This window comes from Mastacembelus armatus, chromosome 17 (genome assembly GCF_900324485.2).
Source record: "Mastacembelus armatus chromosome 17, fMasArm1.2, whole genome shotgun sequence".
Classification (NCBI taxonomy): domain Eukaryota; kingdom Metazoa; phylum Chordata; class Actinopteri; order Synbranchiformes; family Mastacembelidae; genus Mastacembelus; species Mastacembelus armatus.
Window position 1 is genome coordinate 10,174,378 of NC_046649.1, and position 101,203 is coordinate 10,275,580.

At 39.8% G+C, this 101,203-nt stretch overlaps 6 protein-coding genes across 17 annotated transcripts; 2 read left to right on the forward strand and 4 right to left on the reverse strand.

The window, feature by feature from the left end:
- Positions 1-4,187: 4,187 nt before the first annotated feature.
- st3gal3b (ST3 beta-galactoside alpha-2,3-sialyltransferase 3b) lies at positions 4,188-42,199 on the reverse strand. Of its 6 annotated transcripts, none has more exons than XM_026313060.1 (13): positions 42,079-42,199; positions 38,487-38,628; positions 32,889-32,951; positions 32,337-32,378; positions 31,067-31,109; positions 30,254-30,346; positions 27,180-27,274; positions 20,215-20,278; positions 20,018-20,113; positions 19,689-19,875; positions 9,056-9,202; positions 7,616-7,762; positions 4,188-5,724 (listed from the first exon to the last, which is right to left on the reverse strand). In XM_026313060.1, the coding sequence occupies exons 2-13, from the start codon at positions 38,587-38,589 to the stop codon at positions 5,635-5,637; spliced, it is 1,170 nt and encodes a 389-aa protein (XP_026168845.1). In that variant the 5' UTR covers positions 38,590-38,628; positions 42,079-42,199; the 3' UTR covers positions 4,188-5,634. The 6 variants fall into 6 exon arrangements, with proteins under 6 accessions (XP_026168845.1, XP_026168843.1, XP_026168844.1 ...); XM_026313058.1 differs by lacking the exon at positions 42,079-42,199 and adding an exon at positions 40,907-41,517; XM_026313059.2 differs by lacking the exon at positions 42,079-42,199 and adding an exon at positions 40,498-40,696.
- Positions 42,200-53,562: 11,363 nt separating this feature from the next.
- kdm4ab (lysine (K)-specific demethylase 4A, genome duplicate b) lies at positions 53,563-69,908 on the reverse strand. Of its 4 annotated transcripts, none has more exons than XM_026313103.1 (23): positions 69,768-69,908; positions 68,669-68,830; positions 68,160-68,335; positions 67,879-67,993; positions 67,516-67,709; positions 67,051-67,100; positions 66,824-66,927; positions 66,607-66,744; positions 66,192-66,418; positions 65,155-65,321; positions 64,375-65,054; positions 63,892-63,990; positions 63,584-63,692; positions 63,161-63,336; positions 62,694-62,907; positions 62,483-62,562; positions 61,328-61,383; positions 59,601-59,709; positions 58,442-58,633; positions 56,883-57,053; positions 56,638-56,757; positions 55,880-55,972; positions 53,563-55,731 (listed from the first exon to the last, which is right to left on the reverse strand). In XM_026313103.1, the coding sequence occupies exons 2-23, from the start codon at positions 68,807-68,809 to the stop codon at positions 55,594-55,596; spliced, it is 3,549 nt and encodes a 1,182-aa protein (XP_026168888.1). In that variant the 5' UTR covers positions 68,810-68,830; positions 69,768-69,908; the 3' UTR covers positions 53,563-55,593. The 4 variants fall into 4 exon arrangements, with proteins under 4 accessions (XP_026168888.1, XP_026168887.1, XP_026168890.1 ...); XM_026313102.1 differs by having other exon boundaries at positions 63,584-63,695; XM_026313105.1 differs by lacking the exon at positions 63,892-63,990.
- Positions 69,909-70,842: 934 nt separating this feature from the next.
- Positions 70,843-77,376, reverse strand: abhd8a (abhydrolase domain containing 8a). Of its 2 annotated transcripts, none has more exons than XM_026314657.1 (5): positions 77,063-77,376; positions 73,930-74,762; positions 73,635-73,805; positions 73,217-73,433; positions 70,843-73,095 (listed from the first exon to the last, which is right to left on the reverse strand). In XM_026314657.1, the coding sequence occupies exons 2-5, from the start codon at positions 74,751-74,753 to the stop codon at positions 72,883-72,885; spliced, it is 1,425 nt and encodes a 474-aa protein (XP_026170442.1). In that variant the 5' UTR covers positions 74,754-74,762; positions 77,063-77,376; the 3' UTR covers positions 70,843-72,882. The 2 variants fall into 2 exon arrangements, with proteins under 2 accessions (XP_026170442.1, XP_026170441.1); XM_026314656.1 differs by lacking the exon at positions 77,063-77,376 and adding an exon at positions 75,209-75,313.
- Positions 77,377-80,122: 2,746 nt separating this feature from the next.
- mrpl34 (mitochondrial ribosomal protein L34) lies at positions 80,123-81,908 on the forward strand. Of its 2 annotated transcripts, none has more exons than XM_026313860.1 (2): positions 80,123-80,261; positions 81,188-81,908. In XM_026313860.1, exons 1-2 carry the CDS (start codon positions 80,206-80,208, stop codon positions 81,504-81,506), a joined length of 375 nt encoding a protein of 124 aa, XP_026169645.1. In that variant the 5' UTR covers positions 80,123-80,205; the 3' UTR covers positions 81,507-81,908. The 2 variants fall into 2 exon arrangements, with proteins under 2 accessions (XP_026169645.1, XP_026169646.1); XM_026313861.1 differs by having other exon boundaries at positions 80,137-80,261; positions 81,233-81,908.
- A 1,381-nt stretch (positions 81,909-83,289) lies between these two features.
- LOC113134317 (DET1- and DDB1-associated protein 1-like) lies at positions 83,290-86,430 on the forward strand. The gene is made up of 5 exons (XM_026313624.2): positions 83,290-83,620; positions 83,883-83,963; positions 84,077-84,128; positions 84,462-84,523; positions 84,638-86,430. Exons 1-5 carry the CDS (start codon positions 83,612-83,614, stop codon positions 84,740-84,742), a joined length of 309 nt encoding a protein of 102 aa, XP_026169409.1. The 5' UTR covers positions 83,290-83,611; the 3' UTR covers positions 84,743-86,430.
- Positions 86,431-86,625: 195 nt separating this feature from the next.
- On the reverse strand, positions 86,626-100,042 carry LOC113134315 (anoctamin-8-like). Of its 2 annotated transcripts, none has more exons than XM_026313623.2 (18): positions 99,755-100,042; positions 97,249-97,359; positions 95,497-95,629; positions 94,600-94,738; positions 94,310-94,406; positions 94,031-94,147; positions 93,742-93,869; positions 93,192-93,353; positions 92,487-92,639; positions 92,020-92,146; positions 91,756-91,811; positions 91,598-91,672; positions 89,871-90,368; positions 89,431-89,607; positions 89,130-89,321; positions 88,881-89,012; positions 88,477-88,587; positions 86,626-87,961 (listed from the first exon to the last, which is right to left on the reverse strand). In XM_026313623.2, the coding sequence occupies exons 1-18, from the start codon at positions 99,942-99,944 to the stop codon at positions 87,302-87,304; spliced, it is 3,258 nt and encodes a 1,085-aa protein (XP_026169408.1). In that variant the 5' UTR covers positions 99,945-100,042; the 3' UTR covers positions 86,626-87,301. The 2 variants fall into 2 exon arrangements, with proteins under 2 accessions (XP_026169408.1, XP_026169407.1); XM_026313622.2 differs by having other exon boundaries at positions 86,626-87,964.
- Between the last annotated feature and the right edge of the window lie 1,161 nt (positions 100,043-101,203).

Consider the following 101,203-nt stretch of genomic DNA (forward strand, 5'->3'; position numbering starts at 1 on the left):
TTCTCTGGTTTCTTCCAGAGGCACGGGTCACTGCCTTCACTGCTCGCCCTTCCTCTCCTGCCTCTTTTGTGCTCTCTCCATCCAAAGGTGACTTTCCTCTCTTGGGCTTCTTCCAGCTTTTAAGTTTGTTTTCACTTATCAAGTGGGAACCTCCCTTCATCCAGCACAGTCCAAAGCCCCCAGGCAGAATCTGTAAAACAAAGCCAAATCTGTGGGACAAAGTCGTCAGACCGTAGCTGCAGAGCAAAACAATGAGCTCCATAACAACATGTTTCCACATTAGCTCAACAGCTGAATATAGCACAGATAAATCTGCAGTAATTTACACTTCATCAGAGCATTTCAAAGCTACATTCCCGCCGCCGTTCTCCTGATTTGTTGTATCACTGTTCATATAAACAAATCATAAAGCAAAGCGTCAGCATACAGCTTGATTAGAGGTGTTATTATGTGGATGGATGGTGGGTGAGCAGCGAGCACATCAGACCAAAGCAGTGGTTAAAGAGCATCCTTCAGGGCCTCCGTCGTATCTCACACAAGTAGGCGTGTAGCTGAAATGATAGGAAGAATATCCAAACATTAAAACACAGATAATTAGTAAGTCATTTATTAGGGAACAATACTGACGGGATGCTGGCATGGTGATGTTAGCATGATGATGATGATGATGATCTTTACCACATTCACCAGTTGAGTGTGTTAGCGTGCTAACATTTGCCAAGTAGCACAACAAAACAAAAGTACACAGATGATGGGGAAGAGATTGGCTTCCCAGTTAGAGAGTCAGAACCCAAACAAGGCAAATTCAGGTTTTCACCATTCGTGACCTTAGAGACTCTCACTGACACAATCACCCCAACGTCCACTGAGGAGCTGTTCATGTCATAGGATCTTCATCAGCAGATGGAGTTTGTTCAAACACCCAGAAAATAATGGAAATCTGAACTTCCACAATCTACAGACAAAACTAGGCTCAATATTTCAAGGAAGGAACTGCTGACACATGGACCTTACTGTTTGTTTTATTGGAATATTTCTTCTTTTCTGAAACATAAGCAAAGTCAAGATGTCATTTTGGACTTGATGGGCACTTTATACTTTTTCCTGACATTTTTCAGACATCTTCACATGCTTTAGTTGTGTGGCTAACTATACAGACGATATTAGCACGGATGGCAACTACAGTGTTACATGTCAGTCAGATTACACATCCTGAAGGCTAAGTCTTGTCTGACGTACACGTTACACTTGTTTCTTGCAGCTGAATATTTGTACAACCTGGACAGAGAAAAAATTAGAAACAAAGAACAACAGACCTTCAATCTTTCTCGAAATATTTTGTCTCATCCAAAAACAATTGTTGCTAATTGGCACTAATGATCCAGGTATGATTCTTGCACAACCCATGTTTAGAGGCTGACAGGACAAGGAAGAATCAGTCACTGGTGCAGGTACATGATAGTGCTGTAGGTGTGTCTCATTCACAGACAAAGGTAAACTGACAGAATGTGGGACACGGTGCAGTGAAGGGAATGTTGTTTTCCCTCTTCTCAGCTGACTGGGTGCTGAGTAAACACACAGAAAAATGGGTGTTTTCTTTCTCTCCATTCCAACTCTTTTTACGAGGAGTTTAAATTTCAGGCCCTGGAGGTCATGGCCTCTCCGTTCCAGCCCTTGTGAGAGGAGGTGGGGCGGGAAACCTGTCGCAGAGAATAAAAGGCCCGTCAGCTGAAAAGGTGCAGGCGTGCTCATAGCCCTGTCTGCCGGGTGAACAGGAACGACCGCCTCTAGCTGGCCGGTCAGCAGCCTCAGGGGGCGATCCCAGGTGGCAAATATCCTCCTGCTACATGGGAATGAGCGCTGGATCCCACCATACGGAGGTCAGGAAACCTGTCCAGTCAGAGCAGTCAGATCTCCAAGTTTCTGGGGACCAGTGAAGTATGACTTGTGGGGGCCAAAAAGTTTCTGGCACCCCATTAACAGCAGGATGGGACGGTCCAGCAGTGCTTTAAGAGTCCTCAGTGTCTTCTCCCCTTTCACCTCACACCAGCCCGCAGCTGGATGGCCTGCTCTCACTCGTTCTCAGCAATGTTCCTCTGGTTTATGGTGATGCTGCAGTGTGTGAAAGTAAGCAAGTTTCACAGCTGAGCAGATTGTGTTTATTATGTGTGTTTCTGTGTGCAACAGGTCTTAAATGGGTCCCTCGTGGCTACAGTGAAACAAGATCCACCTCGGGGTTGAGCAGGTAGAGAAAGAAATGCACAGAGCAGAGATGTGAACAGAAAGGAAAGGAAGGGAGAAAAGTGAGAGAGAGTGACACAGAGTGGGACAGACATAAACACACAAGAGAAAAGGCGAGTCCATTAAAGATGAGGTCTGGTGTATGGAGGATTGAAAAATGATTTCCTCTGGCTCTGCAGGTAGGAGATACAGTGCACAGAGCAGCAGAGGAAATCCTTTTGTCCACACTCCTCCGCTCCATCCCTCCTTCATCTTTACTCTGAGCTTCCTGCAGTTTGTACGAAAGTGACACACAGAGTGGATAATACCTGATGTGCTCCGCATAACATGAGGTCTCCTCCATTGTAAGCACACTGGAATGTGGCACTGCGAAGACCTTCAGGTCGCCTGCTGTCACACTGACAAAAGCAAGGACAGTAGACAAATATACACATATTAAAATATTTATACTAAAAATGTTCAGTGTGCAGTGATATGCCCTGGTGCTCCACTGAATCAAAAGATGCGCAGGCAAATATCCATTACAAACATTATTTATTGTAACTGTATATATGAAAAAAAAAAAAAAGTAATACTTCTGATCACGTAATGTTGAAAAAAAAAAAAAAAAAACTTAAAAAAAAAAAAATATGAGCAAATACATTCTGATTTCAACATAAATTCATAACACTTGATTTGGACCTAGTTCATTTCAATTCTTCCAGCATAAAAAATTAAAAACTCTTGGTGGTTCAGCACCTTTTAACCCACTGAATACAAATTGCACATATGTTAGATTAATTATTATTAACTATTATTATCATTATAATAATAACCTTGACTGTTGTCTTTAATTATGGTATTGCTGCAGTCGGCAGACTTTCCTTAATCTCTTTGTTGGTGGACTCTAACATTCCCGAAATTAAAGGGCTACTCCACCAATTTAGCCCTGCACTGCACTAAGGTTGAGGTATAAAAGAATAACATCCCCGGGGTCATTTTTTATACAGCTGTTTTCATTGGTTGAGTAGGGCTGCTCCTGAAAGAAAAGCTGACCGAGTGTTAAAAAAAAAAAAAAAAATCAGTGGAGCGCCTTTTTAACACGCAGCTGTTAAACATCAGAATATTAGGAAACTTTGCTGCACAATTTAAGACCCAAGATCTAAATTATACTGTAAATATAAGGTTCAGGGGTTAAAAACATACAAAACCACCAGTATAAGGACTGATTGTTCAACCTACACTATATATAACATACATAGAGTACAGATATTGAATAGAGTAGTCCCAAATCGTAAAAACAAAGAGTGACCTGTCAGGACCGCTGGTCCTAAATTTTAAATCAGCTGCGGACACTTTCCTTCGTTATACTCCTTGCAGCTCCCAGGTGATGAGGTGTAAGGCACTGAAAGCGCCTTGTGCTGTTCCCTGTACATTTTCTCTGCTCTCAGAAATTCACTTCTTCAAATGCAGCAGAACTGTGTTCGTGAAGGATGCACTGCTGCACTATCCCATCAGTGTTTGTAGAAAGTTGATGTAATGGGAGTGAACCTGTGTATGTGCAATGTACAGCAAATACAACTAGAAGTAGAAGAAACAAAATTAGGCAGAAAAAAAATCACTTGACAAAGCAAAGCAGGTTTTAAAATGCACTATTACGATATAAAGCTGCTTTCTGCATTCATATGATATAATTATGAGGAAATGTGACATTTTGACATTTTTCTGATGGGATGAAGGAAAAGAGCCAAAATGTTTGATTGTGTAATACTGAATGCTATGGTAATGCACCGTATAAACACTGAAAAGCACATGGAAGAACCTTCAATGCAAAGGCCTGATCATGTAACATTGACTAATGTCTGAGCATGGCAATTACTAATTTTTTTCTTTAACCTATATTTTACAAGGGTTAAAAAGTTCTAATGAAATTACTAATATCTTTTCAATTGAACATAGGACAGTGATTATCATTCCAAAGTCTTTTTACCGTCACATGTTGAAATTTCTATCACATATGCATTGCCACAATGGAGTACAGAGAATATCTTAACACAAGCTGCATGAAATAAAGGGCTTCTGACATTTAAAACACCTAAGGGTGTAAGGGGGTTTCCCACCTTTCACCCAATGTCTGCTGGGATGGGATAAAGGCCCCACTGCAACCCTGAACACGATAAGTGGTATAGAGACTTGATGGATGACATTTACCAGAAGCATCAATAGATACAAGATACTCTGTGGAAGCACATAGTGGCAAATTTGAAGCAAACACAAATGAAAACGTGTGTTTTCTCTGAACAAAAACAACAGAGAAGTGCTGCCTGAGACCAAAATGGTGAGACAAAATAAATACTTAAAATTAACCTAAATTCTACAATCAGCCATTTCTCCATTCACTGAAGAACGACAGTCTGCAGCAACAAGAGGTTATTTAACGAATCGCATATACAGGACTGGACTGGACTGGAGATGTTACAGTGCAGGATGTCTCAGCTGCAGCCTGAATGGACACAGTTGACAAAGTGATGAGGACAGCGCCATGACAGGAAAGAACCGAAAGAAGGGAGGATTTACAAAAACACAGAAGGGATGAGGAGAGAGATGCACTAGCTGAGTTTTAATTCAAGGTTCACTTACCAGAGATAATTAACTTAAAACACTAAGTCTTTCAACAAAAATAATTTAGACCAAAAGACAACACAAATGTTCCTGACGCGTCGCTTTTAACACTCCAGTATTAGTCTCTGTGAGTCAAAGTGAGAATCCTTGTGGATGGTGATCTTTAATGACCCATCTGTGCCCATCTTCCTTGGCAAGTGTACATTTTGGACCCAGAGCAGACAGTAAGAAAGCGAATGAATGAACAGGGGGTGGCAGGCGATAGTAGTGGGGATGAGTTGGCTGCTGTAGCTTCTTACACATTAATTTACACTGAGGAAAGAATACATTCAAGCAGCAAAAGGAGGATGACTCCTTTGTGCGAGGTACGTTTGGCACTGCTAATCCTCTGCCCATCCCTGCGCCCTCTGTTCTCAATCACACTATTTCTTCATCAAGTTAGTCTGCAGGTCAAGCTGTAGCCTGATATCAAGCTGTAGTCTGTCAATGTGTCATCCCTGCTTTCTCTATCAATTCATGTGATGCTTGGGGCCGGGTGAGCTTTCCTGCAGAACCAGACGAATCTAATCCTCGTGTTTCGATCAGCAGGAGTCTTTGGTTCAGAAGGCACATGTGCACATCTCTCCACCCTCTTATATCTTGTTTTAAAATAATCTCCTTTGATATAAAAACTCCGGCAGTGTGCAGGCCTGGACTCTATGGGTTCTTTCTCCTCGAGTTAATCCATTTCCCAACTTCTTCTATTGTAGGACTGTTGGGAAAGGCAGAAGGAGACTGTGGGTGGGTGTAAACTCAGATACCATTGGTCAGGTCTGTGATGACTTTGGCCTTCACCAGCTTGCGGAGGAACTCCTTCTCCTTGGCTATGTTGTGTGTCCAAGACTGTGGGAGAATGCAAGGAAAAAAAAACAAATTCACAATGTAGAAAGATGCAGCAAGAGGAAATATTCAACATCAAAGAAAAAAAAACATTGCTACAAGCACTGAGCTACAAGTCTGTATGTTACAGTAAACTGAGACTGGAGTAGTCCCAGTGTCTATACGTGTGGGTGTATGCATATATATCTGTAAAGCCATGCTGGGTCAATTGTCCTCCCGCTGTGCTATGAGGATTGAGTCTAGGATGGGTCAACATGTAACTGGAGCCAATGGTTCCTGTGTGGTGCTTTGGGATGGAGGCACAAAAAAGCAGCCAGCAAGCAAATTAAGGAGGCAAAACATACAGATACAGAAGAGAATATGAGAAAGAAAAAAAAAAAGCTAGGCTGAGCCTCGCAAGATTCAGGCTCAGTTCAAGATGATCAGACAAGACTTTTCACATACAAGAGCTCCTTTAATCTATTGTTAATATAAAAACAATGATCATAACAACAAAATGTGGTAAATAAAACAACAACCGAGGATTATCTGATAGGATTTTATGAATTTTTTTGTATCTTATCAGTTTTCCGTGGAGCTCTAAAGTACCCATCCAGACAAGAAACAGGCTGTTTTTCCACAGCCGTGGAATAATATGTGGATGATTTCACGGCTCAGCGGCGGTGTAGTTCCAGAAAAATCAAACAACTCCAGGGACTGGCAGTGGTTAAGTGTTTCAAACAAAAAGCCCGAAGTATTCCCATTAATTAGACATGTGCGGCTGATGATGACAATGCTGATGAAGATGATAATAATAAATGCCAACGGTTTCACTGGGAGTTTAGACTAAGGTTATCATCATACTGAGCTCATGGTTTACACATGTCAGCACATGGGTGACATCTTTGATTCCACAGGGCTTCAGTGTAAACACCGAGAAGAGGACTTGACTGATGGTGGGGGGAGACGTCTATCATGAGGGGGTTCAGAAGACCAGCAGTTAGCATGTCGCTACACTGACTGATGAAAGACCAGTGGCACTTCAGTTTAGGAAAAAGACCCATTCAAATTCAGGGTTTTTCTCTTCATTTTTCCCTGTACCAATTTCAGTTTAGTTCTCTTAGTTTTAAATGAACCTTAACAGTTTTTATTAGTGGGATTACGGCACAAAATTTTATTTTCTTCAAGCTTTTAGCTTTCGTTTACATCTTCATAATTGTTTCCATTGTCTCTGAAGGCAGAGGAGCACAGCAGAAGTTCAAAATGTGTATTTTATGATAAACACCCTGTGCCTCATGTAAACACAAAGATTAATGTTCATGTAAGCATGACTAAGCAGATATATTTCTAAGCAGGTTTAGTAGAGTAAAATGAAAACTTTTATTTTGTTGTAGATCAGTCCAGTTCTATTACAATTTTGCATTTTTTGTTTGCCAACTGTTTTATTCTGTCTATTTTTCAGTAATAAATGTGTTGGACATACAGTCAGGTGCTGTCCATGATATTATAGAAAACAAGACACTAAACATTACAACCTATGTCACTGTCTAGCTATAAGCAATCTCAGAAATGTATGTATGTAGATAAATAAAAAGCGGAGAAAAGTTCAATCCATGCACATTTCTTGGAGCAATGTTACCATCAGCCCAAATCTGACTGCTTTGTAGAGAATGCATTCTGGCTGTAATTCAGCTCAAACCCCCTCCCTCACTCTCCTCCACAGGACTGGTGGTCCCTCCTCATCAAAGATTACACTTATTTGTTTCTCCAGTTATTCCTCAGACTGTTGTTCTTGTTAGCCTGGAGAGAAGGTCCCACCAGACTCCACTCAAAGCTCTGGCAACGTAAGAGCTCCTTGATTATTTGATAACTTTGCAGTGAAATGAGTGTTGTGCTCAGATGTGGAAATACTCACCTCTTTAATGGCGGACATCTTGACACTCTCGTAGTAGTGCAGAGGTGCATGAGGTGTGTTCATGTCGTAGCCGAAACCAGCCACTGCCACCTCGTCACAGTTATGCAGCGCCATCGTTATGGCAACTGCTCCCAAAGTTGGAATGTTCTGTAGTAAAACGCAAGAGACGCAGGATGTCAGAACTTCAGAGCACACATCTACTCACACACCAGACGCATTTGTTGGTCAACACTTATTTTGAATAACACAGAGAATATTCTGGAGGAAGACTGCTCAGTAATATCCTTGTCAGGTTATTTAAAAACTGATCATGATTTCTGACACTGGTTCTGACACAGTTGTCTCCTCTTGTTCATGTATGAGCTTCCCTGATAGACCAGGGCCTTTATACCTCAGTCTTTGTTCTGCTCCACTGCTGCTAACTGACTTTGAGCACTTAGCGATTATCTATTACCTTTAAGATGCGACCCTTGCAGACCTCTGCTACAACACAGTGATCTACAGAGTCGAACTGTATTTCCTTAGTGCCCTGGGCTGCTAGAGATCTGGGGGGTACAGAGGCAGTGTGTGTGTGTGTGTGTAGACCTTAGAGAACAAGAGAAGGAAAAGAGAGAGAGTGTGTATGAAAAAATTGGGTGTAGAAGAAAGAGTGGAGGGAGGCCCCATTTAAATCATTACCCTGATTTGCAGCCCTCAGGCAAGGTGGAGCTGAACCAGCAGCTGGCCAACCCCCTACTGTGTGTTCTAATACAGATTAATTTACACACACACACACACACACACACACACACACACACACACTCATATACACACTCAACATAAACACTTGAGTAACAAATAGCCCTCGTCATTAATTTTCATGTACATAAACATACACTGCAACGGTCAGCGGAGAGACGAGAAAGTGTTATAAGGAAAGAATGTGCCAAATCACACAACTCGGCAGCTTGAGACGACGCTGCAAACACCTAAGCACAAATGACTAAACACACTCTTGCTTGCATGCAGACACACAAACAGCCCAGATGCCCACATGTTGAACACATGTCCCAAAGTGGAGTTCATGCAGGGGTGTTCTGGTTGCCCCAGAGGGCAGATTTTCACTGATATGCTCCTCATGTCCCTTTCAATATTCTCTTTTATGCAACCATGTACACATACACACTGTGCTGTCTACAGCTTTTCCTGGCTACAGTCTAGTAGTAATGAGAATATTCACTGCACTGTATTTCTATGGGATGATCACAGCACAGTATGTGTCTATGTGCATAACAACACAGTAATTGATTACACAAATACTGAATGGATTCACCCAGAATCCAATTTTGATTTTGCACTTAAAAAGTGAAATGACATTAGCTGGTTTATCAGCTGAATATTTGGATATATTGAAATGCTGGAAAATGTCTGACATTCTAGTTGATCTTGCATATGTCTTACCCCTTTGCCCATTAAGCCATTGTTGAAGGGCAGACCCATGAACTGGAAGGCAGCCTCCTGGATGAAGTAGGGATTGAGGATTCTCATCTCAGTCGGCTCCCGAGGCACAAAATGAGCCACGGACTTCCAGAAACCCTCTGTCCCCCTCTGAATTGAGAAAACAGACAGGGAACAGAAACAGAAATCCAGAGATTAGTCATTGTCAACACAAACATAGGTCTGCAGAGTCATGTGCATAAAACACAAACATGTGACATTCACATGATGACACCTGTGTCACAGCCAATCGCAATTTACCAACCAAACATCAAAGTGAGATTATCCTTTGTAACAGTGACATAAAACATAGAAGTCAACCAGAAGCCAGACCCCAACTACCACTGATTAGGGAAATGGCTTTTGGGCCTTTAATGGACCACGTCAGTAATTACAACCAGCGTGTGAAGGGTGCAGCCTTGCAGCCCTTCTTTGTGAGGGCACAATATTATTATAATTGTTGCATTAATGCATGTGCATTTAGAGTGTCTTATTTCTCAAAGAAATGGCAGATACACCCATCCTATTAAACCAAATCCATTTGTCCTCCTGACTGTAGACCAGGCAACAGAGAGAAATGACAGGTAAAAGTAAGGATTAAGACAATTAAGCTGGTAAAGACGTTTTAGGAGATTAATGTTCAGGAGCAGGATTTACCTTTCCTCTGACTGGGTCAGATGTTTTTTTTTAATTAATCTTTTTTTTTTCCTTTCATTTTGGTTGGCCTCTGAGGTAGATACAGAAAAATTGTGTTAAAGTCAACGCTAATAGTTATTGGAAAAGAAGCTGGAAAATCACAATCCCTCAAACAGTATTCCCAGCCTGCATCTGAGGTTAAATACGGCATTAGACAGGAAATGGTTCAAATCCCGCCTTGACCTGAGGGTGTTCTGTGAGACCTCAGGTCTTTTTACACCAGGCAATCATCATCAGTCGCTAGGGCAACCTGTCAGACAGGCCTGCAGCACCACCTGAATAAAATTATGCAACTCTAATGAAACACGCTTGTTCAACTCGGCCATACAAGAGCAGCCAGCGCCAAATAAAATACAGACACAAACCTATGTACAACGCACATGGATACCCAATCTTGACCTCTGAACAAAATGGAACTGAAAAAAATGACACCTCCAGTAAGTCAGTGGCCGTTTACAGCATTACTTCACCATGATCAACTAAATGAAATTACAGCGAACCAGCAGTGTGTGATTGACTTGCCTGACAGTATGACTTCCTAAAAGGCATTAAGCCAATAGGGTCAGCAGATGTAAATGGGAATCACCTGTTCAAATAGTGAAGTACCCGCCCGGCCGCTTTTGAAACAGCTATACAAGAATCTGTGTGTTTTTGTGTGTGTTTGTGCGTATTGGCAGAGGCAGTAGCAACAAGTCTGCTTGGCTTTGTGGCTTCAACAGCAGCGGCTCTTTTTGAACATGGGCCCGGCTCTGTGCCTCCGGCAAGCTGCAACAGGAACAGCAGCTCATCTCTCCTGTCAACACAGCTTGTGTTTGCCAAGAATCTATTTAGCAGCGCTGTTTGGATGTGTGCACGTCTGTGTATGCTGAATAAAGACAGTGATGCATTTTTTTCTTTATTCTAGGAACGAGAGGAGCTAATGACACACAACACACACCCCTCGCTTTGCACAGCTATGATCTGACATGTACATAGACACAAATGTCACAGGGTGGGGATTGCTTTGAAGATATAGTTGGTTGTGAGAAACGTAAGAGCTATTAGTATGTAAGCATTCAAGTCTGCCAGGAGGGAGGTGGCAGGTACAGTTAGGGGTTTAGGAATGTGGTCAGTTGCTTACATTAAAACATCTTAAAATCAAACCTCCACCAGTAAAGATGGACAGGGAAAGTAACTTTCTGTGAGAGCCAGCATCCATCAGGCTGTTTTCAGCACAGCACTTATATTAACCTCTCCATAGGAGCTGTATTTGTGGGTTACTACCGAGTATGAAGATAAAAAAAAAATAGTGAGTTTAATATGAATTTGGGTTTCCTCTGGGTAAATAAAAGTTAAAAGCAGAACCGTTAAATGACTGTTTAAAATGTCGCACTGTCAGTGATGATCACTGAAGAGCAGAACACAAAGGTTGTAAAAAATAAACTTCAGGGAACAGGAAGTAACGTGCACTGTGGACTGACCGCTAACCCCTGTGTAAGTCTGAATTAGTTTTTTTTTTAAGAGAAGCACCGCTGGGCCAATGGCATCTAAACATGGATAGAGCAGGAAGTTGCAGAGTGGTCCTACACCACTTATTCACTAAGTCCTGACACACAAATGCTCAAAGGTGAACAGAAGTGTGTAGCTTTGGCTGGTTGGACTGTGGTCAGGGAGGAAATGGCTGTTTCCCTTCTCCTGCGACAGCTTTATGGTTAAATTGGTCTGGATTATTAGATTTAAGTGTGTGCGCAAGGCTGTGTGCTCCAATAAAGCACCTGTTAAAACAACCTTGAACTGGGGGACTTAAGTGTTTGCAATGGAAGGAGATAGAATGATGAGAGGTCAAGATCACTCTGTCAGAGGAAGGTAAATTTGGACATTATTCAAGTTTGTGCCAAATTAAGTTAAACATTAAGATTTCCAAAAGTTACCATACAATTCTTTCATGTGAATATGTGAATGAATTGTGTAGGTAATCCTCCAGTCAGGAAACAAAAGAAAAAAAAAAAAAAAAAATCATTAGACAAGAACAACTAGATGTTGTAATTAAAGTGCCAGCCAAACCTCAATCAACAGAAACCAATGTAGAAAAACCTGATATATTATATATATATATATATATAAATATTTCATGTGTTTGATTAATGTTATTCGTCTCATTGCTTGACATATCGGATGATTTTGTCTGCTGCAGCCTCTCATCAGTTATCAGGTAATCGACAGGTTTTTCTCAATTGCACTTTGTCATATTTGATTTTTAATCGATACCTCAACTTTTCTAAGCATAACATTTATGCTTGGCTTTAAAATACTCATAAAAACATAAACTGACAGTCCTTTTACTCTTTTAGGCATCTCAATGTTTTAGTGTTTAGGAGCAAACAAACATGCAAGATAAATAAGGACTTGGAGTAAATGTTACCTATGGTTGTAAGCTAAATTACACCAATTATGCAAATTATGCTAGCTAAACGGTAGATACCAATGAGATTATTTTGCACTTTTTAGCATCTTCCAGCTTATAAAGGTAAACCTTCCATTGCAGACAGTGAGTACACTGTACCAAGTGGGGACTGGGAGATAAGTCTGGAGACTCTGGAGATGAGTCTTTTGCCATAATCCCAGACTCACTCCTATAAAGTATCTGATATTGTCAAGTTACAGGATACTAGTTTGTATCTATAGTATGTAGTTTGTATACTTCTGAAATTAAGACTAAGAGGAGGAAAAGTGTACTGTCATTCATCAGAATGATAGTACACAAGAAAAGGTGGTGGTCAGAGTCTCTTACTTCTCTTTTAACAATGCCTAACCCATATATAGGTAGGCCACACAGTGTACACAGTACAGTTAGGTACTAGTCCAGGAAAAGGTCCGATGCCACTGCTAGATCAAAGCATAACACTAAGCTTACTCCGCTGCCAAGATCACTTGGTTTCTTCTTGTCTGTGTTGTTGACTGCAGCAGTAGTGTTGCTAAAGCTAAGTGTAGTTACCTTGTAATTTTACAGCTGCTGGAAAATCACCACTATACAAATCACCACCAAAGGAGCATAAAGCGCAGGATTAGAGCATGACAATGTCAAAGGGTGAGGAAAGGAGTGACTGAAATCCAAGTAATGTGAAGGATCAAACAGATGGAAAAAGCAATGTGGACAGAAAGATACAGAAGATTAAGAACAATGATAAAAGGTGTACTTAAATGGAAAATGTACAACATTCTGGAAAGACTAAAATAAGTGACTTAGGTTTACCTATGTATCTGTTTTCAAAACATTTAGGTTCAATTACAGTGATGTACAAAGCTGCTACATATATAAGAATGGTAAGAAAATGCTAGTGATGGTGTGAGGTAAAATAGACTGAGCATAAACAAGAGGACGTGCGTTCTTTTCTAGTTGTAGACCTCGGCTGCATTTCTCAAATGTAAATCTGCTTAGATAAGAAACAGCTTGGTTTACAGCCCTGTGTTTATATAGTTTTCATAGTGGTTTGGTTTCAGTTTGGCTTCTAGCACAACTCAATGAAACTTTTCATTTAAACTAAACTAAAATGTGACTGGTGTTGAATGAAGCAGATAGTTCAGTTTATAGCTCCCGAGGGGCTGAGTGAGAAGCGCAGAAATGTGGAGCACAGAATGGGGCTGTTCCATGAGGGGGACGGGAAGAACAAAATGTTTCACATCTGCCTGATTACTACAGGTGGCTTTACAGCTCTTCAGTGTAAACAAACGTAAACAAACTTCAGCACAGGCCACAAATAGTAAAGGCATATTTTCATATCACCAGAAATAGTAAGTGACTTTAAAGTGTTGAACTATTCTTGAGTATTTTCCGGGAAAGTCCCATATTACGGCTGGGCTCTTCGATCCAATAAACCACGGTGTGAGGATGTGGTTGTTTTTGATGTTTATGGACAGGACGAGTCAAACATGGATTCCAGAAGGTAGACTTAGAGCAATTTTTAAAAAAAAAAAAAACGGCAGCCCTGGACTGCCAACTATCACAATTAAGGTTGTCTGGATGTCGTTAGCACTGTGTACATGTTGGACTTTTGAGTTTACAAGTTGCTGTGTCTCACCACATAAGTGCTCCACTGATGAGGAACTGTTTCAGAAAGAATGTTTGAAAAGGAGAGAGGTTTTCCAAAGCAGGTGGTAAATTCTGAGTTGCACAGCAGGGGATTATGGTTTCTTCTATGCAGAGAGGTAAGATTCTGGATTGCTTCGGTTGTTTTATTCCCTTTAGTGTGCAAGGAATGTGACGCATTCCCCAATTTGCCTTCACTTTTCCTGACATACCAAGACCTCTGCCCTTATTGAGGTCATGGTGGTTTCTCTTTTTCTGGCCTCTCAGAGGTGATGTGCTGTGTGAAAACCTTGCCTCCACACTCCCATGATGGCAAACGTAAAAATGGTGCCAACTCTTGACAACACTGGGGCAGACTTGTGTGTGCAGCATGGCCTCTGGATAATTAAAAGTAAAATCTTGGAAAAGCCCACAGCTATTGCCATTGGCAGGACCTGCTGGTCTCTGACTTTAAACCAAATTAGTCCTTTTCGTGACAGATTATGGCATGTAAGAGTCCTCAATAAACTAGTATAAGTACTTAATTACCCAACATTTACTGCATCAGAACATATTACTGAAGGAACCCAGCGTACAGGTCTGAGTGTTAATCATAACAGGCTTGGTGGGTGACTCATTTTTGAAACACAACACTCGTGGTAATCAGTGACATCCGGACCCTATGTTAGTCACTTGGTTCATGTTCACAATCCACGTTTACAAGCATGTAAATGTTTATGAATGCATGTATGCATGCTACTTTGGGCTTCTGCACAGATGTGTTGGCTTTAAAAAAAAAAAAAGGATGATACAGCAATTATTTCTGTCACAAGGTGTGTGTTGAGTTATAGAGTTATAATAAACATTTTTGGCCAAATTCACTGCAAACTGAAAATCCTGGGCGTTACACAGAGTGTAACAATAGGAAGTGTTTCATAACAACCTAACAGGAGTAGTTGATTGGGAAATTTGTCTGTAATATGAAGCAATATGGCTTTAAAATTCTTTGCAGACGTCTAGCACTCTGTAAGATACACAGAATATTTTTAAAATATTGGCTTCATTACAATATTCTGATACTTCTGCATAAGAACTCATGGCTGTATTTCTATTAAAGGAGAGGCAGTCTCTTCCTGAAATTGTCTCCATCCATCATTTATCTTGCTGGCCTGTGGAGAGCAGACAGAGCTCCTGTAAACAAACAGAGGAGATAGAACACCGATACTCCACCTTCAAATCTCGTGTTTACCACCGACTGTATATCCTTCCCTGGCTCTGTTTTGAAATATCCCCACATATACAAACAAGTGCGGCTGTGTGTGTGTGAACCATGAGTGCACAAACCATTAGCACACCGTGCATGAGGGCAAAAATCGAAAAGTGACACATAAGAAAGAAAAAAATATCAACAATCGTGGAAATCATGTTTGAGCCCATCTGTAAACAACATGTAATCGGGCAATCAACCAGGCAGCTGCATATGTGGGGTCGGACTTTTAAAAGTGGAGTGACAGAGTCGTGTCATAATCATGTAGACCTGTGGTTGTGAAGGATTAGGGAAGTCTAAAGCCTTGTCATGCTGCAGTACTGTAATTATAGATATAGTACAGGGGATAAGTGATCTAAAAGGCAAGAGACATTCAGAGAGAGAACTGTGTCGGCAAGCCAAGGATCTGTTCGCAACCATGGTCAAGTTTTCAAATCAGGACTTTTTTGCCATGAAGTTTATGAGTTTGTGTGTGCGTGACAGAGCGGGAAGATATGCATGTGTTTGTGCGAGTGTACAAAAAAACTAAATAACAGATTGGGAAATTTCCTTGCTAATTTGCATTCAGTTCAGCCATCCAAGACTGCGCTGTATGCATCTGCAAAGCCACAATAGTGGAGGACGGATAAGAACATTGCCCATTGGCTGCAGCACAACTGTGTGCTACGCACTAACCTTTTAGAGAAAAAGAAAGACACTTGCTTTCATAACTACAGAAGGAGAGTAAAAAGGTTTTGCATCCCTTCCAGCTGTGAAGGTATAGGTTATTCATAAAAAAAAAAAAAAAAAGTCTGTCACATTACAGCCCAGGGACCCTCTGGGATGGACTAAATGGACAGAGCAAAGGAAGGGAAGGCTTGTTGCTACTTGGTGATGATTTTCTGTTGCATATCCTTCAGTGTGCAGTATCACTCTCTGAACGTCTCTCACTCCTGCATTTATGAATTTATGTTCTCATTGTCTGAGAGTAACTGAAAAAAATAGTGTAAATTGTATGAAAATGTATGAGTCACTGGTTTTGGGACTGTGGGCCTGGGGTCACAGAAGGCACATGTACATACACAAAAACACCTCTTCATGTTTATGTTGCCACTGCATTAGTTGATGTTGGGTGTGATTCAGATACAATGAAGCTACAAAAACCGTCTGTTAACAAGACTTCAGTCTTTTCATGTTGTTGCCAAGATTTAAAATCCACTCGTAAACAGATATTGTTGCTCTGGAAACACAGGTTTAAAATAAGGTAATCATTTCTGCATTTCCTACTACACTCCCTAGTTCTGCACAATACTTATAGATCTACAGTACTTGCATTCTAAAATCTACTTGGCATCGGATTTTAAAATATGAAACTAATTATTTGCTGGCATCTGTGTGTTCCCCTAAAGTCATTTTTAATTGGTAGAATTTAAAATGGTACTAGGTGCGATTTGTCACGTACTGAGAGCACAGATGAAGATATACAAAAGGTCAAAATCCTTCTTGACACACTGACAACACACTCACAACACCACCTACAGTAACAACACCAACAGTGTGAGAGCTCAAAAACAGGCACTAATGAGCCCATCATGTAACTGGGCCAAAATGGTTTAAGCCAAGTGACTGAGCAGCCTCACACCGTGCTATATTCTCCAGGCTCTGACTCTTATTTAGAAAGGCCAAAATTGCATTTGGGTTTTTCTTGAAAGTGTTTCCATTTACTACGTTTTTGTTACATAGAGTATGCCTGATTTTCATTGTTGTCATTGATGGACTGACCTTACTGGCCCTACATTACAAAAAAATAAGTTCCCCAGTTGTGTGATCATTAAAGTTGAGTAAATTGCATAGGAAACATTTACATAGGGTGATATATTGTATTTATGTGATAGCAATTCAATTACAGCAGATGTATAAAAACAAAGACTATCCAGAGGTCAGACATGGGTCTTTTCACATCTGTCACTTCTCTTCTACCATATTATCATCAAGCCTGGGACCAAAAGACAGTCATGATTTTTTTCTTCCTTCCTCAGCAGATCAAAGGGGCTGAGTTGGATGCCAGGGGCCAGATCAATTATCCCAGGCAGCCATTTCCACTGTCCTCTCTGTCTGACACCAGAAAAATCTGGGCCCTATCAAATGCTGAAGAGGCCATCAGCCAGCCAAGCCAGCTATTTTCCTTCATTTTACTCTACTGTTAGCTTCCACTGCTCATTTTCTTTTCCCCAGCTATTATCCCTTTACCCTATTTCACTTTATCCTTTCCATCTATCGCTCCTCTGTTCTCTCGTTCTTTAATCCAAATTCACACCATTAACCCATTAAACTTAATTCTATGCCTCTTCCACCCCCTATTGTAACAGTTTTGCCCTTCGCTCTTAACACTTTATCCCTGTTCTCTCACTCATGACTTTTGTATCAGAGGTCACGCATGGACACATTTATTGAGGAAAGTTATCCTGCGCGTTTTAGCAAGAATATTCGTCTGAATTGCATGCGCTTCTACTTTCAGATGTGTTGCACACATGATAAGCATGGTCAGAATCTATTCTAATATGTTACAATGTAATTACACGTTCGAAGTGAATCGTTTTCCCCTGCCATCATTAGCAGAAGCCTTGTGTGTAAAATGTAAACAAGGCACAGCTACAGTGTGTGTGTGTTGCTCTGTCTCTCATACAGCGGGATAGAAACTCTCTGTTACAGAAACAGAAAGAATAACATATGAGTTTATCCATACAACGCATGCTACTATAATAATTTAGCCGCTGGACTTGTTAGCATGTTTTGGTACTCGTGCCTACAGCCTAAACTACAGTTCGCTAACAATACAGACCCAAAAAGTTACTTGCAATCGCTCTCCAAAAGTAGCTTCATATTTAACCAATGAAATGTATAAGGCTAAATTAAAAACGAAAGATAAGAACTTTCTTACAGTTTTTGGAAGCTTTTCAGCAGACGCGAACATCAGCTCACTGAACACCGGTGGTGACAGCCTGCTTGTCACAAGAGGGGCCCTCACGTGTTCCACAACAACACTTAGCTGGTCACAGATATGCCTGGCTATAAATCGGCCTAATGTGCAGCGAAATGGGCCGATGCCGATTAATTAAAATGTGAAAAAAACGGCCGATTGATCGGTCGACCTCTATTTTGTATTTCGACTAATGTCATCTTGTAGAAATTCCAGCTGCCAGCTGGTCCCTAAAAGTCTCACAGTTGTGCCGGAATATAAAGGTTTCCTGGATTTTAAAAGATCACAAAGGTTCTTCTGCATGTTTTATCATGATTACTATAATTCAGTAACATATATAAGCAGACATTAGTATTGAAGGCTTTTATGCTTTTCTAAACCAAGGAAGCTATTATTCTCCATTAATCTAATTTTAATATTCACCAAATTTGCTTGACATTTTGCATACAGAACGACTTGGCTGTGTTCCACTAGGATAACATCAGTGTTTTTGTGAAACTGTTGATGGAGCATTTGTAAACTTTTCTATTTAGCAATAAACTGCAGTAACGTTAAGAACTCCAACATTTCAGAATCCTGGCTGGATGGAAAAACACACACATTTCAATTCTAAATCCCGGAGCATGACTTAGAAAGTGATGGATACTGATTTACATGTTACATAATACATGGGCTAAAACCCCAGCAAAAACCCTGTTATGGTCCTTAAAATACCACTACCTTTAATATTGTGACCCCCACAAAGACATTTTCTAAGTACTCTTGTTATCCTGGAATTGAACTGACTCAGAATAATCTCAAAGATACTAGAGACTGGTCAGAAAGAAACCAATTAAAGTGCTAACGAGCCATTAAAATGAACACTTTCTGTATTTTCTTCAGAGACAAGAAAAGGGAAAGTCTGACCTTTATGATTAATACTGTAGGTTAAATGACTGTGAATTAAATATGGTATTCACAAGGTTCTAAAGGACAGCCTTACATGGTAAATTAATTCATAATTATTGGTGCGGCAACATAAAAAAAATAACAGATTTAGAGTTGAACAAACTAATTCAGGAGAAAATGACAACATAGCATGAAGTCACTGCTGTCCCAGAAAAGAAAACATAATTTGTGTGCTAGTCATTGGTTTTTCTGAACTGTCTGTTGCACATTAAGCATTTCAAATATTCAAAACATCCCTGCTATAGTGCAGAGTCATATTAATCCCTTTACCAGAATGGCTTACATTTCCAGTGGAAGGAATGCACAGCGGCATGTGATGAGCAGTTAGAATGCTATGTTCTGCTTAAAAAACAGATAACTAAAATATTCAGATATTTATACAAACAGAAGTAGAATATAAGTGAGCTAGGTGCTAACATAGACATCATGTCAAAGAATCCTAAATAAGAAAAGAATGCTGATGAAAACACCAACAAGCAGAATTTAATATGGGAAAAAAATGCTTAAATGAACAAAAAAGGCGTTAAGTGTGTCTGTAGCTAAGTGTTCATGTAAAACAGATGCTTTTCTCATTTTGGATTTGAAATCCCAGTCTAAATGTTTCAGTTGTCCGCTGTGAAATGAATGTCATCATTATCATTGAAAATTGTGACTTCCTTAAAGATTTAAACACAATTCTTACCAATCTCTCCTTGAAGACCATCTGTCGCAGCCACTTAAAATCAAGTGGTTTAAAAGCAGAAAAGACAAAAAGTGAATTTTTCTCATAGCCATCAGCCTTCTGGATAGCTCCCTCTGGATAGGTAATCCTCATGGTGGTTTTGGTCCCTACATCCTTGCTATAACCACTTACTGGTGCTTCATTCAACCTGCCGGCACAAAGAAAAAAAAACTTCAGTGAGTAAAAAGCCCACAAGATGTTGTTTTTAATGCTTAACCACTAATAGACAATGGACTTTGTTTTATTAAATTATAATTATAGTTTCTTATATCTTTGTGATGCCATCTCACCTTACTACAACATCGTAGTCATTAATACGGGAGCCCAGAGACTTGTTGGACAGGATGCCACCATTTCCCACAATGATGCATCGCTTACAGCTAAGACTGGAAGGCACAAAGGTCAGAGGTTAATAATATTAAGAGGTGATGGACAGGCAAACCAGAACCTCCTTATGATGTGTATATTGATGAGTTTTGTTAATTACCTGTCCAGCTCCTCTCCAAGCCTGAAATATTTTGTTTCTTTTAAAATACTATCTATGATTTTTTCTGCAAGAGAAAAAAAACAAACAAACACAGAAACATGAGCAGGACGATTAAGGACAGTCTGTCACCTACACTGCACTGCAGTATACAGTATAGAAAAGTACTTCTTACATGAGCATATTGTGCAGATTATAATATCTCCCTGAACAGTTTATGTATAAATACAATGCTGGATAATTATTTTCTTGGTAAGAAAGGGAGGCTGGTCTCATACAACTTGACTTAAAGTCTCTATATCCAAATGTTTTGTTGTCATCAGACTCAATGATTTTATGTGTTCACTCCTCATGGAGCATTTTAGGATATAAGTGATAAGTCAAAGCTGAGGGAACTGCTCATTTAAAAGATGTCAAATGCCACTAGTGATATAGCAATCCAGGTGGTCTTTGGACAGTTGGAGGAGAGAACACCTCTCTCCGTTTATTCAGTCACAGATAAGGAGTGACCAATCAGCGCTCAGGACTAGGGGTGATGGGAGAAAACTAAGAGGAGTGAATCTGGGAGAAATAGACCGAGGGTTCAGGATGGTATGTGTGTGCATGTAGAAACTCTCCCATAAAAGCACTCACAGAGGAATGTTGTTTTCAAACAAGTACATTCTCTTGGTTAAGTGGGCGATGTAGAGCTTGTCTCCCTGCGTGGCTAGCACCCGTCTGATCGCAGGATGAGGAACGGGGATCTTTAGCAATAGCGAGCATTCCTGCCACTTTCTGTGGGGCATTTTGCTGGAGTCTTGTTTTTTTTTTCACTCTTTCTGATTATTTAAAGGCTTTATACTTATAACTTACTCATAACATCCCAAATTGCCTTCAATACAGTTGCTACCATTCACATCACAATTGTAGTAATCAGAAGCACCAGAGAAGGACCACTTGGGTTTATCTGCTATGACAATGTGACCATCTCTCCTTTATTTGCAACCTACAAACCCACCCAGTGTCTCCTTAACAGAGAAAATAGAGGCAATTTCACTGGCCTCATTACATAATATAATCTCCTTATAGCACACAGTTTGCGAAGGAGTGCCAAGAATAACAGCAAAAGTGGGAGTGAGCAGAAAGTGAGGAGTTTTTAGAGTGGGGCCTCAAAGTAGTTTGTAAGACATACTACAGCCCCATTCACCCTGGCTAACGATCCTAATGATTAACCTGCTACAGAGAGGCGAGCTGAGCAACAGCCCATTGTTTGGATGTGGTGTCGATGTCTGGCGTCAAGCATCACCCTGAACAGCATAAACACCAGGCTGAGGACCACACCTGGATCCAAGCGGGTGAAAAGTGAAAACTCACAATGAGCAGGACTCTCTTCCAGAGGATGACATGGACGCTAATTGTTATAAGTACTCAAGGTAAACATTTCAGCAAAGTATGTCTGGTGGTCGAGCCAGAGACAGATGGCTGTGGGGTCATACATTAGTCCACATGGAACTCTTGAAATGACAAAAATCTTTACTGGCAACAGGGAGGAACAGATGAAGCATCGCATAACACAAACACAGACACATAGCGAAGAGTGTAGCCTAAGTAATACAATAATTGATCACAGATACTGATAACTGAAATATCATCTTAATCATCCACACTACCATCAACAATATAGCTATGGCTAAATTGCATTTCCTCCAGTTTGTTGGGATAAAAACAAAGATATCCACAATGAAACCCCGATGGTGAAGTAATCTTCTAAATTTGTGGATGACTCAACTTCATTCATTTGGTGCAAATAGCACAACAAAGTGCTAATGACATCTCAGGAGCTTCAACACATCACCATCTCCATAAAAAGATTTTACAACATTATAGCCAGACTGTATGACACTAGGTTTTTATTTTACCAAATATTTTTATAAATGCCAACATGCACCTGTTTTTGTTGAAACAGCAAATTACCCCTTCAGTTTACAGACACATTGAAATGTTATCAGCAGCAACTGAGGCAGAGCTCATATAAACAGGATTCTCTGGATATCTTAATGTACTGGTAATTATATTCATAATAAAAGTACACAAAACTTTACTGGAGTCTCCACTTGATCAAGAGCCAATTTCTGACATGAAACTCTTGCAGTAAATTCTGTAGGAAGTAGTTATGTTTCAGTCAACCCTCCAGCCAACAAAGGTGGCAGGTGTCTTTTCATTATGATGGCTGGGATGGACATTTTCAAAGCACTGTACTGTTCTGGGAACTCCATGCAATAGTACTGTGATTATTTGAACAGCCAATATCAGGCTTTGCAAGTATTCATAAACTTCTGTAATCCTGTGCACAACAAATTGGACGGTAATTCAATATCCCACAGAACACCCACATGCTACACACACCATAAATACAGGCAGTGCCCAGCATGAAGATGTACAATATTAAATAAAGCAGCTGAAACTGTTCAGCTCTAAGCTTATGTCTTCAGCAAACTGCACCTTTCCTTCACACATATTTCAAAAAAATAGCCTGAGGTACTTATTCTTCATGCCCTGGCACTGCAAAATTCACTCAATATATCAACAGTTCAGTTTTTCACCCTGAGCTGCGGTGGATGGTGAGATACTATGATTAACAGCCAGCCTAACAAAATGAAAAACAGAAGGAGGCTACTGAAAACCACTGCTAAGCACTACTACAAGAATTAAGAATTAATTAGGACAATTTTTTGTCTTTAAATTTGGATTTTCTCAACATGTGACACAGAGCACTGAGCGATTAACTGGCTGATGAATATGATGGCAACAGCCTTACAAAATTCACACTGGACAGCAGACAAAAATTCTTTTTCTTTCTTTCTTACCATTTAATTGACTGTCAGAACAGGATTTTATAATTAATGCACAATACAAACCATGGCACATTTTGACCACTAAGGATATATTGCAGTACTGACAGGTAGTTTTTCCTATGACAATCGCTGTTCTCAGGCTATCACTGATGTGTGCCAAAGATATCTCTTGGCAGAATAAAAAGTAAAAATAAAACTCCCGCCCACCATCACTCCATGTTCCCAATTTGGAATCCTTTGTGGCGTTCTATTCAAGATCCACACGTATCATCTCTCCACATGAGTACCGCTAAAAGGGAAACCCCACTGCCCTCGCAGTCCGTGGAGAAAACAGAAACCAGGTGTAACACTCACACAGGGAGTGCTCTTTTGATAGCAACTGAGACTGTGCCTTTTCCTATGTGTGTGTGGGCAATTAGAATGACAGTGAAGAACGTGCCGGAGCACGGATCACTGTAACTTCTGCTTTTAAGTAGTGGAAAATATGTGACACAGCCTGTCACTGAAGCCAGCTTAATGTTATCTCTTCACTTCCCATGGCACTGTGTACTGGTCTGATATCTGAAGTGCTGGAGTGTGTTAAAGACTGAGAAGAAGCACTGTGTGTATGGAGACAGTTGGAGTGTTGGAAGACATAAGAGTTTTCTGGTCCCAAGTTAGAAATCATCCAGCAAAAAAAAAAAAGAAAAATGCTCATCACTGAAAAGGTTTTATTTTTACACATAAGTCAGACAGATTTTAAATTAATTACTAAAAAATATTCATATTCCATGGAGATGCTTTTAGGTTTTTTTTTTTGGAAAACATGCTTTCCTCCTTTAGAATTAATTTGCACACACAAATCTTCTTTCCGGAAATTTTCTTCAGCACCAAACAGGGTTTTATTTGGAAAACCTATTTCACTGTGTGCTTAAGGAAGTCCCAGTACTGAGGTTTAAGAGTTCTCAAAAGCAGCTGTGATGTCTACCAATAAAATTCACTTGTCAAACAATAACCAAGCATAGATGACATGAAATATTAATTTGATAATCTCTTGTATTAAAAAAAGCTGATGTCTGGCAACTGCTTCTGACATCTCCAATGATGGACTTTACACAAACTGTCTGTCCATGCATTACTAATTCATGTTAACATAACTTTGGCACAAACTTAAGGTGATAATTGCATACTAAGCTTCCATAATTTATTGGCGTATCTGATGTCTCAACCACAACTGGTCATTTTCAAGGCAAAGAAAAAGTTCAACCTACAGTATACGATACAGGTTGCTTTGAAAATGACCATCTGTGGTCAAAATGTCAGTTATACCAATAAATTACGAACGCCTATTGTACGGTTATCTGTATTATTTTCACATAAAATGACAAAGACAGTGATTCCACCCCTCCCTGAAACCCTCAGCAGGATAAGTGATATAGGTAATGGGTGACAGTGAAAAGTGAAAAGTGGCAGAGTTATGGCAATTTGCACAGCTAAACCATCATAGTGAAACCTTGATGTAGAGCCATGAAAAGCAGAACAAAATAACCAGCTTGCTTTCTAAATCACTGGCTACGTCCCTGACATGGCAATTCAATCTGACTTTCAGGCCACGGGATCATTTCTTATAAGAGATGATGACAGCTTGTTTATTGGCCAGGACTGGAGAAGTAGACACATTATGAGAAGCCAACTGATGGTGGTGATAAGGAAAGAAGGTTGGCAGCCCTTGCTTTTCATTTTATCACCTCTATTCACAGAAGTGTAATGTTGGCAAACCAGAACAAAACTATAAATCAACCAGCCAATACTGAAATTATGAAAAGCTGAACTTGATACCAAGACATCAAATGGTTTATTACTTTGAGATACCAGGCACTGCAGGTGCAAAATACTGTATGCAGCTGCTGTCACACTCCAACAAAGCATCTAAACCTTGTAAAACCAGTAACACCTAAACACAAGCTGAGTTTAACATTTTTCACATGAAGATTAATTGACTAATAATGAGGAATATAATACAACTTGTAAAAACAGCTGTATAATGTCTTCTGTGGCTATGAAAGAGCCTTTCACGTTCTAGGAAAATAACATTGACGATGTAATCAGTGTTATCTTTTTTACATTTTTTAGCCAGAAAACAACATTGCAAACTTCAGGTGTGGAGCTGGAAAGCAGTATCTATATATACAGTGGGTACGGAAAGTATTCAGACCCCTTTAAATTTTTCACTCTTTGTGTCATTGCAGCCATTTGCCAAAATCAAAAAAGTTCATTTTATTTCTCATTAATGTACACTCAGCACCCCATCTTGACAGAAAAAAACAGAAATGTAGAAATTTTTGCAAATTTATTAAAAAAGAAAAACTGAAATATCACATGGTCATAAGTATTCAGACCCTGTGCTCAGTATTGAGTAGAAGCACCCTTTTGAGCTAGTACAGCCATGAGTCTTCTTGGGAATGATGCAACAAGTTTTTCACACCTGGATTTGGGGATCCTCTGCCATTCTTCCTTGCAGATCCTCTCCAGTTCTGTCAGGTTGGATGGTGAAGGTTGGTGGACAGCCATTTTCAGGTCTCTCCAGAGATGCTCAATTGGGTTTAGGTCAGGGCTCTGGCTGGGCCAGTCAAGAACGGTCACAGAGTTGTTCTGAAGCCACGACTTTGTTATTTTAGCTGTGTGCTTAGGGTCATTGTCCTGTTGAAAGGTGAAACTTCGGCCCAGTCTGAGGTCCTGAGCACTCTGGAAGAGGTTTTCTTCCAGGATATCTCTGTACTTGGCCACATTCATCTTTCCTTCAATTGCAACCAGTTGTCCTGTCCCTGCAGCTGAAAAACACCCCCACAACATGATGCTCCCACCACCATGTTTCACTGTAGGGATTGTATTGGCCAGGTGATGAGCAGTGCCTGGTTTTCTCCACACATACCGCTTAGAATTAACACCAAAAAGTTCAATCTTGGTCTCATCAGACCAGAGAATCTTATTTCTCATAGTCTCAGAGTCCTTCATGTGTTTTTTGGCAAACTCTATGCAGGCTTTCATGTGTCTTGCACTGAGGAGAGGCTTCCGTCGGGCCACTCTGCCATAAAGCCCCGACTGGTGGAGGGCTGCAGTGATAGTTGACTTTGTGGAACTTTCTCCCATCTCCCTACTGCATCTCCGGAGCTCAGCCACAGTGATCTTTGGGTTCTTCTTTACCTCTCTCACCAAGGCTCTTGTCCCACGACTGCTCAGTTTGGCTGGACGGCCAGGTCTAGGAAGAGTTCTGGTCGTCCCAAACTTTTTCCATTTGAGGATTATGGAGGCCACCGTGCTCTTAGGAACCTTGAGTGCTGCAGAAATTCTTTTGTAACCTTGGCCAGATCTGTGCCTTGCCACAATTCTGTCTCTGAGCTCCTTGGGCAGTTCCTTCGACCTCATGATTCTCATTTGCTCTGACATGCACTGTGAGCTGTAAGGTCTTATATAGACAGGTGTGTGCCTTTCCTAATCAAGTCCAATCAGTTTAATTAAACACAGCTGGACTCCAATGAAGGAGCAGAACCATCTCAAGGAGGATCAGAAGAAATGGACAGCATGCGAGTTAAATATGAGTGTCACTGCAAAGGGTCTGAATACTTATGACCATGTGATATTTCAGTTTTTCTTTTTTCACAAATTTGCAAAAATTTCTACATTTCTGTTTTTTTCTGTCAAGATGGGGTGCTGAGTGTACATTAATGAGAAATAAAATGAACTTTTTTGATTTTGGCAAATGGCTGCAATGACACAATGAAAAATTTAAAGGGGTCTGAATACTTTCCGTACCCACTGTACGAGGCAGTGGGTCTAATGAAAGATACAGTTGCATTATGGTAAATGCAGCATTAGTTGGTTTTGGAGCTTGAAGTACATCAAGGACTAAAAATCAGAATATCCTGGGTTCTACTGCTTTAATTATAACTATTCTTTTTTAATCTGTGATTCATGAGTCCCCTAATTTCAAAGAACTGCAGTACTTCGTGCTGGAATACTCATTTAACAGAACCAGGTCTACATACACCAAATCAAAGAGTAGTGGTGTTTTTATACACAACAGCCTTGTTAACGTACAACTTATATAATGTACAGTATATATTTTTAGTGGAGAGTGCCTACTGTTTTTCTTACCTTGTGTTTTTAAACCAAATGGAGGTAAGCAATTGAGTATTTTTGGTAGACTTCTGAATTTCAGATCAAGAAACATGGGAGCTTTTGGCATGAACCTGTAAAAAGGAAGGTGAAAGAAAGAGAGAGAGTTTTTATTAGCAGAGGATGGATTTACTTTCCTTGTATCTAACCTCCTATGATTAACAATGGCTAATTCTGTTTTTGTTTAGGCACCAAACCTTTTCTCCTTTCCATAGACTGACCTTTTCACTTCTCATGATCCATGTACACACACATTAGCAAGGTAGCCAAAAATAAGCATTTAACAGCTACTGTAAGGCAAGGAAAGAGAAAGAAACTAACCAGTGCCAGTTGCCAATAACAGAGCAGCAAGTTGCCAGTCATCCCACTGCATTAAAAAATAAATTGAGTCTGACCAATGTTTTAATGCCCCTTGAACTTCTTCTTCCAGCATCTCCCTTCCTTATCCTGTGTCTGTGTAAATGTGTGCAGGTCCCTCTTTGATTAATTGCGGCTCTATAATTAAAAAAAGTCATTTCCTCTCAGTCACGCCTATGACCCGAGTGCTGGGTTAGCACAGCACATCTATGAATGTGACTTCAAGATGAATGTGTGTTTTTATGACCTGATGTCAAAAAAAAAAAAAAAAAAAAAAAAAAAAAAAAAAAAAGGATAAAAAAGAGGAGGCGCACAAGAGGAGAGTTGTCTCTTACAATAATATGCACAGAGCACCATAGTTAAACTTCTGCATCCTTAATGTCAGACCTAAATGATTCGGGACAGAAAAGGCACAGATGATGTTAGGCGCCTTCAAAAGATCTATTGAGCTGGTGTGTATTATTTTGTTTGTTATAATTTTTTTTTTTTTTTTCACTATCGGAACCAGACCACCAGCAGCATAGCTACGACATCTTGATGATGGTTGGCAGCCCCACACATACACATTCATGCAAATGGTTGTTCTCTCTAACAATAAATTATGGCTCTAACAGCCAACAGACACTAGACTAGACAGCTAGCAAAGGCATTTTAAACTGTGGAATCAGGAGAGGACACACAAGTATGGTCACACTCCCTGGTTTCTCAGCAGGAATCTTGGATAGCTTGTTACCATAACACTGCTGTGGGTTCACTAGAAATATGGGGAGCTCTGAGGCACAATGACCAAACATGGCTCACATTACTGGGAGGCCTTCCGGATAGCTTCAACCTCTTCCCAGCACCCTAATCGGTCTTCGATACCCTCATTATCCTCCAGCTTTAAAGCATGAGAGCTGAGACTTAACAGGATAAGGAGTATGTCTATCTCTCTCTCCTTCTCACACCACCTGACAGTGGCACACACACCCAAAGACTTCTGTCCTGCCAAAACAAATGGAGATTCATTTAACCCTAGACTTCTAAGGCCATAAGAGGCTATAAATAACAAGAACATTTCGAGTCACTGATCCCTGACCAACAGTCGATCACTGACATCCTGACAGAGCAGAGAGACTGGGGGCTGCTTGCTGTTAAATAAAAAGTAAGGATTCCCAAAAGCCAACAGGCAAGGGATGCATTGTGCTCGTTTCCTTTGCTGGGTCCATCTCTCATTGGCAGTATTTTCTTAACCGTAGTGCTTTAAGTTTACTGCCAACACTTGATTTAGGGCTACAAGAGGGATGGGGTGGGGTGGGGGGAAATTGGGATCTGCAGGGCAAGGGGCTTTAGAGAAGACAAACCTGGAGGAAGCAAGGGTGATTAGAAAGAGCACCACAGGACCTCACTGCTAGAGGTTAAGTTTTCTCTAACAACTGACATGGAGGACACACCTATTTAGACAAAATGCTAACAAGAACATTTAAATGGATTTGCTTTTGCCTGGTAAACATACAAAGCAGGCCGAGATGAAGAGAAGCATATTTATTGGTTGGATCGCTTCCACATAGGACGAATACGAATACACACTCTGCACAAATGTGTATGTTTAACCATGTACTCATGCATACAAACACAGTAACCTAACAAAAATTGCACAATTAATTGTGCTCATTGACCTGTGTGAGACTCAGTTGAAGGTGGTAGTAATCAGAGGGCTCCCAGTGGGGGTTCAGAACTTTGATCAGACACGTGCGGCTGATTAGAGGAAGTTGTTAGGAGGGAGGACATTGTTAACACGTAGCCTCTCAAATAGATACAGGGCAGTTCCACAGAACGATTTTGTCTGTCCAGTTAAACAACGCAGCGGCTTATGGCCAACAATGTGGCTAATAGGGCTGATTAGAGTTATTTGTGTCTAGAAACACACACAGGCATGTCTTTTTAAAATATACCTTATGTCAGATACAGCTAAGAAATGGGGTTGGTGAATATGAATCATTACAAGGTCAAGTGCTGCAGCAATAGTGCCACTGGCTTTTGTTCAGTAATGCAGAAAATTGCCGCTCTTAGCTCTAAGAATTCTAGTAGGACAATGTCCTATAGATTAAGTAGAGATGGGCAGCAAATAGAGGCGCAGAGAAAAATCAAAAGATTCAATGACATCAGAGAGGGCCGTGGAGTACTGTGTGGACTGTGTGAGCTGGGTATCAGGAAGCTCATGATGAGTCAGGACAGGAAGCTACTGGTGCCATTCACAGAGAAAGCCTATAAGGCTCCAGGATATGACAGGAAAGATGGGCGACCTTGTACTCATGTGACAAAGGTTCTTTTGTGTAACAGGGGGATCACAAAGACACAGTTGAGGTTTTGTGGTGAGAGGAAACGATAGAAACATGATTGAAACTGGGGAAGATTGCACAGGAATGTGGGGGCTTCTCTGTTTCTGACTCAAAGCCCCTCAAGGCCACTTTGGTTCAAGCAGTGACATCATGTATCTTGGTATGTTCGAGTAACAGTTTTAGCTTTTCTCCCTCTGACATCTAATTGAAATAGTTTGTTTCTGAATTTTTATGTGGTGCTCTTACGGCATGTTCAAGAGAGTCTGCCTCTAAGTTTAGATAAAGGCACACGTGGCACGTGGGCATCCAATGTATTTCCACCGTGTTTATCTGAAATTACATATTTAAAAAAAAAAAAAAGGCAGTCCCACTCACTTAGGATAGATGGTACTCATCTTGGCTGCTGCATAGCCTGGCTTGCACACTCCTTCGCTGAGGTTGCCATACTTGTATGTCAACTCTGGTGACCTATACATCAGAAGAACAGAGATTAATCAGACACATGATGATAACAGATTATCAATTATACTGACACATTTCAAAGCCTCAAAAAGCTAAGCTTGTCAAACAATGTGCTTGAAATATAGGGAAACTCGTTGCTTCGGAAGTCAAAAAACTCAGCAACGGCTCAGAATATCATGCGTGTGGCCAGACAAAGCAGAGGGGCCTTGTTTAAATAATCACACTGGCAGTGCTAAAACTAGAAACTCCCAATTATTAGCATGATCATTAATATCCTGATGAATGCCATCAATTTAGTTCAAATAAACAGGGAGAAGGGAGAGAGGGGCCTTATCACGGCAGTTTAAAGCAACAGTGTCAAACCCATTGAGAGAATTATACACACATCAACAGACACGCTGACACAAAGATAGCTGCATTATGATTCAAGGTAGGATGTTTCTCTCGCTGACAAACCGCAGCCGCTCCAGATTAATTGGCTGAAGGTTTACATTTTACTGTTCCATGTTTTCCCATTGATCAACCAGAATCTGCAGGAATAACTATTCACTGAAACAAACTGTAAAACTTATCTAAACTAATGGGAGTCAGGGTCTAACTGGTAATTCAGCTGTTCTAACTATAACAAGTAGGAAATATCCCAAGCAGTAGATGATGGAGAATTGCTGAATGTATTACGTTAACTGGCATTTAAAGCACGTGTTTACTAAAAAGAAATGTACTCACAGTTTTGTGTCCAGTTGCAGCACAAAGCCCTGTTTATCATACACTGGAAAAGAAAGATAAAAACAGACACAGAAATAAACTGTTAGCACACAGGTATACAATGGATGGACAGAAAGTATAGCTTCTTTGTCGTGGAAATGTTATACAGTTGAATCATAAGCATCAGTCACCCCATCTAATAATTTCAACTATCAGCTCATTAGCTGTAGTTGTAAACACTGTGTGCATTATTCACTGGGGAATGGCAAATGTAAAATTAAAAGCATTAGAATTTGTGACCAAACAAGCAAAGTTTTGGAGAAGCCAGCCAAAACAATCTGTTGAGTTTAAAATAAAGTTAGGAGATCACCTATGGCAGCAAAAGCGGAAGCCAATAGGTGCCTGGCAAAGCGTTGAAGTAGAAGACAAAGAAGCAGAGAAAATATTTAGGGTGAAATTGAGAACTGATTCTTGAATTATGGCACTAATGTATCTACTGCAGCCTTATCATGATGCAAACAGGGTCAAGAAAAGCTTAACATATAAATTTCTGTCTGTGAAATAGTGCATTAGCAGGACAAAGCACTATGTTTACATGGGCATCAGCTGAAAAGTAGGAAAAGCACAGTGTTACTCCTGTAGTTGTGGATCTTGTCTTCACAGAGAAGCTGGAGGAGAAAGATAAAGAAAAGGACAATGGGAATGCATGACGACTGGTTAGATAAGGATCCAAGCACTGCCCTGGAGGATGGGGATTTTGCTGTAGCAGCCAAGATGAGTGAATATGATTGTGTGTGTGGGCATGATGATTGTGTTGAGAAGCATAAGGAAGCCAGAGGGCTGAGTTGAAGACAACAGCTTGGGAGAAATCAAAGCAGCAGGGTCCTACTGATAGGACAAATGCTGGTCTCTGGAACCTTACAGTTTCATGCACCAAAACTCCTGCAGACTGCTTCACCTGCCAACCATGTGTTCCCAAATCATGACAACAGAGGGCAGTGTTGTATCACACTGCAGCTTCATGTAGAGGGCAATGACTGAGCAGATACTCAACTCCTTACTTGCTGTTGTGTGTTGTACCAAATTCAGTATTACTGTGATGACATGATTTTACTTTGACAAACTGATAACAACAGTTCATGTTGCCAAAGCTGGATAACTATACTACAAAACGAGCGTCCCTATCTAAATGTGGCTGCTGAAGTATTGCAGGGTTTTTTTTGCTTCCGTCTTTTTCTCTGAGGGAGAGCAGGGGTGGGCAGGGGTTTGGTTGGTGGGGCTGCAGATATACCTGAGCCTACTGTTTGTCCCACGCTGATGTCTGTTTCCACCTCTGAAACATAAAAGGGTCAGTTAGCACTGTTCTAGGTCAGTCTCATATGGCAGAATTGGACTTGAAAACACAGCCAACTGCAAATGTCAGTCATTTCATAATAAAAAGAAGAAAAGGAAAAGGAGAGATTAGTAGCTTTAATTCTTGTAGGTTGATTTATAATTCTAACCTCCAGTCCTTATTTAAGACGAAAAGCCCAGTGAGGTGGAAAATTAACAGCAGGAAGCCCATGTTTTGTTTTTGCAATTATTATAGCAGTGAAATAGTGAAAGTTGCCCATAAGGACTGAATGAGTAAATGAGCACAAATATGTCAGATAATTAACAAACATAAAAATGATCATAGATGGATGAAAGGGGTAAAAACGGAAAGCTTTCATTGTCGAGTTAGCAAAGATTTATACGGCACGAAAAACCTCAACAGACCAATTAAAAAAAAAAAAAAAAAATCAGCCGCTCTACAATAGTCACCCCACCCCAGTATATACGGGCAGAGTCTCAGTGCCGCTACCTGTAATGCTTTTCACTTCAGCACCTTTAGTCAGGACTACAGCTGTCGCTTCTGCATCACTCTCTGTAAACGAAAAGGGGGTGAGACACTGAAATAAGATCAGAATTACTGTAAACCTGTGGAAGCAACTCAACCACACAACTATTGACCAAGACCAAAGCACTAGAATATAGATAGAATATAAAATATGCTTTCAACATCAGCTCCAACAAAACACAGTGGCAGTGGACAAAAACAGATGCAAACAAACAAAAGGCATACACAGACATAAAGAAGCCAAAAATATCAAAGGGATCATGCTGATACTCCTAATGTGCATCTACCATCACAATTTCATTCATACACTATAGCAACTCACTTGACTTAATGTGAACAAGCTTAAAGTCATGTTTATTTTGATTAGATTTTGGGACCTACTACATATAATCTGACAAAAAACTCTGCTACTGAAAACTGCTGTACAAAACTACTTGTTTATGAGACTTAGTGAACACAGCAGAGTTTCTGGTAGCTCAAAAACCCCAGTTAGTAATCCTCAAACTCTGTTCCAGTCGAAAGCGTACAGGCATTACAGCTCCGCAGACAAGGGAACACAATCCCTGATGTGGAAAACAAAGCTGGGTTCAAGAATATTTAGAGCAGGCTCTTTGAGCAGCCACTGATCTTATTTATAATGAAGCACTGAAAATAAAAAGAGGAACGAAAATCCCATTTTAAAAATATATATATATAATTTAACATCTGAACTGGAGTTCCTGATACTAGCTGTTATGAAGCTCTGAAAAGACAGTGAATGTATCTGTAGCTGCATTACACACCACAGCTTCGGCAAGGTTGAAGCTGACAAGTTTCAAGTCTCACAGTTTTTTTTGGAATGGCTGTGTCATGTCAGGGTAGCCTCAAAACCAAAAAAACAAAGGGTCTTGAAAAAGTTATGCTGTGGAAATCTTGCACAAAAGCAGTTAGCCACACAGCATGTTAGGCCATGCCGGATGAAGAAAGCTCAAGCTACAATTTAGTGTCTATGACAGGAGTGGGCACTGAGGGGCCACAGCTCTGTTTTCCAACTATCCCTGCTGTTTATCTGGATCGGGTGTGTTCCTCCATTAAGAAGCTGGAAGATACCACTTCACTTTGTCTTCCCCCACTCCCCCCTCATCTGAGACGCTATCTTCCAGCTGACTGACTCAGAAGCAAACATTTGCTAAAAGTTCTCCACCAATTCTGAATTGAAATGTAAAAACAAAAGGCAAAAAGGGAAATTAGATCTTTCCCCTATTTTAAATCAATTGACAACAAAACTGTTCCATATAAAGATTCTTTACTGAGATTTTGCTACCAGTAACTTCACAAATAAATCGTGGCAATGATCTTGCATTGTCCCACATCTAGAGTCCAACCGATATGGATTTTTTGGGGCCGATGCCAGGGGGGGGAAAAAAAAAAAAAAAAAAAAAAAATCAGGTATCTATATATCGGCCGATATTATTTATGTGTATATTATAGTGCAGTACCAGTCAAAAGTTTGCATACACTTGCACAGGCAATGGAAATTCAATTCATGTGTCCGAACTTTTGACTGGTACTGTATATAGAATACAGTATATATAAACATAATATATATACATAAAAGCATTTTAAACACATATTAAAAAATGTTAATAATCGCCGGCATATTCGCCAATACCGATATATCTGCGATAGGCTCATATCGGCTGACAAAATCGGCAAAACGATATATCAGTCAGGCTCTACCCACATCCATCATCAGTTGGATGGAGTTTGCTCTTAGGACCCTATACAATATTGGTCATGTATCCTACTGTATATGCCAATGGTTCCATAATTTGGTTATGTGATATGTGGCTGAAGGTTCTGGAAAATGTCCAATATGTGGATCTTCTTCAAATTTGTTCCTTGCAGCCCTTATCTTGCAAGAAGTAGGACAAAATTATTGTGTGAAGTGCTTCATTTCAAAAGTTTCAAACAAGTTGTTATCAAGAGTCAGGTTTAAAGGGGATCCTGGAGCCGATCCCAGCTGACAAAACAGTTATTCCTGCGCTGCTACATTTAGAAAAGTCTAAGAAATCTTTGCTGTATACTTGTAAAGTGAAAAAATACATGATTACAGGTCATTTACAACAGCTGTATTAAAATGGGATATTCTGATGCTCAAAAGCACCATTGGCACCAATGGTTAACGGGTTTGCAGTGTCAGCTACAACAATTCGTGTCAATATGTGTGAGCACCCTTAATGAGAAAAACCTAAAGCTAAATGCCTTGGATGAGAAAGAGAAAACTCTTTAAAAATAACACTGTCATAGTGGTGTAAAATAAAAGAAACTGTAAAACATATTACTACAGGAAACACCACATGATCATCACCACAAGGACAGAATTTAGCATCAATCACTCAGGTTATTACTCCAACAAGTCCAGATAAACATGCTACAGGACATGGCACAAATCTTCTTGTTGTGGTGACAGTCTAGTAGATTTGTACACAGCAGCTGGTTAAACCTTGTCAAATGCACGACACATAGACACTTTCTACAGCTAGATAACAGCTTGTCAGGGCAAGGGCTTGTTGAAAATACAACCAACACAAGCTACAAGGCTTCCATATTAATAAGGCTCATTGCTCAATGCTAAGTACATAGATTTTTCACCTTTACATTCCCAATGCTTTTAAAACTTGTTTCTGCTACAAGAAAAAGCAATTTAAGGCCCAAAAGACAGTCTTATACTAGCACAACAAAGGAATGAAGGCATGGCAGCAAAATGGGTAGAGTATAACTACAGGGATTTTTTTTAAATTATGCATAGGATGAACAGGTTATAAGCGTCTAATGCTCCATTTGTCCTGGTGCAGTCACTGACTATTATTAGAAGTGAAGAATGACGAAGGGAGATAATCCAGATTTCATCCTCACAGTGAGACAGCATAGTTTATCTGACCAGGGTATAGGGCAGGAGAGACGATCCACATGCTCATCTTTCCCTTTTGACACCGTCTGACCCAAACATCTGGCATCCCAGTACTGCACAAAGCCAATATTTCTCACTGCTGCTAAGACTCGTCTCCTTTATGTGTTGTTGAACTATGTGCTGGGGAAACAAATATGCCTCAGTCTTTTGGCTTTCTTCACATCAAAGGGTATCACTCAGTGGATACAATGAACTGACTAACATTTCAAATCCCGTGCAAGTGACAGTACAAGGATAGAAGCCTTTTACATCACATATTCAGATGTATGAATGCTAGCGCTGAATTTAGAGACAATACTGAAAGAGTGCTGCAGCCTAATGTCGTTCTGACAATTGCTGTGATATGGAGGACAGCCTATATTATCCGCTGATCAGTGACGCAACACACAGAAAGAGAACATTTCACAATTCAGTAACAAAAGTCTCTGAACACCGTTCTTCAAAAAGACATTCCCTCAGTTGGTGTTTTGGTGGTGGAGAGTATGGAGCTCCAATATGTTCATAATTAAATAAATAAATAGGACTCCAACGCTTATTTGAATAAATATATACAAATTTATAATATGATCAAAACACTAAAATAAAACATATATTCATAATTTATCTCATTGTGAAGAAATTGTTTTCATTATGTTTTTAAAAAATGAGCTCATTATTAGTTATGTAAGTTGTTAGTTTGTCCTGTTTGCAAGAAAAAACCTATTTTATCATGCTTGTTTTCATAAGTTTATTCAAGTTTACCTATAAGCGTTTAGTGCAAAACCCTATTTTAAATTCCAACAATTTGCTTTTTTGAATGTTGTTTTTCCAGTATTAGTTTTATTTCACACTTGTTTTGCTTTTTTTTTTTATAAAGCCATTTCTTTGTGTAATAACTCTCAATCATATGTCACATGTTGGTTTTTTTCCCCCCTTAAGCCATCTTTTGGAACTCCACAGGGAGTGCCATCTACTACATCTACTTAATTCTTCAATCTGCTTAAGTATTCACACAGGTTTCTGTTGTGGTTGAATATGGTAGATGAAATGCAACAGGTTGCTTTTACAGGCTAATACTTGCACTACCAGCACCTGGCACATAATCCATCTAAAAAAAAATCTGAAGCCCCATTTCTCCTCACAGTGAAAGTAATAACACTAAGCCTGAAGAGCATTTGAGATTCCTAAGTGATTTATATGAACTATACTCTGTCACAGTGCAGTGTTTATCTCAATGGCGTGAACATCTAAGGGGGTGAAGTAATGACCTGAATGAAGCTTATAAGTGAGTCAGTTGATAATCAGTCCTGAGGGTAGAGTGGTGTAAACTTTACTCCTACCCTCAACATGTCATCCTGAAACATCATGTTGATTGCAAGAAAAACACTCCTAACAGCTTCAACCGGTGCTCTACATAGCCATATTTTTGTTCCACACAAGCAGGCGCTGAGAAAGAGCAGACTTGACAGGAATGGGTGCATTAACCTTTTCAAGAGTACTCAAAAATGGCTAGCATACTAGGTAAATGAAAAAAAAAAAAATTACCTCTCCAGTTCTAAAGCAAAACTTTACATCAGACTCAGTGCGAAGATATCAGCGACGATGACAGAGGACATAAAGATTATTTCCCATGCTTACACCCTGCGCAACGTGGTGTCACTCCAGGCTCTCAACTTGTTTCAGAACATGCACACTTTGTGTTTTCTATGCCCGACACTGCTCACTCTGAATATTTTCCCAGAAAAATACCCTCCAGGAGCCACTCCAGCAGTTTCCCATTATTAAAGAGAAATCTTCTAGCCCCACCTACTGGATTCAAACAGCTGCTTCAGGAGTCCCACACTGTGACATAAGTTTCCTCCTCCATCAACAACAAAAGATGTTTTTCTTTCTTACCGAGCCAAAAACTAAGAGTATATAAACATCTAAGTCCCTTATCAATACTTTTCTAAACATGAACTCAAAAAGACAGGATTATTCCATGACTAAAAAAAATCAGTGAGACATATGTGTATACCAGATGAGATTTAAGTAGACAGTAGAAGACACGAACTCTCAGTATGATTTAACACAGGCTGTGAAACTGCAGCTTACGTTTTGTGCGTTATGGTTCAACATCTATGTGTGGAAATTAAAACATCATTTCCTCCTTTCTAGAAATGAGAGCGATGAGTTAGTAAATGGGTTATATAAGACTAAGGCAGAAAATGTCTTCATCCATAGCCTTGGTGCATGGGTGTCACTATATTTCTATCTGAGTCAACCCAACTGGGTAAAACCACTGGTTTTAAGTAGCAGAGAGAGAGCAACTAGCACAGGATGTACAACAAAACATTATTAGCCTCTTCCACCAACATCCTGTGCTCTCGTGATGTGAAAAAATAATTTAATATCAAACAAACCAACACGCATTTGGCACATGGTCAGAGAGACTAGCATTTCAAAAAACAGTGAAACTAATGGTCAGGTAACAAGCAGTCAGCACAGAGAAGCAGGTAGCAAAATAGACAGACATGCTCAATAAAAACAGATAAAACATGCTGGGTTTCAAAAGAACTTGTGACTGTGGTAGATGGATGATCAGGTGATGAATAAATGTTACAACCAGTTAGACTGGAGATTTCACTTACGAGGCTTCTGGCCCCACACATGTAGCTTCCAGGAAGAGTAGTAAATAAAGCCTAGGACTAGCATGGGGCACAGGACGAACAGCAGCTTGTGTGTGGGCTTCATTGTCTTCAGTCATTCACATGGCACCATCCAGCTCATCACCTGGAATGACAAGAGATGAGAGGGACACTGTATTTACACAACCCCACAGACAAATTCATCTGCCAAGAGCACGAACACAACACAAAACAAACAAGGCAGCAACACACAGTGAGAACAAAAACGAACACACACACATGAAAGACTGGGGACAGGGTGATGGTAGAAGAATGATTAAGAGAGCTATGGAAATATAACCATGGCAAAATATAACGTGGGTAAAACATATGGGATGAAAGGTAGTTTTATACTTTTGGTTCAAAATTTATCAAGGTTGAATTTCAAATCTCTTACACTGGTTACATCATCTCCTTCATGTAACGTGTGGGCAATAGACTCCAAATGCAATTAAAAAATTACAAGATTTAAAAAATATATATATTTCCACATATTTCTTCCCCTATTTCTATTTATTTAATTATTTATTTATGTATTTTATGGGGAAGCTCAACAAGACTCTCAAATCGAAGAAGCATAAAGAAAGACATGGTGCTTTGTTTTGGTTAAACAACAGACATGACACTGAGTAGTGATGACGGCTACACTCTTATCAACTGTCCAAGTGTCCGTTAGACACCCTTCTCATAAACAACAATGTTGTCTCTAGTTTACAAGAAACCACCCCCCTGCTGTAACAGAAAGGAAGTCAGTTGATGATAAAGGGATATCAGTAACTATGCTGTTGGTTGATTCACTTGACAGCAAAGAACAACATACATCTTCCTTTAGTCCATCTCGGCTCTCTGCTAATGGTCACTGACGTGCCTCAGGAAGACAAGATCTAGATAAGGACCATCCAGACTTTGCGTATACTGAAACCAGGAAAACATGTCCCACTATACATGGTGAATAATGCCCAGCCTTGATGTCACCTGCCAGCAGGCAGGACAGCCCATTAGTCATCATCTGTGTGGCCTGGCCGCTGTTTTGAACAAACTGTCAATGATCTGGAGTCTTCGATCGTCTAATGGACTGTAACCCTGTGCTGTGCAATTGCTTTGAACCACAGACAGTATTTGTCTCAACACAATCTGCAGCTTTCATTAAGAAAATGGGCCCTCCTGAAACACAAAAAAATCCAGTGCGGAATTTCTCAGATGTGACATATCACATTTTTGTTCTGGGGAGAACAGTTCTTTCTGAGAACTGCTAGAGGCAGATGCAAATGAGGGACTTCACTGATATTTAATACAGGAAGGTGTCTGGGCAGTCAGATGAGGCTGTAATGCAGCAGGTTATTCAAAACTTTAGATTGGGTTATACTCCACGAGGCAACCAGAGCTTTCATCAAGCAACTTGACCATACTTTATAACCTAAGATCAAAAGCAAATTAGTCAACAATAATTTAAGATTATAGAATAATCTTAAAGTTGTCTGACTCTTTTACAGCCTATGTTTGAAAACAGATTCCTGTGGTTTACATCATCGGCTGTGTAATTAGCAGTGTGTCCAGACAGCCCATACACAAACATGTCCTGTCCTGTCCACTCCAGGTATGGGGCTTTTAGGCCTCTTGCCACATAACATGACCCGAATAAAAGCAAATTACAACCAACATTTATTCGTCACGGTGAAACAGCGAAATTGTCCATTTCGAAGCCGAAAACTGCAGCGCAGAGTCAGGGCTCTGAGCAGCAACGTTACGGTCTGTGTCGGCTGGAAAAGCGCTTTATTTCAGCTCATGTCGAAAGGTCTGGGCTTTGCTTTGCCTGGTGTTTGGTGTAGTTTCCCTGGCGGCCCCTGTGACCGGTTTAATGCGGACCAAGTTTACCGGAGCTCAAAACAAACATAACGGAACTTTGCGGCGCAGAAAATGATCGTTAGCAGCTCCGGACTGTGCTCACAGCTACGGGGGCTAGTTAGGACCATACCTCAGGATGGGTCTTATTTTCAAGGCTCCCCCTCAGTTGTAAAAGGCCACCCTGGACATTATAGCTGGATTTTTCCACCCAGCTCAGGTCAGCACTGTAGGGAAAGCGGCGGGGATCAGCGTTAGCCGTCACACCGTTAGCTATGGTTAGCTAAGCCGCTTCGCTGGCACAGACGTTTGCCTCGGTCCCGTCTTCAGGCCTGCACCCCAGCTACACACCACTGGATCACAAACTGGTGCGGGCAACACATGTATGTACGAAAGTGTGTCACAACACAGTGACTGAGGCAACGTTACCGACGAGCGCTACAAGACCCCCCCCCCCAAACCACGAGTAGCCAGATTATCTACAACCATCAAGACACCGCGGAGCAACAGACTGAGACCATTATTACCAAACATTACCTTACCTTTCCTTTCCTCGGAGTCCTCCAAAACCAAACCGGCCTTAGTATGAACACTGGATCGGTCGATAAAACGACCGTGTCCTCCCTCCGCTCCAAGCCATGTTGATGAGATCTGTGAAAGTACCCAGGCTTTGTAAACACAAGGCAGCCAGCCTGCCTGCGTGCTTCCCCTGCCGATTTACCAAGCCCAGTTCTCGTCAAGACTGGCAGGAGGAAAACGCACCCCCCCCCATCACAACCACCACCAGCAGCAGTTTATTGGATTACAGCAGCACAGTTTGCCTCCGACAGTCTGTGTAGTTGTGAGACCCCTCCTGATTTAGCAGAGCTGAAAAGGAATGCACCTTTTCATCAGCTCATCGCTGCGCATTGTACCCGAGCGTGTTTCTGCAGCTACAGCCAGCAGCAGTCATAACAATCTTACAGCCTAGAGCCCATTGAGCTCCACAACTGTGGTGACTCTCGTCTCAAATCCAAAGACATGACAGGTTATTTGTGAAGTCAGAAAAAAAAGCCTGTTTTAGATTTAAGTCCATCTTGTACTTTACTCCACTTGTCTCAATTAGTGCCCTTCAATATACTGACTGTCAGTGTATGGTCTAATTATAGACAGCACCATCAGTGACTCCTTCCTGATCTGGAGTGTTTCCTGAAAAGTGTATATCTATGTATCCCTAAGGAAATAAACATTAGCTGCACAGTTATATGCCTGTATAGTTTATTCCCATCCCTCCCCTGATGACCATGTTCCTGTTCATAAACCACAGTGCCTGTTATTTAGATTTGTGTGTGACTGACTGACACCAAATATCCGTGGAGCTGTTTTGTTTTGCTTTGTTTTCACTGTCATAATGAAGTCAGATAACTCCAGTGTTTAAGTTGAATTGAAAAAAAAAAAGTTTTTTATTGAACATCTGTGAAAAGAATTCAAAACAATGAATTTAAACACTTGTAAAAAGTAAAGATATTTTAAAAATCCAATGATGTATCAAGTATGACTGCACCAAGTATAATACGGTGACACCAACAAGATCCACTGTCGCTGAGGACCCATCATTCATGCAAGAAAACAGGTTATGCATTCATACAGGCTGCCATACATAAAGCAAAAATAAAAACAAACATTTTCATGTATGAGAAGTATTTAAAGCTGCTGTCCGGAAGCTTATACTCACACAGTATTTGCTCTCTACATAAGATTGTATCTCACATTTTAGATGCCAGATAGATGTGACATCTCCCCTTGCTCTTAAAATGACTGTTATTTCAGTTCAGAGAAAGTTGATGTGCAATCACCATAATTTTGAAACGAACTGACGCTTTGTGGCTGATCCTATGTTGTAAAGTGCACACGAAATACAAGCTGTCTGCTCATGAGCGTACATGTACGGTCAAGCACAAGTACTAGTTGCCGCTGTCTTTGTAAACACTTTTACTGCAAGCACCAACGTTAAGGCAGTGTGTAGGGGAGTGTAGCAGACTGATATAATCATAAAGCAGCCACTATGACTCCAAGGAACAGAAGTACTGATTTTGAATAATTTAAGCAGCTAAGATGCTTAACAAACATGGGCCCTGAACACCTTGTATGTTATCCTCAATCCCTGATGCACTTTTACCCTATTGTGTGGCTGCTCATAGAAGATTGTTATATGGTAGTATATCCATAGTCCTGTTCTTCTCACCTGCTCGAGTTACTCTGTTAATTCAGTTATCTTCTAGGAACTTGTGTTTTATTTGTGCCCTGACATTCACAAGGTCTCCTATACTACCTAAGCGGTTGTTGGGCTAATAGCCAAGGTGGGAGAGTGTGGGGGGGTCTTCCGTTTTTTGCCCTGCAAAGAGCGTGGCAGAGTAGCATACCGATCTATTAATATTGAATCAAGAGGAAACACAATCTGCTCACCCACTGTTCTCCATCTGGGGTCAGGGGATTAGCAGGAGCCAGGAGAATCAAATACATACACAAGCAATGACACGCATTGCACGGTTGAAGTGTTCCAGAGTTATTGGCTTTTTTTTTTTTTTTCAGAATTTTCAAAGTCCAAAGTTTCCACCTTTGGACTGAAGCAAATGCTTCTGAATGAATTTCCCATTTAATTTGTTCATTTACCATATTAGACACCATTTTTTTCAATCCACTTATTTAGCACTTTCCCAAACCCTATAAAGTAAACTCTCATTCCTCCTTCATCAAAAGAAGTAAAAGTTTTGATTTAGAGTTGTAATAACTGACATTTGTGTAATTTACCGTCTTTGCACGGCAATAATTCCAACTGATACAGAAATTGATGTTACACTGTTGTCATCTATTACTTAAAGGAATAGAATAATAGGCATTTTTCAGAAATATGCTTTTTCCCCACTTTCTATTAAAAAAAAGGACTCTTTTCCTCTCTGATTCTTCTCATTTAACTCTCAGTAAAAGACCGAAGAGCAGAATGGCAGTAGAGCCAAATATGACAAGTTGATGCAGGAAATAGGAACATCTTTTAATGTCACTGTCAATGACTGAGTCAGATGTTATTTTTTATACATGCCATAAAATTTCCAAATTTCTGTTTGACCTTTAAATGGCAGTTATGAAGATGAGTTTAGGAGATGACTTGCAAAGCAGCAGTCAACATTCAGGTAAAGACGATCAGCAAAAGGGAGAACCTGGCAGTGATGTTCTTTCCCCTGTCTCTTTCTATCTCATACCTTTATCTGCTCTCTCCAATTCCATTACATTTTATCTAGTTCATGCATGACTTCATCAAACCCACGTCCCAGCTGAAGTAAACACAAGAAAGCTGGGGTTGTGGTTATTCAGCAATAAATGAAAATTCTAAAATACTAAATTACTGGACATGAATAACTGAATATAAATTGATTTTTTATGGACAATATTGCTTACAGAGGCACTTTCTACCTTCTTGGAGTGCAACAGGGACCTTATTTTAAGCCCCACTAGGCCAAGGTCATGTATTCATCCTTGGCCCACTGATAATTCCTGTTTTTGTTATGAGCGTATGTTTATATTAGTGGAGATATTTTATCTTAGGTGACAGATTATACGGAAATACATCCTCACGCAAACAGAGCAGCAAACATTACATGTCCATGCTACAAAAAAATTGGATGCCAGAGGGTGGTGTGCATCATTTACGCTTTAAAAATTGCCTCATGCCCTTCTTAATTTAATCTTACCTGACGGCGCAAGTCTCAGTAAATATATTATTACGTGAAAGACACCTTTGTGGTGAGGATGTGGTTTAAGATTAGGTCCAAACAAAAAATATGATTCTTCTTTTAAATTTGAAGTTGTCTAATACATTTTGTTTGTTCATAAAATAAAAAATAATTCAGACATTACCTTTTATTCTGCAGTGGTCAAATCATTCATCCAGATTGTTAGTATCAAACAGACAGAAGCTCTACTGAAAGTCTTGGCCAAGTGATTTAACACTCACAACGAGCAACATTTCTGTAAGATAGGTCACTGTCCTATTTGTGCACTATGTAAACATTTGTTAAACAGTAACAGGGAGAATTTGAACAGCTAAATGGTGACATAGTTTATCCCAATTAGTCCACAGTTGTACTGGTGGGCAATTGTTTATCCAGTGACTAGATAGGTAGCAAAAGTTTTTATGTCTGTTATATTTTTTAACCAATGGCAAAATCTCCAGAAAAAAGAAGCTGTTATCTGACCAATATTATTTCATAACACATGTCTGAGGGGTCAGATGCAGCACAGGAAAGGGAGAGAGATAAAAGGATACATTTGGTATGACCGTTGTACCAGAAGGTTTGAAAGCATACTGCAAGTTTAATATTAGTCTCTAATTCTAGGTCTATCAGATAAGTGTAAATACTCTATGCTCTGTGTATAATGTGATGCCCCTTGTATCAATTATTTATTGAATCAAAAGTGTCTCTTTCTCTGTGCCATTAGTCAATATGTACATGTATTTACAGTTCCATACAGTGTCGAGCATTTAACTTTTGCTGCGCAGACAGAAGGAGGAAGCGCTGTAGTTGCTCTTGTGAGTGCAGACCATGTGACAAAAAGCCTTTCCAGGGTTGATCCTCACAAAGCAGCAGGACCAGACAGAATCCTGGGTCCTTGCATTTCTCTGCCCCACATAGACATCCCTTCATGCTTTAAGTCAACCAATATCATCCTGGTGCCTGAGAAATCGGAATGACCACTGCTCCACAGCACTCAAACATATCAGTATGAAGTGCTTCAAGAGACTCAACCTGAGCACATTAAGGCCAACCTCTTCATCACACTTAAATTCTAGTCCGGCAATTATGCTGTAACATCTGCCCTCCATCTAGTCCTATCACTCTAGGAAAAAAAGAATGGCTGTGTCAGGATGATATTTGTTGACTTTAGGTCAACATTCAACACAATTATCCCACCACGCCTTATCATGAAGATGAGATAGCTACGCCTCAGCATCTCCCCCTGCAAACAGGTCCTGAGCTACTAGCTCAGACAGGTTCATTCTGTCTTTTTTCTTAATAGCTTCTTAATAGCTTTTTTTTTCAGACAGTAAGTACTTACTGTCTGAAAAAAAGAAATTTAAAAAGCTATTAGGTCCTGTGCTTCCTCACCGGAAGGATGCAGTCAGTCCAGATTGGTAGATACAACTCCAGCACCAACACACTGAGAACACAAGCACTCCCCAGGGCTCTGTGGTCAGCTCACTCCCGTTAATGCTGCTGACATGTGACTACACTGCATCATCCAGCTCCACAACTGTGGTGACTCTCGTCAGCAATGATGATGAAGCAGCTTACAGAGAGGAGATGGATCTACTAGCAGTATGGTGTAAGACCAACAACCTTTACCTATAGGAAAAATTAAGGTTTAATTTGTATTGACCACAGAAGACACATGCCAACCATCAGCAGGTCCTTTGTAGAGAAGGTAAACAGCACTAAGTTTCACAGAGACCATTTGAGAGCATCCCACCAACAGGTATTACTGTCTGTTATGTTACCTCTGAATTCTCAGAACATCACAAAGGAAATTTCCAACTTTAGCCAAACATTTCAGTACACAAACATTAGTAGTCATAAGAATTAAAGCGAAAGATTGTGTAGTGTGGAATATAAATGAACGAGTAAATTCTTTCACAAACAGATTGAGGCACAAAGAGTAAGCTAATATATTTGTTGCAGCAAAATAACATCGTTATGAACACAATATTTTACCTCTCAGCCATAATGCCACAACCCATAGAGCACAAGAGAAAGTATTCTGTCAGATAACTGGGTCATTTTAATCACTATAGATTTATATATCCAGCAGAGTGTACTTGAAGTATGTTAGTACATTTTGAAATATAAATATAAATATATAACAGCATAATGTAGCAATAAACATAAAGATCAAAATGAGCCTGTGATACAGTGTGGGAAATAGTTCCACTTTATGTTGTTTCTCTTGATGTGCTGTTCCATTTATCAACTGCCACTTTCACATCCTCACACAACTAGACTTTCTGTCTCTATCACTTATGCATATGTGTGTGTGTGTGTGTGTGTGCGTGTGTGCGTGTGAATGCACACAGCACACATTTTATGTTTGACATCAGGTAGGTCATCAAAACTGCTACAGTATTGCTGCCTTTTCTATGTATGTGTGTACTGAAGGGGTGTCAGGGGTTTCCAAGTTAGAGGAAGTGAATTAGAAGTAGACAAATCGCTGTATCTATAATGTATGTACATAAAAGTTGCTTTAAATAAATACCCAAAGTTTCATGTGTGACTACCTACCTACCAGCAGCATGGTGAGCAGCTGAGTGGTTAGCACAGGTCCCTCACAGGAAGAAGGTCGTGGGTTCACAACCCGGCCTTTCTGTGTGGAGTTTGCATGTTCTCCCTGTGCTTGTGTGGGTTTTCTCCAGGTACTCTGGTTTCCTCCCACAGTCCAAAAACATGTATGTCAGGTTGATTGGTGACTCTAAATTGTCCATAGGAGTGAGTGTGAGTGTGTGAGGTTGTTTGTCTCTATGTGGCCCTGTGATGGACTGGTGACCTGTCCAGGGTGGACCCCTGCCTTTCACCCAGAGAGAGCTGGGATAGGCTCCAACAGATCCCTGTGACCCTGGTTAAGGAATAAGCAGGTATAGAAAATGGCTGGGTGGATGGAAACCACCTACCTATCTACAGGTGAATATGCCAGTCTTTGGTAGTCTAGCAACCATAAAAAAATCCAGTTTTGTCTGATTCACTTACAGCTTTTGTTTGTTCATATGAAAATGCAAGAGCTCTGCCATTCTGAAACTATTAAATTATACAAGACCTGCAAAAAGTTAGAAATAAAATTAGGTTTTTCTAGCCTCGTTCTCTGACCTTTTAAAGTCATTTGCTTTGACGTTTTTGATCCAGTATAGCCGATTAATACAATTTGAGAAATGCAGCCGTTACTAGACAAGAAATGCAGGAAGAATATGAGTCATGCATGTTCTCATAGAAGATTAATATAATCCCTGTTTGCACTGACCTGTAGTTCACCTGTGTTCAGAGAATAAGGCTGGGCAATCATGGCATTGGTCTCCTAGCTCTGAATAAGGAACATTCATCAGGGAAAGCAGACAGAGAAACTGATAGTATAAAGAAAGTAAATGCCACTGAAGATGTCAAAAAGTATTGTGCCATGTTCTGAGTGAAATATCTGTCTGTACAACAATAGGTGAAACCAGTTCAAACCCAGGAGATTGAAGCAACTTTGCTGTTCCACAAAGGTTTGATGAAAACAACTAAAATCATTACTTTCAAAGTGAAATACTCCGTTAACTTTTAATGCACGTTACAAGTTATAAAACATTGCTTCTAGTTTCACTTAGGAAGGGTAATGTTTCCTGTTTTTGCAAGTGACATACTCACGAGTGTAGCATCAGCACAAAAACTCTTGCTGTATTTATGTGGTAAACGGACTTATCTTCACTTTGCACTTGTAACCACAGTGCTAACTAATGAGATGGTATCGCTTTCATTTACAAGGATTTCATTTTCATTTTATCATTTTTCATAGAAGGATCTCAGACACCTGTGGTACCACGTTAACAGCCAAAAGGGACCCTCTTTGTATTGTCAAGCCTGCTAAGTTTCACCAGCATGCTTTGACATTTGTTTACTCATTACAGGAAACCATACATTCCCCCACCCAACACACCACATGGGTTAAAATCTACCGGCTCACACACCTCACATGCTTCAGGTTAAGATTATGCAAAGGAAAAACATGTATTTCACCACCAGTCACAGACCTTCAGTATAGGCAGTAAATAAAGGCAGTCATGTCAATAATAAAACTAATCAGTCAATAGCACAGTTAGATGGTAGAAATAGTGTTAAAATATATAAAACTTTGCTATTTCTCCTTAACTTATAGTCACTTGGTAAAAATATAATCTTAATTTAGTACAATCTCAACCCAGAATAAGGCTTTCAGAAAAATGCCAAAATTGGTTTCTGTGGTACATGGACTCTAGATATGCTGCCTGAGCATGTACCAAAATTATTTTTCTATCTGGAAATTTATTTTCCAGTGGTAATGACAGTATATGTTTCAAGCTAGCTACCAAGAACCAACCAAAGTGAAACTAAAAACAGTTTAAGTATTTTTAAAGATTGCTAATACTAATACTAATTAGTAGTAGTATAAGTATAATTAGTATAATTAGTAATACTAATACTAATTTGACGAAGTGTAGGAATCTGAAAAGGCTGGAGCTTATGATCTTTAGATACCAGAGTTTACAGCTAATCAGACACACAATCCTTTCTGATAGGAGGAAGATAAATCTTTATATTTCATTTCACACCATATAATTATTCGACTAACAGTATTATTTATTGGTGTGTACAGTTTTTGACCTCTCGTTGACTTCTGCTGCCTAAAAAAGAGTCTCATTACATCTTGAGGCTCTCTACGTAAAGGCTGAAAATAGAATCATCACAGCGGTTTTACAGACATTAACTCTCTAAAAGGTACTGAATAATATAGCTTCTGGTGTAACTGTAGGAAACTGTATGAATAAAATAAAAGTTACAAAGGAAGTCTGCACAGGAAATATGAAGCAGTGGGTGGAGGTATCTGCTCTAGTCAACGCCTCATGCAGCAGGGTGTTTCATAAACAATGTGCAGGCATATCTTTACAGAGGGTCTCCAGCTCTCCACTGATGGATACATACTGCTACTGCAAACCCATAAATAAAAACGACATGCTCTATTATTTACTTTAATATACTTTCTCGACGTCTATGGCAAGGTTGTATTTTATGGAAGAGCGCTATTTACCTGGTGTTACTTTTTCAGTCTTGATACTACTTTCTATATTTATAAATTTTGGGTGTTTTATTGATGGTTTACTCCGATGACCCCAGGTCTGACACACTCGGTGAGAATCGGTTGAATTTATGCTGCACTGGAGCTGAATGATGTAAAATTACAACTTCAAAGCTTTTGGTGACTCACAGATATTAAACTTTACGAGCAGATGTCTCTCAGGCTCATGGTTTTGTGCATTGAGTGATGCGTTTAAAGCTCCATCACTCAGGCAGTATTAACATAAACCATGCCAACCTTGTAAGAACTTAGAAAGTGAACTTTGCACGTAACAGAGATGGAGATTATTTTACAAGCTGCTACTGTGTTGGGAAACAAAATCAAAGTAACTGCAGCTGTGTCACTTGATTACCATGTGACTGGTCTCTGGCTGTTGCAGGCAATAATAGCCTACTAACAGAGGGACCTGACGGAGCCACAGCTGCCGGGCCACAGAGGGGTGAGTGGGCCTTTTGCCGATCTGCTCCTTCTCTGTTTCTGTGTCTGCATGACAGAACTTGCTTTTGCATCAAAGTTAGTGCCTAAATGGACAGATTTCTTGGCTACTGCAGGGGAGCAGAAACAAGCTGTAAATGCCGTCTACTGTTCAGTGCTGGGCATGCGGCATATTGGATTGCATACGGTGATATCATGGGCTGATAAAACCAAAACAATCAGCTGAAAGATGTTAAAATGCTGCATGTATTTGAGTGTAGAAGCAAAGATGGTTAATAATCCCATGTGGGTACAAGGAACACCTTTCACATTAGTCACAATCATTCACTTTTTTGTTATCATCCATTCACACCCTATACTGCATAGTCTAGTTGGGGGTACAACGGGGCTGGAGCTAATCCCAGCTGACCACCACCCCACTGTTATCATAAGAATTTTTTTTTTTCATTGCTAATGTCAATATGTACATAGCCTGTATGGTACTGTATTGCTAAATTAACAATTATTTTTTACTAATATATTTTTGATTTGTTACACTTTTTGTAAAATAATTTTCACACTTACACACTTTACTTTTTTAATATTGCTATTTGCATTTTGTACTGTCTTAGTGAGCTGTTTTAACAAAGTGAATTTCCCCACTGTGGGATCAAAAAAGCTTTATCTTATCTTATTTTATCTTTTATATTTACTTTGAAGTAGAAAGAGAACAGGCCACTCCTGAAAACACAATGCAGCCTTCATGCACCAATTAGTATTTAGTAAAAGGAATTAGGATTTTTCCATGCTATATAGTACAGAAAAGGTCAAAAAGGTTGAAGACTGTGAAAAATCTTGATACGGCTTAGTTGCCTCCATTTTCTTACTTTCTGTTGCATGAGCTGAGGATTTGTACCAGCCAAATTGAAAACGCAAACCCAAGGAAACTTGAACAACTCTCAGATGACTTCACATGACCCTGATGTGTTCAGTCCTGATACGCCCTTCTCTATTAGCTCACATAAAAATCTCTTTGTTCTTTGTGATGATTCACTACAGCGTATGAGATTTGTCAAGTAGCACTTAAGCACACAATATCCCTCTCATTTAAGCTCCCACAGACTCACTGAGAACACACACTGAAAATAATAGTACAGCAAACCAAATCACAGCAGATAACTAAATATTTCACTGTACTGAGTCATGGATCCCAAATCAGAGACCCTTTTATACACTTTGTGAAACACAAATTAAAAAGATGTCAAAGGCATGAAATCAGTGCATTGCCACACTGAATGTAAATCAGGAAACAGCACTTTCATAGCACTTTCACAAGTACTTCCACATTCAAGATGGAAAGTTCTGTTAAGCCTCAAACTATGGGAAAACAAATTGCAGTGTTTTTCTCTGCAACTACAATTCAGTTGCACACAAACAGCTGTAGACAGTGGTTTGTCCAGTGTCCATCTTTTGGTTTCACAAAGCACAATTTGCTTTAAATAAATACCCAACATTTAAAGTGACACGTAGCCTTTATAAGAAAATATAAACTGATATTGAGATTAGATGTATGTGTTCACATACATTATTTCAATTAATTTATGTGTCATTACTCATTTCCTAAACTAGTAGGTGAATAATGTGTAAACTTGTAATATTCGCTCCTTATTTATGTCATTTCCTCATGTTACTTTTTTACAGCGTTACCAGTTTTAAGGATTTAGGGGGCACAGTCAAACCAAGCAGCTTGAAACACCATCATATATCTGTTATAGCAGATGATTTGATTCAGTGTAGATGCAGGGGATATGAAAAAAAAAAAAAAAAAAACAGACCAGGCACCTGCTGCATGTGGATTACTGGCACATCTATGTGGGTTTGTCTATGTGTGTGAATGATGTCTTCTTTCCTGCCACCTGTCTGTGTAGTGATGTTGCTTCTCTTAGCCTGATTCGACCTCCTGCAGGTTCATTTCATAGCAGAAACTAGAGATACAATTCATGCACAACAAAAAGACATGGTAGGTATGAAAGGAAATATGATTTACACTTATTAAATCAAAATGATGAGATCAGTCAGGTCCAAATGTGAATTTTGATTGATAAACAAAAAAAAATAATTTTTAATTGTCAATATTTAAGTCAAAATTCATGAGCCAAAAACATGTGCCTCCTTAATTTTTGTTACTTTCCACTAAATGCTAACTTTAGCATGTTAACATGCTTATAATACCTGTTAACACTAATGTTTACCAAGTATAATAATTCAAATATGTTCATCAGCTTAGTTTACCTTAATGATATGCTGACATTTGCTATTTAACACCAAAGACAAGATGCAGCTGAGCCTGATGGAAAGTATTTAGTCAGAAAGCACAAATGATAATTCTGACCTAATGAAAGCACAGCTACACACAAACAGGCCAATCCCTTTGTTAATGCAAATGAATTATGTTTTGAAGTAAATCCCTCTAGCTAAGTATTTTATGTAGTAGTTCACTGATAACCGGACAAAGATAGGCCAGTGCCATGCTGTCAAATACCAAGAGTTCTATACTGGCATTTTTAACTAAGAGCAATCTTATCACTATAAGTGACACTGCAAAGAAAAAAAAAAATCCAAGACTGAGACACACAACAATGGCAGAGCAAAACCAGACTGTGCCAACCACAGGGCTGAAAACAAAGGCTTGAAACCAAAGCAGGGGAATAACTGTTCTTATTATAAGTAATTTTGAAGAAGTTATAGGACAAAAAAACATATGAAAGTGAAGATGGTTGGATAACAGTAACCAGTGAGTGACCACATTTAATCTGCCTACACACTTAATAAGGCTTTAAGCAGAATTTTATGGTTACGTTAACGTCAGCGGGAGTTTACAGCAAGGGAACTGTAATGGCACATCTGGGGCATTTCCTTAAACTGAAGCTGGTACTGCCCAAAAAAATCTACACATGCATTGAAAATTCAGATAATTCAGGACTGGAACTAGATTCCTTTTAATACATTTTTTGAGAAATGCTTTATTTCCTCAAGGCACATAAACCTTTGCCTAGAGTCAAACTTTACCACTCTCTGACAGTCATAGCTGACTGCGAATGTAAGGAGAGAGAGAGAAACGTCATTTTAGGCAGCAGATATACTGCATATGTACTTTAAGCCGTAACAGATTTTAGTCAGGGGACATGATTAGAGTAAAGTAAGTAAATATTTTAAGCCCTGAATTTTGCAATAAAATATGTGAAAGACAAATGTTTGCATCTTGTATTTATGAAAACAACTACTGCTTTCTGTGCTCCCTTTATCTAAGAAAAAAACAGTGCTAAAAATTTGAGCATTAATAGAGATCAAGACACTCCATATATATATATATATATATATATATATATACTGTATATATATATCTAAATGACTTTAAGCAACCAAAATGATGGAACAGGTAAACCCTTATTCCTGTGACCCATCAAGCTCCAAGATCTGTGTTTATATAAACTCAAATTTTCCATGCAATGAACTCATAATACCTTAAAGTGCTCAAATTTCACTTCTGTCATCAATTCAAAGAAGTGACACAAGCATGGCTTTCATCGTCTTGTCTTTTGTGAAATGCAGTTTTGAAACTGGTTTAAACAACAACAACTTCCTTCACCGTAAATCTATGTACCTTTTCTTTCTGGGTAACAATCAATGTATTAGTCATCAACAAGTTGGTGCCTGCATGTCACTACATGCAAGATAACTAAATGTACTATCTCCAAACTCTTAAATATCCTTGTAAGGGTTCAATTCAACTGTTAAAAATAATAAAGTGATAAATCTGATTAACAACAGAGTGCAGTGATATGAACAACCAGAAACCAGAGAAGAAACAGGAGAAAAGGGAAAAATACAGGTCTAATAGAAATACTGCCCAAATCTCAGTGCTTTAATCAGATCACTGGTATGTGCTGCAAACAAAGTAAATTATACAAAGTTTTTCTTTTTTTTATACTTCAAACTTTACTCAAACAGCTGATGTTTACAAAGAGTGTACAGACTTAAAAGCAGCCTTGCACAATGGCCTAACGAAAACTAGAGACAACGGTAGCCATGAAATGGGCTTAGCTGAAGGTGTCTGCACACCACATCCTCCTGAGAAACTAGATTTGGAATCCTCTACACACACAAAAAATAAAAATCATATATTTCAAAGCATTTACACAGGTGTTAAAGTGAACCAAACGTCAGTCGAGCCTTGTGTCTTATTTGGGATCAATAACCTGATTACAATGCTTATTTGTAACTACCTTTTATCAGATCCACAATAAAATCTACACTTAGTGGAAGCCATGTGTCAGAGCTGCTCCTAAGTCATTTTTTGCAAGTTTTAGTCAAGTCTCAAGTCCCGTATATTTTAAATGAGGGTCTCTTACAAGCCGTCCACACGGCTTAGAAAACTGCACGATATTATTTAAGGAATTTGAAGCACGAACTGCATTGTCATCACTCCTTTATTACTAACAGCAAGAGCATTGATTAATTGTTTGGTATACGATCGTTTCAAACAAGCTATTGCGATGTGATATGAAAACAAAATCAGGTAAATGATGTACATAAAAGTATTTACTTCATATGCTGTCTTAACGTTTAGAAGTTAACTCTGAATGCAGGCCCAGTTTGTGGAAGTAATGCGTCTCTATTGTATTGTGTCTCTGATCTTGTGACATATTTTTGACAGTCATGGTTTGGAATGACATTAAGGTTATCAGACATTTTCTTAATGTTGATAAACACGAAAAAAATACAATGATCACAAGTCACACATTTAGAGGTCAAGTCAAGTCCCAAGTCTTTTGCGGCCAAGTCCAAGTCCATTTCTCAAGTCACTTTGTATGTGTGTGTGTGTGTGTGCGTGCGTCTGTGAGAGACATTAGTGAGACTTAAGTTCAAGTCCCCATGTCTGCCATGAGCCTACAAAATACTAAATGTCCTGTGACAGGACGTTAAAATAAGTGCTTTTTGCTTAAAATCATTTAGTTTCTTTCTAATCATTCACACTTGAAAGGGAAAGCAAGTCTCGAAGTTTAAAACAGGATGTTTGAAAACCTATCAATATAATAAATATAAATACATCTGAGTTTCTCTACAGACTGTGAAAAGGACAAAAATAGCTTTGTTCTCAAATTTGATGCACTCGCATAAATTAAGTATAATAACATTAACAACCGTTATAATAGACCTTTGGCCCTTTGACATGTAAGGCTTGGGCCTCTAAAACCTGCCTAGTCCTCTAGCTTCACAGTAGATGAAATGTTGATGCTCATAGAAGACATGCTAACACACATGAAGTGACGAGAACATAAAATCTGTTGAAAATGACCATAAGACATTATCTCCTTACAACTCAACACAGTTCCTGCTTCATCAAATTGATGGGTAAAAATGTTATTTAATCAACAGCTGATTGGCTCTATGTGTACAGCTCTGCTTCTGTTAAAAAAATACACACACCTCAAAAAACAAGGCATCCCTTAAAACCTTATCTCAAATCCTAATTTCCTCCACTGCAACCTATCAACCTATCATAAATCATGAAATTAACAGGAGTCAAGAGTAGGTTGTGTTTACTTGACAGCCACTAAATGTGCTGTACAGAAAAAGAAGACATTGTCCGCCAGTTAGATAGTCCAACCTTTTCCATATTTAATAATTCATTGATGGCTTCTTCCTGGGAAGAAGGAAAAAATAAATGCAGGGAGAAAACAATCTGCAGTGAGCATGGTGACAAACAGAGGTCTAAGAATGTTATACAATGCACACAAAAGTTCTTTTAAGTCCCAGCCGTAGTTTATAAATACAAATGGAAGAAGAGGAGCAGTAGCCAGAAAACTGAATCCAGACCAGGAGACCTGGAGCTGTCTGTGTTGAAAAGAGGAAGAAATGGACGTCACTCCATTATGGCTCGGTAAATGACAGGCTCGATGTAGTCCTCTCTGTATCGAGAGTTGATGACCCGTTGCCTTTTCGAGTTCTGTTTGACTTCGCTCTGTGTGAAGAGCTCGAAACGCATGTCTGACGCCACTGACTGGGGACCAGGCAAAACATGAGAAACAGAAATTAGCATTTGTTGGACCCACAGTTCTCAAACACAAACATCTCAGACAACCAGCTAAAAAAAAAAAAAAAAAAAAAAAAAAAAAAAAAATTATATTTAGCTTAACACTTTAAATTACCATTCGTGACTTCACTCGTTTGGGCAGATCCTCATTTAGAGTATAGATGTCTTCACGCTTCACACTGATTTGAGACCCATCCTCAAACTCGACCTGAGTGTACGCACACACACGCACACATTAAGAGAAACCATTAATACACAAAGTGTGGATTCAGATTTACACTATCGAGGATGTATTTGAATGGATGAGTATGGCATGACATTGATGTCAAAACTAGAGGGCGAAAAACAGTGATAAATATAGATCTGCATGTTTCAACATTTGTGCTTGTGAACACAAATGTGAAATTCACGCACAGAAAGAGCTGCATATATGCTTATCATAATATCATGCTCAAACAGTGTTTGTTTCCCTCTATCAAATGGAGTTTGAGCGTGAATTTATAATAAAAATATGTGCAGCTTTCTGTGCGCGAATTTCACATTTGCGCTTACAAAAAGGATATTTGTGTTCACAAATTGTTAAAAAGTGCAGGTCGATATTTGTCATGTTTTCGCACCTTCTAGTTTTGACATTGATGTAACACCATAAATGCTGCCTTAGCCAGTTTTTTCATTACATGGCAATTTAAGCACTTAACTCACAGGCTCCTAATAAAATGTACTTTTAACCACTCAGATCTGGTACATTTTGAGGTTTAGGGACACAATTCATCACCTTCTGGTTTTAGCAACAACATAAATAACCCTTTTATATTATATATGCATATCACAGTGCATTGAGCCAGAACCAGAGAAAGATAAGAGGAGGTTTACCAGGTACATGGGAATGGAGTGTGATGCTACAAACTTCCCTCCATATATCAACCCATCTGTCCACCGCACTTGAACAGCCTCACCTTCAGCTGGTGGGCCGAGATGGACACAGTCACGGTTCTGTAAATGCATCAAAGCAGGTGGTGAACTCAGGCTTAAGTCTCTCTAAGTTTATCTGTCAGTCACTACACTATGCAACAGTGGAGAAATTAAAATTTTAAGGACGTTTGAAAGCAATTATTAACCTCAATGTCTTCAGGGAAGAGGTTGTCACTATATGACCCGTCGTCAAACACCACCTCGTAGAAGGTGGCAGTGGTCAGTTCCAGTAGCTCACTGTGATAGTAACGGCCGTTTTTGTACTTGCAGATCACCTTCTGCCCCACTGCCAGCTCCTGCATGGAAGACTTGTTGCGCTAATAGACAGAAACTGAGAATTACTCCTTGAAGCTTATCACTCCACAGCGCTATCTCCCACAGGCAATTGCTTGTATCGCAATAAACAGCAAGATAAGTCTGTAAGGATTAGTCTACTGTGGTGGTTACAACAACATTTGGTCAGTAATATGTACACTATAAATTCTGCAGTTCTCTCTGGCTTGACTGAACAAAATACATGCATAAAAACTGATACTAAAAAGGTCCAGACTTACAGGTTTGAGATATGTGACAACAGTACAAAAAAGAAACCTTCACAGCATTCATCTACGTTCAGTGAACATGATTTTTATCTCTACACATCCCTTGATGGGACCAAACCGATGTTTGTCACCACCCAATTAATGAACCAAAGTAGCAAGAAGATTTGTTAAAGTAAAAACACCTGTGGGCATTTGACAGCTGAAAAAGCAGTTTCTCAACTATCCTAAACCAGCTACAAGTTAAGATGAAAGGCTAACTAGACAGTCTTCACAAACATCCTGCTTTTCAATAGGACAGAGCTCTCAAGATGCTGGAAACTGGATGCTGAAAATTATACCAACCAGCCACATTCTGGCACAATAACAAATGACAACAGAATTTAACAGATGCTGCGATTAGAGTGGTAATGATTTATCTGCCAGTGAACACACACAGCTGGAAAATGACTAAAGATTAATGAGGAGGGTAACTAGTGGTATTGGAACTTTTCAAATAATGGCATTTCAATGAAAATTAGGAGTGCAAATGTAAAATTTGGTGTGTCTGGTGTGTGGTTAAGATGCCTGTTCTAAACTGTCTCTTAGCGGTTTATAAAACACAACTTTGGTATTTAAGGTACAGCCTCTGTCTCTGCTTGCTGTGTTTCTGTTTGACTGAGGATGGGCCTCAGCAAGCAACCAGAATACAACTTTTGCCAACAAAAGGTCTAAGGTTTAATTAAAATTAATGTCAATTCAATGACTAATCTGATACTGGATTCAGACTGGATACAAAAGCACATTTTCAAAACCAGGTTTTGTTTGGGCCAGCTGGTTATGCCACCTTCCTCCTGTAGAATTGACCTGCTGCTTCAATGGTAGCCACCTTTTTGTTTTTTACAACCTATTGTTTGACATACAGCAGTTAATAGGCCACTTGTGGAATAAAATGTTATGGGAAGATCAAAAAGTCATGTGTTGACAGACAGAAGCACTCTCAAAAGACGAGATAGAACAAACTTAGCTGTTTCCCAAAAAGAAGGATGTCAGCTTTCACAATCAGGAGTAATATGTGTGAAAAGTGAGTGAATTTGTCTGTCACATCTCAATAAGACCTAATTAAATTACATGATCTTTTGCTTCTACGTCCCTAACTTCAGCCATACTATTTTTTTTAATGTTACCTCCGGTATGACAGGTGCCCTATGTCTGTGACAGGTGATGAAGACGATGAACGGCCAGTCGTCTGGGTGCATGAGGATTCCAGCTGCCTGAGCGCAGGTGGGGTGAAAAGCTGTGGAGCAGCGCCCATGGGAACATTGCACACAGCAGCCTGTCACTTCCCTCTTTATCCGTTTCCTGCAGTACACACATTTCTACCGGAGACACAAAGACACAAGAATGGGGAATATGAGCCAAGAGTTGACGTTATGTAGCAGGTTTAAATAAAGGATGTACGCAGGAAGGAAAGGAGAGAAAGGAAGCAAGCCAAGAGCGAAGGATGAGAGTGAGGAAGAGAAAAAAATATCAAAGGGAGTAAAAGACGGGCAGATCCAGGCACAAACTGGAACACAGATATGAGATTGGGAAATTACACATCTTCCTTTTAATAATTTAATAAGGTTTTGACATCATGCATACCTATTTAGAAGTACTGCATTATTTCCAACAGACTGCTTTCACTTGGAAAGCACATTACAGGCTGTCCTCAACATTAGGGCAGCCTGTAATGTCAATCTTTCAAGTAAAATCAATTCAAATCAGAGAAAAATCCAGACTTCCTTGCTGTGCATTAGTGCCAGAATAATTAGAAAGTCACATCTGCTATGCAGCTGAAATGGCATCTTTTACTCAGCCTCCAAAAAAGCAGAAGGAGAAGTGAAATTAAGCTCAGCCAACAGGGGCCAAATCAGTTTCATTATGGCGAAATGCGTGTCCTCAGCCTCTGTTTACCAGAACCCCATCCGTCAAACATGCTTGGCGGTGGGAAAAATAGGGCCATCCCAACATGACATGAGGAGAATTAGAAAGGCATCATGACACGGGTCAGACACACAAACCACAGTTGGAAAGGAATGCTTTCAACCACACAGGCAACCACCACAAAGGCAATGCTGCCTTTACTGTTGGTCTAGAAATATTTCTAATCAGAAAATTTAAAAAGAAAAGAAAAAGAATAAAAACACTGCAAAGATGAAAGTACAGTTTACTTTCAGGATTCTTGTACATCAAGTCAAAAAGGAATCACCATTACATCTAATGATACAAACCATGTCCCCAGGCCTAAATCACTATAGTGTTGTCAATCATACACGACCCCACTGTAAGTTCTGCGAGTCTTACCAGTCTAAACCGTGGCAGTGGGATGGCAGAGAGGTCAATGGGGCTCCGCTCAGTGATGTTGACAAAGCGCGCTTCCAGCACCGTGATGGCACACAACACATGAACCCACCTGTGTGAAGAGTAAACACGAAATAAAGTCAGGACAAACAGTTCAATGTCCAGGGTGGACTGTTTCTACAAATTTCAGCACATGCATTCAGAAACACAGAAACCATAGAAACCATCAAAATCTATAACTGACTAAACCTCAAGCTTTCCCAAAGCAAAGATCCCCTTAAAGCAACAATGTGTTCAGGAAAGCATATGACAATAATAACCCCATGAAAAACCATGTTAGTGGAATAACCAGGATTATAATCCAATCGTTAAAGATCCAGGGTATCTGCACGTTTCTAAGAGCTAGATTTAAGACTTTTTAAGACCTTTTTAATACCACGCTGAATGAAATTTAAGACCAATTTTGTAGAAATAAAATAAAACATCCCACAATACAACCAATTACCATAACACACTGTTTATTGATATAAACTGTTTACACACCGTTTGATTTATTAAAACAAAAATAAAATGCCAGGTGTTTTCCGACAGGTTTCCGCAGCCGCTTTGTCTTATTCACACCGCATGTGGGTCTCCAAAGCTTTCATACCCATTGTTCCGAGTTTTACATTTTTTTGCACAGCCTGCACCGGTCCTCGAACACGTTGCCACTAACTGGACTTAACCACGGCGCAAAATTAGGGTTTTGTAACCAATTGTCATTAAATTTACATTTACCCATGGCAAAAGACTAATGCTGAAACTTTCCCGCAGCTGCCGGAAAGCGTGTGTAAACTCCCCTCAAACGCGTATTTTAGTTGGTTCCGCCTATTTTGTTCTGCGTAACAAATACGCAAAAGGCTTTCAAATTGATTTCAAGATGAAAATAAAATCTTCTTTATGGGGTAGATTTCATTTTAAGACCTTTGAAACGCGAATTTAAGACATTTTAATGCTAATTAAGGCCTTAGTTGTATAATATGGAATTTAAGACTTTTTAAGGATCCGCGGACACCCTGAGATCATTCTTGACTGTGGTACTACAAAGTCAGTAAGTGGCCCCTCCTGAATAATATTCCATTTTACAATACTTATATAAACCACAAATGTACAACACAAAAAAGGAAAAACTGCAATGCTATAGTCCAGCCTGTAGTAACTGTAGGATTCATATAAGATGACACTAAGATACTGACACATATTTGACAGAAACGGTCACATCTAAATATATCCCGCACTGTCAGGAGCCATTCAAGACAGCTGACTGATAGAACTGTTATTTCTTTAAACAGACACTGACTTACTGTGCACTCAGAGATGAAGTTTAACCACAAATTGGTTGTGCACGTGAAACGTGAAACATGCATGTACATGTTTGCACTTAGCCCGAGTGGCTCAACCACCACATGAATTTCAGCAATAACACACTGAAACAGGCTACATAGGTAGCAATCTGCTGTGTAGCAGCCAGTCACATTCACACTGCCTGGCCTGTTTCATAAACATCATAATCCTCGTTGAGTATTTTCAGCAGCTTTTGGCTGTGAACATGATGGCTTCTAAGTAAAGGAACAGATGCTTATATGACCTCAAATGTGACACTGTGTAAGATCTCAAATTCAAAAAAGTATATGTCCTCCTCAAAAACTGTACAACTTCAGTGCCGACTATGACTTGCTAGCATTACTCACTTGTCATTGTTTGCTCGCTGTAGAGCTCCACCCCTGAGGGAACAGAGGCAGCAGTCCTAATGAAAGAAACACACAACAATGTCTGTTAGTTTTGAACACAGTAACTCTGGGAGTTTCTTTGTCTTTTCACCTATAATCTGAATGTTAGAACATATGATGTTTTGCTTTATACTGTTTATAGTGTAAACTGATTCTAATGCAGTCAAGCAGATACCCACTGCACAACTGGTATGGCCAGAAACGCCTCACAGCATTTTCTTCCAACCTGTTGCATGATAACAACATTTAAAACCTGTTCCAGTCTGACACTTCTTTCTTCACATCTATTACGCAAAACACTACAGGAAGAACATTCAAAATGTTACAGTAAACCTTTCACACAAAGTTGATTCACTCAGTACTCAGGAGATATCATATCGTTGATGATGCAGTTCTTTGCCACGTCAACATGAGAAATAGCTGGAGTTCCTTTGAGAAAAATGGCATTAAAACAAAAAACAAAAAAAATTCTTAATATGCTTCCAACATCTTTCAGCTCACAGATTCTGTATGACATGAAAGATGTATGAGGTGTCACTAAGAACTATATAGTGAACCATTGGTCAAAGGTGTCTGTGCCAAAACTGGGCCACAATTTTTCATCTATTGTTCTGAGCAGACAGGTCTGCTGAAAGCAAAGGAAATTTAAAGATAAATTTTACAAACAAAGTTGGGGAAAAATAAAATTCCACAAACAGTGACACGTAAAGGAAATTCACTGTCTCAAAAAAAGGAAGTGGCACTACAGATAACCATGTTTATTTAACTGTGGAAAAAGAAGTGGAGCTGTGAGTGTGAATGCTATAAAACACTAGTTCAGTACAAGCTAACTTTGTGTTGCTGCTCTAGTGTTTTGGGGTAAAATTAGAAATTACTTTTAGGATGGAATCAACCTCATTTATGTGCATGATATCTCCATGTGACATGCCTGAATGTGTCTGAATTGGCGCATTAAAGTTCCTCTTTCATGTTTTACACACTGGTCACAGTGAGCGGTCAGCCACTGGCACTGATCTATCTGGGGAAACTGACCATGTAAACAACTTTCTTTGATCTAAATTATTGGTCTTGAAATAGTGAGTATCTGATGTAGGTATCCTAGTCCAATTAACTAACCTCGTTGGTGGCATCAGCCTCACAGCGGGCACACAGCCAGTCATCTTGCTCTGCTTCCTCCCTTGTCACACCATAACAACCTGAACAGGAAAAGAAAAGAACATGTGGTCCATTCATTGATCCACTTATTGTTTCAGATGCAGCACACACCTTGTGGTTGTTACTTTATTATTTATTAAAATCTTATCCTATCTTATGGAAAGGGGCTTACTGGTATGTACACGGACACAGCACTGAGCACAGCTGATCAACTGACTGGTCCCGTCCTCTGCTACATGAGGGTTAGACAGCTGTCCCTCCCCACTATCGTTCGTCTTGCTGCTTTGTGTGTTAAAACACATTTCTGGAATGAGTGGTTTGGACCACTGGCGGCCTCCTGAACAGTTCACCAACGTCATGCTGGAACTCCCACTGGGGGACTCAGACTTGAAGTAGGAAAAATAATGAATAACCGGTAAGTACCAAATTAATGTACCATAGTGTCAACATAATTCAAACACCACTGACTATAATGTCAAGCTGATAACTTTAGTTAGACCTAAAGGTTTATTGCTATTAATGCCAAATAAATGTAATCTTAGACAACTGAGATCTCACTGAAGGTTGGTGTGAAAGGATGGTAAAAACTCAAATATCACAACTAAATTGACAAAACCAGAAAATGCTTTTAGTTATCACCTGATGGTAAGTGTGGAAGAGCAGACAGATGGAGCAGAAGGGGGCATGCTTGCCCATCATCATGTTATACTCCCTCTCTGCCTGAGGGTTGTAAGGCTGACACTGCCAAAGTTGGGTTAGTGGCTTCGCCCACTCCTCTTTCTCCTCTTGCTCACCCTCCATATCTATATACACATCTGCAGGGAAGATGGCAGGATCCGAAACCAGAGTGGCAGTGTGAACAAAGATGGTGGTGTACAGATCAGGTTTTAGAAAAAATAGGTGCCATGATGAAAAAAATAAAAGGTGAGAAATTTAAAATTTCATAGGAAGAAAAATGTACTGCCGTAAGAGTAAGTCAAAATGACATAAATGTATACTGTCAATAGAGTGCTCTGTATCTGCACATAACATACTACTACATTATGAAAATAAACTGTATACCTTCATCGCTCTGCACCTCTCTGATTAGAGGGTGGTGACGAGGTAGCTTACGGAGCTGTGCCTGCTGCTTCTTCACCACTGACTTGCAGTATGACTGCTCTTCCGCCACCTGCTGGAGAAACAAGTATAGCAAAACAAAACTTCAAAAACAAAACAAGGATAATAACATATATGCAGCCATTAACATACATAACATCAGTTGCCATGACATCTCCCTGCAATAAGGCATATTTGGAGCTCTGTCTGGTTTGTATACATTAAGTTCAATCAGGCCTTTACTGATTTGGTTACAGCTTTTATTTACTTACATGATGAGTGTTCACCTTCATCTCATGAATTGGTTCCCTGACAGGAACGGTGTCTTTCAGAATGATAATGCCACTGTCCACAAGGGGGCATTGGTTACTCTGTAGTTTGAACAGCATGAATAACATTGATCACTCATGGCTGATTTTGGAATAATGCCTAATATATTATGTATTCAGGGACCAGAGACGACATCATGAGCTGTTTTGTTAGTAGTAATTAATACTAATGCTAAGTTTAAAGAGATTAGTATGCAGACACATTATACAAGAAAAACACACCAGTACAGAGCCACCAAAAAGTCTTATTACTTTTTTATAGTACCTACATTCAAAATTAAGCAAAGACATCAAGTATAAGATGTATTAGCTCAACAGAAACGGCAGTGCCTGCACCATACTCAACAACATAACCGGTGCTAATACAGGTGTGATGTCTTTATCAGTAGCATCTGTGATGTGAATGTCAAAGAGAAAAACACAAACCTTTCGCTTGTTATTTTTGGGAGCTTCCAACTCTGGAGATTGTGGTTGAGTCGGGGAGGAGGCAGAGGTGTTGATGGGCTCCACTTCAGGCGTCTTCACTTCAGGCGTTTTCACTTCAGCCTGAGCCACAACAGGCGCTGACATTTTGGGTTTGTCCTCCTCTTGGTTCTGCTCCACAGGACTCTTCGCTTGCGATTCATTCCGTGCTACTTTGGTAAGAATGACTTTAGGTTCTGACTGTGGCTCTGTACTTTCACACTTTGGTGCCTGGGGGGAAGACTGAATTTGTGTGTGTGACAGTGTGCAGGTTTTGTGCTGGAGATGACGGGGTTGATGTTCTCTGGCATAGCTGTGCACCTGGAGCTGTGTGTGAGGTTGCCGTTGTTTTTCTAGAGTATAGCTGTGCACTTGAAGAGTGTCTTTTGGACTCAGTGTCCTGTGGAAGAGCAGACTGGCTACCCCCATTTTGCGTGCAGGCTGGGCTGTGGCTTCTGTCCATGTTGGTGCTACTGAAACTGACACGTGCCCATTTCTGGCCTGTGATTGAGATGAGATTGCAGGTGCACGGGTCTTGGTATAATGAGGAGGACGGCCTCCATCACTGTTACTTTGGGTCAGGCCTCTATGAAATGGATCCATTAAAGTGAGCTTGGTTGGCGTGACAACCAACTTTGGTGGGCCTGTAAATTAAGCAGAGGTCTGTCTTTAGAAAGTGATGGGGAAAACAATCAATATTAGAGGTGTCTTCCCTGCAGGAAATGAGAACAATTACTCACATACCTTTATTTCTTTTGCAGTCTTGCAACATAGCACGTGGCGGGATAAGGCTTAGCCTTGGACGTTTCCCATACTGCCCTTCATTTTCTTCATCTTCATCTTTGGGAACAACCTCCTCAGGCACCTCCAGACACACCCTGTGTCTCTTGGTCTCTATCCTCTGGGTAGCACTGATGGTTTACCAAAGGAAGACAAGTAGCAGAGATTGAAAACAGAATACCTTGATAACACATCTATTTGTTTTCAATAATCAGGGGTTTGTACAGAACACTTAATTTACTTGTCTTCTTCTTTACATTTTAATCCATTTATGAAAAATAAAACACAAATATATAAAAAACAGACAACTCTGCTCTGTTTTCTTCATTTTAATTTACTCAAAAGAGAGAAAAGTACCATAGTGACAAATTATTTGAGTTGCTTCTACTATTGCTTAAACCACAAAAGGAGGCTGTGGATGTTTTTAGCAGCCATTCAAATGTCAGTTTCCAAAGAGGCCAGTATCTTTCATCAAAGCTGCTTCTTAAGCCCCTTTTCCACCAAAAGAACTTGTGAACTCACAACTAAACTGGTTGTGCTTTTTTTTCTCCCAACTTTCTATCGCTTTTAGTCAAGAACCAGAATCTACATAGTCAATGTATCTCTGGGGGGAAAAAAAAAAAAAAAAAAACAGTAAAAAGTACCAACCGCCTCTGCTTGGGAAGCTCCCAGTTACAGGTTGGTAAGTTCCAGTAGAAAAGGAGCTTTATATTGTCAAATACCTTCCAAAATTCCCTCCCTCCAAAGATTTTCAACTTTGTATAGCCCGACAAAATGAAATTTGCCAACCGTCACAATGTGATCAGTTATGTAGTGGTGAGAACACTGAAAACATACTGGGTTTAAACTTAATGTGTACTACACAAGCAATATTCTAGTCCAATACTATGTTTATATTGCAAAATATGTACTACATTTCACTGTGTAATCGATTAAAAAATAATAATAATAATAATAACACACACATATTAGGCTGTTCCTTTCTGTAGTAAATGACCTACCTCTTCCTCTCTCCATCCTCCCCACAACTCTCTACAGAGCTACTGTTACTGTTGCTGGTGATGTCATTGAAAGAGTCCCCTAGAAACTCCCTAGCCTCCGGGGTGGGCCGTGAGTGGTCTATGGGTACCACATCTCGCCCTGCAAGCCACTGTTCATAGCGACCCGGCTGGAACTTCTTCACAAACACATCCATGGAAATTTTTACCATGTCTTTACGGCATGAGCACTACAGAGGGTAAAGACATAAAAACACTGACTTAAACGACAAATGTAACAGCAAAAATTATTGCAAGTACTGTACATCTATAAACATACAAATGACTATATGAATGTGTATGCATATATTCTTGTTGAAAAATAACATTTGATTCAAATTAAGTGTTGTTTTCAATGCTCTCATTTGGAGGTCCTCACCAAAACTGCTTGCTTCCCATACTCAATCCATCTCTCTGTTGCAAAGTTGGTGGATTCTGCACAGTTGAAGCCATGGTTGAAACCAGCATGATAGGCATAGGGGAAAGTTACCATAAACTCACCAGCCTCCTGAGTAATCTTAAAAAGATTAATAAAATAATTAGTAAATGAGAAATACATGCATTTGAAATTCAAATGAACACATTTCTACTCATACTTTTTCAAACGGGATGCCATATTTCTTGAGTATAGAAGGAGAAATGAGCGTCATCTTGTGCCTCAAAAAGGCCTCACAATTTTGGGCACTACCAGGAAAGAACCCTATAAGAAGAAAAAACAGATGTTGCACTGGCATAGATAATTAGGACACATGAGACTTCACATTATTTTAGAGAGCTTTATGCTAGGCAGACATCTGATTAAAATATTCCACTGGTGTCATACCTTTAGCCAAACGCTCCAATCGTTTCCCATGCTCTGGAGGAACACAATACCTGCAGAGAGTCAAATGAGTCTACTCACTTACACTAAACAGATACTGTGAATTGTACATTTATCCATCTGCTCAAATAGCTTTAATTTATCGTAGGTTTTCTCATCCAAATACAAGATACATCATAGATAAAAAAACAAACTAATGCCACCCAGTGCTGTGCTGTGGTAGTCAGCCTATTTTAGCTAAATGGTTAACTATATGGTCTACCTATTGCGTATTACATAAGACCCTCAAATGTTATACATTATTTCTTGGGATTGCACAATTTTTGATCTTGCAATTTGTATACCAATTTCATTTTTTGTTATTTGAATATACTAATTATTTAATAATGTGTAATTGAATACCAGCTTTATTTCTGTATCAGATTAAATTAAAAAAAAAAAAAAAAAAAAAGGAGTCAGTGTCTTTACCATGATTTCGGCTCCCCAAAATGTAAGTAGTTGATACTGTAGAGATCCATGTCTTCGGTGTGCCATGCAAACGTGGTCTTCCACATTCCAAAATACAAGTAGGGTGTATTAACACCCTCAATAGTGATACCGCTGTCATGTTCAACTGTATCCAAAATGGTGCCTAGACGGCATATGTTCCACTCTTTGACTTCCTGCAGTAGTAGAGCAAATAACACAATAATAACAGATGAAAGCTGAATCATACTCTTCAAGTGGTGGTAAGCATCAGCATGGTCAGTTATGTTATCATGTCAATAGGTACACAAGGAAAAAGAAAATACTAATAATGAAAATTCAAGACAGCCAGGACTGTCAACTCACAGGGTCGTACAGGGTTCCATTAACATCTGCCCCATATATTGGAGGGTTGAATGTTACATTCTTCCAGTACTTTCTTTCCAGTTCCTCAAAGTCATCATAATGTGGACTACAGAACCTATGAACAGCATTAACAGTTTATGACTACCAAAACCATAAATGAAAGTTCAGTATCACAAAACGTGTATTAGGTTAAAGAAACAGTTGAGATTATTGAAATACATAATAAAACAAATTTTATAATTGGTGAAGGAAAAATAGGCTCAAGTGTTTGTGCTTCTCACTTGTCACTGTTGGCAGTCTTGCGGAACTCTTTGACAGTCATGGCCTTCTTCTGAATGTTGTACTGTGTGAAAAGGCCTGACTGGCCTGTCACCACCTGCTGAATAGGTGCTGGTATCATCAAATCATCTATATCATCATAAGACTTCCTAGGCTTCCATTCCTTTGGTGGGACAATCTTGAAGGAGGAAAGTGGACAATGAGTTATTGTTTTTTCAACACTGTGATTAACTGTGTTATTAAGATTATTCACCTCTGCTGCTAAAGAATGCATGTTTGCAATGCATGTTATTTAAAGAACAGATCACCCTTTTTGTCTAGATAATTTATGAGATACAGACCCAAAACCTACTTTTATAATAGCCATCATAAATTATGACATAACTGATGACTGTAGCCTTGTTAGATTTTAATATTTGCTCTGCATTTTTGCCACTAATAAATAGGATTCCACAAGCACTACAATGAATTTGAACATAGCGTATGTAAATACATGCTCAGTATTACTTACTTTGGCCAGGCCTGCTTTATGTGCCCCCTGGGACTCTATGTACGCAATGTAGCGGCTGAAGTTCTTGAATTCCTCAGCAGAGGGGTAAAAAGTCATGATCCCCTTGGAACCATGGTTTTGGGAAACCATGTCTGATGCCATCCCAGAACTCAATGGCAGCTCCTGAACAATTAAAAAGGAAAAAAAATGCTGTTTTTTGATATGATTTTGAGATTTACCATAATGAAAACAACATCCCTAAGCACCTGTAACTGCCTTTTGTATCTGGGCCTGCACCACAAAGCCCAACATGAATTATTGCATTAGAACGTATGGCTAAAAATAAAAATACATAAAATAAAACAACAAAATAATATTTCGCAGAAAGTAACCATCACAAGATATGCATGTATATTTCTGCATTTTAGTCTGGATAGGGTTGGGAAAGCTACAGCCGCACCTGATTGGCTGAGACCTCGTCTCTAAGCGTCTCTTTAACTCGGCCCGACTGTGGATGCTTAGCCAGCTAACGTTAGCTCGAGTGCTAATGACACATAGCTCAGTCTAATAGCACATTCAGCACAGCACTGAAGTCCCATTTATCCCGGCTCTGACCAAGTACCGATACAGGACTGCGAAAATCAGAGCACACCACTAACATAAAACTTGCATTCTTTTCTGATTGTGTCAAATGAAAAGGAAACAATAACACGACAACTAGCTACTTCACGTTAACACCGAAATGGGATGTGACTATTACCCGAATCACAGAATCCTCCAAAGCGACATTACATCCACTCCAGCTCATTCGTAGTGTGTTGTTAGCAAACTCGAAGCGGGACAGCTTTAAGACAGCTTATTGTAAGATATTCCAAGTTATAAAATTACAACTAGTTTATTCCTTAAAGCAACAACTGATAAGAATTACAGATAATACAGACACAAACTACCATCCGCCAAGTCGCTAATGTCTTTTCCAGGAAATAGTCTGCACCCGATCCCTACCATCGACATTAGCTGTTGAGCAGTTCCGGCTAGTTCAGCTCTCCGGATAGCATTGTGAGTTAAGAAGCTAACATTCTGGGATCACCGTAAAATAACTCGATATGTAATTACTTACCACCTCTCCCCGGGTGACTCAGACGCTGTACCCGGCGATGTAAACACCCAGTGTTGGACAAAAACAACAGCTGTGGAGAAAAGAGAGAGAAGACAGCTTGCTAACTAAGCCCCCTGTGAATAGATCACTGTCCTCCATTACCGCTTGTACGCATGCACGCGCACCTCGGATTTTGTTTACCACAACACGCATGGGACACGCTCAGCCAATCAGAGGGCTGCTCTCATGTCCCCTCTTCAGACGGATAGAAAGGTTTAAAACATTTAGTCACTTGGACGTACACATGTAGTTAAGTATTAACCTCTTATTCATTGTCTTGTATTTATTCTGATTATTAACATTATAACGAGCGTAAACCGTGTCTAGTTTTTTTCAGCACTTTAAATTTAAATGGAGAGAGCAGGTTAGTATACTGAGAAAATCACTGGGTTGGTGAAAAAATATCTCGCAGCATTTTGGAATATAGTTTTCATTGTTTCAAACACATTAAATGAATATGCTAATATTTCAAATCAACTAACTATGCTTACTGATATCAAAATGTCTCTAATGATTGCACACATAATATACTATGTTTAGTAAATTAGGAAAAATATCTGATGTTACTGGGCAGCACAGTGGATTGATGTTTAGCACTGTTGCCTCACAGCCAGAAGGTTCCTGGTTTGAAACCCATCAGGGACCTTTCTGTGTGGAGTTTGCATGTTCTCCCTGTGCTTGTGTGGGTTTTCTCCAGGTACTCTGGTTTCCTCCCACAGTCCAAAAACATGTATGTCAGGTTGATTGGTGACTCTAAATTGCCCATAGGAGTGAGTGTGAGTGTGTGAGGTTGTTTGTCTCTATGTGGCCCTGTGATGGACTGGTGACCTGTCCAGGGTGTACCCCTACCTTTCACCCGAAGAGAGCTGGGATAGGTTCCAGCAGATCCCCTTGACAATAATTAGGAAAAAGCGGGTATAGATAATGATTTAGCAAGAGTGAGTGAGAATTATTGTAATACTGTTACATTTACTGTGCATCAAAGAAAAACAGATTATATTATTGCAAATAACAAAACAAGAAAAAAATACTTGTAGACTGTGAACATCTGTTTTAATTCATGCCTGGAAAGGCACACATTCATACACTTGAATCCAACTGTTTTGATAGGCTATATAATGTTATATGCATCTACATACAGGCAGTGCATATATTATGATTTCCATGAATAAATGCAACAATAACATTAACACATTTTGTTAACCACAAAAAGATATAACACATATGAGCACTGACAATTTGTGTATATGCACAATTTTAGCATAAGAGGAAGTATATGTGCACCCTGTAGTCCATACTGTTTTACTGACCTTTTACAACAAGGAAACATACAGTACATCAGCAGCACTTGTTGGCTTTTGGAAAGTCCATTGAGAATATATAATGTTTTAGAGGCGGTAGTGCCGTGTCAGTTTATTTCCACTCTGTTTCTTTCTCTTTTGTTCCAGTTGCATAAGACTAGTTATGTTGCATCCACATTCTGTCAAAATGCATATATAACAGACCAGCATGGCGAATACAAATGTCCCTCTTTTTAAGGCGACCTTCTGTTTTGGCTGACTCAAATTTGAGTTCAACCACCAGACACCCATTTTACACCTTCTGCTACTCAAAACAGTACAAACTATCCACTCAAAAGATAACCACTGTCAGGGAGCATAGCAGACTTTTTACTTGCACCTTACTGTCCCACTATGAGACAAAGCAACACCCAGTCATGAATGTCTTTTAGTAAGCATAACATTTCCCTTTCTTTCACTCTTGCACTATTAAATAAACAGGGTAGACTTGGGAGTAGTAGGGGAACAACCTCTTATTTTGCAGTCAATACAACCACAATTTGGTGTTGTTATGTTTTTTTCAGAATAAATGCAAAGTAATACTTAAACATCAAAAGGACTTTGATTAATGACAAGTGCACTGGGAGTTTTTCAGAATGAGAATATATTGCTGACTTAAACAACCCTGATACCTTTTATATGCTTTTATATTCTTAACTCATGCAGGGCCTTGGTTGCTTGTATCCTTAGGATATTATATATTATTGGAAAAAAATGGCTGCTAGAATAAAGAGGCAGAACCTTCTGACTTGTTTGAGCAACCACTTCACATAGATCTCTCATACAATATATTTGATTTCATGCAACTGAACTGATAAAGTGGTTACATTGTGCTTATTGTACTGTAGATAGAAATAGCTTTTTGGATTTTGATTTTATAGAGGATAATAAATATCCATAATTTCAAATACAGCACATGAGCCAATTTCATTGAAAATAGCTGTGACTGTGACTGTTAGTCATCATGTTTTAGATTGTGCACATTGCACACTGAATAGATGTTAATATGCTGAACAATTCATTTTTGTGTCCTTTATGCATAGCATCATGTAATTTATGTATGCAGCTGGTGCAAATAATTTATTACATTTTGCATGTGCATTTGTGTATATTTACTGTTTTTTAAAACAGTTCCACTACCTTCTTGTCTGTATTTGATAATAAACTACTATTATCAACACCTTCATTTTATCACCATCATAGTGGCTATACAGATCTACAATTCCTCAGCCAGCTTCCCAATGAAAGCAGATGTAACATGGGCCCAATAAGTTAATTATTATATAAAGGTAGAACAGTAGCTCTGTAGTACTTTACAGAATATTTAAGATACATTTGAGGAAATTCAGAAACCATTTCATGATGCCTTTTCCATCTTGCAGTCAGTTCTTCACCAGAAACATTTAACACACAAATTAAACAGATATAATCCTTTTGATCTCGAGATATTGTGTCCTTTTGCAGACTTGACGCAATGGAGCACACATATCAAAAAGCGAAGCAGACACTGACTGTGTATTTCATCCGTTCCTCTCACCTTCATATTTGTTCCATCGTTCTTTAGCTGGCACCATGCCTAAGTCCTGCTTTATCTTGAAGCACCATTAGCCATCCACATCCTTAAAATGTGGCACTGTATATAACAGCTCTCAGCCTGGGAGCAGCCTTAAGAACACATGCCACCTGCCAAAAAAGGCCTTCTGCTTGGTTCTGTGTTAAATGAGACTCTTTACTAGTTATTTGTCCATAGGCCTATTGATTTTGAATGTGTGGAGAGTGTCACTGGCAGTAACTGTCTTCTCTGTGTCTGTCTTGCTGCTGTGTTTCCTGGACATGTCAGGCTCCCATAGAAAGAACTCATGAAGGAGGGTGTTGACAGTGTCAGGACACTCCATCATGACCATGTGACTTCCCTCTTCAATGACTTTCAGGAATGCAAACAGTAGTATCTAGAAAGGGAGTCAAAATTCAAAGCAGAACATTATAGTAGGTAACACCAGAATGAAAACAACGTTTCGTATTAAATACCAAGTATCTAAGCATTTATTCACATACAAAGATGTACTATACCTCTGCCATGCGCTGATCCTCTTCTACAGGCACAAACTTGTCACACATACCATGAACCAGAAGGATGGGCACAGTGAGCTCAGCATGGTAGACCTCATCCCCTTCAGGCCAGTACTGGCCACTCATCATGGCTCGTAGGACAAATGGAGACACATTGAAGGCATTGCCCTGCTTCAGCAGCTGCTTTTCTTTCGCACCCTGACGGGCGAATCCAGCTCTAAGGGTGAGGGAGAAAAGACGTTAACCTGGAATTGTTTGGTGTACAGTTGACAGAGATGATCATATAAAAGCTGCAAATGTTAGATATGTTTGATATTTTCTGTGTATTTTTCAAATGTTTTGATAATTATAAGCAATGCTATTTTTCTGCGATTACAATTACATTACAATTTTGACAACACTGTAATGAAGATCTTACTTGAGAAAACTCCAGGCCAGACAGGGTGACAGACAGTGAAGGACACAAGATGGCAGCTGGAAGATGGAGCAGAGGCTCGGTTCCAGAGCTGTTGGACCCCCTCCATTGATCATCACCACCTTATGGACCAAATCAGGATATTCATGTGCCAGGAAGGTACAAAATGACACCCTGGAAGAGATATATTGTGATGGCACAGAGCATAGAGAAGTTACTTTGCTGAGCTCTATAATTTCTTTAGTCATAGTTCTAAATGAAGAATGATTTATAATAAAAGCATCTCACAATTCCTCACCCATATGAGTGGCCAATGAGAATGTTGCGTTTACGAGAATATCGCTTAAAGATGGCACGTAGGTCCTCAGCTAGGGCATAAAAAGTGTAAGCTGCCGCTATCTGTGGGGCAGTGCTGGCTCCATGCCCTGCCAAATCTGGTGCAATGACCTCATAACCCAGTCGAGAGAAGAAATCCAGTTGGCTGCTCCAAATGTCCAGAGAGCCTCCCACACCATGCACAAAGAACAGTGCTACGTCTGAGTGTGTCCCTTTGCAGCTTGAGATCACCCTTGTTGAATCGATTAGCACTGTACGTTTGGGCTTGCGACGGCGGCGGCGAGGAGGTGGAGCTGGTTTCTGTTCTCCAGGTGGTGGAGGAACCGGAGGAGGTGCAGGGTTGGGGTCTGGAGAAGGTGCAATGTCTTTGTAATCAGCCAGTTCCACTTCAACGGTGCTACAGGGCTCCAGATCCCCATCCTGACACTGCAGGATCTCAGAGTGCAAAACATCGCCGAGATTTTCAATCACCAGCTGGCCATTGCGGTAGACAGTGATCTTCCTCTTGCAGTGGACACAGCTGCCGGTACTGATCTCATTATTAAAATCCTCAGGAGAGTCGTCACCATCAGAGTCGCCATCCGTCTTCTCCTTGCCTGCAATTTGCTCTTCCGTTACTGCAGGCTGGCATTCTGGGATGATGTGCCGCACTCGCAGTACTCTCCCAGGTTTCACTTCCACATACTCAAAACCATCAGAGGGCTCAGATGACTCCAGAGGCAAGACCAAACCGGCAGCCTTCCCAGTCAGGCAGCACAGAATCCCTTCAGTTATGCTGGTCAGCATGGTGCTTCCCTACATAAACAACATCACACAGATATAGAAAAATGAATCATTATGTTAAATGTAACCAAAAAAGCATACAATGCAGGTTTATATGAAACCTGTCTTGCTGCATCAACTAGTTTTTACCAACCCATTATTTTCACAATTTGAATCATAAGAATATTAAAAGAGCTCTGGTTGATTTCCTGCCACAGTATTTGCAAATGTCAACAGCTCAACAGTAAGAAATTGGGTCGCAGCTTGGTTCCTATTAATTTGGATCCATGCTGTTTCCTAGCAACACAGTTACCTTTTCATCCTTTCATCAGACAGCCAGTTTCGAGCAAAATAAAACACAACAGGAGCAAAGATGCTTTTAGTTTTGCAGGCTGCAAACCCCTATGAAAATTCAAAACACAATAGCCACTATATGTGCAATGTACAGCCTAGGTAAAAAGCTCTAGTAACACACTCACCTGGGTGACAAGGCAGCTTAACATTCAGGGATTCCACAGTCATAAACAGAAAACATAAAAATAATGCTGGGTCCTTAGTGCAGTTTAAGTGTCAGGGAAGACTCATCACGCAGACATTGGCTATTAATAACCCCCCTCCTTTTGACATGGTCAGAATCAGGATATATATAAATAGAAAACACCAGTCATGAGGCATGTCGGTGTACATGTCTGTGAACTATAGTTCTCAAAGCAGAAGGCTATGATAGCATTTTTCCAATGTCTTAACATTTCCAATGGAGATGAGAGAAGATTGTCTGTTTCTTTGTCAGGGGCCACCTGCATTTTGGCCGAATTATTAGTCCTCACATTTCATACACACACAGGCTTGTTATCTCTAGGAAACAGGGTAGAAAGAGTCACATCTACATGGTCAGGCTTTGTTGTTTCCTGGCTACTGAAACTGTTAAACTGAAAGCAGTATATTCATTACTACAAACAGGACAGATATTCACTTCACTGTGTTTATCATGTATCATGTTTAGATCATGGTTGTTTCAATTACCCTCCTACCTAATGTATATAATAAGCATGTAGGGCATCTAGGAAAATCCATCATGTGCTGAATCAGTTATTCACATACCCATTAATTAATTCTTACAGTACAGTACATACGTAATTTCTCTTTGTGTCCTATTTGTTTTTGGTCAAATACAAAGTCAGTAAGGACTTAATAACATCTTTTATATGGTAAATTAATGTAACAGACTCTTAATGCATAGGGCCACACAGGTCTGGCTCCACAGCCAGGGAAAAGTGGTTTACCTAATGCATGTCTCCATCTGCACAGGAGGCTTCATGTGTGCATGTGTTGTTGGTCTGAAGGTCAGTGTATCAAGGGTGATCTAGTTACACCCTGGGGCTGAGTGAACTGTTGACTGACTGCCCTGTTCTTCCACAAACAACAAAATGTAGCACAGACACTCCAAACTGCAGCAAGATTCAGCTGTCAGTCTCCAAAACTGCAGCAATCTTTGTTTTCTGTCTGTCTGTCTGTCTGTCTGTGTACCATGGTTTAACATGTCATTCAAATACCTGGGACATGCATTCATTCACGCAAACTACCTACACCAGCACTCATCAAAGCCCAGCCATTTAAATCAGGGATTTTCCTCCTGACCTACTATCTGTCACTGTGGTCAACAAGCACTTGAAACTGTCTGAGGGAAGCAAGTGGAGCGGAATCTGAACTCAACAAACCCTAAACATTAACCAGACTGAAGGTCACTCAGTTTTGGTCATTTTTTTTAATTTTTTGTCTGCATTGCAGAATAGATAGACTGTGTGTGTTTAAAATAGACTAACACACATCTGGTACACTGTGTGCTGCTCTATTTTCACAACATGGGCTTCCACACAGTGCAGGATGGCGCAACCTGACATGGTGTCTACACAAGAATTGCTATATCTGCAAAAAATAAAACCACTATGATCTACATTTAAAAAAAAGACCTAATGCATAAGATTCCCATCCTTCAGCTGATTTTATAACCATATGACCCCAAATCACCAAGCCATCAGCCGCAGCATAAGGCTCCATGTTCCAATAATTCGACTTAAACATTTGAGTAGCACAACAAAACAAACGCAGACCAAATAAGTGTAGGAGAAAACATACTGAATGCTCAGAATCGCATCACAAAAATAAAAAATTAAAGCTCAGTGGGAGTCTTGTGCGCAAGGCCGTAATAGCTAAGCTTGTATTATTGATAAATCAATTATTTTCTATGCTGTCACAGGACAAATACATGCAGTCACTGCTGATGACTATAGCTACACAATACACATCTAACGCAATATAAAGGGACTCCTTACCTGCAGTGTTACTGATGATTAAGGGTTATTAGAAATCTGCACCAGAAGAAGAGTCGAGGCAGAGACGAAACCGAGCAGAGAAAAACGTTGCATTTGGTGCAACAATTTGTCTACGCTAGAAATGCTGCAAAACTGCGAAAGCTTCTTATTAGCCCCATTACGCTGCGATCACAGAACACGGAGGGGGTTGCACTGATGATGATGAAGCATGCATCCATAAAACTGTGCCAATTGCATTTCAATGAGATACCCATTACGATAACAAACGGCAATGTGTTTTTTTTTTCTCCTTGAGCATCCACTGCGTAACCAGGCCAGACCCTACCCAACCCTGCTGCCCTTGTATCCGCAGCAGCCTTCGGGCATTTCGCTCCTGAGTGGCAGGGGAGAAGGCGAATAGAAGAAGTGTCTGCACTGAGAGGAGGCCAATGGGAGACGCTTGTTTCATTGTTGCTAAGGCTGACAGGACAGCGAAACCTGTGTGTGTGTGTGTGTGTGTGTGTGTGTGTGTGTGTGTGTGTGTGTGTGTGTGTGTGTCCTCTCTCTGGTTCATGGAGAGTGACAGGAATGATAGTCCAGCTAATTATCTGAACAGGAGAACGCATCACCTCGATCAGGTCTGCATGTGTGAGTCTATTTCAAATTCTCCACCTGTGTCTAAATCACCTTCACTGCACCATCACAAACTGACACCACTGAAGTGCAGCTGTTGCATCACTGTGGGAAGAAATGACCTTTAGGTTTGAACCTTGGATTAAGAAGAGCTGTCTTCCTCTGGACTCACATCAGCAAACTGGCACTGCTGAGACAGTCCGGTGCCTGTCACGGAATATCCAGCTGTGACGTCGGAGAGCCCTTCAGCCAACAACTTGGGATTTTCTGTTGTTGTCTGGCAGCCATGTAACAAGAAGGCCCATTGCTCTACATTACCTCTTCCAAACATTTGTGCCTCAATAAAAGCACTCAAAAGAAATTAAGCTAATTACCGCCACACACAGGCCCTGTATGGAACTTTTTCATACAGCCTATTACCATAGACCCTGACCATATGAAAACAACTGGTACTGTATGAATGGACAGGGTCATTGTTATTAGGGCACCAACAATAGGCCACTCATCTAATAACTTGTACAGTGTGTTAACATTGTATTGTACTGCACCTACTTTAGATGAGCACTTTAAATTTTCTCAGTTATGGTCCAATGAATGACAATCAAAATTTCCCACGCTTTATCTTATACAACTTAAGTTTTATTATACAGTATTCAAATCTAACACAAGCTCCCAGTGACTTCAATCTATATGCGCATGCTAACTTTCTCTTACCATCATGCTCATTGTGTAAATCCTCTTAGTAAAAATAACTAATCCAATCATAATCTTTCAAACATTAATGTGGACATTTCAGCAGATACATGAAGGGATGGTGACCTCATGATAAAAGTTTCTCTCTCCACACTATGTTATTACCATAATTATGAGAGAGAGGTAAATGCAATGCACTGTTACTGTAAGGTGTATGGTATATAGTCTACTACAGAGTCCCTCTTTGGTGACATTCATAAAAAAAAATATTCTGTGGCCATTACTTACTAAGGCTGGTCATTAGATATAATATTTTTTATAATAGACCCACATGGCCACGAGATGCAATTTTGCTGCCACGACTTAGTAACATGTGGGAACTCATTAACCACCAGATACTTTGTTAGCGAATTAATCACATCTGGTAATGAGATCATTCATTTCCACAGAATGCTTATTGTTTTAGAATTATATTTTTAATACGCAGTGGATAAAAGTAACAATAGTAACTATATAACTAAGTAACTATACTAACACTTATAAATATATATTTCACCTATACCAGGTGCTGTGTCTTTTAATTTTATTATTAAAAAGCTCTGGTCAGTGGCTTGACAGTTAAATCTACATACAAGATGCTTTAGTTAAAGTGATTGGTGAGTGGTGACTAATATAATATGATGACTAATATATGTCTCAGTGAGAAACATAGTTGAGACTTTATTAATAAAACTGTTTAATATTTGACTGCTGCTGCTCAAGTAATTGAGGAAATATTATTTTGTCGAAGCTATGAACTGCTTGATGAATTAATTTAATTTGGACTTAATTAAATAATTCCAGTAAAATATGGCAAAATAAATTTTGTTTGGGCTAACATGATGATGTGATTGTATATTTCCATGTTTAAAAACTGATAGTTGATATAGTGCTTCAGCTCACATGTGTCTGACACTAATATCAAACCAAGACCATGCTAATAAACTGTGCTATTGGTAAAACTATGGAAGTTTATCAAAGCCCTAACTTTGGAGAGTGCACAAACTCTATTTCGGGAGCTTCATTATTTGAGAGTGAGCAGGCACAGATTTGAGGGAGAACATAATCATGAGCATAACAGATGAACTGAGTGATCAGCATGCTAGCTAAATTGAAAGCTGCTCACAGTTACTTTTGGCCACCTGACGACCCAGACCGCAAAGTCAGAGTTAGAGCAGAAGGTGACATGCTTGATTTTACCTTAACCTGGTCATCATGTTAAAATCCCTCCTTGTACTTTCAAAGTAAAAGCTGAGACAGGAGATAAAAAGTACCATAATTTCTTTGTATTATCCTAAAAACTGAAATGTATTGACACTAAGTTACTATAGCCACATTAACTGAATCATTATATAACAAGTCATCGTGTATCAGTTTAATTATCATTTGTATCCACATGGAGTTAGATCATATTGTAGTAAATCCAACCAGACATATCAGGCTCATTAGATGTCTGAAGGCAGCATTATGTTAAGTAGTGACCCTGAGTCTCATAATGTTTGTGATAATATTCATTGTAATTTGTAAAACTAATAAGATGTTTTTTCTGACAAATGGGTCTGTGCGTTCAAAACTTTTGCCTTCGATGTAATCCATATAAAACACGTAGACAACACTTGACAAACACTGGAAATTAAACCTTGAAGGCGACACTCGAGGAAAAGATTTGGTCTAGTAAAAAGCAACGTGATTGGCTGAACAGACACAACCAATCACGTTGCTTCTTGTACGGAGGGTGATCCTCAGAGCTGTGACATTCACTCTTCTCATGTCTGTGCTGACTGTGGAAACGTCTAAAAATGAATATTGTACTGTCGTCTTTTCCCCGGCTGTGTGGCGTAACTAATTTTAGCAGGTAATGGAATTAATATATTTGAATGTGGACAAAAGGCAAAGTTGACAGTATTTACGGCGTTAACAATGGCAGGCTAGCCTAACTACGTTAGCAGCGTGGTTTGGTAACGTCAGTATATTTAGCAGGTAACTAACTACTGAGTTAGGTGGTGGACAATCCCATCAGTGATAGATTATCACACCAACTTCATACCAGCATTTTAGGAGCCACGGTACTGTACATTAGCGTTATTACTAAATGGACAACACTGGACATGTTAGCCTCATGATGCATACTCAGAGAAAAGGATCTTAAGGAGATAGTACAATTAAAGTTGGTCTGTATAGGGTGTAGGACAAGATGTGTTTTCCCTGTTAGGATAATATAATATTTCATATTTGTTCTGAGCCTTACTCCAGTTCAGAAAGGGTTGGTAATGCACCTTAAGCTGTTGATGATAAAAAAGTTGTAGTAGATAGTGTCAATTAAATGATTTAGAAATCAAGTTTAAGGGAGGTTTAATGTAAAGCCAGATTCATATTGTCTTTCACACTTCCATAAAATGTATTTGCTGTTTTCAATTGCAGACTCGAATAGTCATTTAGTCACATTGTTTATTCACTTGCACTTATGCGTACATTGTGTTTTTACGTGTTTTACAGTTTTGTGTATATATTGTTGTTAGGGGTGTAGTTTAATAAATTCCTGTAATTTATATTGGCTGAGTGGAAATCACAGAATCCTATGAGTTAAAGTAGTATTAATAAAATGTGTTTTTGTCATCATTATGTTATAGAAACCTTAGGTTGAGATCGGTGCATAAGACACCTCACATAAGTTGGAGCCCCAATACTGTATTACAGCTTCATAGTAATCAGATTTGACTGTATTATAGCATAATGTTACAGAATAACATTTGTTTGTAACATTTGGTGCTCTTTCAACAGTGTTTCTGCAGTGAGCCGTTTAGTAACTGGAACCTCTCACCTTAGATTGTTCAGCAACTGGATTGTGCCCAGAGCGGCTGCAGGACCTCCAGTTTTTAGATATGGGCCACTTTCTTCACAGGCTGAGGGTTCAGTAGTGTTCCAGCAACTTCCATGGCAATACCAGCAGGTACGGACACGGAAAAGAGGCATAGAGTATCAGCCCAAGAACATCAAACGCAAGAGGACCCATGGCTGGATCAAAAGGATGAGCTCACGAGGCGGCATTGAGGTGGTTCTACGGCGCCTTTTGAAAGGACGGAAATCACTGTCACACTGAAGGTTCCTGTTGGGAAACCTGTTAAGACAAGAGACAGATATCGGATATGAAGTGCTGGAGCTGCTCAGCAAGTGGGAAAGAACATGTAAATTGGGCTAACTAGTGTGTGTCGTGGATTTGGCATTTCCACTGCATCAACAATGGACAAGAGAGTGGAAACTGGTTTTCAACAAACATGTTGAATTAAAAAGGAGCTTCATAAAAATAAAAATAATATTTAGCATCTCTATAAAACTTTGGTGATAATTGTTGAATGTTAATGGATTTATGATTTTGTTTTTTTTTCCTTTGTAAAATATTTGGTTCAAAAACGTATGTTTTCTCCTCAGTGTCAGCATGTTTTGAAATGAAAACACCAAATTCTGCTTATCTTGGAAATAAAAACCATCCATGCAAAACTTACCTGCAAAACTTGCATAAGGGAATGGGGGGGAAGTACTTCCTAAAGATAAATTGTAGATAAAGGCTTTTTCTGTTGCCTAAAGAGAAAACAAGTTTGACTAGGATGTAAAGCATATTTTTTCACCTGATTCATTGTTTAATGTACACAGTGGATCAAAGGCGACCTCACGTTTTGTTCAACCAACAGTCTGAAACAAAAAAGTATTATTTTTACAATCAAAAAATGACAAGAATTTTAAGTCACTGGCAAAGTGGATAATGTTGCCTTTGTTTTAAAATTATTCAAGATTCAAAGCGTTTTTTCATATGCACAGTAAGAAAAGCATGTTTCCCTGTACAATGAAATTCTTTGCTGTCCACCGCGAATGCCAAGTCAAAATACAAGGTATAAACTATTTAAGCAGTTTCTTGATAATATAGATGGAGATTAATATTGAGTGAATCAATGCACCAATTAATCAAGAAAAATGCTACAAGGGAAATTTTGGCCTCCAAGGTTTGCTGCTATGTACTGTTTGTACAAAGCTGAGCATTTATTCAACTAACGGCAGTATAACGAAGCAATTACTACATATATTAGGAGCCAGGGTACTAAGAGTACTAAGTTAAACGAGTGGTGTCACATTAGACGGTGTAAAACACACTTACATCAGCAGCCCTTTATTTATAGAAATTGTGACAACTAAAAATTAAAAAAAAAAATTAAATAGGCATCAACTGATAATGTTATATGGCTAACGCACATTTCAGTCCATCCATCCATCCATCTTCTATACCCGCTTTTTCCTGGCTCAGGGTCACGGGGATCTGCTGGAGCCTATCCCAGCTCTCTCTCGGGTGGAAGGCAGGGGTACACCCTGGACAGGTCACCAGTCTGTCGCAGGGCCACATATAGACACACAAAGACAGACAACCACACACACTCACACTCACTCCTACGGGCAATTTTTAGAGTCACCAATCAACCTAACATGCATGTTTTTGGACTGTGGGAGGAAACCGGAGTACCCGGAGTAAACCCACGCAAGCACAGGGAGAACATGCAAACTCCACACAGAAAGGCCGGGATGCGAACCCACGACCTTCTTGCTGTGAGGCAACAGTGCTAACCACTCAGCCCACATTTCAGTCATTTTATAAAATTTGTATTTTAACAGTAATTTATCCTCTGCGCCGAGCAGTAACAATTCAGCATTAAGTACAGTCTGTATACATTAGTACTTGTAAAGTACTCGTAAAGTACTTGTTTACAGTACTTTGACGCCCTAACAACTCTTGTATTAGAGAATTAGAGTGTTTACTTTCTAACCAATCAGCGCATTGTTTCTCTCTGTCTTAGCGCAAGTACCAACCAATCAGATGGCTCCAGCCTTGGACAGTGACCGCCCTCAAACTAGAAAAACAAAAATGGAGTTGTGTGAACTAGTAGCAAGTTAGCTACTAAACGACATCCAGTTTTAGTGTTCTTGTGTTATCACGTCTATCTGAGGGAGAGTTTCAAACTAGCTGACTGAAAACCGTAGGCTGATTATATTTTGTAACTATCGTAAGACGCTGTCGGGTTTATAGACCAACCGGTGTCTTGGCTACGACGCAACAACAGGGCTCAGTGCCTAGTTAGCTGGTAGCTAGCTGAAACAGTAGCATCTGCTCTCTTTCACTCTCAGTGCTCAGCTGGTCAACACACAAAGAGAATCGAAGAAATGGAGAAGGTAGGTTCCCACTCGGTTCTCTGCTGAATTTTGCTAGTCATTTTTTAATAGACGTGTTGTTTACGTGTTGGGAAGTAGGACGTACGTGTGGTTATTACAGACTGCCACTTACACCACATTACTAAATGTCTTCCTTGTTGTCTTTATGTAGTTACTCATATATGGTTATTGTAACTGGTCTTAAAACCACCTGGGGTCCGCGACCCGCAGCCTAAGGCCCGCTGACATGTTTTTGTTCCTATCTTTCCGTGTGTGTCCACAGGGAGAGTTTCTAAAGGGGCTACCTGTCTACAACAAAAACAACTTCAGCAAGTTCCATGCTGACTCTGTATGTAAAGCATCAGTAAGTGATCCCGTCTGTTCTTAAAGTGATGGTTTTAATTTGGTCTTAAGATCAAGAATGTATTGTCAAATAGTAGTTTACATTTACTATGTATTTATTCACTGTTGTCTCAGAACCGTCGACCATCTGTGTATCTTCCAACCCGGGAATATCCATCAGAGCAGAGTGAGTACATTGACTGACTACATTGACTGAAGATGGTTGCAGACCAGGGAGGCAGCAGTTCTCTTTACAATAAAACAAATGAAATACTGTAGCATTATTTGTGATTTGTGTCAAAGAATATACACCAAGGAGTTTCAGAACTTTTTTGCTTAGCTGTGGCCGTGGAGTTTTCATTAATGGATATCAGTATGACAGTATTTCAGTATGACTATGTAGTAATCACCAGACCTACCTGTGTTAAGAACAGCTGATTTAACAGAATTCGTGATTTTCTGCCTCTCTTGGCTTTGTATTTTTTGACATTTAATCTTTATCTCTGTTTTCTCCCTTCAGTCATAGTCACAGAGAAAACAAATATCTTGCTGCGATATCTTCATCAACAGTGGGATAAAAAGGTAATGATTTTCAGAGTTATTAAGAAGTTCTCATGCATTACCTGTGATACTAGATAGCCACTGTATTGCTGTAGGTTATTAAATGTCTTCTGTCTTTTTGTTCTGACTCCTTAGAATGCAGCAAAAAAGCGAGAGCAGGAACAAGTTGAGGGGGAGAATTTATCGCCTCCACGGAAGGTAGCCAGAACAGACAGTGGAGAGTTTACTGAGGATTCATAAAGCACTGTGCTGGAGGTGGACATCCAGCAGAGACTGACCAACACAAACAAAATGCATACACAAAATGCAGGATATACATTTGCAAACCCAGGCCTCAACACACTGAAGTACACATTTCAAACTATAGGCACTGCAGCACTAATTTGAAAAGAAAAAAGATTTCCTGATACAAAACCTTTTTTCCTCTTTATTTACTGCTTTTACACACTATTACCTTTGCTTCCAATTACCTCTGCCTCAGACTTTAATCAGTGTAGTTTTAAAAGTAACATATATCTACCTCCTTATTCCTCAACCCCTGTGGTTTTCACTCACTTATACTTACAGTTTTCTTATAAATGTTCAGGGAGCTTCTCTGTTGCAGTTTAAGGGTTTACAGTTGTAAATATTGAGATATTCATACCATCTTTGAGATATGCATGTCTGGATTTAAGTCAGTGTATGTAATAATTTGAGATGCCATATTTTTGGCCCCCTAATGCATTTAGATTTATTTTTTTGTTTTGAACGTAGTAATGACATTGGCCCTACATTTTTATTTTAGCCCACTTTTTACCTTTATGTGATACTTTTATCAGAAAATAAAATGCATTGTGTTCACCATTTAGATTTAATGGGTTATTGGTGAAAAAGACGAGTGCTGAAAGATATGCTATTACGCTTTCTCTTAGTGAGTAATGACTTATTGCCTTAAATGCGAGTGTCTTAGAGTGCTCCCTCGATTTACATTGTTTCAGGAAGAAATTAACCACTGTTGAGTAGATGGAACAGTAAAGCCAGGTTCAAGCCAATACAGTCACACTAAAGAATACAAAACCTTGTTGTACAGCATGACCTGCAGATTGTGTAGCCATACTCTGTGTTTGATTCTCAGTACTCTTATCAACCCTTTCCAAACAGAGCTTATGTCTTGCCTGTAATTGCAGGTAGCATGGTGTTTTATGGACTAGGTGATGATTTCAGGTATGTGTAAATATACACTTTAACTATACTAATGTGTAGGCTACTCTGAAGGACTACTGTCAATCGTTGTAAATGTGCTATTCACGTTTACTTAAACAGGTTGATCATTTGAGTCATATGGAGTGAATGTGTGTTTGGATTTACAAACTGTCGACAGTAGGGTTGAGTAAACAGAGGAAGTGTTTGCTGGTCACAAAGTCGCTAAAGCTCATCATCAGGCTCCATAAGTGATGTATGTTTTTACAGTGTGTTGTGATTGTTCCGACCCTTTCATCAGTGAATAAGACAACTACTCATTCTCATTTTTTCTTCCCCAAGTCCATTTTGTTTAGCCAATTAGTTCTTTGACCAAAAGTATTACTGCTTTTGCTGTGCACCGTTGAGATCTGCTGCAAATTGTTTGCCTCATTTTCAGTGTTGTTTGGCATGGTGTTATTGACATTATTAATGTGCATGTTTACTTTTGTTACAGATACCTGTTCAAAAGTTTATGTAGGATATGTGCAGTTTGGTTTTTTATGTCAGTGAGGACAAGTAGAATATACACTTTAGCTTTAAAGTGCGAATTTAAACCAGATACATGCAGTATTTTAATTTTATTGGCTCTTCATGGAAGAGTATGCTTATGTTATATGGTTTGTATTTCATCTCTAATTAAGCTTGGGATGTGTTTATTTAATGCTTTACTTTCAGTCTATTGTATAAATATAATGTTGTCAAATTCAGATCTCGTTCTTATATAGATTACACCACCACATCTGGAAACTTGTCTTCTGGCAGAGATATCCTTAGGAATTTGTTATAGTTGCCACATACATGCATATATTTCAAGGAAACAAATCAACCCGGCAAGAGTGAATCCTCCAGTGACATTTATTAACTGGTAACGAAACTGGCCGATGTGTTGACTATTGATGGGTGTTTATTCAAGTGAGATTCATTTGCATCATAGATGTACATTCACTAATTTATGTAATAAAATAATTCATAGAAAATCAAAGTTAAGAAAAATAGAATATTTTTCATGGTCACAGTGAGTATAATCTGACCTATTGCGGAAGAATATAATGGCTTTGAAAGTGCTTCACAACAGAACGGACATGATGGATGTGTAATGCATGCACATGATGCAACATGCATTCAATACAGGCATCAGAGTGAGAAATAAACCTAGAATGGAAAGCTGCTGTTCATATCCTTTGACAGAAGGGCTTATTGATAATCAGATCCTGTCTTTTTTTTGTTTTGTTTTTTTCAAAAAGATCCTTTACATTAACATGATCTGGTGTTATTAAAAACCAGGCAGTCATGCAGTTTATACCCTTAAGTAAAGGTTACTCAAGCCCCATTCATAGAGTTACACTTACTGTACATTTCTTTTTGATGGACACTAGATAATCAAGTGTTAGATAATAATACTTTGTGTGAAATAAGTTGCATCAAGAGTGAAAGTATAACATTTGCCGATCTTACCTGTGGTCCTTGTGACTAATGTGTTCTCCTACAGTACAGGTGCATTGCTGTCTCTGAATGCTGCCTGAACATTTGTACATTGCTCTCCACTTATAATAATACATTGGGATAGTTGAACATTTATTAACTCTTTGAGCCAGAGTTTTCTAAATCAGTCAACTGTCTTGATTCTCCTTTATCTGACTCGTTAGAAGGTAATTCCTCTGGGGTTGTGTTGAAGTCAGACCTGTTGGGCTGAGTGTTAGCAGGCTGGGTTGGTTGTTGTGTGCCATTCACACACACAACCGTACCCTCCGACTTGCTGAAACTGAACAGCTTCCCAGGGCTGAATGTCCTGTTGGGGGATTGTGACCTCTCTTGGCCACTAGGGGGAACTGAAGATGTCACCGTTGACCCTGGCGTTACTCCAACTGCAACTGCTGGCTCTTTTTTCACTTCAGGTGATTTCAGGAATTTCAGAAACCCAGGGAGTTTTGCCTCACCTCCTGTTGGGGACTGGGCTGGTGAGCGTGAGGTGCTGGAGGAGAACTTACCCTGGAGGGGGATGATTTGCTTTAGCTTCATCACATTGTTGTTTCCCAGCAGGGAACTGGGTCTCTTAGGCTTGTCCCCTGGCTTGCCCCCAGGTGCCTTATCGTGGTGATGCTGGTGCTGGGTGTCTGCCTTGTGGTACTCACTCTCCTGACGGGCCTCGGCCTGCAGCTCGGCCTGACGCTGAAGCTCCTCCTCTTCACGTCGGCGTCTGAGCTGCTGTTGGAAGTGCTGCTGGGCCTGCTGCTCATGCTTCTAATTGGGGAGGTGTGGTAAAATGAAAAGACAGAAGAGGAGGGAGAAAGAATCATTGGAAGAAAGAGTGAAACAGAGAAAGAAAGGAGAGAACTGGATAAGGAACAGATTGAATACATGCGTGTCATAAGTAAGAAGGGGCATACAGTTGTAGGCCTACTAGCAAATTAAAGAATAAACCAGACCACTGTATTAACACAGTAACAATCTGCCCTCCATCTGTTTGTACATGTTTGCATGAAATACACTGACTTGCTTGCAGCTGTGCAACAATCCTTATGGTCAAACTTTTCAGACACCATCAAGACATGTGCCACTGACGTGATACAACATCAAAACAGTCAAACACATTATTTCTAATGGACATATAACACTAGGGTGCATTTTTTGGACAATGCACATCAAAGGACATAGAGGGATACATGTGAAGAAAAATGATACATCACACAAGTTACAGCCAGCAGCAAGCCTTACAATGGCCGAAGGTCTTTCAAGCTATGATACAACTATACCTTGAAAGCTTCCCTTCGTCGGTACTCTAGCTTGGCCATCTCTTCTGCTACCCAGCCAGGGATATCAGGGATGGCAACATGGATGATGTACTTTAGGAGGATTGCAAAGTGCTGTAAACCACCGAGACCACAAAGGGACAGGCTCAACACAAGGCTGCAACAAGGCACAATCACATTCTGTTTCATATTCTGCAGTTTTTCTGTAGACAACACATGTCATGACAAAAACTCTTCGATAATGAGGCTGCCTCAAAATTTTGATTTTGAAGCAAAAAAAAAGACAGCAGGCCACACACACCCATACTTCTTTTGTAATGTTTGGTGAAAGTCAAACTACCTCCTTTTAAAAATACAAAACTCTTTATGGACACGCCTGCATTTACTGTACACAGTGCAGTGCATACCTCCAGCAAGACGATGGAAATAATGGTCATCTCCGGACTCAACCAGGGGAACAGACGCTGGAGCTGTCCACACTGACCGATCAAGTAACAGTTAACTATAATGGCTATCAATCCCATGGCCTCCATTGCAGTCTGGTGTTTAAAGAAAGGTAGAGACAGAGAAAGAGACATTTACTATTAGGTCCTGCCACTATGTACACTGTCGTCTGGAAGGCTTGTGCGACATTTTCCAAAACAAAGAACACTGACCTGCCATTGTCCGATGTTCTCCACCCTCTGCCCAAAAGGTCTCTGGAGGCCAGTACAGAGCTTCAGGGCATCACTGCGGATCTCAATGATGTTGTTGATAAGAGCACACATAGCCGCCAGGGGAAATGCAGAGGAGAAGAGAACCACATAGCCAAACTGAATGAACATCTCCTGGTAGTCCTGAAGTGTGTCCTGTTGCCGTCAAACATTATGAAACGATATTAGCATTTCCATGGGAACATTGTATAGAGGAACATTGTATAGTTTGTAAAATTAGCATTTTTCTGAGCATGAATCCCACCTCATATGTCTGCATGCAGCTTTCAATCTCAGCCTGGGTCAGTGTGACAGTTTTTGGTTCTTCTGGTGGATCGATCCACGACTTCTTGTCCTCTTTTCCCTCACATATGTTCTTTCTTCTCTGACAGAGAGAGTCCAGTTCCTTTGAAGAGGACATAGTGGCATTCTCCTTGGAGTCCTGTGAAAGTAAACATCAGACTAGAGTACTCTCTCCAGTGACTTCTGAGACATTTTCAGTTCTGCAGCTCTACTCTCTGGATAAATGAGAGGAATCCATAGATACAAGTGAATGTTCATAAAACTACATGAAACACTGAATGTAAATAGCTGGAAATATCAAAACACATTTTTATAGCTTCTTTAGCAAACTGGAATTTGTATGACAATTTTAAATAAGTACATTGTGCAGAGCCCACAAAGTTAACCAAACAGACCACATACTTGAGTCAATGATTCACAGTCACTGTCCTCATCACAACTGTCAAAAATACTGGAGGGATCCATCCCTTCCTCCACTAATGTGGGGCTATCCTCAAGAAAGCTGTCATCTCCCGCCTGTGTTTCTGTTGTGACATCCTGGTAGTCAACCTTCTCAGTGAAACTGACTTTACGTTGCTTCAAAGCGCTGTCATTCATGTCCCACTCTTCCTCTGTCAGCCTGAATCCAGCTTTCAGATCCCCTCTTCTCTTTGGCTCTGGGTGACCATTAGCACTGTGGCTGACAGGGATCCCTTTAGGACCCAGGAAGGAATAGGCTGTCATTGAAGCCTGGGCCTTTCCGAGAGCCAGGCGGCCATACTTGAGTATGATGGCCTGGAGTAGCTCCCACAGCACCTTTGGGGTGAAGACACCCAGCTTGTTTTGCTCATAGAGATAAGGTTGAAGGACCTCTTTTATATTCTGTAGAAACTGGCGGAAGATCAGGAGAGTAGCCAGCATCTGTGAAGAGCAGGAGAACATCTGTTACAGTTCAGAGTGTTTTAGAAAACAGACACATACTGTATCTAGCAGACACTGGTGATGTAGATGCTGAGTCTCAATGAAGGTACAAATGGTATAAATTTCACTGCCTGACGTTAACCCAGGATATTTACAGCATCTAACACACCTCATAACATTAAAGAGAGACTATAACTTGTGAGAAAGGAAATAATCTTCTCCTTACAGATGAAAAGCTGTATTTGTGAGCAATGTAACACACCCTTGTTGAGTCAATACTCTCAAGGATTTTGCTGGTAGCCTTACTTGGCCTGGCGTGATCGGTAGTTTATGGCAGCTAATGTTTCATTCAGCAGAATAATAACAGCCATAAGTATGGCACAGCTTCCCACATGTTGAAGTAGGGTGGTAGGAAGGATGACAGTCTGCATTTAAAGAGGATGGAGGTGTTTTACTTAGCCTTTCCGAAACCAAAAACACTAGGAAATGGAAAAGATTGAGTAAATTAAACAGTGTGCGTGGCTGTTCCTGAAAGCATTCTTTTGTTCACTGACTCATAACTTCCTAAATAACATGACAAGACACAAAGGGGCTCTAAACAGTAAAAAAAAAAAAAGTTCTTTATTTACTAATGAGTTAGTGTGGGGTTTTGAGAGAACTTCCTGCAGATATTCTCAGCAGCCCATTTGCCACTTCTTCAGCTGATATTTCATCAGTGTTAAAAACACAGGAAGGTGTTTCTACATTGCATTTCTTTGGAATTATGCTGGTTTTCAGGTCATACCATTCTTCAGTTATACAACAAAATAAAAGATTATTTGAGTGGCTATACTGCTGATTGCACTTCACAAAAATGTTCACTGATTTCTGATTAGTCTGTCCTTGTTAAAATTAAACACGGCTGCTGCTGTGAGATTTACAAATGGCAGTGACAGTATTTTGTGCAGCTGATGGTTCACCTTCATAGGTTACTCAAATAGTGGCCAAAAAACTGAGATTTAGCAAGTTCGCTACAGTGAAGAAATTCTATCATTTGTTTAAAAAGTTTGGAGTAGTAATTTGTCATTATCTGCATTATGTGCACTGTAAGAAGAGAAACCTTGAAAAGGTTAACCAAGAGTTAATGACCTGCCAGTGGCCACTGCTACATATTGTCACATTCATACCAAACAACCTTTCACTTAACATGGCTTCTTACTATTTGTTGTACTGCTCATAGTTGTTTTTACCTCCTTCAGTCGCTCCATGTCCTTGAGGTAGAATGCAATGTAGAAAAGGCTCAGGTAAGAATTGATGAATTCAAACTGTAAAGCAACCAGACGTCATTACAGTGAGTCAAACTGAGATCATTTATCTGTATTCTAACCCAAACTGAAGCATGACTTACAAACACCATCTTGATGATGAGATTATTTTCATAGGCACTCTGAAGTCGGTAGTTCTCTGGATGAAGAGAGAAATATGAGAAACCTTAGTCACCTGCAGCTGAACAGCCCTCAGGTAGCAGTATACTCCTGCATACTAAGAAAATGACTACCTTAATAGTACAGTCTTGGGAAAATGCGTGCAATAAAATAACATTTCTTATAAGTAATTTTCTTCTAACTCTATATCACTATTGTGCCCAGAGAGTTAATTGTGTATTTCTTACCCATATCATTGAGCCAGTAGGCAATTTTCTTATACACTTCATCACATATGGTTACAGTAATGGCCAGAAGTATTTTAGGAATGAATCTTGTAATGCCAGGTAGCTCCTGAACCTCCATCACCACTTCCTGCAAGGTAAATTAGAAGAGTGATGAATATTTAAGTCATATCCAGTCCTATCTGACATGTCCTGAAGCTATTTTTAGAAGGCTATTAAATGGTTCTGAACTGGGACAAAGCATATTTCAATGTAGTCTAGCTTTCAAAATGATATAATGGACACATCTTCTGACTAAATTATGGTTATGGATCCCAAGTTCTCTGGCACATGATTTGTTATACTGTTATATATTTAACTGTTGTGTTAATATTGACTTTTCCAGTACCTCTATAGAAGTAATACAGTATCATCCCCATTTATCAACTTCATTTCCATTCAGTGAAAAAAACAGTGGTGTCTGTTCAAACCTGCAGCTCCAGGCAGAGGAGCATAGCGAGGAAGACGAAACAGAGACAGAGGAGGCAGATGGGCAGGCTAACCAGCCATCTGAACAGAGCTCTCTTCCAGGGCGGGTAGTAGAACTCCTCACAGCCTGTTATGGGACTGCATCGCTTTACACCCTGCAGAGACAAAAGAAGAAGAGGAAAGAGACACAGTGTGCACTAGAGACTTTGTTTGTGGTGAATGCCATCATCCTGACTGGAAAGTGGATTTTAAATATCTGTGCAAAAAGTGCTCCATAATGACTGCTTCATTTTTAAATGGTTGTATTATTTTAATATGACCAGAAACGTCTTTACAGAAAATGTGTTTGCTGTGCCCCAGTTTATTGTGTAAAGCAGATAATGAAAATAAAAATACGCCTTTACAGTACATTTTGAGGTGATGTTTTTAGACAAAAGTGGTCTCTCTGGGCTATGAGAGACACACTCTTTGTGTAAACATAATCATCACATTTCCTGGTATTGTGTGTGTACTTCCACAACTGCTCACAGACAACAGTAAACCACAGGCTGATGACTGCAGTTTCCCAGAGTGCAATTTTGACAAAGAATTTTCAATGTATGAACCTAAAGTTTAGGTTTTCACAGCTTATTCCCAACATAGCACAACAACGCAACACACAACAAAATTTGTGCTTTTTCATTCATGGCTATGGCAAAAATCCTCACCCTGAACTGGGGCCTGGGCTCCTCCAAGGACTCAGCGGGGGTGTCCAGGGTGCCCCACCTGTATGCCAGCTCTGCCTCTCGCCTCTTCCAGCGCTCCAGAAACAAAGTCGCCCACACAACATTAAAGAGGGCAAAAACCACACAGCAGATATCCTGACTGGTCTGTGAGACAGCATAAAGAGAATCAAACATGTTGATACAACTTACGAAAATATATTGAGTTCACTGGTTTGTGTTTGTGCTTTAACTTCTCTTATCTGTTATTTCCCAAGTGCAATTTCATTCGCATTTCAAAGGACAAGATGATGTTTGACAGAACAAGCTAAAATAAATAATAAATATATGAAGACAGGCAACAAAATAAAATGTCTTTTGACATTTCTGACATAAAAATAAAACTAAAATGTAAATGAAAGGTAAAAACAAGATTTCAAATCAGTGCCAGTCACTTATGCTGTGACAGTTAAAGGATGTTATTTGGGATTATTTACAGTTTACAATTAAAAGTGAGAAAATCAACAAATCTTGTTACAGAAGAGGTTTCAAGCACCTGGTCAGCTTCTGCTAATATCCAGAGCAGAAAGCCAATAACAGCAGGGTAAAGCATGGAGTTAGTGTAGAAACCCAGCCAGGCAAAATACATGGAGATCTTCACTCCGAAGTAGTCACAGATGTCGTCTATAAAGCAGATGTAATCATTAACAGCTAAAACTGGTTCTCACAAGTTACATCAGCAAATACTTTATAATTACCATAGTATTAGTGTCAGTAACTGTGAATTGGTGCATTTCTCATTTACTGTCCTGGCAAAAGTTCTTCTAAAAAAACAGGTTTTCTACCTAGGGGCTGCCGTTCACACACAGCCTGGACCCAGGATGTCATCAGCTGGTTGAGGATCCTCTGCTCATGGAGAGGAAACATTTGATGGATCACCCCACGAGCTATCAGCTCTGGAACTAAAGAGGACACATCACAAAACGCCTGCATTGCATCTCAGTTGACATTTAAAAAAAGAACATAAAAGGAAAGTATGTGTTCAGCTGCTTAACAGACAAATGAAAAATTCTGTGGAACAACATGAAAATGATCAGTGATGACAATAATAAATATCAGCATACTGATTGGCTGTCCCTCCAGAAAGTTAATGTTGTGAAGCGCCTCCCCATGTTTGGCTCGCAGGTTGTCCAGCCAATACTTAATGATGCTCTGACGCTCCTGATACAACAACATGTTAGAGTTACATGCATATATTTTAAATTTATGAAATACAACTAAAAATGTACTGAAATTGTCATTTCATCTAAATAATAATTAAATAAATAATAATTTACTCCAACACTGATATACAACTCACATGGCCTACGGTTTAGACCTCTAGTCTAAACCATAGGCCATGTGAGTCCTTTACCTGTGAGGTAAAAAAGCAGAGCTCGCTCTCAATGTTTTCATAGATGTTGTCCTCCTCACAGGAAAAGCGCCGCATCCCACCGCCGAACTGCGGTTTGACGGTCTTGTGCATGCCCATCTGCTCTGCTCCTCGCAGTAAGCTGAAGGTGAGCACAGAGGGTAAAGGATCAGCACGATTAAACCTAATGGAGCACAAGCACTGTGCAGAGGTTGAACTGCAGAAAACCCAGCCAGGGTTTTTAATATGCATTAAACCATTGCACGCATCAAACTGGAAACACACATTAAAACTAGAATTGGAAGATGGCCAGCAGTGTTGTTTTTTTCTGAAGTGAGCTCATACATTATTTGCTTTTTTTAATTGATACTTCTCTCACATCTGTACATTAAAGATTCAGTATGTAATATTTAGAGCGATCTTTTAGCAGAAACATAATGCTGAGTTCATAAATATATTGTCATTAGTGTGCAGTCACCAGAGAATACCAACTGTAGCATTTTCTTAATGAGCCTGGAAAGGGGCAGGAGGGGTGGTTACATTCTGCAGTCTCACCCCAACATGCTGCTGAATCTTTCACATTTTACACACTGCACCTTTAAATGTCCAATTAAAGTCAGTAAACAGTTAGCTCAGACAGAGGAAACAGACAGAAAGAATTAACCTGGCTCTTTACCTCAAGAAAGTGAAAATGCCTTCCAATATATCCAACTATTTATTTAAGCTGCCATACTTTTCAATATCCATAACAAAAACATGATCACATTCTGTATTGCCTTTAGTCATTCATGTTTGTACCAGCACTTGCCAGCTGCTTGGACACAGATCAAGCAAAGAGAGTCATCCAAGCCTAAACATGCATGCAAAGAGTAAGTGAGAATGTAAGTTTCAGAGTCTTACTTCTCAAATGTTGTCGTGATGAAGAAGGCGTGTGCCTGGGTGTGTTTATGCTGTCGGATCTGAATAGTGATTTGTGGGATCCCAACCCGAATCTGATTCAGGAGCCACAGCAGAGTGTGGTCATCTATTATATCTGGAGGGACAAAAAATGTTGCGGTTTAAGTTTGACACCATACTTTTTATCCTTTAAATTTTCATTAATACTGAAAATGTGTATTAAATCACATATTTTAAAAACAACTGTTTATTCAAACTATTCATACTTTACTTCCTTACACATGTAGGAGTTTTAGCCAAAGGAAGGAAATGATACATTTGCTGATGCATAAAGAAGCAGAAGTGCAGTCAACCTCCACTGCTCTGACAGAATGTCCAAGAAGCAGTGGGATGGTGGCGACACTGAAAGGCCACTTCAATTAAATCCCTGCCTACATATAGTCTACATTCTTTCTATCAACTCAAAGGATCAACTCTAAAGAAGTTTGATACCAGTCTGATTCCAGCTGTTTCAGCCAGTTTACGGCACACAGGCAGTCAATTAAACCACTTTGTGCTCCAGTTTCACTATTAAACTAATAAGACAATTTTCACACCTAAAATGAAAAACAAACATCAAATAGGAAATGACTCTTAATTTTAACCAGCATGATTAACTGACAAAAAAACTGCAAAATTAACTATACTACAGTTACTTGATGATCAACACATAACCTATCACACTTGTGTTGATTACCAGTTCCAGTAAAACAATTGAATTTTGAGCTTATTTAGCATTGTTTTCCTATTTTTTCCCATTTTTTCCCCTGTTAGCTGCATTGCAAGCACCTTTCCAGTTAAGAGTTAGCAGTGAAAGCAGCTGAACTGTGCAAGTGATAAAAAGAACTGACATTTGATTATTAAGCCTAAAAGATAGGTTTAAGTTCAGGCAGTGTAAATAACTTAAATATCACTTGGTTTGACATACTACGTCATCTAAGCTACATTTGTAATCTTTAAATAAACAACATGTAACCAAGCAAATCCATACAGAAAGAGGCTACATTAATGAGATCTGGTTATTTCCACTGTTAACGGGTTTACTGCAGCTAATCCAAATGTGAGAAACTTCCCTTTTGTTTCAATTAGCATTAAATGCATGACATTGCATTACATTATTAGTCATTACAGAACTATTTTATAAAATTACATAACTGATTTATAAAAGTACATCTCTATAACAAGAAGAACAGTCTCAAAAATCATAGTAGTGTGTTAAACAGAGAAGCTGCAAACAGGAAGAGCAGTCACACATTGAGCAAAACTTAAACCTACACAGTGTGAAGGACTGTGTGTCTTGGGATTAATGAGTACAGTTTAATGGAATAAAAAGTCACATCTATCCTCTATGAATTAATCCTGCTGAAGTGCTGTTTGTGCGGGATGTGCTTTGTACAGGTTATAGGTGTTTAGATTATATAGACAAACTGCAAAGGTAGAGCTATCAATTGATTTTTAAAAAGTGCTGATAAATCCACACATTTTCAGCTCTTTTAAAACATATTTAAAAGGGGGGCTGGTGTGGAGACAAAGCTGGTGTAAATGGATGGGATCTGATTGTCGCCTGAGACCGTTTTAAGTCCCAGTCATAAATCTGAGTGACTGGCTGACCACCACAGACATTTAATGAGTGCTATTAATTTAAAGTGCTGTTCTCTGTACAGTGAGGGACTCATCGCACGATGACCGGGGAGGACAGGCGTGAGCTTGCAGTACCTGGGAATGTCATCAGGATATCACAGTTTTCTGTGGGCACCATTTTCAGCCAGGACTTCCTAGACATGATGTAGTGTCGGGCCTGAAGAAGGCGTTTCCCAAACAGTTTATCTAAAAAGAAAGATGAGGCAACAGAGGGATTAGGTGAGTCGGACTGGGATTAATATAGTTTAATGTGATTACGGAGAATAAATAAGAAAGAGAGATGGTATATGAGAGAGAAGAAGGGGGACAGGTGGTATTTTCTCATTAGGGTGATCAAAAACACAGATGACAGGTTTGTCATTATTAGCACTCATCACTGACGTTATTTCTTCCATGTTGTCTGTCCTTTCTTATTTTATTTTTCTCTTTTCATGGAAACAGAATGAGAGACGTTTTCAAAAATAATTGTTCAGCCAGCGTGAAGGTTGACTTTGCTGCAATATGAGCAGCAAACAAACAGAAGCTCTGTAGACTGGCTGGTGCATGAGTAAATAGCCACTAGCAAACTAGCTTTTCAAGTCTGTCTCTACACCCACTAAATAAAGACAAAGCAACAGGGCTTGGTTTTCTCAGCACTGTGGTTGCCACTTGTACATTATCACCATCCAGGTCCACGCTGTGAAGTCATCATTTCTGCTGCCTCTACTTTTTTCACAAATTAGTTGCTCATTTTAAAGTCACACTTTCGAATGACACACTCTCTCCCTCACACACTGGCCACAGTTAGTGGCTGATCTCTTCATTAACTGAATCACACCGTGACACCTCAGTACATGTCCATTATGAGTATTTCCCATTCTGCAGTGACACTGAATGCTTTTTTCTTTGTCTTTTGAGAATTGTATGGGGTATTTACTCGTGGTTATCTCTCTGACTACCTGTAACATAGTGGTTTATTCCAGCTGAATCTTCCAGAAGACATATAAATATATAAATGAAATGTATTATTATTTATTAATCCCCTCCAGGAAATTCTAAATATCTGTGATGCAAATCCATTCACAACCCGATTATCTTGTGTAATGAGATCTAATGTCCACTGTTGCAATAGCACTGGTGTGCATTGCAAAATCGTATAAAGTATCTTCTCTGTATGTTTGTATTCGTGTGAACACTAGTGATGAATCATGCAGCCTGGGCAGTAATCATCTCTGAAGATCCCTAACATGAGTTAGGCAATCATTAGTTACTGTGCATCAGATATTGTTATATATGTCAGGCTTCTCCTGTGGCTACTTGCACACAATGTGGAGAAAACCACATGGACCTATATATTTAGAAACAATAACAGTTATTGGGGCTGGGGGGGTCTGATGGCTGATCTGGTACATTGGTTAGCATGCAGACCATTTAGCCTATCCAGTCTTATCAGATAGACCATCACCCATGGGTGGTTACAGTGTCCAATTCACACCACTTGCAACATGGGAATAAACTGGAGTGCACACTAATGATGAAAGCAGGCCAACGCCACAGGCAACAGGTAGCGAATCAATTCGCTGGAGTGGCAATGAACAGATTTCAGCATTAACTGTTTTCAATAAATGCAGACAACTCCAGACTATACAGACTTTACAAAAGTTAGCCTCATCGTACATACCTCAGAGCAACTTCACAACTCCTGCAAAACACTAGAACCACACTGACATAATCCTAATGCTAAAATAACATTGTTCAGACATGACACCATAATCCATAAAGATGACTTCACGTTGTGAAACTGCGCAGTCCTCATTGATGATGTTCTTCTAATGTTCTTCCTGTTCTAGTAAATGGTTCTCACTGCTGGCACATGGCACAGTGCTGCAGAAAAACTCACCTCTGCAGGAAGATGAATGGTCCATTCTTAGAAAATCTAAAAACGGCTCACTTTAAAGGCTGTATCAGCCCTTGTTTATTTATTTATTTATTTAGTACATTATTTATTTTTTATTTATTTAGTATCACCAATCTCTCCTCTTCAGAGATACTGAATGGGCCTGGAGCACATGTTAAATGATCCAGGGGGCCCAGAGATGAAAGAATAGAGAGAGCCCCCCCCCCCCCCCCAGTGAAGGTTATAAAATGATCGAACACCAGTGATTTGCTTATTCACTGCTGAAATTATTTCCATTGATGCTTAAGTCTGAACCAATGAGACAAAACGGACATGTATGACATCTGAGCCTGCAACACAGAGTACACAGTAGTGGAGCCCATCCCGTCGGGACATGCACCTCCTCTGCTCCTACATGCACCTGTGGACCACAAAACCCGACTCTTCTCGGGCCTGTCTGAACCGGAATGCGCACTAAAAGGAAAGCTGCAAGGAAATCAACAACCCAATCACCGACGACTGGCAGCTGATCACTGCTCATTCGGTTAAATCTGTTAACCATCAGAGGTTGCACCATATACACGTACACAGCCTAATCTCCCGTATCCTCATCCCTTTTTTCGACAGCCAAGAAAAATACCCAGCGTCCTCTGATCTCCACTGAACGCACGCAGGATGCACACTGTGTTTTTCTGTCACACTCACCGAGCACCCCGGACTGTGAGGAGGACGTTTGCTGTGTCTGCTGGTGGTTGCTGGTCCTGTCCTGCTGCTCGCTTGGCACCGACCTGTCCATCCTATCTCCTGCCCCGTCGCTGTCGTCAGCGCCACCGCTGTTTACAGTAGCGTCTGTGTCAGAGGCTCCGGTGCCCGCCGCCTGCATAGCGCTGGACATATACTCCAAGTGCTTCAGGGGCTGGACCACCGCACTGCACGGAGGACGACGCTTTTATTGCATGGCCCTTGTATGTGAAGGGGAAAGCCTGGTGTAGCTGTCAGATAGATGTGGAGGAGGAGGAGGAGGAGGAGGAGGAAGAACATGATCATGGCATATACACGTTTCGCGCACCAGTCGTGACTGGCCAGTGACGACAGAGCTTATAGGGGAACACCTGGCTGCTCCAGGTTTACAAACAATGACATGACATCTCCCAGCTGCAGTGGACCACTAGCTGCACATACAGAGAATGTCAAGTATAATTATAAAAGTATCTTTATCAGTTTTTTAAAATAAAGTCTAGGGTATTAAGAGATGTATTTTGGACAGTGATTTACCACCTAACTAACCTATTTGTCAAGATTACAAACTATGCTACTGCAATAAATATATTTAAAAAAAACCCCTCACTATTATTGCTATAAGATGATCAAACTAAACTGATAGGTAGCAGGGTATGTTCCTACAAGTGGTGCCATCAGAAACTCTCTTGCCTCCACAACAGGGCAAGCTGAAGGTGGACCTATCAGGACAGGCCTCCGGGACAGGTCAGCTGATTTTTAAGACCCTCAATAGTCACTAGATAGTCATCATATTTCTGTATCGCCATGGATTCCTGAAAGACTGCTAAAACGTCCTTTGAAACATAAACGGAGTGATGGGAAGAAGAACACCAGCATAATGACCCTCCAGATAGGAACGCTGACATGTGGCACTGAAGCAGTGATGTGTTAACATCTGTACACTTTAAGAAACACGATGAAGCAGTGCAAAGTTATTTACAATGGCAGCGTGGGGAAACAAAAGTTCTATTGTTCTTTGAAGAATAGACCATGTCCACTGATTGCCAGCACAGCAAGACTGTCCCGATCTGGAAGCAGGAGGGCAGCCTTGCTGACTGTGCCAATAACACCATGAAGAGCTTTGAGCGCATCATTGGCCACCAAATCTACAATATCATCTGGTCATCTGCAAGGTCATCTGACACACACTGAAACACCATGAAGAACTTATAGGTTGAATCCATCTGTTGCACGAGGAGCTAAAAAGTCATGCACAAACTGCTGCAGGAAGGTCGAAGGGCTTTCCATATCACCTCCAGATAGACACCACAGACAGTCTTCTATGCTGATGACTCCATGATTACCACAAAGAACAATTTCATCTCAAGCCGCAAATCCAGGCCAGGAGCAACAGACTGGCAGTTTGGCCTGCCA

Excerpts from the sequence above, each read along its gene's own strand:
- LOC113134315 (XM_026313622.2), bottom strand. The coding sequence starts at position 99,944 with ATGTCCAGCGCTATGCAGGCGGCGGGCACCGGAGCCTCTGACACAGAC. Across the intron at positions 97,360-99,754 it reads CTCACAGTCCGGGGTGCTCG|ATAAACTGTTTGGGAAACGC; the intron begins GTGAGTGTGACA and ends CTTTCTTTTTAG. Across the intron at positions 92,147-92,486 it reads TCCTCTGCCTGGAGCTGCAG|GAAGTGGTGATGGAGGTTCA; the intron begins GTTTGAACAGAC and ends TTTACCTTGCAG.
- st3gal3b (XM_026313060.1), bottom strand. The coding sequence starts at position 38,589 with ATGAAGCCCACACACAAGCTGCTGTTCGTCCTGTGCCCCATGCTAGTC. Across the intron at positions 31,110-32,336 it reads GGGACAAACAGTAGGCTCAG|TGTATGATAAACAGGGCTTT; the intron begins GTATATCTGCAG and ends TTTCTTTTCCAG. Across the intron at positions 9,203-19,688 it reads TGGTCTTCAAGGAGAGATTG|AGGGGGACAGAGGGTTTCTG; the intron begins GTAAGAATTGTG and ends TTCTCAATTCAG.
- abhd8a (XM_026314656.1), bottom strand. The coding sequence starts at position 75,232 with ATGTTAAGCTGCCTTGTCACCCAG. Across the intron at positions 73,806-73,929 it reads CTCATTGGCCACTCATATGG|GGTGTCATTTTGTACCTTCC; the intron begins GTGAGGAATTGT and ends TATCTCTTCCAG. Across the intron at positions 73,434-73,634 it reads CTGGCCTGGAGTTTTCTCAA|AGCTGGATTCGCCCGTCAGG; the intron begins GTAAGATCTTCA and ends CCTCACCCTTAG.
- mrpl34 (XM_026313860.1), top strand. The coding sequence starts at position 80,206 with ATGAATATTGTACTGTCGTCTTTTCCCCGGCTGTGTGGCGTAACTAAT. Across the intron at positions 80,262-81,187 it reads GGCGTAACTAATTTTAGCAG|TGTTTCTGCAGTGAGCCGTT; the intron begins GTAATGGAATTA and ends CTCTTTCAACAG.
- LOC113134317 (XM_026313624.2), top strand. Across the intron at positions 84,129-84,461 it reads GGAATATCCATCAGAGCAGA|TCATAGTCACAGAGAAAACA; the intron begins GTGAGTACATTG and ends TTCTCCCTTCAG. Across the intron at positions 84,524-84,637 it reads ATCAACAGTGGGATAAAAAG|AATGCAGCAAAAAAGCGAGA; the intron begins GTAATGATTTTC and ends CTGACTCCTTAG.
- kdm4ab (XM_026313102.1), bottom strand. The coding sequence starts at position 68,809 with ATGGCATCAGACATGGTTTCCCAAAACCATGGTTCCAAGGGGATCATG. Across the intron at positions 65,322-66,191 it reads GAGGATGGAGAGAGGAAGAG|TGCTACCCAGAGGATAGAGA; the intron begins GTAGGTCATTTA and ends GTAAACCATCAG. Across the intron at positions 55,973-56,637 it reads ACTCCATTCCCATGTACCTG|GTCGAGTTTGAGGATGGGTC; the intron begins GTAAACCTCCTC and ends GCGTACACTCAG.